The sequence below is a fragment of the Macadamia integrifolia genome, chromosome 10 (assembly GCF_013358625.1).
Source record: "Macadamia integrifolia cultivar HAES 741 chromosome 10, SCU_Mint_v3, whole genome shotgun sequence".
Lineage (NCBI taxonomy): Eukaryota > Viridiplantae > Streptophyta > Magnoliopsida > Proteales > Proteaceae > Macadamia > Macadamia integrifolia.
Genome location: NC_056566.1, coordinates 2,892,974 through 3,037,152, shown reverse-complemented (window position 1 = coordinate 3,037,152; position 144,179 = coordinate 2,892,974). Strand labels below are relative to the sequence as shown.

Below are 144,179 nucleotides of genomic sequence, written 5' to 3'. Positions count from 1 at the left end.
TAACATTGCATAAGCCGTCCCCATGCCCCACTTGACCTTATGTATGATAGATTTTAAGTACGTCAAATTATTTTTAGATTTGAAGTTTCTTAATGTTATGATGCAAGTTCATATTGCAATTTTCTTTTTGACAAATTTTATCATTATTTGGATATTAATAATGAAGAATACAGATTATTCGTTGCTTGCTTTATTGGAAAATGGAAATCATAATTATGCATCATACATCCATGTGCTCATACCTAGTTGTTCAATCAATATCAATTATCAACTGACAACTCAAATCCTAACATTAAAAAGTCGGCAACTTTCGGGAAATTACCTTATTGTCCTTTCAAGGAAAATTGACTAGTAATGTAATAATGGGTTTTAGGGAAAGTGTCAGTTGCCAAATGGACCCTAAGGGGTTTAATGGTCTTTGTAATTTTCTAGAACTTTTTCTCCATTGTTATAAATAAAAAGGGCTGATTGATGCAGATCCGAGGGATCGGATCGCTTAGGGCCCACTAAATAACCAAATAGTTCACTCTAGACAAACCAAGGGTTCAGGTCGCCTAGGAGAGAGGTTTGCACGCCCCAAGTCTCAGGCTCATATGAGGGGGTATCTAGGGAGATCGATCTTCTAACTAGGGCTGCAACTGTCACCCAGAAAACAGAGTACTAGAAGCTTCAACAGCAGGAAGTAAGAAAGGGTTGGGAGGAAGAAGAAGATTAAAAGGGGAAAGAGAAAATTTCAGAAAGAGTCAGGGAGGAGAGAACAACTCACGGCAGTCATGGTTTCATACCAAAATTTGTATTCTTCAAGTCTAAAAAAACTGAACTTCTCCATCGTTTACATATCCAATATAAAGGAAAAAAATCAAAAAAATTAATGGCAACTAACTTAAAATGGAAACTAATCTAAAATTAGAAACTAACTAATTTCAAAGAAATTGTTTCTAAAACAAAAGAAAATCAAATAAAAGATTTTTCTTTCCTAAGTTCATCGTGCAACTACATCACTGATGTCATACTTGACACAAGTCATTACCCCATCCAACATGGTATCAGAGTCCTAGGATTTGAAACCATAAAGGGCTCTCTCTCTTCTCCATCTCTTTCTCTCTCTTTCGTTTCTCTATCTCTCTCTCTCTCTCCCAGCGCCTCCTTCCATCTGCGCCTCCCTTCATCTCTCTTCATCACTTTCTCTCTCGTGGTGGGAGCTTCTTAAACCAACAAGAGGGTTTCTAGCCTCCATCTATCCTTCCTCTGGGCTTTTAGACTCTCTTCTACAATAATCTGAGAGACCCAAACCCTTTTTTTCCATCATTGTTTCAGGTTCCCTGAAATCGTTTTTCATTGCCAAGATGCATTTTTTCCTGCTCGATGCGCTGATCGTCTTGATGTTTGTTGTGATTGGTGCTCCTCTTGTAGTGGTATGTCTCACCACTTCTCTGTTTGCGGTTTATGTTCTAGAGCTATCCCCAAAATCGATTTCTCAGGGTTTTTTCCTTTATTGATTTTTGGGTTTTCTAGCTTTTTCCAATTTTTTGGTGCCTTCTCTATCTCCAACTAGTGTCTCTTCTATTTATACAGTCCCCTTGAGTGGAAACCATGTCTACCAACTCATCTGCATCTATTGGAAGAGACATCACGGCTTTTCCTACCTTTATCCTGTGTTATCAAGCTTGATGGCACAAACTACCTTATGTGGTCACGCTCACTGTTAGCAAAACGCGAGTTTTAAACACGTTTCTGTTTTTTACCGTTTAAAACACGTTTCCCATATGATTCCCAAAGATACTGGAAAAAACAGCAAACGGAAAGCATTCCCTTCTAAACACGTTTAAAACACGTTCCCTTTTTTTGCTTTGTTAAGACTTATTTTTTGCGCATAATGTTTACTTAATTGACCATATCTCTCTCTCCCGAACTTCGATCGACCTGATTCTTTCGCCAACTTGAAGCTAACTCAATGGCCTATATTTCTTATGATAACATCTTCAACTCTAATTCAATGCATGAACCCCAAAATTGAGCTACAAACTAATGTATTTGCTGAAAAGTATTTCTAAAGTGATGACTCCCAACTCCAGCTGAACATACAACATTCCGAGAGTGCGTTGACTACACTGACAATAATGAACATCATAGCCAAGCCACATTGCTCCATAAGACTTTGGACATGTGTGGTGTATGAATTTAGAATTGGTATTGGATAATATTCACTAATATATCTTAGAACTTATAATGAGACATGGGATATATATGCATTCATGTTGGATATTATAGTTATTTTGAACATTAGATGTAGGTATTAACATAATAATTCCTTAATTTATGAGTATAATACCCTTTTTTTTTGTCCCATTTGTTTGAAATCTACACGTTTAAAATCTGTAATGTCCGTTTCCAGTTTTTTAGCGTTCTCTATTTTTTTTTATCATTTATTTGACTATATCGTTTGTAAATTTTCACAATTTAAAACCCGTATTGTCTGTTTCCTTTTTTTTCCGTTCCCGTTTTTGCTAACTATGGTCACGCTCGGTCCACATCTCCATCAAGTTTTGTTACAATTACGAGTACCTCATTGGAACCACAAAGCATCCGACCACTGGTCCTGAGATTGACAAGTGGAAGTGTGCCAACTCTCTAGTTATAGCCTTCCTTGTCAACTCCATATTACTACAGCTTTCATGTGGCTATCTCCTCCTGGACTTTGCCGCGAAGATTTGGAAGTCTATCCAGGATATCTATTCTTAAGCGGGGAATGATGCTCAGGTTTTTGAGCTTTGCCTGAAGGTTTGTGATCTGAGGCAGAGAGGGGTCACTCTGACATAGTATTACTATGAGTTGCAGACACTATGGACTACGCTTGACTTCCATGACGAGTATACATCTTCCACCCCTGCAGATGTTACCAGTTTTCAGAAGCGAGAGGACACGATCTAGGCCTATGACTTTTCTAGCAGATTTGAATATGGAGTTTGATCAGCTGCGATCCCAGGTTTTGAGTCGTGATCCCTTTCCTACCTTGGATCAAGCCTATGCTGCGATGCAACTAGAGGACAGTCGACGTACCATATGCTTCCACAGCCTGCTACTACCCCTACTGGGAGATCTACACTTGTCTCTTGCACTCAGTTCCTTCGTGCAACCCCACAGTCTGGTGGCTCCTCTACCAGGACTCCATTGAAGTGCAATTACTGTAGGAATGAGCGTCACACCAAGGAGGACTGCTGGAAACTTTATGGCACTCTGCTGATACATCTGGCAAAGGGCAAAGGGCAAAGGGCAAAGGGCAAAGGGCAAAGGGCAAAGGGCAAAGGATGAGGGAAGAGTCATACTGATACTCCTGGGCAAGACAACCATACTGAGAGCCCTGATCTGACTCTGCTCCTAGCACCTCAGCAGCCGCACTATCATCTAATGAGCTTACTACTCTTCAGCGTCTTCTAACACGTCAGGACTCTCTAGCACCAACCACTGCGAGCTCTACTCATTCCACCTCTTTTGGGTCAGATATCTACTTCTGTGGCCATACTATGTCTGTCCCTTTTACCCCTTGGATTATAGACTCTGGAGCTTCTGATCATATGACAAGTCGCTTGCCTCTTTTCTCACAGTACACTACCTGCCCTGGTAATGGTAAGGTCAAGTTAGCTAACGGGATTTATTCCACTATTTAGGGAAAGGGATCTATTAGTTGTACCACTTCTTTATCCCTTTCTACTGTATTGCATGTTCCTTCTTGTCCATTGCATTACATGTTCCTTCTTTTCCCACTAACCTTTTGTCCATTAGTAGTCTTAATTGCAAAGTCACCTTTCTCCCGTCTCATTGTGTTTTTCAAGATCTGGTGACAGAAGCAATGATTGGCTCTAGTAGGGTGCGTGGTGGTTTGTACCTACTTGATGATGACTTGGCATTGGTCTCTGGTTAGGCTTTTTAGAGTTCTTTTACGCTACCTCCCATCTCTGAGTTAACACAATGGCGTCGTCGGTTGGGGCATCCCCCTTTGGGAACTTTAGTTAAGGTTTTTCCTTCTTTTAAAAATTGTAATTCGAGTCAATTTTTTGTGAGGCATGTGTTTTGGCCAAACAAACTCGGATCATTTATTATGTTTCTGAAAATTAAAGTGCCACTCCTTTTCCATTGATACATTCTAATATTTAGGGTCCATCCCAGTGTCTGTCAATGGTTATCGGTGGTTTGTTTCTTTTATTGATTGTCATTTTTGACCACTTGGGTTTATATGATGCCAACCAAGGGCGAGACCTTCTATTGCTTTCAGTAGTTTCACTGCATGGTTCAGACTCAGTTTGATGCTACCATTAAGATCCTTCGAAGCGACAATGGCCGTGAATACTTCGAAGAGTCCTTTCAGGCTTATCTTTCCGATCATGGGATGGTCCATTAGACTAGTTGTGTGGAGACACCCATGGTTTAAAGTATCTCCGATACAATATGATACCCCTCCAATATGTATCTTAAATTTAGCCAACCGATACGGTGACCGATACCGATACTTTAATCCTTAGATACACCGACTCATAATGGGGTTGCTAAGAAGAAGAATTGCCATATTTGTGAGGTAGTATGCTCTCTTATGTTTGAGATGTATGTTCCTCCCCAATATTGGAGTGACGCGATTCTCACTACTGCCTTTCTCATCAACCGAATGCCTTCTTGGGTCCATTCCTTCTGCTCCCCTCTGGATCTTCTCCAAGGTTCCACTGCTTTTCCTATTCCTCCTAAGATATTCGGTGGTGTTTGTTATGCTCGGGATCATCATCCTCATGGAAAGGTTGATCCTCGTGGTCTCTGGTGCATTTTTCTGGGGTATGCTCCTACTTAGAAAGGTTATCGTTGTGTTCATCCTCCCACTCGGTGTTGGTTTGTGACTATGGATGTCGTCTTTCATGAATCTGCATCATATTACACTATGACACCTCTTCAGGGGGAGTCTCCTTCCATTGTGGAAGATGTGTTGCCGCCTCTTTAAATTGCTATCCCTGCCAATATCCTGTTTCAGGGAGAGTCACACTACTACTTCGCCTCGGCCCGAGATATGTGTTTATAGTCGTAGAGAGCAAACTTAGACCACTACACATCCAACATCTACCCTACCTTACCAGTTGTCTCCTCTAGAGCCTGATCTTGTCCCCTTGGACCCAGGTAATTCCCCTTCTCCTTCTATTGAGTCTCTTGAGTTGCCTATTGTTGTTTGTAAAGGCACTAGGTCTTGTACTTCACATCTTGTTGCTAAAACTGTTTCTTATGACTCACTTTCTCCTTCCCATTATAGTTTTGTGTTTTCTCTTTCCTCTGTGTCCATTCCTCATACCTGGCAGGAAGCGAGTGCAAACTCACAATGGCAGGCAACTATGGTTGAAGAGATGCAGGCTTTGAAGAAGGAATAATTACACATGGGACTGGCCCATAGGTCTTGACACAATGTTAGAATTCTAGCTCTTCCAGAGTTGTATCTCATTGATGGCTTGGGGCCCCCGAAAGGAGGCCTTCTTCGCCCTCCACCTAAGCTGCGCAGGAAAGGCCCAAATCCAATCCCAGGGAACAGTAAAGCTTCATAGGGTCTTTCTGTCCATGACTTCTCTCACAATAGCAGACAGTTGGGTGTAACTGGGTCTTCACAGTAAAACAAAAGGCTGATGGTACAGTGGATCGGTATAAGGCCAGACTTGTTGCTAAGAGCTTCACTCAGACTTATAAGATTGACTATCAGGAGACTTTTACTCTAGTTGCTAAGATGAACATCTTAGCTTATGCCGCCAACTTAGATTGGGATCTCCAACAGCTAAATGTGAAGAATGCGTTCCTTCATGGGGAACTTAGGAGGAAGCGTATATGGACATTCCTCCTAGGTTCACTTGCTCAAAAACCCAAGGGAAGGTATGTAAGCTGAAGCATTGTATGGGCTGAAGCAATCCCCTCGTGCTTGGCTCGGGCGTTTCCATAAGGTTATGGTTGCTACAGGCTACTCCCAAAGTAATGCCGACTACTCTCTATTCATCAAGAAATCTAGTGGGAAGATTGCTATCCTAATAGTCTATGTAGATAATATTATTGTTACTGGTGATGATCTGGCATAAATCTTTCGCCTCAAGAGATGCTTAAGTAAGGAATTCGAGATCAAAGAGATAGGACAATTGCATTACTTCCTTAGCATTAAAGTTGCCAGGTCTTGTCCTGAGATCTACTTGTCTCAACGGAAGTATGGGCATGATCTTATTTGTGAGATAAGCATGTTGGGGTGTAAGCTTGTAGACACTCTTATTGAAGCTAAATGTCACCTGAGTACCAAGGAAGGTGATCATGTGGATAAGGGGAGATATTAGAGATTAGTGGGGCGTTTGATCTATCTTTCTCATACACGCCGACATAGCATTTGCCATTAACTTGGTTAGTCAGTACATGCATGATCCCTACTCGACTCACATGGAAGTTGTATTGTGCATTCTCCGCTACTTAAAATCTACCCCAGGACGTGACATCCTTTTTCTCCTTATGATCACCCTTGGGAGGTCTTCACGGATGCTGATTGGACAAGTTTTCCTAATGACCACAGGTTTACTACTGGTTATTGCTTATTTGTTAGTGGTAACTTTGTTATTTGGCGAAACAAGAAATAAGTCGTGGCTGCCCGTTCAAGTGCCAAAGCAGAGTTCCGTGCTATAACGCATAGCGTTTGTGAGCTCTTATGGCTTCATGGTCTTCTCATAGATTTGGCTGTCCCAGCCACCCTTCCTATGAAGCTCTTTGTGACAGCAAATCTGCCATTAGCATTGCTTATAACTCTGTCCAGCATGATCGAATCAAGTATGTGGAGATCGATCGACACTTCATCAAAGAGCTGGATATGGGTCTTATCACTATGCCTTTTGTTCCCAGTAGTAAAAAACTGGCTGATGTATTTACTAAATGTCTTAGTAGTATGATGTTTCATTCGATTATCTATAAGTTGGGCATATGTGATATCTATACATCAACTTGAGGGGGAGTGTTGTAATAATGGGTTTTAGGGAAAGTGTTAGTTTCCAAACGGACCCTTAGGGGTTTAATGGTATTTTTAATTCTCTAGAACTTTTTCTCCATTGTTATAAATAAAGAGAGCTGGTGTCATATTTGACACAAGTCATCACCCCATCCAACAACTACTTTCTGAGACATTAGGATTTAGTGGCATCTTCATCAGCCATTCATGACAGTGTCCATCATGCCTGGATCGGTGGATCCCATCTCCCTAATATGATTAAGCCAAATATTGATGGCAGCTAGCTAGGTAATGTCCTTGGATGGAGAGTGTGGTTGGGAATCATGAAGGGATGCCTTGTATATGTTTTCTGGTCCCATTGGCATTTGTGACTCTAGCTAAGTTGAGTTTGAAAGCAACCATCAAGGCATTGAGATGGCTATTCAACAAGGGTGGGTGCATCTGTGATGTAGTTGCATTAAACATTGATCCCATATAGATGCCTAGACATAAGTCTGGAAGGCCCACAAGGGGCAGGTGGCAATCCAATGGGCTAAAGACAAGCTTTGGATAGTTATTATATCGGTTAAGACTTTTAATTTCTTGGGTTTCATTGTATACTTAATACAATATGGTGAGCCTTGTCGCAACAGTAAGGTTGCTCCATTGCGACCTAGTGGCTGCAGGTTCAAATCAGGAAACAGTTTCTCTGCAAAGCGGAAGTAAGGCTGCATACATTATGAACCCCAGACCCCGTAGTCGCAGGAGCCTTGTGCACTGGGTACACCCTTTAGGATACTTACTAGTTAATAGATAGAGTTCTATTTTGAGTCTATTTACTTTATTCAGTGAGTTCTCTTTTAAGTCTATTTACTTTATTCAGTGTGTGAAAATGATTATGAGTCCTTTTGAGTCAATTCAGGAATTTACAAAGGTATTTCTATATGTATACACCCCCATCAACTGGGCATGATTTGAGTGATAGAATTTTCAGATTTTATAGTGTTTTGCAGCTGTACTACTGTGCACACGGAACTGGAGTGTTCCAGATCTGGCCGACTGCTCCCCTTCTATCCTTCTTCTTATAGTTCTGGTCATTGAACAACCAGGTGATATCTCTATAGTGATGTTCATCAAATTCTTTTTCTTCTTCTCTCCTCACTTCATCAGATTCATAATTTTGCTTGTTTATTGCTTCTAATCTTCTAGTCTGGATTTCTGAAATCTGTTTGAATCAACAACGAATTTCTGAATTCTGATATCCTATTTTCAGAATTTCTGTTACTGCTTCTTAAGAATCTGATTGATATTGTTGTTCTAGTTCTGCTATTAGTTTTCCTAGTAGCACTAGGACACTCCATAACTCCTTGATCTGTTATCAGAATCCCACCAAGTTCTGCAGATCTGTTCTGTTACTATAACAGACCACTCAACCATGTTTCTAGCTTGGTCTGATATCTCAGGCCAGAATTATAACTTTTATCCAATTCCTGGTCAAGATTTTCTGTTTTTACAATCCTGTTGTACTAGTCTCTTGCTCGATCTTTCTGGATCAGAATTAATCCACATTGATTTGATTATGGAGTGGTGTTCTGAACTGATGATTGGTTGGCCACAAGAAAGATCAGGAGGGCCTTCGAGATTTCTACACTATATTTAGAAAGCTCGGTTCTTATGTGCATAGAGGAATTTCTACTTTGCATCATGGTTACAAATCTCCCCAAAATTTCCCAGTTTCGGTATGGCCCAAGACGAAATCAGTGGTCAAAACCAAAATGTTACCGGTTTCGACCGAATTGGTCCAACCCAGGCTTATATAAGTGACAAGTTTCAATGGAAACATCCACTGTTTCCCATATTTTGATAGAATCTCTCAAGTTTCGTGGGTTTCAACCAGGAAAGGAAGAATATGGCCACCAAACATCGATTTGTGCTCAATTTTTTACAATCTTCTTCTACTATCTTGCATTATCAACCAAGATCAACCTAGAGAGGACTTCTTGGAGCTTCAAGGCATACCCACTTTTTCCCCAAACTTCTTTTTTTGTTCAGCATAGTAGAATTCTTTCAAAGCAACCATGTGTGCGACCTTATTTCGGTTTCAACCTAGATTTAAAACCTTGCTTTGCACAAAGGACAAACTCCTACAAATGTTAGGGGAAGAAAAGAGATACAATGATGCTTGTCGAGCTCACAAGCTTCACACGCAATACAAAATATAAACTTGCAACTAGGAACCAGTTCTTGAAGCTTCGAGAGCGACACATGGCATAACTGATAAAGCCAATGAAGAGGAGAAACACAACCAGAAGTAGAGGCAGTTGTAGAAGACAAAACAGACCATCATTCTCATGCGCTTCACCAATCTTCTTCCTTGGCTGAAGATCCTGAAAGACACTATAAGAAGGAAAAGATGTAGCAGAACAATTTAAAGCCTCAGTAATTTGACTTACAAAAAGCAGATTTAAAGGTAATTGAAGTACATGAAGTACAGAAGACAAGGGCAAAGATGAAGAAGGAGAAATTATACCATGGACAAAAAGGGGAGTAGAAGGCCCATTAATGAGAATAACTCGAGATGGATGACTAGTTTTATTGAAAGAAGAGAACCCATTGGACTTACCAATCATATGAAAGGAAGCATCAATATCAATAACCCAAGGTAGGAGACGAAAGCAACTAACACAACAATATGTATAAGGGCTAGTGTAGCAATGGATGAGGAAGTGGATGACTCAAGCTGCTGGACATGTTTCAATAACTAAGTGGCCAAACCATCACGAGACACAAACGTTGATTGAGGCCCTCCAGATGAAGCAGCAAGATTTTTAGTGACATTGGCTGACACTACATCAGAAATCCCCTCAATAATTTTAGTATTGGAAATTGTTGTGCCCACTGAGATTTTCCATACTTAACCAAGCACTTATCAATGATATGATTAACTTGGCCACAGTGAGAACAATAACATAGACATGGTTGGTTTACTATCCTCCACCCCTACGAGTACCACATCCTCAACCTCCTCTTGAACCACGACCTCTCCCAAGAAATGCAGAGCCACAACCACCATCAGCAAAGGAAAACTTTTCCTTGGAAGAGAAAGATGACTCAGACAAGTGAGAGAGGGAAACAATTCATTGGATATGACAAAAGGCTTCATTAATGGAAGAAACACTTTCATCGGAAAGTATTTGATTTTTAATAGGCTAAGATCAGAATTCAAACTAACTTATTGATCTGATCAAGACCAAACTTGGATCATTGGAGGAGGCTAGTCATAGGGATAAACCTTGAAATATTTCAAGCATCTAACGGTTAAATGGGTAAATATATCCAAACTCTAGTTGCAACCGAAGGAGCAAAAGCATGGGAACTGCTAGCTATATTTGACTGCCGTTTATTTGATATAAAAAGCAACAGCAGGGTAGAACCTTCATGTGCAGTGTATTATAGTGCTCCATGTAAGTATCAATCTTCATCATCATAAGAAACCCTAGTTTTCATGCTCTATCGACTAGGGTTTCACAGAAACCAAAAACAGTGTAGGTTGCTGCACACCACAACAAAAGAAAGCCCTAATGACACTCTCAAGAAAAGAAGGATTGTAGCTACTGGCTGTTCAATGCTATAATACAATGTGACAGTTTCAGATCTAGAACAACCAGCAATACTATCTAGAAGAAGAAAACAAGAGAAAAGAGAAGAAAAGAATGGAAAGAAAATAAACTACCGATTGGAGAGAACATAGTTGTCAAGGCGTCACCTAGGCGTCCAGGCAGTTTGCCTGGGGCCTAGGTGACATTCGCCTTATTGCACTGCATACTGCCTTGTGTTTTGGCACTTATTTATGCCAAATATCATATAAGTAAATGCTTTTTATATTTGTTATTTCATTTACTTAAGATATTATTCATAAATAAGCAAATACCCCCTATTTGAATCCAATAAAAATAGTTTAAAAATAAAATTCCAAAAGGATAAAAAGTCAACCCCCCAGTCCAAGAAGAAAACTGGATTTTGGTTATAGGGGCGATTTTCAACTTTTAAATGCTGGAGTTTTTCTCAATTATGAAAATTTTATAAATTCTATCATGTTGAAACATTGTTAAAAACCAAAAGTCCGGTAAAATAATTTTTTGTTTTGATATCCATAAAATTATTTTCATTCAGGCGATTTTAACAGCATTCGCGTACTTAAAAATAAGTTTGACCGGAGCATAACTTTGTCATTACAACTTAGATTTAAGTAATCTTAGACTTGTTGGAAAGCTGGTTTTATATTATAACTGATACAAAAAGTCTCATGTAAAAATAATATCATTTGACTAGTCAAACTTGTTATAGAACCAGAGCATTTCTCTAAATTTTGATTTTTTATAACTTAATATGACTTAATGTTAATTTTTTATAATTTAATATGGCTAAATGTTGATTTTTAATGACTTGATGTTGCTTAATGTTGATTTTTTATGATGTAAGGTATATATAGATTACTAAATAATGTTAGAAAATAGGAAAAATAAAAAATAACAATTAGTCGCCTTGTTCGCCTCAAGGTGTGCGCCTAAGCGCTTAGACAACCTTCCACCGCCTTGGTTCGCCTTGGCGCCGTGACAACTATGGGAGAGAATCAGTAGCAGTAACCCTTGTATTTATAACAATAAAACAGAATTTTCCATGTATATCCTTAACTTATGTGACATTCAAACAAGCACACCAAGAGATCCAAGTTATTCCAGAACTACCCCCTGTGGCACTTAACTCTTAACAAGTACATTAAACCCATACGAAGTCTTAATCTAGACCCTTGCCAGGCTATTCATTGGAGATAAAAGGGTACATAGAATTGTTTATTTTTTCTTGCAACTTCAGTGTGTAGTATTTTTACTTGTAGCCTGGCTCAAGAACTGTAAGAACTGGAATAAATCATTAGCTTTGGGATTTTTCCTCTCAGTGGTTCAAGGGAAAGTTTATGCCCATGATACTACAGATATTTTATTTTTCTTCTTCATGGAATTAAAAGTTCCCCTAACTTCATCTATTTAATTGTATTACATTTACCTCCTGTTACCGATTAAAATTGTAAGGGGGAAAAAAGATGAGGGTGTTTAAACAATGTATAAGATTCTTTGTCATAACAAACATCTTCATGAGTTTGGATAACACCACCCATATGCATGGAGTTGGAGAATTTACCCTATGAATCCAATGCTGAAAAATAATTATAATTACAGATACTTTTTTCTTCTGTTTAGATCTCAGAATTATTTATTAAAATGGGGGAGAAAACAGAGACCGGCCAAAGGCTAAAACATGAGCCTTGGCTATGATAGCCAAAAGAAAGCAAAACAAGGGAAAAAGGGGGGGGGGGGGGAGGTATTACCATAATGCATCAGTTTTGATCCTGATGGGACATAGAAACCAAAGGCCCAAAACTCACAATGATAAATAAACTAGTAACAATAAAATCAACTCAAAATGCACACTTAGAAAACAAATAGAAAACATCCAGAAGACCCCCCAGCAACATCAAATCACTATATTAAACATGTTGAAGTATCTATACTAAGTTATGATGTTCACATCATGGTAAATTTAGAATTGGCATCCTGTAAGTTCTGCTAATGTCAAACCATTCCTTATGTTGGTTAGACTACAGTACAAGTTGAAAAAAAAATCTATTAGATTTGTAAGGAACAAATAGAGAGTGTCAGATTAATATTGGTACCCTTGAAAAAGGAAATTGTTGCAGGAGTGACAGTGCTGACTCTTGGATCAGGGAGCTCATCTTTCTTTATGCTATCCTTCCTTCCCAAGGCAGGATTGCTATCAATAATGGCAACATTCAAATGTTTTGTCAACGGCATGCTTGCTGCAAGCACACAGTGTGAAAGGAAACACCAGTCATTTCTAAAGAAACTGCCAAATATGAAACAATGGGCATTAAAATATAAATATGTGAATAGCCCAATGAGGCCCGGTTTGTTTCCAGGTCATAACCACATTAAAAGGAAAATTTCAGGTAAATTTTCACGTAATGGCTATGGTTTAAAGTATCTCGGATACGATATGATACCCTCCGCCACGTATCTTAAATTTAGCCAACTAATACAGCTAATACTTTAATCCTTGTTCTTTAGCATATCTTAGCTTATCTCCGATACGATACCTTCCGATACGTATCTAAAATTTAGCCGACCGATATGGCGACCGATACCGATACTCTAATCCTTGCATAATGGTCCCATTTATTTCCAGGTAAAGGAAAATCCTCAGGTAAATTCATATAAAAAAATACGAGTTATTCCTGAAATGTTTCCTTTTACATGGTTTTTACAAGAAACAGAGTCTAAAGCTAGTAGGACAGGAAATGAAATATCTACCAGAAACAAAAACAGAGCTTATACATGACAAGCATCTTATGGTGATCATAAACCATTCAAATTCCATGGCAGCCACCTGAAAATCTATGTCCACGTGACTCACAGCACCATTTAAATTCTTATGAGCCAAAACTGCTCACTCAGAAGGATTATTCATGTTCATAATACTAGTCAAAGTAACTCCTTCATAAACAAAATGAAACATTCCCAAAGGAAGACTTTATGAGACTATCCCACCATTTCTAGAATTACTGCAGTTAAAATCATGCATAGTGTTATGGAGTCTTGTAAGATTCTAAAGCAGATAGATCAGATTGACAGATCTGATTGGCCTGCTAGTAATGGGCCAACTAACGAATGGAAGGAATACCGATCTGACGGCTAGATGTGATTCAGATCTGATCTCAGTTCTAACTGTCAGAATTGAAGATGGAAGCTACAAGATCCTAACAACTGCTTTCCAGAATTCAAATGAGTCATTGGCAAGAAATTGAATTTAGTGGGTGGAATGGAGACGAAAAAATTAATCGATGGGTGTCATGGAGATGATAAATTAGGGTTTCTAGATCCTAAAATTAAGAATCTAGGAGTAGCCTATAATGGGGAAGAGAAAAGAAAGAACTTAATTCCATAGAGCTGTCCCATTAAAGAAAGAGAAGAAATAGGAGGTAAAAGAGGAAAACTAACCGTAGGAATTAGAGAGAGAGAGAGAGAGAAGGAAGAAGAGAAAAGGTGCAAATCCTGGGGTGGGGAAGAAGAGAGCTCAGCCACACAAGGTGAATCCCAAACTAATCCATTCATTCCAATTCAATCCTTTTTTTTTTTTTTTTGGGGGGGGGGGGGGTGGGGGGGGAGAGGATGGGTGGGGTGGGGTGGGGTGGGGTGGGGAGGGTTACCGCTCTTTAAATACAAGAGAAAAAAGGAACTAATCTTCTATCTTCTGGACAAGTAATCAGACTAAAGACCTTTAAAAGTAATAAAAGACTACCTAAAAGAAAAATCTACTAATGGAACCCACATAATCTTATCCATTACTTATTCCCATTGACCTTTTAAATTCCAACTTTTGGGCTTATAAAACAGGCCCATTCTCCCCGCCCAGGGGGGGGGGGCGAGGGGAAGCTCAATGCCTATAGAATCCAACCATGGGCTAAGATAAAGTATTTTAAAGACCAATTGGACACCCTTAACTACATCAGATTCTCAATGGATGTGTTTGACCTCATCAAGGTTAAAGCAGGAAGATGGGATAACACAGGATGTTTGCCGAGTTATCCTATTTAATAGAGTGAAAATTTTGGGTGAGGTGATCATATAAGACCTCTTATCCCCATCAGTGAGGCCTCGTCCAACAATCCCAGAGCTAATGCCATCAAGCTCAACTTGTAGGAAGCTCCCTAAGAAGTCTGGGATCAGATCGCGTAGTTGGATCATTTAGGGATCAGGAAATAAAAAAATCATCACATATATAGGTCCATCTGGTTTAGCAGATCAGAGTAATACAGGACTACGTGTTAGGGATATGCCCACACTCCTATAGTTGGTTTTGATGATAACAAATATATGAAGGTATTTCATAATTTGCCTTCAAGTATTGTTTTATAGAGACTTCATATCGAAGATCAAATTTGATGAATGAAAGGAAGAAATGAAGATCGAAGTCATCAAATGAGGAGTATCAATAAGTTGGTATCAATACTTGAAGAAGGTATCAGAAGAATCCAAGCTTCAAGATGTTAAGACATAAAGCTTAAAGACATGGAATTGCAAATAAGAAGAAAAGAAGATGAAGTGCCAAAGAGTGAAAGGTTCAAGTGAAGAAGAAGACCACTAGGATAGAGTGGTCATTTTTAATGTAATTTGTAACTTCCACATATATATATATATGCACTCACCACATGCATGTGCATTGCATCATGCTAGAATGACCATAGAGCATACCTTTACCAAGTATGGAGAGTCTCTAAGTGGTGAGGAACATATTAGGAAAAATGTGTTCTAGTGAAATTCTGTGAAAACCAGATTAACCTAACTCAAGGGCATTTTGGGTAATCTTAAAGTCGGTATCAAGAGATTAAACCTTCATAGAAGTTGTAGGAAATTGAGTCGCGATTCCAACACAACTGATCTAAGATCAATCCAAGGTCGGACCGAAAAGTTATGGTCAAAACACTGACGACTGGTCAGTATGATAGCATTCTGTCAAAACAGTCTGTCATGTTGGCGGTCGACCGGCTGAAAGCCCCGGTCGACCGGAACTGTCCGAGACCATAGACGGTTGACTGGTAAAAAGTCCCGGTAGACCGGTTACTGCTTGGAAGTGCCCCAACGGCTATATTTTGCCTCGACGGCTCTTGGCGATCGACCGGCTACCAATGGCGGTCGACCGGTGGACCTAGAATATGACCGTTTAAGTGAGATTTACTGCCTAAAATGCTCTCCTAAGCTCACCTATAAATACCTCTAATGCTACTCATTAATTAACAATCAATCCCAACTTTAGAGAAGCATTATTTGAGCATTAGAAGTGAGAATTGGTCTACACCATTTCTTGAGTTCAAGTTCTTTATTTTACATTCAAGAGGAACTCAAGACCATCTACAAGTCTTCATCTACATCTTGGCATTTACATTACAAGCATCAAGAAGACTCAAAAGGTGCATTCATTCTATCATCATTGCATATTTCATTTGCACCACACCGGAGGTAATCTTCTTTTATTCTACTTCTCCATTTTCTATTTTACATTAAGTCTAGACTATACTTAGGCTTGTGTAAGGACTCTCTCATCCTTAAGAGATTGTAAGGATCCTCTTATCCTTAAAAGAGTGTAAAGTGCCTCTCTACCTTAAAGGAGATTGTAAGGTGCTCTCTACCTGCAAAGGAGATTGCAAAGGTGCCTCTCTGCCTGTAAAGGGGATTTGTAAGGATACTCTTATCCGTGAAAAAGATTGTAAAGGTTTTCTTCCCTACCTATCGTACTGAAAGTGAGAACTAGTGGAATACCTTACAAGAGGATTCTTGTAGAGAGTGGACTAGACTCAGATTGAGTCGAACCACTATAAATCTTGTGTTGTGTGATTGTGCCTATTTTATTTATTCCGCATCGTTTTTAACTTGCAATCACACTTGGGACCTATACATCGAAAAGAGTTAATTTCCACTAGCATAACCTATTCACCCCCCTCTAGGTTATTTCACTACGTGCTTTCATATTTGGCTTGAAAGCAGCTCACATCATTCAATGACCCTCATTGGAGATTGAGCAAGATTCTAGAGCACTCATAGTTGGGTCTCTTCAATAATGTTAGACCTGGGAAATTATCTCCCATCATCCAATATGCTAGATCTTTTAGTGCATTAAAGCGTATCACAATCCAGTGAACCTCTAGATTTAACGATCTGTTATAAAATAGTTAAGTGGGAAGTTCTGATGGAGTAATTGATTGATGTTACATGGAAATGGATCCAGCAGTCAAATCCATCACACCATGACACCACAAACATTTCGGACTCAGAGAACCCCCACAAAATAGGATTCAGTGAGTATATATCATTCTAAGACAGCTCCATTTGATATAAATAATTCTGTGTTACTAGAGAGGTTGGATAATTTCACATTACACAACACAGTTACTTGTACTTACTTCCCATATTTTCTCTGTAGTAGCTTATTATGATAAATTCTGCTGCACTCTTTTATTTAATGAATAACAAAATCTAATAAAACAAGAGATCAGACTGTGAAAAAAAAAAAAGGAAGAAGAAGATAAGGTACAATAAGAAGAAAAGAATACAACGGCCAGAGAAGGCCGGCAAGATAAACCCTCGAACACCTCAAACAAGATAATAATCCCCAACCATAAATCACAAGGAGGAAATTGGATTGTTAACAGTACAGAAAATAGGAAAATACCAGTTTACCGGAAAGTTCCTGAAACTAAAAGGGAAATTTAGCCACTCAATATGTTTCATCTTACAAGTGTTAACCTCAGATTTGCAGCATTGACACAACAGACTAAATACAAACAGCACTTGAAATCTACAAACCAAGCGACAGTACTCACACAAAGCACAAGCAAGAGCCATGCCAACCATGCCTCCTCCAACAATAGCAACATCATATTCGTCCATCTTAGTTGTCTTACCAAGCTTATCCTCCTCCTATAAGTTGAAGAAAACAAGTCACTCCAACAATGCACACCAAGCAACATAAATGAAAGTCTGTGAGATACAACCATTTTCATTACCAGCTATACTGCTACAGTGATCTCAATGTGTAAATGGCTAACGAATCCCAGGCTTTAAAGCCCGAAACCTACCCAGCAACTGTCAAAGAATGTATTCAATGAACCAAGAACAAGGCCACTATTGTGCTAAGTAGTTAAAAAGAGAGAGAGAGAGAGAGAGAGAGAGAGAGAGAGAGAGAGAGAGAGAGAAGAAGAAGAAGAAGAAAGAAAGAGAGTAGACGGCTAAAGTGGACCCCAGAGATTTAGGTTTACAAACTAAATCTCGCAGTCCAAAGACCAAATGGCTAATCCATGTGGCACAAATTGGTGCTTCAGCCTTCCGCGGGGCCACAGATGGCAATCTTCCCCCCAGCCCCACCCCCCCCCCAACAAAAAAAAAGAAGTAAAATCAAGATAAGGATTATTACATTAATAAATTGAAAAGAGTCAGAGCTAGATACTCCAGCAGCTGCATCATTAGTGAAAGCCTTCTTTGGAAATTTTAATGTATGAACAGTGCCCACAGCTTTTCTCACAATTGCTCTGTTTCCAATGGGCAAATGTTTTAGAACGTACTACAAGAATAATACACGTTTATACTTGCAACTAGGAAAAAAGAAAAGAATAAACATATTTTATGCGTATGCAACAACATAAGCAAGTAATAGAATGAAATTGGATTGATAAGATGTGTCATGTGGCAATAAACCATCATGTGTTTATGGCCTAAACAATACAGAATCTAAAAGAATTTTGGTGATAAAACCTAAACTAGCGAAAGAAATGAAATCATTGCTTGTTAGTGGCCATATCTAGTTAGCATTTATTTTCCTTGTGGAAGAGGGTTGATGCAGTGGGAAGAATACAAAATGATACCTCTAAAAGGACTAAATTTAAAAAAAAAAAAAAAAAAAAAAGGAGATGAAACATTACTTTTGCAAGCATGACAGGACACTTATTATGCCATGTGGATAGATGATGTGTCAATTCTAACCATTGGATAGAGAGGACATGGTCTAGCCATGTGTCAAATATCAGAGTCTAATTCAATCAAATAACCCTGGTGTATTAACAAGTATCTTGTATATGTCCATACATGTGTACCAATACTTTAGCCATTACCATACACTATCCCAACTTTGAGTAGGAACAGATGGTTTAGATAGGAAAAGCCGTGAAAATGGACGGCGCCATAGTTGTCAAGGCGTTGTCAAAGCGTCGCCTAGGCGACGACTAGGCGTCCAGGCGACAGCCGCCTTATTGCACTGCATGTCGCCTTATGTTTCGGCACTTATTTATGCCAAATATCATTCAAGTAAATGTTTTCATTTACTTAAGATATTATTCATAAATAAGCAAATACCCCCTATTTGAATCCAATAAAAATAGTTTAAAAATCAAATTCCAAAAGGATAAAAATTCAACCCCCCAGTCCAAGAACAAAAACTGGATTTTGGTTATAGGGACGATTTTCAACTTTTAAATGCTAGGGTTTTTCTCAATTATGAAAATTTTATAAATTCTATCATGTTAAAACATTGCTAAAAACCAAAAGTCCGGTAAAAAAATATTTTGTTTTGATATTCATAAAATTATTTTCATTCAGGCGATTTTAATAGTATTCGCGCACTTAAAAATAAGTTTGACTGAAGCATAACTTTGTCATTGCAACTTAGATTTAAGTAATCTTAAACTTGTTAGAAAGCTGGCTTTATGTTATAACTAATACAAAAAGTCTCATGTAAAAATAAAATCATTTGACCAGTCAAACTTATTATAGAATAAGAGCATTTCTCTAAATATTGATTTTTTATAACTTAATATGACTTAATGTTAATTTTTTATGATTTGATGTGGCTAAATGTTGATTTTTAATGACTTAATGTGGCTTAATCTTGATTTTTTATGATACAAGGTATATATAACTCACTAAATAATGTTAGAAAATAGGAAAAATAAAAAATAACACTTGTTCGCCTTAAGGTGGGCGCCTTCTCGCCTAAGCGCTTAGACAACCCTCCACCGCCTTGGTTAGCCTTGTCGTCGTGACAACTATGGACGGCGCAGACCTGTCTTTCAAAAATGTCACAAATCCTTGTGACACAAACAACTACCCATAAAAAAAAAGTTTCTTCACAAATGTATAAAATAACTGTAAGGTTATTCTGGGAATGCCTGTGCAATGTGTACAAAATAGGAATTAGTACTATGTATGGGGTCTTCTTGTACTAAATATTCTTTTATTTTGAAAGCAATATAAAAGAGGAAGCAAGGTTATTAAGGCGGCGAGGCGACTGAGGCATTTGAGGGTCTTTCGGAGCGCTTTGGAGATAGGGCAGGCATAAGGCATCACCTTATTGAATAAAGCGTTCTTGTGTTATATTTTTTATACATCCAAAATATCTTTAGAGGAACTATTTACAACAGATGAAAAAGTGTCTACATCTAATAGAGTTCATATAACAAACCAAGTTAGTGAGCTTAATTGAGACAAATTGCATCAGCAACCTTATTGGACAACATATTAGCATCTCCAAACATGATGTACAGATGGCATCCGTAATAAATAATCGAACTTTGTTCTATAAGAAAGAAAATTATTGGAAGAAAAAAGAAAGGAATATGTAAAATGCTAAAAGGCAAACAATCATATGAATATTCATAGTAGACTAGTAGTCATACACACGCCGAAGGTTGAAAAAATAAAGGGGACAACAGTACAACACATTTTTCCCACCCAACAGAAAAAAAGAGAGCTGCGGGTTGCACTGTTGCAGTGAAGAAGTGAAGAAGAAGAAGGAGAAGATAGAAGAGAGACTGGGAGAGGAAAAGAAAGCAGAAAAAAATGAAAAAACAGAGGAAATGAAGCCAAAAAAAAAAAAAAGAAGCAGAAGAAGAAGTAGAAAACCGTAGAAGGAGAGGAAATTAGGAAAAGAAAATTGAAAAAAAAAAAAAAGAAGAGGGAAATAGAAGAGATTAAGAGAAAGAAGGAGAAAAACATTAGGTAGAATGAAGAAGAAAGAAGAACGAAGGTTCGCTGCCACTGCCGGAGGAAGGCTCCCGTCAGCACTGGTTCTTCCCTCTTCAGTTCAGTAAACCCTTGCGATTTTAGGACTGATTTGTGAGTTTTTTTGTAGAGTTTTAGTATTAATAGCCTTGATCCCATGCATCTCAAGTGTATTCTTCCTCGTATACCTGCCAATCACCAAATGACATTTGGAATCTGTGTAAATTTGTTTAAAATAATAAGTAATGTAAAAAATTACACAAGGCGACCGCCCTAGGCATACACCTTATAGCGCCTTAATAGTTAAGGCGGTCACCTTATGTGTTGCACATAAAGCGGACCAGTGCCTTAGACTCCTACAACTGCCTCAGCGCCTAGGCGCCACCTTAATAAATATGGGAGGAAGACGCTATCGTGGACACCCTAATTTCTCAGAGGAAGAGACGGTCATGGACAGCCATAATTTCTCTTCTTTCTCCATCACATCTTCTTCTCCTTCCTCTTCCACACTATTGCTATGGTTCACATTCTTAAAACCTTGTTCTGTTCTACACAACAAAACTGAACTGTAAAGCCTTATGCATTAGGCTTAACAACAACAACAACAAACTCAACCGTAACCCAACTAAATAAAGTCAGCTATATGGATCCATGCAAAAAAAAAAATAGGAGAAAGGAAAGTCAAATGAAAGTAAAATGAGAGTATGGGAAAAAGCACAACCTAGCAGAACAGGAAAATCTCAGCTAAATGGGGTCGGCTACACGGATCCTTTCCCTCCAATCGGCTTCATCTTAGTTCATACTTGGGACAAGCCCTAGACTATGCATGTCATTCCTCACTACTTCTCCTATGGTCATTTTAGGTTTTCCCCTAGCTCTTTTAGCTCCTTCAATCAAAATCAAATTACTCCTTACTGGGGCATCCCCAAGTCTCCGTTGAACATAGCCAATACCACCTCAAACGAGTTTCTTAGAGCTTTTCATTAATCAAGACAACTCCCAAATCAGCTCTAATATGCTCATCACTTTATCCTTCCTAGTTTTTCCGCACATCCATCTTAACATCTTCATCCCTGCGACGCATAGCTTCTCTTTGTGAAACATCATCCTCTATATCATCTTATTTATTTATGGTTGACCCCAGATATCTAAAATAGTCACTTTGCAGTATCTCTCTCTCCCCAAATTTCACCATATCATGACCCACCAAAGTTTGACTAAAGTTACATTTCATATCCTCCGTCTTCAATCTACTAATCTTAAAACCTCTTGTTTCCAAAGCTGATCTCCATCGGTCCAACTTAACGTTAATCCATGTTTTAGTCTCATCCACTAAAATGGTATCATCGGCTAAGAGCATATACCAAGGGTCCTCGTCTAGAATGCTCTTGGCAACTCATCCATGATAAGTGCAAACAAATAGTGGCTTAAGGCCGACATAATTGGAATTCATTGCCTTGACCTCCTCCTATAGATCTTATACTAGTTTTCAACCCCTCATACATATCCTTAATTATATCTACCTATGTAGTCAACACCACTCTTTACTAGGACATGCCGGATTAAATCTCTAGGGACTTTGTCATATGCTTTTTCTAGGTCAATAAAGACCATGTGGAGATCCTTCTTGTGAGTTGTATATCTTTCCATGAGCCTCCTAAGTAGGTAAATAACCTATGTCGTGGATCTACCTGGCATTAAAACAAATTGGTCTTCGAGATATAGTCTCTCTTCTCAGACGGGCTTCAATAACCTTCTCCCATAATGTAGATATAAACAGGATTGCACAGATTTAAAGAGAAGCATATCAAACATTTTTTTTTTCCAAATCTTAGTCAAGCTTAATTGGAGACGTCATGCTCCACCAGACAACTTGTAAGACATTCAGTTCCATGAAATATCTTCCTTGATTGGAACCTCAAACATGCACATTTCCTCTTGGGGAATAGGACTAGTTATTAGAGGATTATGGAATCTTTTCTTATAAGTGTATGAGTTTGGCAAGAAATTTTGTAATCAAGTGAAATTAATGGAACTGAAACAAATCTGAAAAAAAAAAATGGAAATACTCATAATCATGATTGTGTAACTAATTTAACATCTTAGAAAATATGATACCTAAACTTTTCAAATAAATTCCTTCGCTCTATCATATTTTCTTATTCAAATCATAGTAATTTTGTTGATAAGTGAAGATGTAATATCTTTGAGGTTTTGAATGGCTTTTAATTTCTCCTTTTATTCAACTTTACTTGTAGCCAGATGAAGACCTAGGGTTTTCCCAAATCAAATACACTAATTTTAAGACCACTGCATCCTCTTAATTTGAGGGGTTTGAATGGAATTTATTTGAGATAGAAATCATCAACCAGTTGCAACCTCAAAACTTTTTCATCTTTAGAACATCCTTGCCTCGTGGTAGTAAAAGTTATTTTTCTTTCCGTTATTATTTATGTCTGCAAAGTTATCTCAATGGCCTATGTAATATATTAACAATTTTATTATTCAAATTTCATCATAGCTGGGGAAAATGCAAACCGAATTGTCTGTAGCTGTATGCTTTAACAGTAAATAGATAAGGAAAGTGTTATGGATAGAGAGCCAAATACTTCTTTCATCATGGCTCAATGGGTAGCGCCTACAACATTTGACTAAGGCATGAGAATCTAGATTAAACAAGTGTTTGCAAGTATATTTCAATTTTTATCAAGGAGCTTTGTGTGGCAAAGCAGATTTCATATGACGTGATTGTATCCAACGAATGCATTGAATGCCAACTTAAGAAGGGAAAGCCAAGGATGACGTGCAAGACAGTAATGAAAAAAGCTCATGCCCATGCGAATGCGAATTATTTCTGAAGCCTTGAGTACGGGCTGTCTGATCACAGCTTATGCCCATGTAAATCATTCTGAAACCTTGAGACTGGGCTGTTTGACCACTTCCTATTCAGTATTATAAGGTGAATACATCTAGATATTGTAAGAGTTCAAGGGGTATAATGCAAGAATTATGCGTTTGCCCTACAGCTCACCCATTTCCTTTACCATCATCACGGAAGCACTTAGTAGAATTCTCAAGAAAACGGAAGTGAGTGGAAGCTTCAAATTTTCTAATAATAGGGCCATAACAATTTATGGTTTCCAGTTGATATTGTGATCTTTTATTGACCTCTATCTGGAAATCAAGTTAAATGTAGACATTTAAGTACTATTTTCCTCAACAATTATTTTTGTTCCAGTTTCTGGTTTACATGTTTTGAAACATGGAATATACAGTATCTATCCAGCACAATGACACAAGATTTGCCATTTATTTATTATTATTATTTTTTTTCCTTTTGGGTGGGGGGGGGGGAATTATTCGTTCTCTGGATTACATTTACTTCAACAAACTAGGTCCAATGACAAAATCACTTCTGCAGCCCACTATCCCAAATCTATCTCCCAAGGACAGACAATTCAGTGTGCAACAACAACAATAACAACAACAACAGCAAAGGTTAGCCTTATCCCAACTAAATGGGGTCAGCTACATGGATCCGCAAGTATTTGAAAAAAAAAAACTTTGGGACATCCCACTCACAAACCGTCTGCAACTCAAATCTTAACCCAGGCAGCTCTATTAGATGTCATACTTGGGTGAAGACTTAGGGCCCGTTTGATAACGTTTCAAGAAACGCATTTCTGTCGTTTCTGTTTCCAGAAACAGCAGAAACGGAGTAAAAAGCGTTTGATAAAACTGTTTTGTTTCACTTATTTTCAGAAATAGAAATAAAAATTTTTACTTATTTATGGTTCAAGAAACGACCAAGGCGAAACAAGTTGAACTTGTTTCGCTGTTTCTGGAAACGACTTGTGGCCATTTTTTCATTGGTTACTATCGACTTCTAAAAACATGACTTATCAAACACCTTCAATTCCATTTCTGTTTCTAGAAACGGAAATTTATGTTTCTGCCGTTTCTTGAAACAGAAATGGCAGAAACGTTATCAAACGGGCCCTTAACTTTTGCATGTCTCTACCAATTAACTCATCAATGGTCAATTTTGGCCTGCCCCTAGCTTTTTTCATTTGCATCTGGTCACTCCTCTGTACTGGGGCATCCAAGGGCATCCTTTGGACATGCCCAAACCTTTGTAACCAACATTCTCTGAGCTTATCCTAAATTGGGGCAACTCCTAAATCCGATCTAACCTGGTCATTTCTTATTCTATCTCTCAGGGTTTTGCAGCACATCCATCTCAGCCACACTCAACTTATCTATGTTACGCTTCTTGACTGCTCAACATTCTGCACCATACATTATAGCTAGTCTTATAGCTGTCCTGTAGAATTTTCCTTTAAGCTTTAAAGGAATACATCGATCACATAACATTCCAGACGTCCCTCTTCATTTCATCCATCCTATTTTAATTCTATGGGAAACATCATCATCAATCTCACCTTCTTTGTTTAACGTAGAGCCCAGATATCTGAAACAGTCACTTTACGGGATCTCTCTTCCCTCAATTTTCACTTCCTCGCTATCAATCATCGATCAACTGAAGTTATACCTCATATATTCCGTCTTCGTTTTACTTATCTTGAGACCTCTTGATTCCAAAATATATCTCCATAGTTCCAACTTATCATTAATCTCTGTCACTGTTTCACCGACCAAAACAATATCATCTGCAAAAAGCATACACCATGGGACCTCTCCTTGAATATTCTTGGTTAAATCATCCATGACAAGTGTAAATTGGTAGGGGCTCAATGCGGATCCTTGATGTAACCCAATATTAATTGGGAACTCAACACCTTGGCCTCCCACAGATCCCACACTAGTCACCACATCTCCATACATGTCTTTAATAATATCCACGTATTTCCTTGACACTTCTTTCTTCTTTAAAACCTACCAGATTAAGTCTCTGGGAACCCTGTCGTAGGCCTTTTTCAGGTCGATGAAGACCATATGAAGATCCCTCTTGTAGGTTCTAGCTTTTTCCATAAGCCTCCTAAGTAAGTAGATCGCTTCTGTAGTGGATCTCCCATGCATGAAACCGAATTGGTTCCCTGAGATATTAGTTTCTCTTCTTAAGCGAATTTCTATTACCTTCTCCCATAGTTTCATAGTTTGACTCATAAGTTTTATGCCTCTATAGTTTTGCAATTTTGGAAATCTCCTTTATTTTTGTAAATTGGAACAATAATGCATCTCCTCCATTCATAAGGCATCTTTTTCGTGTTCATAATCTTGTTAAACAACTTGGTTAACCAAACGACTCCATGTGGTCCCAAACTTTTCCACACTTCAATTGGTACTTCATCCGGACCTGGTGTCTTCCTTACTTTCATCTTCCTTAAGACTTCTTTAACCTCGGTCACTCCTATCTTGCGTACATACCTATGATTCATATTGTGGGGCAGGCTACTCGAACCACTCCTATTAGGGCTGTCTCCATTAAGCAGGCTACAAAAATACTCATCCCATCTCCTTTTTATGTCTTCATCCTTCATAAGCACTCTACCATCTTCACTTGTAATACACTGAACCTGTTGGAGATCCCTGCTCTTCCTTTCTCGAAGTTTAGGTATCTTATAGATAGTCATTTCCCCTTCCTTGGTATTTAAATTGTTGTAGAAATCATCGTATTTTCTCGCCCTTGCTATCCCCACAATCTTTCTTACCTTGTTCCTGGTGGCCCTATATCTCTCTTTGTCTTCAACTTCCCTAGTCCTTTGCCAAATTTTAAAATTATCTTTCTTAGTCTTGATGGCAGCCTGGACCTCTGCATCCCACCATCAAGTCTCTCTAGGGGCCAACTTAGTACCCCTAGCCACCTAACCTTAGGGCACCCTTGGTTCCTCGTTTTCTTCTTCGATAAACAGAAGCACATGTCCAAGATCAACAGTTTATGTTGAGAGGTTAAACTCTCCCCAGGTATGACCTTACAATCCTTACACATCCATCTGTCATGCCTTCTATTGAGGAAAAAATCTATTTGACTGGAATGCTATCCACTTTTGTAAGTAATTAAGTGTTCTTCCCTTTTAGTGAACAAACAATTCAGTGTGCCACTTCTGTAAATTGAACTCAAAACTGCGAAGCAACAAAGGGGCTCTTCTCGGTGATAAGCCAGCTTTGCTTATCAAATTTTATAACCCACCCACTAAACAACCTATTAAGAAGGGCTTTGTCCATAGTTTTGAATCTCCATGTACTCACCCTTCTCTTAGAATTACCCGGACTAACGATATTTATCAACAACAAGACACCTCAATGAGATACTGACGCGACATGAATTTATTTACTCATCATATTTGTAACCTGAAGTTGTTTAAATCCAATACAAGAACACTAAGTTATGGATCAATTTAATCTGAATTATTTTCCAAACAGAAACATCAATTTTAACGAAAAATGAACCAAAATACCAATTCAGTCGCTACAAACACTAAACTTCAGTATAGAATGTGGGTACCTGTTCATCCTTCAAGTTGCTGAAGCTGATGGATAGGGCTCTTTGCGTATGAGAGAAAGGGAGAAGAACCGATAGGGGAGGATTCGAACTTCCTTCTGTTGTAAATTGATTCTTTCAACTACAAAGTCTTGAACAGGGTTTCTGGGTTCAGCAGAACTACCGGTTCCGCAACGAAAATAAAATGCCACGTGGCAAATCAGTCGAGCGACAAGAAACGCACACAGAATGCCAGATAACCGATCCGAAATGGCTAGAGAACCAACCCCAACCTGATTCAGATCCTCTACAATTTCCTATTTGTGCAGTGGGTGCAGTTCTACTTTCAACGTTTGACACGTGTTCTTAAACGATGTGGACGGCCAGGATGCAAGAGAGAAAGACGAAGCTTCACAGGATATTCACGGATCGGTTTTTTGCCCAACCCGAATAGATCCAATCATCCCTCTTTTGTTTCTCAACCTGAAACGAGAAAGCAAATTCGAAAGAAAGGATCCCCAAACCGGGGCAGTGAATTTCTCTCGCTCTTTCACTTCCACCTTTATTCAGGTTTAACTCTGGCACTTGATGAAAGCTTTCTAATTGCAGACCTTATCTCTGAGCCCTTTTTCTCAAATCCTTCTCTTTCCTTTGCATTTGTTCTTCAACTCTTCCTCTTGTTATCTCCTACATAGGTCACAATTCACACAGACTCACAACAAGGTATATTCCATCATACCTTCAGATTCTGAAATCAACCAGGGAAGAAAAAACAGTAAAAATCGCAGAGCTGCAACCGATCTTTCATTGATTTCAAATTGAAAAGGGGGAAGCGTCGGGATGGTGGAATTAGATCCAACTATATGGATCGGGTTGGGTCATATGAGATCTGCCCAAAACTAGCTGGAGATCCAGGTTTTCTCTCTCTCTCTCTCTCTCTCTCTCTCTCTCTCTCTCTCTCTCTCTCTCTATCTATCGTTACCATTCATTCCATCAGGGGCACGTGTCAAATGCTGAAGATAAAATGGAAAATTACGTGATTACCCATTATTGGGTTTGCCTTTACATAAATACCCACATTATGTTTCGTTCGACGGATTTATACAAAATGAGTTTTCGTATTACAAAACTACCCAAAACAATGCTTTTAGATACGTTATCCTTTTGTACGACAATGAATTGGATACTTTACTCCTAATAAACTCATTCACCTCCTACATTCCTCTCTCTTTCATCACTTCACATCTTTCTTTGATGAGCCGGAATCAAAATGATGAACGCCAAATCCAAAGGGTGTCGCCGTTCGGTACTCTCTCTCTCTCTCTCTCTCTCTCTCTCTCTCTCTCTCTCTCTCTCTCTCTCTCTCTATATATATATATATATATATCCAACACTCGAAATGACCCGCAGTCGGTGTGAATAAAACATTGGAGAAACCAAATGGGGTTCAATCGAAAGGATACCGACGTTTGTAGCAATGGGAAAAGTGTGTCTCTTCACATGGTCGACGGACTATTTCAATGATTTATGGTCTACCCAATTCAGATTTCAATGGAATTCACTGAAAAACAGTGCTAGCGGAGGAAGGTTATTGTCTTATTGATAGTTGGAGAATAGCAGAGGCCGCTCAATCAATAGATGTGCCGCAATGTTTTAGGCCTTCAATCTGACGAAGAAGACCCTATTCGGAATTTAGACATCAATCGATACTACTGGAAAACGTAGTTTGGTGAGCATAAAATAGGATGAGCTGTAGAGGATGTTTGGAACCATTCAAAAATGAAAATGGTGAGATAAAGTGGAGCAATGAGGGAGATTCAAAGGAATCTTCTAAAACTTAACCCTTAAAAGTTTAGAGTAACAATAATAGAAACCATGAAATGCAAGATGGAACCTTTTTAGTCTTTTATCAGGGAGAAAGAACTCAAAGAGATTAAACCAATTACCCGAACACAGAGCCTTTTTATTATAAAATTATAAAACTCAAGTCCACAGTTCTTTTTTCTTGCTTGTTCATAGTTATATTTTTCTTCTATCTTTCCTCTGTCAAAGAGAAAAGAGGGAAAAGTTGACTTGGGGAGAGAGAGAGAGAGCGCATCGTGGATGCTAGGGTGGAGATATTGTTAATATCAAACTTTCACTCTGCAACCGACTAGAGAATCTTCCTTTCTTGCCTTTCACTATACTTCTGTTTGAAAATCACACTGAATTTCCACTCCATACCTAATTGCCGTCCTAAGTCTCTCCAACCAAGACCGAAAAGCCATGGCAATTATCGAGTCCTAAGTAGTAGGCATCATAACATCCAGTGCCAATTATGCAGCTTTGGCTACAACGTTAGAGATCGATATGGTGAAGAATAGCGATGGGTTGTGCTCTCTCTCTCTCTCTCTCTCTCTCTCTATATATATATATATATATATCTACCTTACCCTTTACCTCTACCACATCTCTCTCTCCCAACTTAGATGCCGATTAACTGGTTCTTCAATAAGCGCTTCATCTCCAAGAACCTCTGCACTCTTAGAGTTTGGGTATGGACTCACTTTGAAGCTTCGTCATGCTAGGGTTTTGTGACGGTACTAGTAGAGGAGATGATGGTGTATGCAGAGTTATTCAGCAAAGCCCTTTTCTCTCTTCTGGAAATCCATTGTGCAAACCCTGCTACACTCACGGGTGTGGTTTGGACATCGGATGTTTTAGAAGGGATTGGAGGGAGAGGTCTAGAAGGAAATCGGAAATTTTATAACCGATTACATGCCTAAGTTGTAGGAAAGCGTATTGCAAGCATTTTGGGTATTTTTGTAATAACAAAACTCATTATATGTAAATTTGTTGAATGAAACATAATGTGGATATTTTTGTAAAAGCAAACCCAATAGTGAGTAATCACGTAATTTTCCTAAGATAAAATTGCATCGCACTTCACAATTAGGGAATCGTAGAGGATCTGGATCAGTAACTAACTTGCAATGGCTGTGTGAGAGATGGTCAACTAGTCAACAAGGGGATTTTGAGTTTCTTTTTTTTTTAGGTATTTCATTTGGTTTAAGATATTATTTTCCTATTTTTGAAATAAGAAAAATATTCTCCATTAAACTTGATGGAAGCTTATTTGACTACTTTGCTTTTTTGAGGGTTTACAGTAAAGATGTCTGTTATGCTCATTTTTGTTCATTTCGGCTATGGAGGATCTTTATAGACTTCTCATTGCTTATAAAAATTTGAATATTTTTCGTGGCATTAAAATTGTTAGACATGCATTAGAAATTTCTCATTTTCTCTTTTGTGATATTTTTATTTTTTGTACAGTTACCCCTCAAGATTTGTCAACCATTAGTGTTGTGCTCTATCTGGTCAATTGATCAATCTTATAAGAGTAGCTTATTTTTAGTGAGAATATTTCTCAATCTGACTGATATGCTCTATCTTCTCTAATTGGCATTAAAGAAATGGATAATAGTTGTATTTATTTAGGGGCTAACCAATTCTTTCCTAGGCATAGAATAAAAGGTTTCAATAACATTATCAAGACAGTCAACGGTTGTCTCTCTACCTGGAAATCTAACTTACTCTCTTACGTAGGAAGAACCGTGCTTTTATAATTCGTTTAGTCCTCCATTCCCTCTTATCTCATATCTTGCCTAGCTTTTTCAAAAAAGTTTTGTCGCTCTCTTGACTCTATCTAACATAAATTAAGGAATTATGACCCTTGTATTAATAAAAAGCTACATTTCAATGTTTGGAAAAAAAAAATTGTGCCCCTAAACTTGAAGGTAGCATAGGCAATTCGTGACTCTAAAACTCACAATAAAGCCCTCCTCCTTAAGTTAGGATGGAGATTCCTCATTGGAGATTCTAGCTTTGTGTGCAAATTCTGAGAGCCAAGTACTTTAATGATAAGTCTCTCTTGGATCTTTCTGTTTGCAAAAAAAGGGGGGTGGGGTTCAATCACTTGGAATAAAATTTCTTCTGTTTTACCCACCCTTAGAAAATTGGTAGTTCATAAAATTGAAAATGGAATGAATACTTTTTCTGGTCTAATACTTAGATTACATCCTTGCCGGATTGCTCTATCCTTAGTTCTATTTATCTACTTGAGCCTCTCTTGAAAGTCAAAGGACTCTATCACTTATAATTCTTGGAATGTTAACGTATTAAGAAAGTATTTTCCTCCTGTAATTGTTACTAATATTTTTTCTTTATCCACTTTCCTTGAAGAAGATCATTGGTGGTGGTGCTCTTTGACCAAGCAGGGCATGTTAACCACCAAAGTTGTTGCTAAATTTCTTCATTTGCAGAGTTTTATTAATTCATTAAATATTTTAAATAGATTTTCCAAGTCTTCTCCATTATTATCATAGTGACATTTCTTTTGAAAGCTCAAAATTCTTCCAAAATTTAAGATCTCTTCTGAAGACTATTACAAAATAGATTTCTTGTCAAAGACATCTTAGGAAAGTGGATTAATATGGATATCTCTTGTTGTTATTGCCACTCCAATATTGAAACTCTTTAACATGCTTTCTTATCCTATGACTTTGCCAAACGCATCTAGGCTGTTGGACCCTTGGGATTGAGGAATAAATTATTTCTACTTCGTCTTTCTCCTCTTTAACATTGTATCTCTTTAATTACCTCCTCCCCCCTCCTTTTGCCTCTTGACCGAGGTCACTTCTTTAGTTTTTTAATTATAATTACTTATTTTATTTGGTATCAGAGAAATCAAGTTGTTGTTCTTAAAGCTATTCTCAACCCATTTTTAGTGATGAAGAATATTAATCAATGGATTTTTGCTTTATTTCCATCCTCTTATACTAATGATTTTTTGCCGTTGTCTTTGAGCATTGATGACTGCATTGTAAATTGATTTTTCTCCAATTTCTTTATCCTAGAGTTTCCTGTCCTAATATGTGTAGCTGCTACTGATTCTACACAAACTATTTTGGGTGGACTGGGATTTTACAATATCATCATGCTCCCAAGAATTGCGAACCACCTAGTGGTTTCGCCTAAGTAATCTATTCATTTTTAAATCTTATTAATTCTTAAAAACATGATTTTTTTATACAAAAAGTCTTAACCCCAAACAACATTAAACATATTGTGGGTATTCTCTTTAAAAAGAAATTGAGGTTTTCAATTAATTTCTTGATGACAGGGTAAATCATTGAAGTAGACTCTCAGAGTATTCTCCAAGGAATGAAGATAGACAAAGATCACGATTAGAGAATTTTAGAAATTTGGTATGACTCAATCGTAATACAAAATCTCTCGATGGATCTTAAAGTAACTAATTGATCTTGGAACAATTTTTTACGATGTTTTGAAGTGTCTCATTTGATCAATTTGATCACCTTTTATCTCACGCTTCCAAAGGAAGTGATGTTTTGATTTAACGTGCTGGCATATAAGGTGATTCTTTTATTTATTTATTTTTTTTTTAAAGGTGCCAATTGTATTTATCTCCACTTTCTAGATTAATGAAATTTCATTTATGATAAACAAAAAAGTATTTTTCATTTTTCTATTATAAAATTCTAGGAAAGTATCAATCAGTTTCCCCAAAATTTTCGACTGACGACATTTTCCATTACTTTTCTGATTGCACTTGATTTCCATGTTGGCATTGATGAGGTTGGGATCCACATCACGTCCATCTAAATACCGTCCATTTTGGGCATCTTGGTCCGAGGCCCGAAGGCTGACTAATACCTACTCAAATTTCAAAATGCATCTCACATAGAAGGGGTTGGCCCCTATTTTCAAAACGCATCTCACATGGAGGGGATTATTTTATCCACAACAGAGGCCCCCAGTGAAGGGTGAAACTCTGGTGCATGCAGTTGGTGTTCTCACAGATGGCGCCAAAGTCAAGATCCACTCGCATCCATGTAGATATTAGTTTCCAGTTTCCAATTTTTTGTTGTTAAATTCTAAGAAAATATCAATCATTTTTCCCAAGCTTTCTTAGTGGCTTCATTTTTCATTACTTTTCTAATTGCACTTGATTTCCAAGTTACCACTGATGGGATCGGGATCCATGGCGTGTCCATCAATCCATGTATATATTGTCTATTTTGGGCATCTTGGTCCAAGATTTGGAGGCTGACCTGTACCTGCACGGTTTTCAAAATGCATCTCACATGGAAGGAGTTGGCCCCTACTTATGAGTCATGAATTTCTCCCTCCATTCACCGATGTGGGATTATTTCCCTCATAATAGAGCCCCCTTAATGAACGGTAAAACTCTAGTGTGGACAGTCAAGGTTCCCTTAGATGGTGCCAATGATGAGATCGGGATTCAGATTGTATCCACGTAGATACTAGTTTCCAATTTATTATTTTCCGTTGTTAAACTCCAAGAAAGTATCAATTATTTTTCCCAGGCTTTCCGATTGGCGGCATTTCATATTACTTTTTTCAATTGCACTTGATTTCTATGTTGGCATTGATGAGGTCGAGATCCACGTCACGTAAAACGCATCTCACATGGAAGGGATTGGCCTCTACTTATGAGTCACGAGTTTCTCTCTTCACTCACCAATGTAGGATTATTTCCACCACAATAGAGCTCTCCAAAGAAAGGTGAAGCTCTAGTGCGTACAATCGAGGTTCCCATGGACAATGCCAATGATGAGGTTGGGATCTATATCCATGTAGATATTGTCCGCTTTGGGAGTCCTGATCAGTGACTTGGCCTTTCACTGGTACCTGCATGATTTTCAAAACTCATTTTACATGAAAGAGGTTGGCCCTACTTATGAGTCTCAAGTTTCTCCCTTCACACACCAATGTGAGATTATTTTCATGCAAAAGGCACAATCTAAAGGATTCTTGTATTGGAGTCTTGGTCCGTATCTTGTGTGTTGACTGGTACCCACATGATTTCCAAAATTTGTCTTTCACAGAAGGGGTTGGCCCTACTTATGGTCCCAAGTTTCCCCTTTACTCACCAATGTGGGATTCTTCCCTACAACAGACACAATCTAAGGGGTTCTTGGATTACAAACCTGATTTTACCAAGTGGGAGGTCAAATAGAACATATTTTTTTTAATGGAAAAATAGAGCTGAAATTTAGTGGTCAAATAAATTTTAAGTCTCTCATTCGCATTTGAAGTTTTAATCAAAATGAAGTTGGCCAAATGGCAAATTAAAACCTAAATAAAAAGCTGGGAGTGCTTCAAAGTTGCATGCTAATACTTGGACCATCAGAGAGGTGCCTATAAATGATAGGGTATATGACTGAATTTGGGTTTAACCATTGACATGTAATTAATCCAAATCATTTCCTAGATATCAGTAATTGATTCTTTAAATATGATTAATTGATTTACCACGTCGTCCTTCCATGTTGCAACACTAGGTGTGCAGTCTAGAATAACCCCGTAGAGAATGCAAACTATGAAATTCTTACCTTTTGTCATCTCCTCTTAAAATCGAAGGATAATATTAGAAAGTCAACTTTTGTTTTTTTGTTGTTAAAACGATCACTCAAATAGAGAATTTGTTCCAACAAAAAATTCAGTCATGCTTTCAGTAGATGGATATCTCGAACATGATTTGGATTTGTTATTGAAAAAATTCAACCTCAAATTCAATCATTTCTCCCACTTTTGTCCCTACATCAATTCAGGATAGATAAAGTAAGGAATGAGGGTATTAGAAACCAGTTGGGGATTGCATCAATCTAGGACAAGCTCCTAAGAACCAGTTAGGGGATTGCATCTATAGGTTTCAGTTGAGATGTGCAACAAAAACCTATGGATGCCCAGGAAGGGAAGAGTGACCTGATTTAGTTGGAGGGAGCCAAAAGAGGTATGGACAAGCCTAAAATGACTATTCAAGAAGTACTAAGAAAAGATATGCATATGTTAGGGCTCAATTCGAGTATGACCAAGGATAGAGTTTTGTGGGGGACAATGACCCATGTAGCCGACCCCTTGTAGGGGATATTCCTGTGATGCGTCTTTGAGTACTGTTTTATTTTCTTCTCTTACCTCATTTTTTCTCTTTATGTTAATTCTCTAGTGTTGCATCCTTTTATTCTTTTATTCTTTTTCTCATGAATCCATGTAGCCGATTGCAATTAGTTGGGATAAGGTTATGATTGTTGTTGTTATACATCCATCCCTTTCATCCTTTCCATAGAGTGAGATTTTTCTTATTAGACCATGTCTCCATTTTTATTTTATTATTCCAGACCAAATGTAAACCATGTCTCCCTGTTCATTCAATGGATACTTTAAAGACATCTGAACTGTATACATCTATAATTCTTTGATCCTGCAAAAGGTTACAATGAAGATTCCCACTTGACAGTCAATGCCATTTTAGCTGTTACAATGCTCTTTTAGCACCTGATGGGGAAGCAATTAATGAAACCATGGACCATCTTCTTTAGATTTTTTATTTTTCTGTTTTTGAGAACTCTAGCACCACAACTGTACAATCAAGAAAAGGAAGAAATTAATTAAGTAGGAATTTAAGAGATTAGAAAACTCAAATCATGTGCAAGATAGAACAGATAAAATTAAGGAACAGAGAATCTTACATTGGTCATCTGTAGTGATCCAATTTCCTCTTCTAGAAGTACAAAGTTCACTGTCTTGACTAGATGTTGTTGCTTTCTTTTCATTGGAATCTGGAGCCGAAACATCCTTGGCTGAAGAATTAATGATGGGCTTGATCTGCTTTTCATCAGTTCTTGTAGAAGATGCTGTGGAAGATGACGAGCCAGTGTAAGCACAGGAAGAGGTGGAACATCTATCTGCATCCCATCTGAAGTTGCACTTGGGAGAGTTGAAGCTTGAATCATCATGATGTGCTGCTTCCTTGACAGTGCCATGGTTTTGGATGTACAAAACCTTTAATATTGATATAAGCATCATACATTTATCAGAATCAGAAGACTTATAGGAAGGAAAACTGTAACAGAGGAGATGAGAAGGAGGGATTTGATGAATGATGGGTTAGGAAGGATCACCTTTCTACTAATGTGCTTCCCTCCCTTCTCGGACTTAGCAGAAGAAGCCCATCTCAGCAGATTCATCATTCTAAAAATGGCTTTGGTCTTATCCCTTTTGGGCTTGCCTTTCTTCTCTGTTGAACCACATTGATCATTTGCAAGAGCAGATATTGGTAGAACCTTATTGTTTGCATGGGGAGCTGTGTCCCCCTTGTGACCCATACCCAATTCTTGAGGAAGCTCTTCTTCTTCTATAATCACTTGTTGCAGCCAATTATGATTGCTCTTACAAAAGCTTCCAAGTTTCTTCAAGCTAAGGGTGCCATAAAAGCATGTCCTGGGATTGTCTCTATCGACGAAACCCTGAATGTCAAATCCGGATTCTCCTCACATTCATCATTTATTTTAATCTCGGATAAATGCCACCCCTTTTATACAGAAACAGATCCTTAGAATCTGGTTTTTGGACTGTAAATATCACAGAAACATTGAAGAAAATCTTTTAATTAGTGCTAATCATTTAATATTTACTAACGAAAGGCTGTTAAGAAGAAACATTTTCATACTATACCTGTTGAAGAAGCTCTTTGTTTATTTTTATGAGTAGTGGTGCTCTCTTTGGCCTCTGTTCTTCTTGTCCTACCTTGAGAAGCCACTGAAGGATCTGTGATGCAGTAATAGCACATAAGCGATGACACAAATACTATGAATTCAATAACTTGATCTTGCATAAAAATAATAATAATAATAATAACTTGATCATGAGATTATGAAGCTCACCTGCATATCTATTGGCTGGATGATGTTTCTATATATAAAAATTATTAATAAGAGTTATAAGACTCTTTTTATGGTCAAAAGTACAGAACACTGAGTAGATCTCTCTGTTCTGAATATGAAAGAACCTGCCCATGGTTTGTGTTGTGAACAGAATAACCAAAACCCTACAGCTCACCCATTTTCTTTACCATCATCAGGGAGGCACTCAGAATTATCAAGAGAGTGGAAGTGGGGGGAGGCTTCAAATTTTGTAATAATAGGACCATAGTATCAATTTTCAGTTTCCAGAGGATATTGTGATCTTTTATTGACCTCTCTCTAGAAATGAAGTTAAATGCAAACAATTTAAAAGCTATTTTCCTCAACAATTATTTTTGTTCCAATTGCTGGTTTACAATTCTGGTTTCAAATAATAGTTTTACCTCAAAATTCCAATAATCATTCATTCACTCTGAACTACATTCACATCAACAAAATGGGTCCAATTCAAAATCACTTCTGCAGATCAAATATCCCAAATCTCTCTCCCAAGGACAGCCAATTCAGTAGCTACAAAGGGACTCTTCTCTGTGATAAGCTAGCAAACCATAGTTTTACTTATCCAATTTTATAACCCTACCCTAAGAAGTCACTTATTAAGGACTTTTGCCACAAATTTGAACATCCATTTACTCTCTTTTCTTAGAACAATATTTATCAACAACAACAAAACCTAAAAATTTTGTAACCTAAAATTGTTTAAATGCAATACAAGAACACCTAAGGTAGGGATTAGTTTAATCTGAATTGAATTCCAAACAGAACGCACAAAATTTAACCAAAAAGGAACAAAAAATACACTAAAATTTCAGTATAGAATGTGGGTACCTGTTCATCCTTCAAGTTGGATGCTGATGAAAAGGGCTCTCTGCGTATATGACAAAGAGAGTAGACGGGAATCGAACTTGATTGATTTAATTTGTAGAATATGGTTTGTGGGTTCAGAAGAACTACCGGTTCTGCAATGCCTTAAGTAAGCAGAAGAAACGTAGAAAGAATACAAGATAGCCTCCATTTGCCAATTCAGGACGATCCTAACTGGCTTGAGAACCGAACTGTAACAATGGCTGCCTGAGAGAGGTGGACAACTAGTCAAAAAGGGTATTTTGAGTAAATTTGGCAATTTCATATTTTTATTTGGTTGCATTGCCCGGAATAGCCCAGTTGAGGTGGTCTTTGCTATGTTGCCCCATGTTTGGTTATAACTTACAAACCCAAGAGATCCGGATTGGGATCCTCTCCAATACCAACGACACTCCAACAATTAATCCAAAGATTAAAAAAGTTTGGACACACATCCTCAGGTGTTGGGATGTGTGATCAAGTCTCTGCAATCCTTAGATGATCGTTGAAGAGGCGTTAGAGGATGTAGTAGTTGAAGAGGAACTTGATCCGATCCAATCCAAGCTTTGGAGGTTTCTCTTGATAGGGGATTTATACAGGTAGTTATTCAATCTGACTCCACCATTGTATAATCTTCTTTGCTATTCTGGGGCTTTCTTTATTTCCCTTTCCTTCTTCTCCTTCTTCTCTTTCTTTTTTATTTTATTTTATTTATTTATTTATTTATAGTATATTATTTTCTTTCCTCCTTCAAAAAAAAGAAAAGATGGAAATTTTTGAAGAAGAAATATTATATTCCAATTTTCCAATTTTCCGTTATTAAATCCCAAAAATGACATTTTTCATTACTTTTCTAATTGCATACCTGATTTTGCCAAATGGCAGGTCAACTAGAATAAAGAGTTAGTTGTGAAATAACTCTAAAATTCCTTACTCACGTATCAAGTTTTAACCAAATTGAAATTGATCATGTCGCAAATTAAAATCTAAAAAAAAATTATAAATGTTTCAAATTTTTTTTTTTTTTCAAGTTCAAGGATCTACCGTTGCAAACCGCCAAGCCAAGGCCCGGGTACGCTAAGACATGCTTCAAAGTTGTGGTGTATGATTGAATTTGAATAACTTTGATATGTGACTAATCCAAATCATTCCCTAGATATCAATAATTGATTTACCATGTCATTCTTCCATGTTGTAGAACTGATGCACAATTTAGAGAAGTCCTCTAGACTATGCAAACTAGGTGTTACCTTTTGTCGTTCCATCAATTCTCGTTTCTAGTGTTTTTTTTTTCAAAAAAAAAAATAAAGAAAAACACACCATAAATGCACCAAACGCTTTATTCCGTTTTTTCGTTCTCATAGAACGAAAAAACTCTAGAAACGTTTTTTTGGAATGTTACCAAACGTAGCCTTAGAGATTTTGTTTTGGCATAAAGTTCCCCCTATCTACTGATGGTCATAATCCCTTCCTTGTACGAAGTGCTGAAAATGCCCTCAAGCACCCGAAGAGTCCCATCTATCTAATAGCAATAAAAGTGTTGGTGAAGAGATTTTTGATTCACCATGCGTGAAGAAAACTCTTTTATAGGTTTTTTGGTAAGACCATGGGTGAAGAAAACTCATTCCTAGAACTAATGAAGTATGCGTGTAGTATTTTTATACTGCAATTCCAACATATGGATATCTAGGAAATGGTTTGGACTTTATTTACCCTCCCACATATATGTTCATGCATCTATCCCTCACACCTTACACCTTTTTCATAGACCTTCATTTTTTAAAAACTTGTTTTGCCACATGATCAACTATCTTTTTTGGCTGAGATTTAACCTGTTGCGTGACTAGCCCATGGCCACCTACTCCTACACTACACACCCATACACATTGTATATGATAGAGTTCCATCTCACAACCTCCTCCCATGCGGGTTCTGCTAGAGTCCTAAATGTTTATTTACCCATAAAATTTCAACCATTAGGCCAACCATATAGCATAACTGCCTCTAGATTTCCACCCGTACAAGAATGGGTGTACCAACCCATAAATCCTTCCCCATGTCTTTTTTTTTGGTTAGCAGAATTCAGAAGATACAAGAGGTCTGAGTCAGCCATCCAGTGGTGAATCGGTCGGAATTGGTTAGATCGATTCCACCTGAACCCTAGAAACATAGTGTGAATTGACTCTACCGGATCGGATGGAATTGGGATCCACTTATATCTATTTCACTCAACAGGTCAACCGATCCGATTCTGTTTTTGAAACCGTGCTGATGTATGAGAAGGGAAGGAAATGAGGAAATGAGGAAATGAAAGTGAATAGTTGAAAAAAAAATAGTTTGGTGATAGAAATGGGAAATTAGGGCTTCTAAAATATAATGGGAATTCTAGGAAAGGACTTGCAAGTTGCAACCCATCAATGCAACCCTTAGGAATGGGAGTAGTATATAATTTCTTTCTTTTTTACATATCTCAAGATAGATTTTTCTTTGGACTAATTTTTCCTTAAACCAAGGTGAAATTCACTCTCTATAGGGCTTAAGATACGTACGGAAGGGTGTTTTAGAAAATATATTAAAAACTTATAATGATTATGAACCCCAGAATGACCTGGTGAAGGAAAACTTTGTAATTTTTCTTATTTCCATTTATTTTTTTTCTCCTCTCCTTGGGAACCCCTCTGAACTTGAAACTTTATGTAATGACCCATTTTGGATCATTCCAGACCAGCCATGTTTATTAAATGGATACCTTACAGATCTTTGAACGGGTATTACATCTAATAATAATTCTTTAATACTGCAAAAAAAAAAAAAAAATTACAATGGACATTTCACTTGCCAGCCAATTACATTTTAGCTGTTACGATGCTCTTTTAGAACCTGACGGGGAAGGAATTAAAGAAACTATGGACCATCTTCTTTAGATTTTCTCTCTGTTTCAGAGCTCTAGCACCACAACTGTAAATCAAGAAAAAGAAGAAATTAATTAAGTAGGCATTTAAGAGATTACAGAAAACACATATCATGTGAAGGATAAAACCACAGAGAAAATTAAGGAACAGAGAATCTTACATTGTTCATCTGTAGTGATCCAATTTAAATTCCCTCTTCTGGAAGTACTAAGTTTAGGGTCTTGATTAGATGTTGTTGCTTCCTTTTCATTGGAATCTGGAGCTGGAGCTGGAGCTGAAACTGAAACTGAAACATCCTCTGCAGCAGAACTGATGATGGGCTTGATCTGGGTTTGATCAGTTCTTGTAGAAGATGATGTGGATGATGAAAAGCCAGAGAAAGCAGAGGAAGAGGTAGAACAGCTACCCACATCCCATCTGAAGCTGTTCTTGGAAGAGCTTAAGTTTGAATCAATATCATGTTCTGCTGCCTTGAGAGTACCTCGACTTCGGAGGTTCAAAACCTTTAATATTGATATAAGCATTGTATATTATCAGAATCGATAGATTTATATGAAGGAAGATTTGGAACAGAGGACATGAGAAGGAAGAAGGTTTTGATGAATAGTTGGTTAAGTAGGATCACCTTTTTAGCAATGTACTTCCCTCCTCCCTTCTCAGTCTTAGCAGAAGAAGCCCATCTCAGCAACTCCTTCATTCTACAAATGGCTTTGGTCTTATCCCCCTTGGGCTTGGCTTTCTTCTGTGTTGAACCACATTGATCATTTGGTAGAACCTTACTGCTTGCATTGGCAGCTAACTCCCCCTTGTGACCCATACACAATTCTTGAGCAAGCCCTTCTTCTCTTATAATCATTTGTTGCAGCCAATTATTATCATTGCTCTTACCATGGCTTCCAAGTTTCTTCAAGTTAAGACTGCCATAAAAGCATGTCCTGGGATTGTATCTATCGACTAAAACCTTGAACGTCGAATCCGGTTCCTCCTCGCATTCCACCTCACATTCTTCATCTCTTCTAGATCTAGGATGAATGCCACTCCTTTTATACAAAACCAGATCCTTACAATCTGGTTTTTGGACTGTAAATATCATATAAACATAGAAACAAATCAGTTAATTAGTACTAATCATTTAATATTCCTATATTACCAAAGAAAGCTATTAAGAAGAGAAATTTTATACCTGTTGAAGAAGCTGTTTGTTTATTGTTTCTAATAGTAGTGGTGGTTTCTTTAGCCTGTTCTTCTTGATGTCCTCCCTTGAAAAGCCACTGAAGGATCTGTGATAGTAATAGCACGTAAGCAATGATGCAAATACTATGAATTCAATAACTTGATCATGAGATTATGGAACTTACCTGCATGTCTATTGGCTTGATGATGTTAAAATGTATAAAAAGTGTAAAGAAGAGTTATATGACTCTTTTGTAGTCAAAAGGACAGTAACAGAGTGGATCTCTCTGTTCTGAATGTGTGCTAAGATTCTTGCCTACACTTAAAAGAAGGTTTTGAGAAGAGGAAGAAAATAAGGTTGAATGGGAGTGAAAATCTAACAAAGGTGGAGAGATAATAAGCAGGTAGTGAGCGGGGGTTGGTTGGCCTTGTGATTCTAGGAATATGAGAATTTTATAGGGCGACCCATGTGGTGGGGGCAACGAGATTTGGTGGGGGATAGGAAACTTTAGGATTTAATTAAGAGAATGACGTGTCTAGCCCTGGTGTCATTAGTCTCTACCATACATTTGTGCATCAACCCATAATTCTTGAGATGGTCCCAACATGAAGGGCGCCCATTGGATTGCACATTCCCCAGGATTGAATTGCTTATATAACTTTCTATCTCTCACTCTTAACTATTGCTTCTATAACTCTCTTAACCATTGGTTCTATAAGCTCCCTTTTAGTGGTTAGCAAAACTAGGAGAAATAATTGAGATTTGAAAAGTTAATGTCAGATTTTATAATCTAATTGAATGAAAAGCTAAGAGATGACTATCAAAATGAGATGTTGGCATAGTTGAGGTTGAGGAACACATTGCTCTAATGGGTTGGGTTAGCTGGTTCTGTTTGGACCCTGTGGTTCCTAAATCCTCCTTCAGATGGTCCCAATTGATGGGCCCCCTTGGGTTACTCATGCCCCAAGACTGAATTGGGTTGGAGTCTCTCAAAACCATTGGTTCTTAAGCCTACTTTTAGTGGTTAGCAAAACTAGGAGAGAAATAATTGAAAGTTGAAAAGAAAAGAAAAGAAAATGGAGGATCCACCATGTGATGAATGAAGTTAGATCAGGAATCAGTCACATTGCACTGCAGCCTATTCAAGGTGGAGTCTGGAATGGTCTCAGTCAGAATCTGAACCAAACCAACAACAACAACAGGAGGCTTTGGATTGAACCACTGGGTGGGTTGGCAAAGAATTACCACACCCTTATGAACAGTTAATCACCCCATGTCATTGTTTATTCCTTCTTTTCAGGTTAATCAATCCCTTTTGTTGTTATTAGAACTTAGAAGTCTCTAGTCTCTTGGTCAAAGCAATACCTTTTTGTTGGCAGTTTTGTTGTAACCCTCTCTCTCTCTCTCTCTCTCTCTATCCTGAGGAGATATTTTTGGTCATGGAAAGGTTATTGAATGGGTATCTCTAAGGTTTACAGACAGTGCAGTACACAATGTGGAGGTTTTGTGGGTTCATATGGATTAGGGAAGTCATAAGCATCACATAAAGGTATCTTAAAATTATAATTTAAGCAATAAAAAATGATTATTTTTGTCAAGTTAAGCATGTGTATGAGTATCCTCAGCTTTACTTTTCACTGGTTTTTAGGAGATCCAGATAAGGTGACGTGTCACTCTGCCTTCCAGTTTATGGAAAGCGCTGATGTGGCCTCATTTGGGCCCTTGGATGGAAAAACAAAATACTCATGGAGCAGAGAATTCAACAAACTTATAGTTTATGTTTAGGGTGGTACCGTCTGCCTCTTATCTGTTTAGAAAAGATAAGGACTTGATTGGTGGGCGATGTCCTTAATTCTCTATTTATTTGATTTGTTTGAATGGATCAGATTTGGCATGCAAGAAATTTCCATGAATCCATCCACCATTAGTTTTATTTTTCAAGAACAAAGAAATAAAATGATCATTGTTGAGTTGATAAGTAGAGATATGCAGAAACTAGGTCTTGAGTCTCTTGACCCTAGTATGACACCAAATAGAGCTGTTTGGAGGACAAAGATCCATGTTATTGATTGCGTTTAGGTGGGGGATAGCCCAGAGATGTTGCATTGTGTAGTTTCTTTTCTTTATCTTTTTCCTTTTTTCCTCTTATTTCTTTTATCTTTTTCTTTGACTGACGAATCCATATAGTCGACCTCATTCAGTTGGAAAAAGGTTGAGTTGTTATCGTAATAAAGAAATAAAAATTCATCTCAATTCACCCTTACCCAAAGTAAAAATTTATACATTGAGGTTGGTTGATTTCAAATTTTATCAGTAGTCGCATGCTTTTTTGCTTATATTAAATGAAGCTTGAGACATGATCCAGGACACCTACAAAATTGTGAGCCCATTTGTTTTTCTATTTCCATTATGTTTAGGTAGAAATTTTCTAAGAACACTAAAATGCCTATCAAACTGGGGCAGAGCAACCTATGGTCTGATCCATGGGTTCCCTTTACATAAGATTTTAGGGTTTCTCATCCTAAGCCTATGAATTGTTTGGAGTTTGTTGCTAACTTTATTGCTCTTAGTCACTAAGGCTTGGAAAATTGACCTCCAATTACCAATTTTCTCATCTGATTTTGTGGTTGAGGTGGTAAAAATTTCTTGAGCTCCATCGTTTTCAATCAAAACAGCTTACCATGTTTCCAATTATCTTCCCCTCCTTGTTCTATTCCATCCTCTACTAAGAAATCTCTACAGAATTTGGACGTTTCTCCCACAATTGAGTCATTTGTGGCCTGCCATGATTCTTTATTTATTTATTTATTTTTTTCTTAAGAAGAGAGAAATTTTATAGAGAGAAAGATGACTAGGAGAAACACCGAGCATCAACAAGGGACCTATTTATAATAAAAGGGGGTGAATTAATCCACCACACTCGGGAAAGTTTAAGCCTATTGGCCCCCGAGGCAAGAAAATCCGTAAGAGAGTTGTAATCCCTGCCAATAAAACTGAAATTAATGGAAGTAAAGAAGCGCGACAAAGATAAGACTTCTACCACAAGTGAAGCAGCCGCCCAGTCTAGCGACGTCGAGGACCCGTTGAGAGATGCAATGGCAGCTTGGTAGTCCGAATTGATGTTAATCCTTTAGACTCCGAGGGTAAGAGCGAGGAGCATCCCATCACGAATGGCTTCAAGTTCGGGTGGCGGCAGCAGAATTGGACATGTGCCACCTATATTTTCCCTCAAAGAAAGTTCCACCCGAGTCCCAGATGATGGAACCCCATCCACCCGAGTGTAAGTTGGCATCCTAGGAACCATCATAGAAGATGGAAAAGTGATCAACCTGAAGTGGAGGAATTTGGGCTATCGGCATAGAGACACAAGAGCCGTTGCAATGGTGAGATTCCAGTCTGACCCTTTAGCAATCATATGGGAGTAGGATGCAAATGTGGAATCGATGGACGACACAACGAAATCAAAGATGGTGCAGTTCCTTGTTTTCCAAATCTTCCAGATAATGGAGCACCAGATAAGATCCATGTCCGATTGAGAAGATGCCCCGTTGAATCTAGAGTGAACAAAGGTGTACCAATCTTGTAGAGAGGTGCCACAAAAATATGAGACATCGAGTCTAAGGGGGGAGGCCTTCCAGCTAGCGGCAACATGATTGTAAGAAAAAAGAACATAGAGAGTGCTTTCCTCCTCAGTATGGCATATGGGGCAGAGTCGAGTAAGTCTGATACCCCTATCAGAGAGACACGCAGCTGTTGCGATGGCCTAATGGCTACATCTTCAGAGAAAGACATGTACCTTGGGTTGAGTTTGCATTTTCCAAAATTTTGACCAGAAAGGGTCAAAGGAGGTGTGTGAGCTACTAAGGGATGGGGAGTCAAGTCGAGGAAGACAGGCATAGTATGTGGACCGAACTGAGAAGGACCCATTCTTTAAGAGACACCATAACCAGCCATCTTGCGTAGAAGGGGACAAAATTGGTAGCTGTTGGATGGCACACACATCGGACAAGCTAAATAACATGTGAAGGAGATCAGATTTCCAGTGGAAACGCTAATCAATAAGGGTGCTGACCTATGCATTCTGAGCCTGAGATGGGTGACATGTAATTCGGCCAAGAGGGAGGGTGGGAATCCAGGGGTCTGTGAAGATTCTAGTTGAGTTGTTGTAGATACCAAATTTTGTCACCCCTCGGCAATGATGATAATATGAAGAATTACATGTTAAACATTTTAGACTTAGAGAATTTTCAAGCTTAAAGTAGAAAATGACCATTTTTCCCCTATAAACTTTCAGAAGAAAATGTTTTCAAAAATTAGAATTTGATGTTATGGATTATTGTCGTTTGTCCCCTCCAGTCGGACATTACACTTTGATGTGAGAACTATGCGAATCGATGCCCGATTCTCTCTTTCATTATCTGATCGGGGTCTCTAATTTATGCATATTTTCGTAAAGGTTCTTGGTCGAGACCACAATCATGTCTCACATCATTGGATAGTGCTCGGACTGAGCTTTCTAACGACATATTACATGTCGAATTCTGACTAACGGTTTGAAAGATATGACCCCTGGAAGTTGATTCCAAAGTTCGGTATCAGATTCCATTCCGAGCAACCAAGGAGTGCCACATGGCGTCCAAACCCCTTTGTCCAAAAGCAAGCATTTTTGGATAATTCTCTCTAGTTTTTTTGTCCCACATCGGAAATAAGAGAGAATTGTCTCAAGTCCCAAAGCTATAAGTATAGCCCTTCATCTCTTTAAAAAGGGAGAAGGAAAAAATTGAGAATTTGGGAGAGAGGATGGCCCCATAAAGGTTTTAGCTAACTTATTCCCTCTAAGATCAAATATTCTCCAAGTCTAAAAGTTTAACACATTAATCCTTCCTTGAGCAGGGAGATCTAATCCGATTCGATTCGATTCGATTTGGGGCTTGAAGCACAAGGGTTATCTCCCATTGTTTCTTGATTAAAGCGGGGTTTAAGGTATTTTTCTTCTCCTAATTGTAATTTAGAACTAGTTTATCTAATTTAATAGCTTAGGTTCTAATTTATTAATAATTGGTTCATTTAGATTAATTAGGTTTAATTGGTTTCATTTTGGTCTAATATGGTTTATTATATGTAACCCGATTCAATTAGGTGTATTTAGATTTAATTGGTTCATTTAGATTCATTAGATTTAATTAGTTTCAATTTGGTTTAATATGGTTCAATTAGATGTAATTAGGTTCATTCAGACTTAATTATTATTTTTTGGTTTGTTTTAATTTAAATTGATTTTGAATTTACATTTGGCTTTATGATTCTACTTAATTGTTAATTGTTTTATCCTTTAGATCTATGCCCTTGGATTAGGATCCAAGAACCCTAATCCTTTCTCCCTTTTCTTTATCTCTTCTCCCATCTTTTCTTCCTTCCTTTCTTCTTTTCCTTGTAGCAGAAAATCAGCCGCCTCCCTCCTCTTCTTCTCCTTCCCTTCTCCATGGCTGCCACCTCCCATTTCTTCTTCCAAACCTGCAACCCTTTCCTTATTTTTCTTCTTCTTCTTCTTCTTCTTCTCTTCTTTTCTCTTTTACCATGGCCGAATCCTCTCCACCCCCTTCTCCTTCCTTTCTTTTTCCTTAACCGAACCTGAACCCATCTTCTCGTCCTTTTTCTTTCTACTGAAACCCTCCGAACCTTCCTCCTCTCTTGTAACTTATTCCATCCCTTCCAGCAGCCACCATTCATCTACCTCCCATCTTCTTCTTCTTTTCCTTGTTGAACCCCAACTCTAGTTGCCAACTCTTCTTCTCCTTCTCTCATTCTTCTTTTTCTCTTCTGTTTCCTTGCTGCTACAACTGCTAACCAGTCCCACCGAACTGAAACCTGCAACTTCTTTCTCTTCTTCTTCTTTTTCTCTTCTTTTTCCTTGCTGCTACAACTGCTAACCAGTCCCACCGAACCGAAACCTGCAACTTCTTTCTCTTCTTCTTTTTCTTCCATGGCCGACACCACTCACCTTCTCCTCCTCTTCTGTTCCTCTTTGCTGAACTTGCAACTCACCTCTCTCCCTTCCCTCTTTCTTGCTTCCCCTGTGACCGAAGCCTATCTCCACTGCCCCTCCTTGCTGCAACTGAAACCCATCTTCTTCTCCTTCATCCTCTCCTCTTCTCCCCCTCCTTTCTCCATAACTGAAATCATCCCGTACTTCTTCCCACTTACCTTTCTCCATAACCAAAATCTGAACCATTACAGCTCCCATCTTCTTCCCTTTGCCAAAATCCATCTCCAGCCCATCGTCTTCTCTTCTTCTTCCTATTTTATTTTCTTGTTTTTTTTTATTTCTTTAATTTGCTGATTAGATAGTCCATATTTGTAATACCCACAACCTTTTATTTCATTTCTATTTTCTGTGTGGAATCTTCTCCTCCTTTCGTTCTTTATTTTTATTTTATCCATTTTGGTTTGATTTCAAGTCTGTAATGTATCCGGTCCTAAAATTTAGGGTTGGGATTCCCCTAATTTTAAGCTTTAAAATCAAATGATTTTCTTTTATTTCCCTTTTAATAAAGTATGGGACGTAGTCTAGGGCGAATGTGAGCAAGGGCATGGCTGGCCCCCCTCAAACCGGCTCGTAGCATTAGGTGTGTATTGAGGATTTAGGTTTTCCTACTATCTCATATCTTTTGTACTCCAACCCTCACTCGCATTAATGTAGTACTAATCTAGATTGATTAAAGTAACGTAGTTAACTTAATTAGTCATTTCAACTGTTGTCTATTCAATTGTGGTTTGTTAATTTAGCTTTTTAAATCACTGCATTTGGTTTCTTCATTCAATTCAATTTATTAAACTTGTGTAATTACCAATCTTTTTCCCTCTAGTGGTTTATTTATTTTAATCGATCAACTAATTAGTTATTTAATGTAGGGTAATTAACTAGATTAATTAGTTAAAATATTCTCTTCTCATTAGCTTAACTAGGGTTTTAAAAAATGTTTAACTCATCTTAGATTAGCTTAAGGTAAACATAATTAGTGCAATTAGGTTTCATAATTAATTTAATTAAACTTTAAGTTTAGTTTAATCCTCCTATACTAGATTAGGTAGATTAGTAAAAATGCATTCATTTAATGTAATTAATCCATTTCATTTTTTTATAAATTAATTAGGTCTCATTTAATTTATAAATCTTTTTACCAATTAAATTAAGTAGGATTGCAATAATTTATTTCACAAATTACTAGGGATTGGGATTAATAATTTTAATTAATTCAATTTGAGATTTCATAAATTCATTAATCATCCATCTAGGTTAGGCTCAATTAATTGAGTTAGTTTAATTTAGGTTTTTTTTAATTTTTTTAATTAGCGTAATCATTTCATTATTTGCATCATAACCTAGCTAGCATAATTTAGACACTTGGTTTAGGGTTTTCACATGTCATGTTCAGATACATAGTTTAGGGTTTTCAGTGACCTAGATTTAGGACTAGTTAGTAGGGTACAAACAAACGTTGGTCAAACAGAAGGAGACCGGCCTTAGGGGCAGGCAGATTGGATGCCTAACACCTTCCCAGTCTGTCACTTGACACTTGTCCAGAATCTTGGTGTAAACCAGCTTTATCCATCAGAGTCATTAGTCTCTCTCCCTTGATTGAGGGAGACATTTATGGGTCCTAAACCCTTTCTAGGTGGCGACTCCCTTTTACCCATAACGTGTATCCCCCCTTTGTCATTTGATGACTAGGGGATACTATCTCATCTCATTAGAGTCGAACCCTAGCGTGTGTACATGAGCTACACGCTATATCGCGACCCGACGGAGGTCCGTGATACCTACAATTGCCATTGCTGATTTTCCTCCGAAGGTCTTTAAGAAGAACTTCCCTTCCTTTCACAAGACTTTTCCATCCCCACGAGCTCTGACAATGGGGTGAGGCATCTTGAAAATTTACAGTAGGGAAGTACTTCCCTTTTAATAGTTTTACCCAAAGGCTGTCTGGGTTTTGAATGATGCGCCAACACTACTGAGCAAGGAGGGCATGATTGAAGGATATGAAATCTCTAAAGCCAAGGCCTCCTTCTTTCTTCAGTCTACAAAGTGTCTTCCAATTTACCCATTGAATGCCACGGTCCTGGCTGCTCCTCCATTAGAACTATCTAGTAAATTTATTGAGCTTTTTACATAGATCACGAGGAAGGATGAAATTGAACATTGCAAAAGCTGGGATGGCCGATACCACAGATTTAATCAAAGTGTACTTGCTTGCACCTGAGAGCAGTTTGTCATGCCATCCATTCAATTTTTCATGCAACCGATCGGAGATGTAGGCAAAGATTTCTTGCTTTGACTTCCAGAAAAAGGTTGGCAGTCCAAGATAAATTCTGTGGGATTGGACTTCGACTAAGCCGATAGAAGAACATATACTTGTGCGGATGTGGGGATTTGTTTTTGGGCTGAACATGATCTTTGATTTCTCCATGTTTAATTGTTGCCCTGAAGCCTTGCAATATTCTTCTAGAATACCTCTGATCTGATTACATTCTACAGCCTTGGCCTTGGAGAAGATCATACAGTCATCTGCGAACAAGTGGGATATGGATGGGCCGGTTCTACTAATATTGATGCCGGAAATGGCCCTGGAAACCATAGCAATGGTGAAATGACGAGAGGGGCCTTCCTGGCATAGGATGAAGAGATACGGACTGAGTGGGCAACCTTGCTTGAGACCGCGGGAAGGGGAAACATGGCCGATTATGGCACCATTGACTTTAATGTGGTACTCGACTGTGGAAACACATTGCATCACCCAATGTATCCATTGACCTGCAAAACCAAAATTTATCAGAATTTGTTCTAAGAAAGCCCATTCGACTCCATCGTATGCCTTGCTAAGGTCAAGTTTGATGGCCGCATAACCTCCTTTGCTTCTTAACCGTTGCATAAAAGAAATGATTTCGTGGGAGATGAAAATATTGTGTGATATGCACTAGCCAGGAACAAATGCACTCTGGTTTTGGCTAATAATTGAATCCAATAGGGGTTTGAGTTGGTTTGCTAGACATTTGGCTATGATCTTATAGATCACAAAGCAAAGGCTTATGGGACGGAGGTGGTCCATTTCAAAAGAGTTCTTGCGTTTGGGAAATTAAGGTGAGCACAATCCTATTGCAAGATCTTAAAAGATAACCACGAGAAAAGTTAAAACCACTTTGGTGGAGAGAAATATGATTTCAAACCCATTTTGTCCTCGTTGCAACATAAGAGTTGAAACTATTACTTGTGCCCTTTTATCTACATATAAATTCTTTGAGGTGAGATAATGAGTAGAAGTGAGGATCCAACGGCTGGGGTGCATGCCGGGGCCCACCCAGTCGTTGGATCCTTATAATAAATTGAGTTTGACGAACAGGATGATATAGGCCTTGGCGGCTATCTCCATTGACAGCCCTTCGTATACATACAACCCCTTTACGGGAATTTCCTTTTGGTCTCCTCCTATACAAGGTTACCAAAGATGATATAGTTCTTGAACTTACTATTGTGATTGGACTTGATGCATAATTTACTTACGACAAAAAGGAAGTTTAAATAAAATTTTCATTTTTTTTTTTTGGGGTAAGAGAACAAAGATTTTCATTGAAGACAACTATTTGGAGATCGAATCAAAATTTTATGAAAATAAGTACTACATTGATTATGATTTAATTGCGACTCAAATTGGCCTAGAATCAGCTGAACTCAATTTGACTCAGTCAATCTTGGGTAGACATAGAACTTGCTGGTTAAGAATCAGAATTATTCAGGATCAGTTGATTCCATAGATTCTGATCCAATTTTTAAACCTTGCATAACACACCACTTTAGAAAACTCCACAAATATATGAAGGCAACAAGGACCAAACTTAAACAATATAAGACTATACCTCTATAATTTCAAACATCTCAACACGCATAGCGCATATCACTTTTATACCATGTTTCAAAAACTCAGCGAAATCTTGGATAATTTGGTGTTTTTTATTTTTAATGAAATTAAATGTTTACCAAACACAAAAAGACAATTTCGGTCATCTCACCAAAATTTCGATAAAAAAAAATACTATTTTGTCAAAATTTCGGTTATCTTGGTTTTTTCGCTAATTTCGACCATTAACTCCATAAAATGACTAAGCAAAACATATGGAAAAAGTACACTATTTCTGTGAAATTTCGATATTTCAGTGGTTTTGAAATCACTAAAACACCGAAAAGAAACAAATTCTTGAACCTTGCTCTATACAAGAAAACCCTTTCAGCCAATGCTTTTACTGGATTTGACGACAGATCCACTCCAGTCACATGAAGGTACTAGTGAAAAAAAAATGACCCTTTATGTTTGTTTCACCAATACTTTCAAATGACTTTGAGAGGAGCTAGACCCTTCACCACTCATAGCAAATAGAAATTGCCTTGTCTCATTTGTTTTCTTGGGATGACCTTTGTTCACTTTTTAATGAGAGCAAATTTGGAGTAGTAAATTTTTCTGATGGGGATAATTAACAAACAGAATACCTTTCACTGGAAGGTTCAGCTAAGCAAAGCTGAAAGTGAAACAGAGATCTTCACCACTTAATAATTAAGAATAGCTTTTCTCCTTTCTTCTAGGAAAGTGAGATAAATAAATAATCCATGGGGTCAGAGTGGTTGGGGTTATCGAGTGATTCCTACTTTTTATTAGTAAGACTAATTTGACTCAAATGACTAATATAAATAGGGTGTTGGAATTAATACGAGTTTGTGGATTGACTCCAAAAAGTATGGGGATGACTTTAGATTGCTGTAACCAATAATCTTACGCAAAACAAAGGAGGATTATGAGGATCTTCGAAATCGGGTCATCTCAATCCACCAGCTGGTATCAACAAAAAAGTTATAGAAGTTTTAAATCAATAATTCATTTAAGAATGAGGTTAGGTATACTGTCGACTTCCTTAGAGTTAGCGATTCAATCAACGGAAGGACTAGCTTGAAAGAGATAGACACAGTGTTGGATATATCGCTAACATACCCAGCCTTTTTCCTTCATTTAGACCTCTTTATTTCACCTACAGCTTTTGATTTCTAGATAACCAGATTGATATATGTAAGTTTGATTGGGTTTGGCCCAACAGTGAGATTGTCAAATGGGCTAAGTTAGGGAATGAGCTCTGGAGTTGATCGTCTATGTTTACTTCTTTATTATTAGCATGAGATCACTTGGGCCAACCTCTACTTAGCCCCTCTGAAAATCTCATTTTTAATGGGAAAATCCAATTGTCAATTTGAGCCCAACACACACCGAGTCACAATCTATTGCCATGAGAAAAAGGGAGAACATATCCTCTCCAGTGCGCATCCAATGACTGGGGGTACGTGTTTGTTAGTCATCCAATACATATTGGACATATTAGTACACTAGAGAGGATCTGGATCCAACAAAGGGCACTATTATTGTAGGCTCTATCTCACTCTCTCTCAGATTCATTTGAAAATGTGAGGGTTTCTCTATCGCTCTCCGCCTCACATTTGACAACCACTTCAAATAGCAGGACTAGGAAAGAGAAGTGTAGGCCCTCCTTGAGATGGGAAGAATGTTTGATCCCACATATTTTATGTATGTATCACTAAGATCGAAATTATATACTTTCATCCAAATGCGGAGAAACTAACAACCAATGAAGGATAACCTGCTCATCTTTGTCACATACTAGATCCTCTATATATGTTAGCTAAATTTAAATTGATCTCATTTGTCTCTCTCAAACTGACATACTCAAATAGGAAAGTGGAATTGTTAGTGGTGGTAAACCCTCCCCATGAAATGAAGCTTCTCAAATCTTTCTCAAATTGGCTGTTGATTGGTTTGATCTCTCTCCCGACCAATTTCCCTAGGTGTTGGAAATCCAGTCGGCTCAAAGAATCGCTGGTGATCTACGACCACCCTTTGTTTCGCCAAAAAAAATGCCCAATTCTTCCCTACCGAGAAGTGCCCCCCATATACTACAGAGTCAGACGTTTTCGGAGCTAGGTTGGAAGAGAGAAAGAAAGAAAGAATGATTCGATCTACTAACTGGAACATATTGCATGAGTGTAACTACTCCCTTGGTTGGGGGCTGTGTCGTCCTGCCTTTTGATTGATACACAATTGAGGAGGCCGCCGCTTCCTTCTAATGGTAGTCCACACACTCGAGGATTGGTCAATTCTATTTCTTGATGGGGGCAGGAAAAGGGTATAACTCAGTGATAAAATGTCACCTTAGTTGAGTTGCCACTCAAAAGGAACAACAAGTGCAGCGTGGAGATAAAGATTTGAATATGTGGCAATGAAACCATGTTCAGCTAGTCCAAATGTGCTGTGTATTAATAGATGTCTTCAGCTCAAGTCATTAGATGACTGTGTTGGAGTTTTAAGTTCCAAAACAACTAGTCTATTCCTTTGTTCAAGTTCTTTGGTACTAGTAAAAGCATGTGAGCTAATGTTTGGTCCCACATTAGAAATTTGTAAAAATTGCTTTGGGTATATATATAGGAATTAGTCTTTAAGGGACATAGGGATCCTTCTCTCCAAACTCTCTCATGTGTTAGGGACTTTTCCTTTACTTTTAGTCACATGTTTTTGGCTCTAAAATTCGAAATTTTAATTTCCATTATTGTGAAAGACTATAGTATACAAGGGACACACCCATACATGTATGTACATGTCAGTACATGCATATATGTATAGCATGAAAGGAGTATGTATACTGACACCTATAGAGAATAGATACACCTTGTGTATGAAGGGACACATACATATACATATACAAGTACCTGTAGACGTACAGGTACACCTGTATGAAGGGACACATACATATACATATACAAGTACCTATAGACGTACAGGTACACCTGTACATGTACGGTGTACTTGTACAAGTACGTTTGAGCCTAGATATAAATACCCATTGCCTCTATGCCAAAATGAGATAACAAATCCATAGAGAATGTCTGTCGTGTCTTGTACACTCATACCATATTGTATTCTATGTTGTTTCTTCTTTTCGCCTCCCTCTCTTTGAGTTTCTTAATATAGCTTATGGGTTCCCTTTCTTAATCACATTTAGGAGAACTATCTTTGTGATTAGAAGGTGATTTTATCTTGAAGGTAAAAGAGCAGGTTGACCATTTTTGCATAAATTAGGGGTTCTTTAACACCTTAAAGAAAGTATCTTATACGACTTCACCCTATTGTACCTGCATATGAATCTATTGTTTCAACTTTTGTCCCGATACAAGGATTAAATCTCAAAGGTTAATGCATCACCTACGTTCATTTTAGATAAGTCTAACACTGCCTTTTTAATAATATTGTTAAACAGATTGATCTATTACACTGATTAGCTGTGATTACATGTAACCAAGATTTACCCTTGAACTTAAACTGTAAAATCGGAAGGATTCGAAGGGTTCTCGTTAGCAAAAAGATTAAAAGAAAAAGTTCATCATTATCTCAAACCGTCTGCTAAAGACTGAGAGACAGTTTCATGAATCCAAGTCCAATCGGTGAGTGGACAGCAGAAAGCAGAGAGAGATTCATGAATCCATGCTACTGTTGTTATACTACTTGCCCATGCATATCGTTAGCTGGCAATTAACTTTTGAATGGAGCCACAGAGCCCACTCGATGAGAGCCCCACTTGTTCAAAAGTAAAAGAGATGTGACAATATAAACTAAACAATGAAACAATTTGAGACCATTCTTGTAACTTTCTTTTGAACTGCCTATCATTTTTGATCATTTTGTTTTTTAATAAGTAAACTTTGTAACAAGATCCTAGGTTATTGAATAACAAAAAAAATTAATAATATAACCATTTGTTGGAGGTATGGTGTCTTGTATTTCATCACACACGGATATGTGGGTTGCTTCTGAAGAGCCACTAAGAGACTCAGAGGAATGTATCCACCTTGTGTGTTGTCTTCGCTATTAGGGCCTCAACAAATTGGTTGTGGGGTTTAGGGCGGTAGTTCTTGAGAAATTTTTTTTATATGGGTATTTTTGTAAAGTGTACTTATATAATGTTGCTATGAATTGTATGTAGAAATGCAACCCTAAAATGATGCAAAAAATAATGAAAAAACAAGAACAAATAATGCAAACAGATTTACGAGGTTCAACAAGATTGCCTATGTCCTCGGTGAAATGAAATCTTGTTTCACTATCAATGAAAAATAGGATTACAGTGCTCGTCCTCACGCCTCTCTTAGATTGCTTATAGATAAATGTGATCTTGCTATAAATATATATATAGTGGAACCTTATATGAAAAATTTACAGAAATACCCATATACCCTTAAAAAATATCCTATGCCCCTCCAGAATTTTGACCTACTTTTACCACATGGAATTAAAGACATCATATCCCCAACATTGCAGTGAGATCATTCTCTATAATTTGAGAGAGGTGTGAGGATGAGCATCTGTAGCCCTATTTTCCTTAAATAGTGAAGTAAATCTCATTTCACCGTGGGACGTAGGTAAATTTGTCAAACATTATGTGATTATTTGTTTGCGATTACCATTCGTTTCCCACATCGTTTTGAGTTTGCATTTATTCACCAAATTCAGTTTCGGATTTATGTTCTTATCTTACTATTCAGTCATCATAAGACATTCAAAAAATAAAGTTAGAAAAGTTAAAGGAGAATCCTCCTGGCCCTCTTTCTTTTTATTTAACCTGATTCACCTCAGTAATAATGAGTACCAATTCAAAAGCAAAAGAAAGCAACTCATAGTGGGTAGGCGTGAACAAAATGCCCCTCATTTGTTTCCTTCTACCTTTTCTTCTCATCCTTCTGTGACCTATACAATCCCACCCTTAAGCTGAACACACACACTCTTAGAGTCAAAACTTCTGTAATCATTTTGGAAACTCCCTCTTGCTCTGATCTCTTTGTTCTGTTAGTAAATGTCCAAATTAATTTATTGTTGTTTCATGCCCAAAGCTTGTGATGCCAATTCAAAATTCATATAGCTTTAGAGCTAGCTAGTAATGGCATGTTTGAATTTAAATAGAGATGGGATCACTGAAAATATAGATGCCAATTTTATCAACCAGAAGGTCAAGACAAGAGTAATATTGGCTGTACATGCTAACATGTTTAATAGTAGCAGCAAGTCCCAAGGACCTTGCATTGTAGCCCCTCCTACTCTTAAGAGTAATCTGAAGAATAAGACTACAAGTGTAGAGGAAAATCATGATCTGAGAAATGGGAGAAAGGTTAGTTGGCCTGATATTGCTCATGGAAAAGATCTTGCTCAGGTTCAAGTGTATGAGTACTGCTCAAGGTACAATTAAGTATTTCTCTCCACCTCTTTTTTCTCTCTCTAGAAATTTTCTGCAAGATGTAACATTCCACATCAGTAGTTACAGAGATGGTTTGATTATATAGCTTTATAATATATTTATCTGCTTTTCCTAGGGTTTCTTAGTGCATTCCCTGCCTAGCTATGTTATTTACATTTGGTCTTCCTATATTTATAAATAAGCTCTGAATATGAAGTTTGGACCTAGTTCTTGACCTTTCCCCTCAATCTTTCACATCTTTGTCAGTGTATTGGAAGAGGGAGAGTCTGAGGGAGGGAGGAATTCTTGCACTTGTGCTATTCAATGAAACAAGTTGAGATGTTAAACTGAAGCACACCAAGGCAGCAGTAGACTGGTGAGCTTGAGACTTAAGGATCCAAAACACTACACTCATGAAGGATGTACAGCGCAGATTCTACATGTCTTCAATGCATATTGAGCTTCAAGCATGTCATCTGTTCATCTAAACCTACAAAGAGGGTTTTTTTTTTTTTTTTCGAATCACAGAATCAAAGAACTGTTTCAAGACTCCATACTGTCTAATGTTGTTTAGTGTTGAATCTTGTTTTTATTTAATCTAATGTTTGATCATGTGGGATAATCAGTCCATGATGCAAGTTAATTTGATCTGTAATCCTCCTGACTTGCAGCTTGGGAGGGGGATTAGGGCAAAATGTATCCAGTGATGAGTGAGAACTAGAGACATGTAACAAGGTATGCTTCTTAAAAATCACACTAGCTGACGGAAGTTCTAACTTTCAGCATCTGATCTATAAAAACAAGAAACACCCCCTCCTGTTGTGAAGTGGTCAGAGGAGAGGGATGATAGTGAATCAGTTGGGGGGACAACATTGTCAAATTCGGAGGGTTAACCTATCGCGTATAGTTATTTTGGATATTTTTTTGTAGGGGGAAAGAATGTTGCCGATTGCGTGGCTATTGTACCCAAACACAGGAATGTACAAAATTACCATCTTACCCCTGTAAAATAAAAAATTTCATCCATGTTTATGCCACTGCACACTCTCTCATTGGACCCATACTGACACAGAGCCACGTGACCATGCCACGATCTCTTGCCTTTTTTTGTAATAACCATATTCATCTTGGATATATATGTTAAATAAATATTTGTATCGCCAATTTGGTAAACCAAAACCCACTTTTGGGTGATATGAAAAATTTTTCCAAATAAAAGATTCTATATGATGTGGCAATGTGCTTCCCCTGTCCGCAGTCCATGTCTGGATCCAGCTCTACATCTAATAAAATACAAATCAGACAAACCCATTTAAGCTTAGCTTATCATCACTATTATGATTTATTAGTGCAACTCCTAAGAGTCTTCTGGGTTGGGCAACTGGGGAGTGTTGAATGAGTCCCAGAAGTCATACATTGTACGAGCCTCTTGTCACTGTTGGGTATGGGGAGGATCATACTGTACGCAGCCTTAAGCCCTTAACCCCGTTCCACACAAAGGTTGTTCCCAACTCGAACTCTCGACCACTAGGCTTGCAATGTAGCAACCTGATTCGATGTGCCAAGGTCTGCCATCAATGATTCCTCTAAATTACAGCCGGCCCATTCTTTGGCAAGTGGAGTAGAGTGGAGTGGAGTAAATCTTGGGTTCAATTCCTCATTAACCAGGAACAAATAAAATTTCAAACCAAAGAGAGACACTCTTTTGATATGATGGATAAATAGAATTGAGAATATTTGGAACAGAACTGAATCAGTACAACACTAATCCTCCTCTTTTTTTTCTTTTTTCAAGAATGAACCTAAAATATTTTTACAAAGCTTGTCATGTATTGAAATCAATTGTTTCTGAATCTTCTTCTAATCAACATAGGCTGTTCGATATCTGATTACACAGCTCTTCATCAGGCTTAGTAGGTAGCCGTCATAACCTTCCATCATTTTTCAGGAAATTCTGCACAGTATGGAAAACAATCACAGTAAAAGTAGCAATTAAAGATCTAAGGAAATCAGGAACAAAAAATTCCTGAAGTTAGGCAAGTGACCATGCACCATAGAATTACCAGAACTGGGATCTGTTTGTCATGGTTGATCTTCGTTTGGCCTGGATCGTGTGAGCCTCCTACGCCTCCTTGGTATTGGGGGAACATCTTCACCGGTATCACTTGCCACATTCCATTCATCTTCATCATCCTGCAGACCCAAAAGGTTCTCACCCCACAGATTACGGCGACTGGATAGTGATCCAGATGAGCGACGATGCCTATTCCAAGCCCTTGCAAGGCCCCTTTGTTCTTCAACAGGGGCAAACATCTGAAATAGGAAGAAAGTTGTCCACCATGGATTTTCACTTGAGCTGCTTTCTCTGTCCAAAGAGAGTCCATCTCCATTCTCAATAACAAAATCCCCAAGAACAATGGCTCCTGGCATAGCCGAACGAATGGCGCTTACAATGTCACCATATTCTCGCTGATGCTCAAGGTGTCGCCAAGCACGCTGCCTTGAAGGGTCAACATCAGCAGGTCGTGTAGTTGGGTGAACCCTCCTGGCATGCCTCCGAAGTTCCCTGTAGTTTCCAGAGAATGAGCAGGACTCCCGAGAGCAGCCCCTCCGTTTCAGGTCAAGATAATGTCTAGCCTCCTTTACAATTTTCCAGCCTCGTACGGCCCCTCGGCACAAGGGACATTTCAAGTTCAAGCCTAGGTCTGATAAATTCCCCTCTTCACAACCAGCACTCTCCCTTGAAGTCACAGGTGGACCCATCTCTACAATGTCATCACCTCGGGTTTCTATATTCCTATTTGGTTCTTCGCTTCTATTTGCTAGTGCTTCCAGTGACGCAGCTGAAGTTCCTTCATTATTTTCATCCGAACTATAATGTTCATGAACTACCTCTGCCAAGCCATTCCTCATTCTAGAACCCTCAAAGCTAGTTTCAGAACTATGTCCATGATGAGGCCTCAGACCAAGTATTGGGCTGTCTGAATTTTCAGGGAATGATGATATGGATTCTGAACTGTTGTTTCTAGGATCAACTCTCAGCTTTTTAAACCGATCCAAACAATTTGAGTGCCTGTAACTGGTGTCACAGATGTAAGACCTGCAGCCCTTGTCATGGGAGCTGCAGAGGAGGAGAACAGCATTGTGTGGATGGTCCATGCAGATTGGGCATGAAGCCTCATCCCATTCCTTGCGCAGTGCACGGATATCTGTGTCAGAAGATGGGCTCCCTTTCATATCTGTCATCTTGTCTGAAAGGTAGTAAGTTGTTTGAAACACTAAACTGATCAGAACAGTTCTCTATAAACAGTGGACAAACTTATGAGAGCAACAATATATTTGAAATGCATTAATAACCAAGTGCAATGTTCACAGAAAAATGGGTTTTTGTACTACAAAATCTATAGATGGTAAAAAAAAAATATATTCACGATGAGAATCTTGCATCTCAGCATGCAGAACAGGAATGTTCTTGGGCTCATGACATGAAAAAAAAAAAAAAAACAGAAATAGATGAACTCCCAGTCAGCCGGCTTCATGAAATAATAGTACAGGTATGGCCATGTTAAACGGAGGCCTTGGGATGCTCCAGTAAGGAGGAGTGATCAGATCCAGTTGGAAGGAGCTAGAAGAGCTAGGGGCAGGCCTAAAATGACCACTGATGAGTTGGCAAGGAAAAACATGCAGAGGCTAGGTCTGGATCCTAGTATGCCATCAAATAGAGCTATTTGGAAGGCAAATGTCCATTTTGCCGACTGTGTTTAAGTGGGATGTCCTGGAAGTGTTTCATTGCTTTGTTTTTTCTCTGTCTTTTCCCCTTTTCTTTCTTTTTCCTTTTATCTTATACTTTGGCATATCCAAGAAGCAGACCTCATTTAGTTGGGAAAAGGCTGAATTGTTGTTGTATCATCCCAGTATCTCTAAAAGCTATGTTCACTGGAAGATTAAGAAAACCACTGCAATAGAGAAAAACAGGAAAAGGGTAGGGAAAATTCACAAACGGTACCCATACAATCCTTTAGTCTAAACTCTAAAATCTTTAAGGAAGCTAATGTAAAGAAGTACGAGGACACACATTACAGACTTGGGAAAATTCACAAACGGTACCCATACAATCCTTTAGTCTAAACTCCAAAATCTTTAAGGAAGCTAATTGTAAAGATGTATGAGAATACAAATTGCAGACATTGAGCAATTGAGCAGCATCTAACATCAAACCATATAGTGCAAGTAATGAAAGTAGCATTACTGATACCTGGTGGTGGAGAAAGCTGACTTTCTCACAGTTTCCCAAGCTACAGCAGTAATTTTATACTTTTAAACCTTTAAACCCCACATATATACTTCTCATCTACCAAACCTCATTAAATAATCAAATTTGTCCTCGTAGTCTTACGGACTTCTCAGCTTACTCTTCTTTCATTATCGCAACTCCCAATAAGCATCTTTCCACCATCCACATGAATGGCATGCGAATATATATAGTTAGGATAACTACATGCAGATGGAATGTTACTTTAGAGGACTACGCTAGCACACTCCCTTACATACACTAGTGGACTGCTCCTCCCAGTGTACCATTAAGCTGAACTTCTATGGTGGCTTTCTAGGTAATCCTGGTACAACTGACATTAATGGATTCTTTAGGGATCAAAGGGGTACTATACTGTTGGTCTACTCTGGGCCAAGTGGACTATGTGATTCAATTTCTGTAGAGTTGAAGGTGGAGCTGGAGATCCTTAAGAGACATGCATCTTAATTGGAGACTCAGATCATTCACCTTGCATTTACATGGATGGTGAAATCAGCAAATGACCTAGCTAATGAATTAAGCAGGGGTCAACAGAGTCCACGCAGGGGTCAACAGAGTCCACTTGCATTTGGGGTATGATGCCAGTGTAATTGTCTCTTGGGGTTGGTGGCTGATTGATGGGGTTCTAAATAACCTAGGGTCAGGAGTTTAGAAACCTTTTGGAAACCAGAATCGCACTGAAGGGTTACAGAAATCAGATCCAAGAAAAAACTCTATATCAGGGAATCAGATCATCAGAATGCTCAATCTATGGTTGAATAGTGGATTTATGGAGGAGAAGGATTCCTCAAAATCTGGTTCAGATCTGATGGTCTGATCTGGATTTAGGGAAGTATCCTACTCACGATAGAATTCTAGAATTAGGATTTCCAGAATAGGGAAATTGATCTCAGTTTGTAACGGGATCAAACCAGAAATCAAGAGAGATCAGAATAATAACAGAACTCTGCAATATCAATAGTCTAGAAAAGAAACAAGAATCAATTCCAGTATAGGAAGAAATTAGGAAATCAGATACGGAATAGGACTCTTGTTAAACCAATAGTGAAATCAGATTCTGAAACCAAGAATGACTTAAGAGTCAGATCTGATTGACATTTCTGAAAACAGAATTGAAATAAGATTAGAAATTTGAAGATTCAGATTATCCTACTGTGGGTAGGACTCCTCATAATCGATGTAAAATAGTGTTTTAAATGCAGATTTTGAGAACAGAAGTTAAAAATGATTAACTGAATCCAAGTTTAAGAACTTAAAACACCAGCTAACAAAATATTTTGAGTTAAGAACAAAACCAGAAAAGGAACTTGTGCTGGAATGGAAGAGGAAAGATCTGACATCTCTTTGACTAGAAAGAAGAAAGGGAGGGGATATGACCTTGGAATCACCACCAGAGGACTCGATTGGAATCACCAACTGAATACTTCAACTCTCCTTGTGGCCTACCACCAAAAAAAAAAAAAAAAAAAACAACTGAATCACCACAGAACCAAAAGCATAAAGCCAATTTTGTCCATCAAATTTAGCCCCTTACATTAGACTTAAAAACAGAATCAAACAAATAAAAGGGAAGGCCTAAACCAATCCTAAACTCATAAGGTAGCTTAAACTAACTAGGAAACTAAAATAAGACTGAACTCTAAAAACCTGTTTCTAAAACACTTGAAAAAAAAAAATTAACGAATTAGGACCCTAACTAGACTAACTAATCAAGTATATCTCATATTCAGGACCAAACTCAAAATGTGGGGCTTATAAAAGAGACCCATTACATCAATAAACCCAAATACGAAAAGCCCAAGGCCCATATAACCCAACCACGGGCCAAAATAAAGTCTTCCTATGCCCAATTGGCTCAGTTGGACAATCTTAACTACGTCACTGATGGGCTGATCTTTGCTGTTGTTGCACTATACATTCATGTAGCTTTTCTGTCCTCCCTTATAAAATTGTTACTGATCAAGAAATAAAGAAGTAATTGGGATCATCAGTCAAATCTGAAATTTGACCAATGAACTTTTTATGTTCTCTGGCCCATCCAAGATACTGCAAATTCATATTTACAAGAATAAATGAGTTCTGGTGTCCTTATATAAAATATAAAGCTTTCAAAATAAGTATAACTTTAAACTTGATTATTCTTTTGTCTAGATACATAAAATACAATTTATAGTTCAATTCTTTTCAGAAACCACATGATCAGAACCCCAACTCTTGTAACATCCACTAAAACCCATGGCAAAAACCTTGGCTAAGGATCTGGGTTACATGCAGAGGGCAGAACTCAGAATCATAATTGCCCTATCCAAGAGGCAATAGACAAATGAATAGATAAGTAAATATCCTAATATGTAGACCCATTCTTCCCATACCCAGTCCAAATTTAACTGCTCCCTTTAACCCTTTTTTGCTATGACATTCCATGAAAACCCAATTCCGCTTGGACACAGGACTAACAAACACTAAGAGTACACAGTGAACTGTTAAGAATCTCTCTCTATGTGCTTCATGCCCTTCCAAAATGTAGTATTAATGTAAGCCAAAGAATCATGAGCAGAATAGGAGTACAACCCAACTACTCCTAGTCTCACCACCACAAGTAAATACAAAATGTATTTACTCACTGAACTGTTAAGAATCTCTCTCTATGTGCCTCATGCCATTCCAAAATGTATTATTAATGTAAGCCAAAGAATCACGACCAGCATATGAGTACAACACAACTACTCCTAGTCTCACCACCACAGGTAAATACATCATTTTGCAGCTGTTCTATAAACACAGGCAAAACAGGTAATTGGCACAAAAATCACATTTTTGGGTAAAGGCTTCTGCATTTTACTTTGTGCTTATCTTTCCAGCTTGTAACTCCCAACACTAACTGAGACTGAATAAAAATATTGCCTGTAAACTCTAACCAGTGGACAGAGGCATGATCAAATAAAGGGAAGGAGGGATACCATACCAGAGAGTAGGGAATATAGCCTAAATATTTAGATTTGATATAAAAGATCTGGGACTAAACTAAATTCTGGCATTTTTAAGTAGAAGAAGCACAACTAGGCAGAATAATGAACCTATTACCAAATGATATTTCTAGCTTTTCCCCTCCTCCCGTCCCGAAAAGCTCTTTCTCAGATAAGAACCTATTAACATCAATCACTACAAAAAAAATTCCTTCTGGATCTTGATGTAGAGAAGTCACTTGAGCTTATTTTATTGCAAATAAGCCTTGGGTTGTGTTATGTATGTGTTGGGCATTTGATCCCATGAGTTTTCGTTGAAATGGACCACTTTAATGGGCCTAAAATATGGGTAGAAGGTAGGAAAACGGGATTTAATTCATTAGTTTAATTAGTTGTTATTTAATTCAATAAAGGCCCATTAGGCCATTGGTCGGTTGTAAAGTCCTATATGGACTATTAGTTAGTTAGTCTTGCTCCATGGAACTATTAGTCATAAAGTCAAGTCCTAGTCCTATTTTGAATTCCTAGTTGTAGTAGGAGTGTCTAGTCCTCTTTGGAAACTAGCTCCTAATCTTAATATGATTGTAAACTTCCCCTCTATAAATAAAGAGGCATATGTTCCATTATTTCACTGATTTGAATGAAAGAAAGTTTGCAATTAAATGCTTAGAGCAGTTGAGATAGTTGTGGGTGAGAAACCCAGGCTGAGATGGCCACTTCCTTTATTCTCTTTCACCCTTCTCAACCCCCCATCTGTTTTATTCTTCTTTTCCTATTTTATTTGTTGTAACATTCAAAAGGTATAATTCAGATTTTGATAAAAGTCTGTAGAAATCAGAACCAATCAGCAATCCTAGTGGGAATAGGAGAGAGATCGATCTCCTCTCTTTCTCTCTTCTGTACTCTGTTCAGCCAAATCTTCAATCAGGGTATTCCAAGCCTCATAAGGGTCCCACAATCCTTATTTAGTCACTATTAAAAGCATTCAGCTGTTGTTCTTGAAGGTTCTTCTCAGTTTTCTCTCTCCTAAGTCAGAAAATCAAGAAAGCCTGTAACTTCACAACCAATCATCAGAATCCTCTCAACTTTGGGGGTTTTTGTGCCCTCCCTAAGGACTATCTTCGCCCAAGAGTGTAGCTCAATCAGACTCCTACAGACCTGGCAGCACCTCTCTCTCTCCAGCTCTATAGCAGGTCTTTCTCTCTCCTATCGGGTTGGGTTTTGGGCTGATTTTGCTCCTATATGGGTACTGTATCTTTGGGGGTTTATTTGATGGTCTTATTTCTCTGTTTCATGTTCTTGGGGGTTTATTTGATGGTCTTATTTCTCTGTTTCATGTTCCTAATTGTATTGTTTGGGGTTATAAACTGCTGGGGTAGTTTCTTGTAATCTACTCCTACACTAAGCGGTATCAGAGCCATGACTAAGGAAGAAGAACCCCAAATCACTCTTAAAGATGTGTGGCAATCCATACAAGCCTTGACTGCAAAGATGGATGGTCATGCTCAACAACTGGCAGAACTAAGAGAGTCTATTACTGCTCACTCCAATACTCCGGCTACTGTTGCCCAATCTAATGCTCAACCTCGTTATTTTCGTAGGGAATTCCTTGAATGGATGCGTGAATTGGATATGTACTTTGACAACTACAACTTAACAGAGACACAAAAACGCCAACATGCATGTTCCCAGATGAGTGATTGTGTTCGAATGCAATGAAAAATCCATGAAAGGCAACTTCAAGCTCAAGGATTTAAACCTAGAACGTGGGACAAGATGTAGTATGAGTTGGCAGGCATATACCTATCTGAGCATGAACGAAGTAGGTACTTCCTTCCACCATATGTCCGAAAACCACCCACAATTGACAAGAGCAAGAAGGAATCATTAGCGCCTATTGCAAAGGAGCAACAAGAGAAGACACCTCTGACCAGTGAACCAGAGTCAAAAGTTGAGGTTAGTGTTGAAAAGTTTTCAGTCATTCCTATTGTCAAGGAAGAACTAGTCATTGATGTTCCCATCAACAAGACTTATGTGGAAGAATTCGAAAACAACAAGGTTACCACAATGGACAGTGAGGTTGAGACTGAAAAACTTGACATTACAATAACTGTGATGATTGTGAAGAGTCAAAAGGAAGATCCTAAGGAGTTTAAGAATGAAGTTGTGTTTGAACAATCAATGGAACTGGTTGGGAACCACCAGGTAGATGAACCAAAAGAGCTTTATATTGCATTGAAGTTAGAAGAGATCAAAGGTGCATATATAAATGAGCCTATGGACACATCCGAAGATGTTGAAGTTGAGTATGTGGAGCTAGTCAGCCCATTAAAGTATCTTGAAGAATGGGCTCCTCACATTCTAGACTACATCTTTATTATCAAAGAGCTACCTGACTTTTTCTACGGCTTGAAGAGGGACGTGCACCATGATATAATCACCTTCACCCTCTACAAAATTCGAGGATGAATTTTTTCTAAGAGAGGGCGAGTTGATAAAGATAAGTAACTTGAGCTTATTTTATTACAAATAACCCTTGGGTTGTGTTATATATGTGTTGGGCATTTGATCCCATGGGTTTTCGTTGAAATGGGCTACTTTAATGGGCCTAAAATATGGTAGAAGGAAGAAAAATGGGATTTAATTCATTAGTTTAATTAGTTGTTATTTAATTCAATAAAGGCCCATTAGGCCATTGGTCAGTTGTAAAGTCCTATATGGACTATTAGTTAGTTAGTTCTACTCCATGTTGGAGTCATAAAGTCAAGTCCAAGTCCTAGTCCTATTTTGAATTCCTAGTTGTAGTAGGAGTGTGTAGTCCTCTTTGGAAACTAGATCCTAGTCTTTGTATGATTGTAAACTTCCCCTCTAAAAATAGAGAGGCGTATGTTCCATTATTTCATTGATTTGAATGAAAGAAAGTTTGCAACTAAATGCTTAGAGCAGCTGAGATAGCTGTGGGTGAGAAGCCCAGGCTGAGATAGCCACTTCTTGTAATCTCTTTCACCCTTCTCAACCCCCACATCTGTTTTATTTTTCTTTTTCTATTTTATTTGCTGTAACATTCAAGAGGTATAATTCAGATTTTGATAAAAGTTTGCAGAAATCAAAACCGATCAGCAATCCTAGTGGGAATAGGAGAGAGATTGATCTCCTCTCTTTCTCTCTTCTGTACTCTGTTCAGTCAGGTCTTCAATCAGGGTGTTCCAAGCCTCATAAGGATCCCACGATCCTTACCTAATCACTGTTGAAAGCATTCAGCCGTTGTTCTTGAAGGTTCTTCTCAGTTTCTCTCCTAGGTCAGAAAATCAAGAAAGCTTGTAGCTTTACAACCAACTGTCAGAATCCTCTCAACTTTGGGGGTTTTTGTGCCCTCCCTAATGACTATCTACGCCCAAGAGTGCAGCTCAATCGAACTCCTACAGACCTGGTAGCATCTCTCGCTCTCTCTCTGCAGCTCTATAGCAGGTCTTTCTCTCTCTTATCGGGTTGGATTTTGGGATGGTTTTGCTCTTATATGAGTACTGTATCCTTGGGGGTTTATTTGATGATCGTATTTCTCTGTTTCATGCTCCTATCTGTATTGTTTGGGGTTGTAAACTGCTGGGGTAGTTTCTTGTAATCTACTCCTACATTAGATCTCTTGAGCAACTCTTAGATGGCATTCAGCATAAAATAAATTCAATCCAGCATAAAATAAATTCAAATAACATCCCCCATCCCTTCAACACATGGTAACATGGATAGTATACCTCCTCATACGATCTCGCAAAAAATTTTCCCTTGAGCAATGGAAATAACAAAGTAAATGGCAATGGAGGATTAAACATAAATTAGACAGTGTTCTACTCAGCTGTACTTGGTACAAAGAAAAGAAAAAAAACTCAATGGTCAGAAATCATACATTAAAATGATTTTTTGCAAGGTAATAACATAACAGTAATCATATTGCCAACCACAAATTTTAAAAACAAAAATTAATGTTTTTTGCATATTAACAAAGCAATCAGGTGTGCCAAAGCACGGCTACCAGGAGACAAATACATTGCAAATGCAAGGATGTTAAATTCTGAGACAAAACTCCTTCAATAATACGGGTACTCACCCAGAGAAAAAACTCTGAATCTTATTGTCTTACTTGTAGCTTCTGAATCCTTAGGACACTAATCAACTTTTTTCATGTGAAAGATTTTGAAATGTTGTTGGAGAAAATCTTATACAATCCATGTCCTCAAAACTCCAAAGAATGTAACAAATAATCCAGTCTAACAAATCTTGTAGAAAATACAGCCTTGGACTAAAGCATTAACCATTATTCACGATCCACAAAGTCATCAATGAGTCCTAAAACCTGCACTTGTACTGCAGAACAAAGACGATAGTCATGCACACGTTGTTCCAGTAACAGAAAAGCAAAGAATGGTATGATCAAATTAACCGAACAAAAAAATGACAGCAAAACAAGAACCCCGACCCTAATTTTGTAGAGGTTCGATCAAATCTGAAAGCCACAATTGAAAGTAAACAACAAGTACTACAAAATTAATCGGGTGCTTTTTTCCTTTTATTTTCAAGAAAAAGAAAAAAAAAAGCGCAAACTTCATAAAACACTCATCTCTCATTACAATACAGGAAAAAATAAATAAACCCAACCTCAGAGTCCATCACCCCTATCCAACATCTGGTATTATTTGAATAATCCTTCAACCTAACAAAAACCCACCGATCTCATTTAAATTATTAAAACCAGGAAAATTTTGAGAAGGGGAAAAATTCACAATTTTAACAAAAATTCCCTAAAACCCATTGAGTGTTTAACGATTAAATTTTGCAATAATAAAATCTCATGTTTTAGCAGATATTAAGTTAGACACCGACAACAGAATTAGGCAAGATATTTCCCCATTGCACCAAAACTGGAACTTCCTGAATCCCAGCACCAAAATTTATGGAACCATGAACCAAACCTTAACAAGGTGCCAACTATATTATTTTTTCTTTTTATTTTTTGATGGGTAACAAGTTATCAGTCTTTCCAAACCAACGCAACGAATCCAACCCCAACCCAAACCCAAACCTAAACCCTAACCCTAACCCTAACCCTAACCTTGCCCAGATACCCATTGATTCCATCAGAGAAAGAAACCCAAAATTCCCAAAAATAAAAGGGTCCAAAATCCATCATCAAAAAAACAATATAAGCACATCAAATTCCTTAAATAGATCGATATCCAAAAATCAATGAGACACAAAAACACAGATACCTGTACAAAACAACGAATCCAATTGACCAATGAAGAACTAAACAATTAAAAAAATTAAAACCCACAAAAGATCTTATGATTTAAGAAGGAAAGAGGTACGGATTTTACAATAATCATAGAGGGAGAAGAACTTGGAAACCGCTGGTGCAGAGTAGGGCTTGTGTCGTTTGAAGTTTGTTTGGGATTTGATTATTGATCACCAATGAAAGTAAGTCTTCTTCTCCCCTGATTAAGAGAATTGAGAGACATTCTTGAGATTAAAAATGAAAGAAAAGGTTTCCCTTCACGCATGGTAGATGCAAATTTCCTTCCAACTTCTAAAATGCTATTTAGTGTAGCAGGGAAGGGAACGGAAAGTCACACAGCTTCAACTTTGAACGGTCCAGGACTCCAGGCTCAGGACTCAGGAGTCGAGATGGTCTAGTGAGTACATGAACCGCGTGGTCCGCCATGGACCGCATTGAATTCCATTACACGTGGTTGCAAGAAGTTGACTGTTGCTTGGGACCCACAGAATTATAAACATTTCACACACACTGCAATTTCCCTACAAAATCCCAGAGCCTAGTCTTACCTTAATTGAGCCAGAGCTGGATTCTGGGTTGGTCAGTCTGCTACGGTCTGGTCTGGCCCAGCCCACCATGGGAGACAGACAGGATGATTTACTGGTATATCGTTTGACCTGAGGAGGGTGAAATTTCCATCCTCCAATGCATACAACAACTGGTAATTTTCCTCAAAAATTTGGGGATAAAGTTTTTTGTCCGTGAGAGCCCCTAAACCATTGACACAAAGAGCGTGCAATAACCACAATGGCTCTCCTAGGAGTACACACCCATGTGTTTGGGTGTAGGGGCTTCTCGGGGCCAAAAAACACTTGCCCAAAATTATGTTAACCTTTTAATATTTTAATTAACATGTGTCGCTTTCATAAAAATAAGAAAAATCAAGCTTTCATCCTTTATAATCTTAGTAGACAAGTGCATAACTTTGGGTCCATATGTGTTACCTGATGAGTGATCATAAGAGATGAGGTTGATCGTTAGGTACCCATAATTTTAATTTTAAGGCCCCATGAAACATTAAAAGGTGGAAAACAACTAGTCACCATATAGGTGTTTGGTACATGATTAGGTATTCTAACTCTTTTTATTTATTTATAGTGAGAGGAATAGGCATGCTTGGAGGCAAGGCCGGAACATCATAGAGGAGAGACATGGGATTATTTCAAAGAAGGTAGGGAAATGGAGATAGACATGGAGCCCGCTAGCATGCGGAACACATGCAAGGTACCCAACCTTTTCCCTTGTTTATTTTAGGGAGTTTCACACTAATTTTTTATGTGATCAATTTTCTCAAGAGATGATAATTGTCTGACCGTGTTCTTTGGAATGTGTGCCCTACAAAAAATGGTCATGCATGAAAGTTATATCAATACACATGAAAGTGTAAACAATTGAATTTGATGTTGAATTTTGACATGTGATTAATCCAAATCATTCTTTAGATATTTAATAGTCGAAATTATTTCATTTCCTTTCTTGGTGGTAAAACTAGTTGAGCCTGAATAGAGAAATATTTGGGCATGTCCAACTAGAAAAGCAAGCCCAACTTATACGAACCACATGGTTGAAGTTGTGATGCATTCCAACTTAATGAGTAGGTGGGGTCCTCCTAGATTAGATATGTGTCAAGTTCGATTTTACGCTCAACTTGTATTCAATTCATGCCATGTACTTTGGAGTTCGGACCATAGTTAAAAAATTGTGCTTTCAAATCGACCAGCCTTCTTCAAAACCTGGTGATTATGAATCAAACCTGGTCATGGCGAGTCATATTTTTTCCTTATTTTTAAATGTGTCACATGGCATCAAATACTCTCGTTTCTCTCCTTTGAAGGTGGATGAATCTTCTATGTTAAACAATGTTGATATGGCAGATGGAGAGGATAGTAACAGATTGATTGGAGATTTGATTCCCAAATCTTTCAAGGAAATTGAGGACCTTGAAGATTCTGTTATTTCTTCAGATGAAGAAACAAAGTTGAATCATAATGAGGAGGTGATCGATCAAGTTGAGTTCAACCATAATATGGAGGTGACCTGTCAAATTGATAATATAAAGGGTACACATTTGGATTTTTCAAAAGAAGCATCAGTGTCAAATGATGACGGTGGTTCTACAGTCTTTAGAAACCTGACACATCCAATAGTGAGAAGTTTTTTGCAGAAGAGTCATCGCATGAAAAGTGTCACGTACTTTCTTCGGTCCTAAGATTGAGCTACTTAACTCTTTCATAGTATCTTTCCCTAATTGCTAAAGCATTTCTTTCTATATTACATGAATTGTGCTACAAGGTTTGTTCTGTGTGATTTAGGGACCTCTCCTCCTTTCTTTTGGTATGCCCAAAGAAGGTTGTAGGGGTTGTCATTTTCTATGTTTTTACGTTTTTTTTTTTTTTTTTTTTTTAATGCTTACAAGTTACCTATCGAAAAAAAAAAAAAGCCTCCTCCTCCTTCTCCTTCTCCGAGTGGCATTTCTTTCCCCAATGCTTATACGTTGTAAGACAGATACATGACACCACCGTTTCAATATGAGATGGGGGAATGTGGCCATGGGTATCTCTTTCCATTTTATTAGATATTTCATGTTTGTTTAATGGTGCCTCTTTATATATGAGGATGGTTAAGTCAAAGGATAGCAAAGCTATGAAGGAGAAGTCTAGTAAATCAACTCTAGTTTTCTAGATACAAACTTCTTTTGGCAGGTTTCTTTAATGCTCTTTCAAGAAAGTTCAAGGGGACGCAGCTTAATTGGGACACTGGCCCTATTGCTGGTCTGCGTTGGGAACTTCTTGACTCCTTCCATGCCCATGAGGAGAGATGGTCAATGAGAGAGAGAGAGAGAGAGAGAGAGAGAGAGAGGTCATGGCTGCTTTGAATGTGAGAAGAAAAAACGGCCAGTTAACGATGAAGAGGGAGTGGGAGTGAAGTGGACAAACAAAAATTCTTACTTTTTACTGAAATTTTGTGATTTGACTAGTCTCCCATGACTCAGGAAAAAATACTGGTCAATGAAAACTTGGATTCACTCCTAGTCTAATAATTTTTTAAGCTTGGATGAGTTTTCCATGGCTCTTCACCAGATTTTATGTTTTCTTGACTTGACTTGATGATTTGCTAAAACTTAGGGTCTGTTTGATAACGTTTCAAGAAACGGAGTAAAAAGCGTTTGATAAAACTATTTTGTTTCACTTACTTTTAGAAATAAAAATAGAAATTTTTACTTATTTATGATTCAAGAAACGACCCAGGCGAAACAAGTTCATTCAGAACAATTCAAACTCCATATTTCAGAATTATTAGAACTAAATTTAATAAGAAAATCAAATAGTCCCCATAGATCAGCAGCTATGATAGTTATGAAAGAAAGTGAAAAAAGAAGAGGAAAAAGCCGAATGGTAATAAATTACAAAAGATTAAATGACAACACAGTAGATGATGCATACAATTTACCTCAAAAGAATTTTCTTATTCAGTTTATACAAAAAGCCAAGATATTTTCAAAGTTTGACTTAAAATCAGGATTTCATCAAATAGCCATAGAAGAAGAATCTAAACCATGGACAGCTTTTACAACAACTGAAGGTCATTATGAATGGAATGTAATGCCTTTTGGATTAAAAAATGCACCTGCAGTATTTCAAAGAAGAATGGATGATATTTTCTTAAAAATAATGTTAATGCATGTATCGGGATTATAAATTTTTCCATTTTCATCCATTAAATAATATTTAAATACTTGGAAAGTATGTTTTAAATTGTCAAATACTAAGAGGTAGTAGTAGTAATAGTAATAGTGAAGATATTAGATTAGAAGAAATAGTCGATGTTGAATCAGATATCACCAGATTTAGTACACAACAAGCCCATATGATAAACCCCAGACAATTATATGCACATAATAGATTTTTAAGAGATACTAGTTTATTCTCAGGATATCAAGAGGTAACTTTGTCAGTATCAAATGATGAAGTAGAAACTATTGATGTAATCAGCCAAAACTCGATAAGACAACTTTTATTAGCACTTGTTTCGCCGTTTCTGGAAACGACTTGTGGCAATTCTTTCACTGGTTATCATCGACTTCTAAAAACATGACTTATCAAATACCTTCAATTCCGTTTCTATTTATAGAAACGGAAATTTATGTTTCTGCCGTTTCTTGAAACAGAAACGGTAAAAACGTTATCAAACGGGCCCTTAGTTTTCCAATTCCATCGTAGATGGTTCATAATTTTGCATCTCTTCTTTGTCCTTTTAACCATGTTTTGACCAATATTTTTTCTATGTTTAAAACACGGATTGAAATAAAATTTATGGGAAGAGGTTAGGAAGGCCACAGGCTTTCTCAAAGTTAGCGGCTCAACCAATGGAAGAACTGGGATAAGAGATGCATATGAGACATTTCCAATGAGAAGAGAAGAGAGATAAACACATATCTAGATATACTGACGGCATACTCAAATCTTTTTCCAACTTTTATAGATAGATAAGGGATGATATAACTTATTTGTACATTATATTCGAATACAACTTTCTCTCAATATTTTGACTCGGGTGACTTGCCCAGATCATGACTTAAATATCAATTGGAATGTGTAGTTAAGCTTTGTAATAACTATTAGGCAAAATTAAATGGCACAATAGAGAATATGCAACCCCATCCTCCTCCATACAAAGGACACAATCATACAGCTCATCTCTATGAACAGTTGAACACTCTTTTAAGGCACCAAATTCATTTTTTATCCACTTTCCTCACTTTATGATTTCATACCTTATTAAGAAACTAATTGGAATCCTCCAATGGTAAAGCCTCGAATCTTCATCATTTTGGAGAGTGACTTTCATGTTACATAGAAAAGAATATCCACTCCACCCACTCAACCTACCCTCTAAGCTATAAGCACAGCTAAAACATAAAAAATAATCCCACCATTTGACTAATAATTATATATTAGTTATAGGACGACCCATTAATTAGAAAATAAAGCTACCAATTGTAGCACGGAAGTTTTAATGATCATATCGATGCCATGAGAATAATATATAAAGAAGTGGCTAATACAATATTTTTTCAAAAAACGAACCGGGTCTTGGCGGTTTGGGGGGCTCGAGGTTGGCAGCCTTATGGTTGAACCTAATATATTGTATCGTAGTGTGGGTGTTTCCATGTCTCTATCTCTTTTCTTAATGTAAAAAGTCATTTATACCCTTTATTTGGGGGAGGAGAGGATAGACATAGGGAGTGTTAGTGTAGGCCACACTATTGAATGTACAAAAAAATCATTTCCCTACATATATATATATATATATATATATAGGATTCTCTGGGAGCACCGCCCTTGTACTAGCGTAGAGGCCAATGGAAACACATGTAGAAATATCAATAGGGAAAATATTATTTCCTTTCATATGTCCTGAAGCAGTCCCCACACTCCCCCACAAAAACCATTTAGAATGCTAACCGATAGTGTGTACTTGCAGTAAGACACATCAAGTTTGAAAAGACCACTACCCTATGCTAAAGAAGCTCATATGCGCCCTCCCATTGGCCGCGGGCACTAATGTGTACATGCGCTATCGGGTAGCATTTTCTTACCCATGAATGTGTGTGTGTATTGGAAAAAGAACGCTACCCAATATTGTACACCCAGACACAAGGGGAAGTGGAATCAGGTTATGAAAATAGACCCATGCGTCGACTCCACTTCTCCCGTGTGTCTGGACTCTGGACTTATGCAACATTGTTAGGCTGTTTAAGCTATCCTGGCTCCTCTTTGTTTTTATCTCTCCTCCCACCTATGAAATGACATATCTTGTCCTTTAATGTGAGTGGAGATATCTGTAGAGGTTTTGCTTGATAGGCTTTATGAAAATTCCATTATAGAAGCATCTCCTTACAAAATGCTGTCGAGTTCTTAACTGTCAGATTTCAGACTCTTAATTCAATTCCTAACGATTTATAGCATAAGCAAAACTCTGATAGCTAGCCGTTGGGAGTAGGGACTCATCCTCACTCATCAATCTATACGCAAGAGTGGCTGTAAGCCTTTAACCCATCACTCCTCATTAGATGTTTAACTTGTAAAAAGTGTTGTGATTAGAAGTTCTGATATAATCATCATTTGTATCTATCTGCTTTGGTACCTTTTTATCTCTGGTGTGTCACTCTGGTCCTACTCCATGGAGGATTCGATCCCATTTTCTTGTATAATTAAAGATGAGCTCATAGGCCATCTTTCTATCTTATTAGGATACTCTACTAATCAGGAAAGAACACGTTTACTTTAAACAAATAAATAAAGAAAGAAGAACCATTGGTTAATTTAGAGACATGTAGCGTGCCTTTGATGCACAAATGACATCTGGGAAGGTCTAACACGTTCCTTCATTCTTTCTAAATATGCTTTCTTCCTGTAGATGTAGAGTGTAGAGACAAGGCAAGGTGAATTCTGGGCAGCTACTATCCTTTGGCACTGAAACCTGAGAAATAAGAAAGAATACCAGCCTAGGTACATTCGCATTTGCCATATTATGTATGGTTCAAGAACTCAAAAATCTCGGCGGAAATTTTGGACATTTCGGTGCTTTTGATTGACCCCAACACGAAATTTTTGTATTACAGGAATTTTGAAAATGTAAATTTCTAGCAATAGCCCAGAAAAAAAATACCCAAGAATTCAAACCTTGGCTATAAAACACATTTATTCTGTTAAATTCCTTTGTTGACCCCAGCATTCAAACACAGATCGAGAAAAAGAAATGTTTCAGAAGATTAATAAGATCTCTGATTCAACAGTAATAAACCAAAAATAATGAACCAAAATGGAATATGAAAAATGTTCTGCAAGTCACAAATATCAGAGGAAGTGAAGTAATCAAATCGATGTACAATCCCCACCACAAGAATGTAACAATGACGCCAAACAAATGTATGTTTGTTACAATCAAGCATGTTGTGAACTTCCAACATTGTTCTCCATCTACAACTCTCTTCTTTGCCTGATTTTTAACCTGTTTCAGAATAATTTGGTTCGATCCCTGAGCACGAACCCCCTTTGTTTCTCACATGCAGAATCACTGTTTACGTGGATTAGTGAGACATATTTTCCTTCAAATTTCTCAGTCACTTCTGTGCATTTCCCAGAATGGAGAGTGAACCAAATCGAAAACCCATTTTGTTAGTAGATCTCATTCCCATTGTTTCATCACACAAACTTCATTGGTTTTGACCTCTTCCCTTCTTGGATTTTCCTTTCTTATCCTGCATCTTCTTTTTCTTTGCTTCAACCGTTATCCAAGTATAATCTACTGGTATTGCAAATGGGTCTTGGATATCTTCTACTCGATTTGTGGGACCTGAATTGATGGAAGAGCTCTGACGATGGTAAGGTGCTTTTATCCAGTGAAACCATGATGAACTCGAAGAGTGCGTCACAGAAGGGCTTTCTCGGCCTGCAGCACGAGGGCTCGAAGGAGGAGTGCAGAATTCATCCAGTGGTTGCAACTCTTCAAATTTTGTAAAAGTAACCAACACTCTGATAGTAGGAACCACCGGAATAGCTACCTGGATAATGAGAGCAGAAGCAGTGTAAGGATGTGTTCAAACAAAACAATCAACCACACACGCTGAAGATAAAGGACATATTAAATCTAAAAAATAAACAAGAAACTTATAATCCACCAATTCATGCCTATACTAGAAACTAGAGGCAGGGTATTTGATTGCTGAAGATTTCATAAACGTGTATTCTTCATGTGCCTCACAATTGGAAAATTATTCAGTAATCAATGACTAAGGGGGCTGAAATTATACTGGCGATATTTTGCATGAATTCTTCATGTCAATCTAAAGCTACATTCTTCTTGACAAAGTGAATGTCAGCAAAGCTGTCACTGTGGGAGTCGAAGCAAGTTTTTTGGAAGAAATACCTGCATCAACATCAAAAATATAGCCAACTCATTGTGTGCCAAACTTCCAAAGATTAAACCAACACCCCTAAGTACTGTAAGAGATGTCCTCAGGCTAGCAAAGGAATTGCCCAAATCTCGAGAACCAGCAATACCATAAGGCTCCATCTGTTTTCGGGTAAAATCCATGTAAAGGAAAACCTTCTAGTAAAATCAGTACAAATTTACATGAATTTTTCACTCACACTAATTTTACTAGAAGGTTTTCCTTCACACAGATTTGACCTGAAAACAAACAGTCTCTTCTTGTTAAAAACGATTATTTTTAATTGCCAAAGCTCAAAACAGGATTTAGCCACAGCAGTGTTGATGAAACAACTAAGCCAGCCCTAGGTTACGGTTTGTCAGGGTGCCTAGCAAACTTGGCGGCCAAAACTTCTTCCTAGAGTTTCCCGACCCTTCGAATGTAAAATACAACATACAAACATATTGAAAAGAGACTTGGTATGACACTCCATAAATGGAAGAAAAAAAAAAAAGAATTCAAAACTTTTTTAGACAAATAAAATGATCTGATGTGGTGTAAAACAAATATCATATGGGTCAAGTTTTTTTTTTTTTTTTTTGGTTAAGGTAACAGTATATAGATCATGTGCACCACCCCAAAAACAAACATCTACATCTTTGCCGACTTGGTGATTGATAGCAAATACTTATGCTTAGGTGCATAAGTAGGAACCTAAGCTAGTACCAAGTGACACCATCTCTATGCATGTGTCACTGAGACCAATATGAAGTGCTTAGTTGCTGGGCCATCCCTTGGCACTGTCTTGACAACATTGAGCAAAAGAGAACCGCATTTGGGCATACCCTTTTCTAATAGATTATATGAGAATATGAAAACTTGCCACCGGAGTTGAAAATGATATTATTATCCTTAATATACCTGAAACTGAAAAGTCTGATGGATGATGAGTGGTTTCAAAACCACAGCCAGACCTTGGGAAACATAAACTTATAATATACCAAAACTTATTTATTTGAATAATAACTTGTAATCTTCATTCTTTTCTCTTTTTGTTGTTATAAACTACTCAATAATAGTCAGTGCAGCATATGCAGCTAATAAGCAATGGCCAGAAAATCAAATAAATACTAGTCATTAAATGTCAACAAGGAACGTGCAGTTGTCTCTGAAAAGAAAACCTAATCACCCAACATAGGTTTATAGTTCTAGACGTGTTTATAAAGTCATAAAAGAGAAGTGAAGGGAAGATTAGTTGTCCAAAGTTAGATAATAGGACTTAAAAAAAGCAACAAATATTTACTGATATTATCCAATATCATATTTAAGGACAACTCTATTATCTCGAAAATTCAGGAAGGGGAGGTATGCTAGAAACATACAAGGGAGATGAAGGAGAATGCAGGGATGCCCACAAAAACTATCTTTGCATAATATGGTATTTCACATACTTCACAAGCAAGAAGCCAGCACCAAAAACAGTGCTGGCCCTAATTGAATAAAGACTGTACTCGGGATTAGAGATGGCAATTTCCTCTGCCAGGCTGGTGGGTCCAGACAACGGACCTGCTACCCCAAGGAATGCGAACTCCAAAGACAGATCAAGTTTAAATTACCACAGGTGTAGTTGTCAATGTGCCTAGGTGACCCAAGGCATTGGAGGGCCGCCTAGGCACACCTGAGTTTTTTTTTTTTTTTTTTTAATAAATCAATTATATCTAGTATAGCAATAATATAATTATGCTTACAGTATAACAGCAACAACAATAGAGATTGAATCTATGCACTTATTTGCCATACAGTATTAAAACCATAGTTGTCAAGGCGTCTCCTAGGTGTTCACCTTGACAGCAGGGTCACCTAAATGCTGTGAAAACTGACAACTATGATTACAACAACATTATTTAGAGGGGGAAAAAACAAGAGAAGAACTAGTGAAGAACGAATTCTTTCTTAATTAATTAATTTATTTCCTTGGGTACTAAATGATCTCATGCTTCTCACCTATACACAAACTTGTACACAAGCCAATAAAAATGTTTGAAACAGAATTATTTAGAGGGAAAAGAAGAGTAAGTAGAAAAAAATCGACCAACCAGGAACCTAGGCGTCCCAAGGAGCCTGCCTTGTTAAGTTAGAAATAGGTGGGTGACCACCCAGACCTTGGAAACCTGCCCGGACGCCTAAGCGGTGCCTAGGCAATGCTTTGACAACTATGACCACGACTTAAACCTAGATCTGTCCTTCAAGATGGACACACATGAACAACAAATCTAAGAGGGCAGCTGTTTAAAAACTGCAAAAAATATATATTGCAGTGTTGAAAAGGGGTGTTGATCTTACAACTTAAGGCCGAGGGATTCGCTATGCAAGTATGATGCATGAACAGCTCTAGTGTTTATTTACAAAGAACTTCAAATATCATGTGTTTCCTTTTAAAGTTATTTGTGTTCATTTTCTTTACATCTTTTAGATTTTACCCATTTATATAAATATATCATTTAACTTTGTGCATTCGGTCACTTATCCCAAAAAAAAAAAAAAAAAAAAAAAAAACCCTACCTCGAGGCCGAGGCATCAGAAGTTACGTGGAACACTACATGTCATACCTCAGATTGAAAACTCTATGTATCTGTATATATGTATATCTAACCACAAACAACATCCATCATGTAATGTATCCCATAACTATCATCACCGTCTCTGTATGTTATATGTATTGTTTACCATAGATCTTGATCTCTATTATATTTAGGGAATCGGATGGCTGAGCCAAATGTCAAGACCAGGCCTGGCACAGCACAGGAAACCCAGGATAAAAAAAAAACCTGGGTCAAGTGGAGAAAGACTAAATCACATCAACAGGAAAGAGGAAAACAAGAAACTTGAAAGTAAAAATGAAATAACACCTATTCGTGTTTGCTTAGAAGAATGGGCTTGCTAATCTTTAGACTCCAGTTTCTTAGATCCTGGCCTAAATCCTTATCAAGGTCCTACGTGGAGCGATCCATCGAAATTGATCCTTGATCCACAACAAAATATATGGCCTCCTGGTGAGACCATAGTTGTCATGGCAACTAGGCAACCCAAGGCGTCCCTGCCTAGGCACCCTAGGCATGCAGCATATTACTACATGTAACATAGCATAGATAATGCTTATATGCAACAATGAAACCATATCAATACAATATGATATTATTATTGCTAGTAGTGACCTAATATTAGAAAACCAACATAAAATAAACAAAGCATAGGATATAATATAAATCAATGTAAACTCATGAAGTGTCTACAAGGCATGTTGTTGCCTTGGACACAAAAAAGAGCCTGGATGCCTAGCCAACACCTTGACAACTATAGGTGGGACACTGCCAAAACAAAGCTAAATACTGGGAAGATGCTCTACAAAAGGTGTAGGAGGTATTCTCCCTCACATGGTCTCACATGCAAGGCTAAATAGAGAATATCAGTGAAACTCTTAATCATAGGCAGTAGCTTCCTAAGAAAAGCAGGTGCCAATTTTTAAAGCTCCTTGATCCATGTGAATACAATACTCTAGTTGTCTCCTGTGAATTCATATAATGCACCTTACAAGCCAAGAAGCAAATACATGTGGGGATTTGTACTGATAGCCATCCCACAAAGCATCTGTAAGGAAGTAACCACCAAGGTGGTCAGAGACAGAATTACAATCATGTTGCTCGCCAGACTATCACAATCACCTTGTTCAGGTGCTCATTTCTATATGCTGCATCAAGGGAGAATGGTTTGAGATCATAACTTGTCTCCCATCTCAAGGGTCTTTGCCAATCCTAGGTAGGTCTTGCTCCAATCTGAAAACTGCAGAGATCAATTTACAGATATAACTTGGAAACGAGAAACTTCATCGATTGTGGGTCTAACTGTCAAGGGATATCATGTGAGCGACTATCAAAGCATACTTTGGACCTGAGGGCATTATCCTTGCCAGCCCTGGACCTCTGAATATTACCCAGGCATGGACCATAAATATTCAAAATCTATCAAAGCTGAGGTTTTAGTACCCACTTAAAGACCTCAGGATATCTCAGACTCCTGACTTGGGATACGCTTGTGATCACGGGCAAGTACATTACCATATTTGGCTGTCCTCCCTACTATAGATCCTGATATTTCCCATAGATGCATAAAATTCTTGTCCTTCAAACATTTTCTCTTTCCATGAAAAAAGTTTGACCATATTTATCAACATCTGAACTGCTTCCAGCTAAAACCATGCATACAGATTTCTAAAAACCCACACATCATGCACAATACTCCACGATGAAACAAATGAAACAAGAATAAGAATACTCTAAGATGCCATAAAATGATAGAATAGTTTTTTTCGACAGAAATAGTGCTCCACAAACATTAAAAGCCCAAATTAAACCAGGAAACCCGTACTTAAATACTGTTCACATTCAAACAACAGAACCTTTCTTCAACCAACAGATTTTTTAGATTTTCCATTAGTTCTGTTAAAATGCTTCTTACACTCCCTGTAACTCCAGTGCCTTAAAAGTGCACAGGAAAATCTGAACATAAAAATCTGGCAAAAGAAAGAATGCTATAGCTCTTAAAACTATATAGTCTTTCTCCAATCACAGGTTCCTTTACTCAAACTAGGTCCTAACACGATATGCATGAACATAAAAATAATATCTGAATTCCAAAACTTGGGTTTCACTTTACCTTCACTCCCTATTTACAACAGCTCATCATTTAGACTTTAACCATATGACAAAGTTTAGTTCTTTGGAGAAACACTAGGCCAAAAGCATGTTTTGTTGGGAATTATCTAATCCATGACATTGCATATGGCAACAGAAATTTAATATGATCAGGGCTTTTTTTTCAACCTTAATGAAAATTTTGCTAACAGAGTTGATCTTATTCATATGACAGTCAAGCTTACCCCAAATAAATAAAGAATAAATGTTTCTTCCACTACAAGAAAATTAATCATGTTTGTTGTGTCTTTACTTTAGATTAAAACATGGGACAAGCATTAAATAACTTTTAATTGTTTAAGGGAAACAAAAAGGATCCATATAAACAATATATGAAAACTATGCATCCAAAACAAGATAGAATAGTTGAAGCAAAACACAGCATTAGTAAAAGAGCTACATCAAGAGTTGGTTAAGAATGTCAGCACCTTAACCGGAAAGGTTCCTGGTGGAAGCTTTGTTGTAAGTAGTTCTCTTAAACGACGAATTGCCTTGACCTTGTTTGCAAGAATGTCAAGCAAAGGCAGGAGTTCGTCAGTTCGGAGTGGGAAATTGGGAGAGAGCCACAAAGTAGGCCTCAATCCTTTCTTGTACTCGCTTTCACGGTTGCTGTCCTTGCGTCGATTTCCACTCTCAGCATTCACAGAAGACTTTTTCGTATCCCTTCCTTTCCGGAGTTCATCCCCTCTTATAGAAATCTCCATAGAGCGTCTTCCTTGTCTGCTCTGCAATCTGGATGGGGAATCCCCAAGCAAATCACTTACCTTCTCATCAACACAAAGAGAACTTCTTGGTGGAGCCATCTTTTTTGGTCCATCATGTTTTGAATCCCGCTTTCTCCAGCCACCAAACCACCCTTTCTTTTCCTGCTTAGCATCACTACCATTGCTACAACTATGCAAGTCTTCAGCGGGGAGTTCCCGGGGCTCATAGCAGCTATGTCGATGACCAATGATCCCATCAGTAAGGGTATCCTCAGTTGCCAACTCTGATGTGTCCATTTTAAGCGCATTTTCCAATTGCCTCTTTTCATCCTCTGTCAAGATATCATCATACTCCTCACTCTCTGTGTCATTCTCATTGCAAGATGAGAAGAATTCATCATCTGTCATAGCACCAGGGACCCGCCTAGACTTTACACTCACCACTACATTGTGCATATCATACACACTAGCCTTCCATGAGCCAACCATTTCAGTTTTCTCTTGTCTTCTCCAAGTTAACTGCGGTAGCAGCACCGCCTGAGTCACATCAATTCCAGGCCTGAAGATGTTAGTTTGAGACATTGCAGCCACTTCCTGCTGGACCTCAGCTTCAGAGGCTTGAGAACCAGCACCATCCAAAGCATTCATAACTTCTTTATCCTTGTGGGAAACCATGCATAGAGTCCCGGGAGAGACCTTCCCATCCTCAGAGCCTTCTCCAAGGAACAGAATACTCTGATCTGACCTCTGAATCCTGAGACCATCAAAACCAGCCAAAGTCATATCTGCCCTCAAATTTGCACCCCTCTTCCAAATCTTGTAAGTGTCAGAGGGGGCAATCCTTGATATGAAGGGGATCACAGAGCTCTCGAAGTGGAATGTTATCTCCATGTAGAAATCCCTCATCCTCTTCATGGTACCTATGAGGCGAGGAAGTCTACGACACCATTTCGCCCAAGCCAACGGCTGGTACTGCCTAACTATTATCATGGCTATGCCTTCTTCCCTGTTGCAAATTGCCTCTTGGAGAGCACTCCAGCCCTGTTCATTCTGCAAGCTCCAGTCTGCTCCCGCAACCATCAGAGTCTCAGTTGCAGTCTCATCCGCGAGTTTGACAGCCAGATGGAGAGGAGTTTCTCGGTTAGGGACATCCCGGCGGTCAATCACTGCAGAGATAGCATCCGCCTTCTCTTCCTCTGCAAGAGATGCAGCCTCAGTTCGAATCTCGGCTGGGTTGCAGAGCCGCGGGAGACCGGCAATTATCCGCCTCAGAGCAGCATGATCTCTCATGGCAACAGCCTTATGTACGGGACTGTGAACATATTTTGAAACATCAATTCCCGCCATGTCTCGAGAGATTAAGATCCGTCTGGAATTCCGATTCAATCAAACCCAATTCGAAATCACCCAAAATTATAGAAAACAGCAACAACAACAACAAAAGGTCCCCTCCTCCAAAGCCAATACGTCGACGATCAGAAACACCTCAATAGGATCAAGCCAGACAAATTAATGCCACACAGACCTCCGAATTTAATAGAACAAACTAAAATCTGAAATCAAGAGTACGCACAACCATCAACAGAAACAAGAAATCCCTCAAGAATCACAATTTTCCACCCAAATGAATCAAGACCCATTTATCAAAAATAAACGCAGAAAAATCAGAAAAGAACAAGAACCCACTACACTGGGCACCCAAGCCGATCCGAATCGACAACAGAAACGAGACCGGCTGGGCCCCAGAACAGAAACCCTGGTTCAGAAATCTCACCTTCCTCTTCTTCTTCTTCTTCTTCCTCTCTATCCCAAGAATCAAATAAAGTCCAGAAATGAAGGCAGGCTCAGAAAGTAAAACCCACCACCACCACCCTTTCTTTTTCTCTCTCCACTAATCTCTCACTACTGATAATAGAAAGAGAACAAGAGATCCTTGTGATCCAATCCAGACCAGACAAACCCAAGAACATGCATACGGGGTGAGAAAAACAATAAGAAAATGTGGACTACGTTATAAAATAAACAAGAAAAGATACAGAATCAAGAAAGGAATGCTAGACAGAAACAAAAACCTGAAAACCCCACCATTGAAGCAAAGGAGAAAATGTGTCTATATTCTATAAGACCAAGGAAGAAGGAATGAAGCAAAAAAAAAAAAAAAAAAGCATGAACCCAAAAACTGCATCAAGCTCTAGACAGATAAAGAGTTACCGCAAAATGGATTAAAAAAATCGAAATGGGTCGTTGTTATGCTTGCTTCAACTTCAATGGGGCAAGACAGAGATTCCATTTTTACCTTTGTGAGAACGAGTCAGAGACTCAGAGAGATAAAGGCAGAAAGAAGATGAATGGGTAATGGAGAGAGAGAAATAGTCTATAAAAGGAAGGCAGCATGTGATGTGAAGGAGAGAAGAGGGAACTTTCTTTCTCTCTCTCTCTCTCTCTTCCTGAGAGGAGGCCCAGGGAGTGAAATTATTTTTAATTTCTTGTGGTTCCTACTGGAATACACATGGGTATGTAGTACGCCCAGCTGGAAAATATTTCTTTGGATCAGTTCCTATAGGCTAGGGGTGTTGCGTGGCTACCATACCGAAATCCACGTCTATAAAAGAGCATGGATGTATGGATTTCCTAATTCCTATGGGAGTATGGGGCACGTCACACGGTTTGGGTTTGAGTTGGTCCAATTGTAACCTAGTTGGACCGTTAGAAATGTCAAACCCAAATCAGTTTAAGATTATGAAGTCGCTCCCATGTCTTACAGACTTAATACTTTGCGTTTGACAACTAATATGAAATTTTTATTTTATTTAAAAATTAAACAAAATTTCAAATAATAATAAAAAAAATGCTTTCAATGGTGAATTTTTATGTTATTTAAAAATTAAACCATAATTTCATAAGTAAGATTTTTTTATTTTTTGAAAACTTTAAACATGTAAACTAGTATTTTACTTTAGGGGAAAAGATCATTACCGGATCACGTGGTCTCTACAACTAAAACAAAGAAGATAGAAATGATGGCGTTGTCCTAGTGAAATATAAAATGCCCACCTTCTTTTGTCTGTCGATGCCCCTATGCACCCCCTCATTGGCCCCTGTGTTAGTGGAGGGGCGGCACAACTAAGAAGCTAGCTTTTCTTTTTCACTTTACATTATAAATATAGACTAAGTATTTTGTCCAGATGCAGTCCTTACTCAACAGGCAAAAAAGAATGTAAAATGACCAATGTGCCCTCCTAAGGGCATGCACTACACCGCTCTGAGACAAAAAGAAAAAAAAAAAAAAACAACTTACCCTAATATTATATTACACCATGGATGAACTAGATGTGTTATAGTCATAAGTCAGTCTCTTAATATCTTGAGGCCATGTTTCGAGGAATAAAATCAAATTAAAATTATATGGATTTAATTTTGATTCCGATCAATTTGTAATGGACACATAGGATGTTGGTATGATTTGGGTTGAGTTAGACATGAAGCAATTGGTTGATCGACCCATATGGTCCAAATTGAATCAAACATTTAGAGTTTCATGGGTCGATCCGGTTGGACCAATCATTAAAGTGTTTCATTTAGGGTTGTTTGGTTTGATGACAATCCGTTTCGGTAGTCGTGATTAAATTAGTCAACGGTTGTTATCTCAAAGAAAAGTCTTAAAACTTAAGCGATGGCTGACTGTAATTACTCGGTCAAAAAGCATAAATTTCGTCGGCCAACTGGGGAGTCCATTTCTCAAACGCCCAATTAAACACGTGTCTTTCCCTAATTTAATACACAGGATTATGTAACGTATGCTTTTATGCTCATTTATTTATATTTTTATGAAATTATGATCATTTATTCACTCGTTCAAAAAAAAAAAAATTCTTTCAAAAAATCTATGGAAATCTTTTTTTTTTTTTTCCAATTATTCTTTTTCGTGCTAGGCCTCACACCGTAGGCTAGATAAGAACTCACAAGAGGTCAACGAGGGTCTACTTGGCCACATTGTATGGGAGAAGATGATCGAATTCTTTATGTTACCTAGACTTACGCTCAACTTAACTGCCTAGTCCCTTGCTATTGAGTTAGAAGCTCATCTTTTTATTCTTCCCAATTCTAATTTATGGGGTTCATTTTGTTTAATTTCGATCTGAATTGAATGAGAATTGAGGGGAGGTGTTAATTCAGTATTTGATTATGGGTTTTAAACCTTGATTAACAAATAATTCTTGACATTTAGGATACGTATTAAACAATTTATATATTTATTTAAAGGGAGAGGGATAGGTATACCGTCGATATCAAGTATGCTAGCAGATAGCACCAATAAGAACACATGATGGAGTATCATTCAGGAATGATATGAGGGTCATTTCAGAAAAAGGGAAGAGAGAGATAGACACAATGGGTGCTAGCATACTTAATGTCGGCGGCATACCCGACCTTTTTCTTTATTTAAATATTCTTGACAAATATATTTTTTTCCCTTTTAATTTTTTTTAAATTTATTATTATTTTGCTTTTAAACCCTTGAAGAATACCTTCATGTCCTAAGCCGACTAGCCGAGGTTATTTTACGCCGAAGTATTTCTTGTGGGGGAGTGTGGTTCTTGGGTGTGTGCATAGGCCTACTTGAGTCTACGATAAAGCATCAACAAAGATATCTTTTTTCATTTGATAGGATTGACCGAATCATTTCACCTTATGTGTCTGAGCACAGGGACACACTCCCCCATAAAAACTTACATGAGCACCTTTTTGTAAAATCCTTGTTCATACATGGTATTTGTCCTTCTCACGTCATTAAAAAACAGAAGAAGAAGAAGAATAGGATCCCACAAGGCCACAAGGACAAGGCCAAAGCTATGTATGACAAATAGGGTGTGGATATCTCTCTCTCTCTCTCACACACACACACACGTCACACGCGCTCACATTAGACATTACTTTTACCTTTAATTATTAGCTGAAGAAGCTACTTATTATGGGATTCTGTTGGATGTTTTGTAACACTTAGAATAAAATGGTTGAGAATTGATATCAAATTATATATATAAGAATCCGGAAATTCTGCCTTATTTCACTAAGACTCACAAGTTGTCTAGAAATGTAAAAGCTTTCCATAAAACATGAAACTGATTGAAAGGTATATGATCCCATTGGAGAACCCTTTTGAATTTGGATTCAAATTTTCTCAGATATTCAAAATTTGTGATAATTAATTAAAGTTTGAAATGAAAGTAAGACATATTATTACTGTTATTATTATTCCATATAGATATTATGTACATATCCCTTTATTTGGGGTCCTTTAGTGGCAATCAAAGTAATGGTTGTAACTATAGCTAGCTAGGAAATGATATCTATTGTCTCCTTGTTACCACCTTTAGTGGAAACATAACTAATATATTGCAATCGTATAAACATGTCTTCTAAGACAAAGCTCCTTACCATGATTACAACAAAGGAAAAAGGAAAATAATGCAATCTTGATACTCACACATATTTTTTTTAATATTAGACAAACAAGTCTATATTAATCAAAACAAGGAAGAGTACAAATTAGATACTACAGTATCATTTAGTTATCAAATGGGGTTGGTAGCCTAGTCGAAGAAAGCCTTTGCTTTATCACCATTCGAATTGGTTGGTCGTGGGTTTGAATCGACATGCCTTACCATCACTCATTGGTCTTGCAGAAGCATTGCTTACCGAATGAGAGATTTGGCCTGGGGGCAATTGGAAACAGTCTTTCCGTATTAGGGGAGGAGGTTTGAGGCTGCATATATTATAATCATACCCAGACTCTATAATGGTTGGAGCCTCATGCACTGGGCACACATTTTCTTTCCTGTGATTATCCGCAAGGAGAGGAACCAAACTCTTGCATATGTGGTACTTAATGCAATTCTACCAAAAAAAAAAACTTATGTATTCCCTTCTAATGATTGAAAATTTCTTTTAGTGTATCCCCTACCAATATGAGGTCTAATCATAGGGGATTAGTTGCATTAAATTTAATTTCCGTTGTGATTTGAATCAACTCTGTCAAACATATACTTAAAAATGCAAATTTTTCTAGCATTTTGGATTGTTGAAATATTAAGAAGAGGTGCAAAACACTAAAGAACATGTGATTAAAGTAGATCTTTAAAGTTGACATGTGACCAACAAATGATAATCTTACCAGACAAAGAAAAAAAAAAAACAGAACAACGCATGATATTTTCTTCTCATCTAAGAGTCAAAATTGGTACCCTTTTAACAAATTAAGATTGGGGGAGGGGGACTACCTTCTCTATCTATATATGGTATTTTTAATATCAATATAATGTAGCTCTAGAACATACGAACAGAAAAACATTCTTATTGATTCAACTCTTTGACATAACTTTAGGAATGACAGGATGGGCTTATTGTTTAATCCAACATAATATTTACTTCCCTTTTATGTCCAATTATGTGACAGGAAATCATACTGAGGTAGGCACAAGAGCTCTACTATTTGGATTGAGGCAAACTAAGAAGCTAGGATAGCGGGTGGAGGAGATTTGGAGTGGCAATAGTGATCTAGCAACTCTTTGGGACCCTAGTACCAAATCGTGGCCTTTGAGCATTCTACCTTTGATTTTTGACATAGACTTTAATCCCTTTTTTGGTTTAAGCTCAGGTCTACCAACGAATTGGTATTTTTTGTCAAAAATTTAGCCCATCTCTCTTTATTTACTAAATTTGTAATTAATAGTGACCCCCAGAACATACACTTGTCTACTATATTTTGAATAGATTTCTTTTTTTTTTTTATTACCAAAAAAAAAATATATATATATATATAATGTATATTATTTGCAATGGCTAAGGTATCGAGGATGACTTGTCCTGTATAAGTTTCTCATGATGGTCATCATAGGGATTCTAATGAGCACATTTATGTGTGAAATATAGGGTAGTAAAATATGCATTTTACATATTTAGAATTGAGCTACCTTGGGTTTTACTCTCTTTTTGCAGGTTTTAAATTTTCAAGGCCTTAAAGACTATTAGACAATATATCTCCAATTTTACACGTAAAGAGGTTCTATTTCTTTTCATGGTTGCGAAGAGGACAAAATTCTGAGCAAGATGGACATGTTCAATTAAAAGTACACATTCGTTTGGTCAACCGTACAAGTGATTATTCTTTTCAGGTCAAAAAAAGAATAATGGATCAGAATTGAACCGAGATGTAGAACCAACCCATTTGCAGTTGTCCCAGGGGTACAAAAAAATATTCTAAATTCTAACAAGGATCGATGGACCACACCCTTAAGTAATTGAAGATTCATTTTTGGTAACAACAACTACCTAGCGTAGTTGGTGAGTTGTGGTGTACAAAATCCCTTCTTTATTAAGATGTCTTAAGTTTGAACCTCTTAGTTGCTATTTTTTATTGGAGGTTTTTTTAGGAATATTTTCTCTCTCCTACTCATTACTCAAAGGAGGTCAGCCAAAGGGTTTCTTACGCAACAGGAGAGAGAAAAAAGGAAATAAAAGAGAAAAATAAAAAAAAGGAGAAAAAAAGACAAGCGCATGGATGGAACTACTAAATATTGTCCAAATTGATCTAATCAAGGAAAGAAAATCGTCCAAGAGGGGGGGCTTTGTGAAAGATTGAAGAATAAAGAGAAAAAAATATAGGAAAATCGTGGGAGATCTCCTCTCCTACGATTCTCTCTCTCTTCTCTCTCCTCCACCTCACAATTGTGGGCCCCCCAAACCCTTATCGTTGGTCTCTCCCTATTTCTCTATAAAAGGTTCAAAGGGAGAGCACGGCTAGTTATTATTTTTTAGCTCTCTTTTTCTCTCTCCGTAGGCTTTTGTAATGGAGTATAATTCAATTTTAGGGTTTTATCTCTTTCTCTAGTTCTCTTATTTAGGTTTAGTCTCTTTTAGTTCTTCTTACTTTTTTGTAAACACTTTTGTAATGGAGTTTTAATTAATGAATGCAAGTTTTCTTTCATATTTACGGTTTATGGAATTGTAATTTTAATTCTCTAGTTCAAGGTTTAGATCTAGGTAACAAGATTCAAGCTTTGAAGCATCTCTATTTAAGTTCAAGTTTCTCTTTCAAATTTGTCTTCTCTAGTACTAGCAATTTCAGATTTAATTTATTCCAGATCTGGTTTTTAGTACTAGTAGTATTTTAAATCTCAATCAAGTTTTCAAATTCAAGTATTGAAGTTCAGGTAGGTAAGCTTCTCATAAGTCTTCTCTCCCCCCTCTCATTTCCTCTCCTAACTACCCTTTCCTTCTTAACTTAGCTTTTTAATTTCAGTCTTTACTTTATTGTTTTCCCTTTCCCCCAAGGTCCTTGGCTAGATGCATATGTTGGCTTTGACCCCTCTCTAGCTGTGGACCATCCTTTTATTGCATTTATTTTCGGTTATTTACTTTGCTTCCCTTTCTCTAAAGCGAAGTAGTGAAGCCCTTGTAAGAGTTACTCTCTAGTCAAGTAGGGAAACTTACATTATTTGAGGTGCATCCCTCGAGTTAAGCAAAGGAACCTGCTTGTGTGCCTCCCTCTAGCCTTCGTCCTTTTTTTTTTTATTTTATTTTAGAACTTTTACTTTCAATTATTTACTTTTTATTTGCTTGGTTTGAAGTATTTAAATTCCTAGATGTGTTGGTTATGACGTTTTTAGATGCATGTGTTTTAGGGAGGTAGTTAGAAGTAGATCACCAATATCAATCGTTACACTTTCACATTATTAAAAGAAGCTTAAAATAAAGCGGTTGCTCTCCTTGTATTCGACCCGTTAGCTACACTGATCTGTACGCTTACGGTTACTTTTAAAATTCAAACAGATCTTAATTTTGTGGATTGATAATTATCAAGGTCTCTATTTATATGTCAAGTTTAGTTCAAACAAAGCCAAAAAGTAGCAAAATAAAGTTTCTAAACCCAGGGACTAGAATAAGGTGAATGGATATACATAGGCAGATTAAAAATATAAGAATGCTTGGACGTTCACAGGTGAATATTTCAGTGAATTGGGCATAAAATTTGACATATGATTAATCCATAAGGCATACAAAACATTGACCAAATCCAATTGCTCAAATAGCTAAAAAATAGTAAACATTCCCTAGAAGTTTATTGAGATAAACAATATAAATAAAGTTTTTCCAATATGCATTCGCTACTACTATTCTACATTTGTGAACCACATTTTACAAAATTGTAGAACTTGCCCAAATTAACAGTAGGGAAAGGGTTCATGAACCTACTCTATTTCTTATGCCATCTCAAGAAGTTTTTCTTAGGAAAGAAAAAAAAATAATAAAAAAAAAAAATCAAATGTGAGAAGACGTAGGGAACACCTTAGGTTCATAGGACCTTTTCCCTATAATAATATTACATCGGCAGATAATCACTAACCAATTTTAAAGAACTAGGTTTTTCAATTTGATTCTTCCTCAACAATATATACCTGGTGACTTGGTCGAGTAATATTTTTCATTTTTCTAAATATAATAATAATAATTGAGTAAGAAAAATCAAAGAATCACAAATTTAAGATAAGAGCTACAATACATACAATTGGTTATGAACTATAACTATTGTCTAAGGACAAGAAATGAGAGGGATAGAAACACTTGGACCAAATCTTATCCATTGTATCTTGGCGTAGAGTCATCATGACCAAACATCTATCTTTTTTCCTTCACTTTAATCAAACATTAATAGTGGGGACTCAAATATAGTTTAGTGATTTTTTTTTTCGCGCAGGAGATCAGTGAAGAGTCAAAAGGAGATTCGAAATGGGAACTAATGCACCTTCGAAGGTCCCATGAAGACTCTCTTGCTGTTCACTTTCGATGATTGACCCCTTTTCTTTCCTTCCCACTCCCTTTATCTGTTTTCTTCTTTTCTTTGCCTATTTGTGTCTTCTTCCTGGTCTCGGTTGGATCTTCCCCCTTAAACCTGTTGATCTCCCTCTCCTTGCTGCATATCTCTGCTCGGATTTGTGGGATGGTTGTGCTGGGTTTGTTTAGGTTAGTGTTGTTTTCATCTGATTTGGTGTCTGTCTCTCCTTTCATGTTGGTTTACGATTGGTCTTTGTCCTTTGTGTACATCATCCCTTCCTTGCTTTTTTTGCTCTCCCGTTTTTCTTCTTTCTACTGTATATATTCTTCTACTGTTAGGTTATTGTTATACAGTATAATCTTTGATTTGTGTGCACAGATTTGATGGTCTCTTTTATAGACGGATTCCTCCTTTTCCTCTAATCTCGCTTTTGTTATGTTTTTCTTTTCTCTTGTGCTTTCTTTCGACTTTGTGTTCTTCGTCTTCATTGATATCTCTTTCTACCCTGCTATAGTGAGACAGACGTTCTTGGCCTTTGTCTGGTCTTTTTGTTCCTTCTTATGCTTGTATACGGCGGTGCGTGGGTTGCTTTAGTTCTCTATGGCTTTACTCTTCTATCATGGTGCAAGATTCGAATTTGGGTATTCTAGGTTCTTCTCCTTCGACTTTGCCTTGTGGAGGAGGTGCTTCTTTTCCTTCTGGTAGCTCTGATTCTGCCCGGCCTCATCGTCTTTCTGGATGATCTCAGTCGCTCTGATCAATTTGGAAGGCTCCGAATCTTCCTCTCTGCTCTCCTATGGGAGATTTGGTTGGCTTGTCTCATTCGGTGAAGCTGGAACATGATACCTCTTAGGTTAGAGGTTGTATTGCATCACCTTGTTCTTTTTTACTACATTGTGGGTTTTCCTAAGCTTAATCGCGAGATTTTCCATGACTTTCTTGTTTCTCTTTGGGAGAGTAAAGGTGCCTCTTATATTTGTTGTTATGAACGTGGAAGCTTTTTTGTGGAATTTTGGACTAGTAAGATGAGGAATATGGTGTTTTCTGCAGCCCCTTGGTGGTTTAATCAGTCACTATTGCATTTGGTTCCTCATGCTTTTGATGATGAGAATTATGATTTGGAACAAGTGTTCCTACCATTATGGATTCAGCTTTTGATGTTCGTGAATGCAGTTTTAGGGAAGACACTTTTGAAGGATGTTATTCCTACTATATAATAATAATAGGATCTTGCCATAGAATCATTGAATCACATAATTAAACTATAAGGGTCGATGCATACTGTTCACCATCGACTATGAAGAATTTGTCGTCATTATATATTTCCCGTATCTTTATTCCTGTAATCCCAATCATGAACACAATGGGTCCTCTAGGTTTCTCACACTAGCTCCCCTTAATGCTCTCTTGGTGATGGAGCCAATAATGAGATTTACGTTAGGGTAGGAGGAGGACCTAGAGTCCTATTAAATAAAGTTTTTTTGCACCCTCCCATCAAGGTGTGCCAAATAGGGTAGGACTCTTTTTCCTAATTAGACGAGGAGTGAGTTTCCTATTTGGAATCTAATTCTATGAGATTAGTATCGGTCAATTACCTAATAAGTATATGGGATAATAATAGAGAATATTCTAGATAATATTTTTACAATCTCCCACTTGAACCGTATGGCCACATAATAACAATCTCAAACATAATTTGGATTATAACATCATACTGCAGTATTTGAAAGTAAACCCATCAACTTTATGTCATCACAATCATAATATCATATTTGAACAAAACTACTAATGTGGATCATGGCGGTTATACATCATATAACAACATACTCCCTTCCATAGTCACAACCCTAGTTAGTTTATTCGCTTTTAAAACGCGTTTAAAACGCCGTCCCGTTTTTTTGCCGTTTTAAACGTCGATTGCCGAATTTTTCACAGAAAGTCGGTAAAAAACGGGAACGGGACTATTTGAAGTTTTTTTGCTGTGTTAAACGCCGTCCCGTTTTTTTGATAGTAAAAAATGGATTTTAAAAAATATAAACGTTTTAAAATAGAAACGTTTAAAATGGGGCTATTTGTTTTGATTGTTATCTAGGTATTTAGAGAATTATTATGTCAATTTATGTCTATATATTGCCCTTTTTTTGACACCATATTATTTAAATATAAATGTTTAAAACACGTATCGTCCGTTTTTTATTTTTTTCGTTTTTACCGTATTTGACCGTATTTTTTACTGTCCCGTTCACGTTTTGATCAGTTTAAAACATGCGTACTGAACAATGTTTTTTTGCCGTTCCCGTTTTAACTAACAGAGGTCACAACACTAATAACCTCATCCAAACATATGCAAAAGTAGGGAATAGAATAGAAAAATCTATTATTAAATGGTCCAACATAATATCTCACATATATTAAATAAAATGTGTACACAGAATAATAAAGTGAGAAATATTCAGAAACAATAAATATCATGATCATTTAAATAAGTAAAAGTGTCTAACATAATATGACCATTACATCAAACTTTACATAAACCCATATCCATCACAAGATCTATAAAATGTTTAGGCGCTAATGCCTTGGTCATAGGATCAGTAATCATCAGACTTATGTTGATGTATGTAATAGATACTTCTTGCTTCTGAACTGATTCCTTCACAGAATTGTATTTTACTCCAATATGCTTCGCTCTACTTGAATGCTTATCATTCTTAAAGTAATATACGTCAGTAACATTATCACAATACATTCTTAGCGGCTTCGAAATGGTGTCGACAATTTGAAGTCCTGAGATAAAGTTTCGTAACCAAATTGCCATAAAGGTGGCCTTAAAGCATGCCACAAATTCTGATTCCACAGTAGAAGTGAAGACACAAGTCTGTTTCTTGGACTTCCAAGAAATCGCCCCACCAGCAAGTAGAAAGATGTATCCTGATGTAGATTTTTTACTGTCGAGGCATCCTGCATAATCAGAGTCTGAATATCCGATCACTTCTAATTGATCAGATGCTCTGTAAATAAGCATGTACTCCCTAGTCCCCTTTAAATACTTTATCATCTTCTTTGCTACAACCCAATGATGTATGCCAAAATTACTCACATATCTGCTTAACATACCAACAACAAAATTGATGTCTGGATGAGTACAAGTCATTGCATACATAAAACTCCCTACTGTGGAAGAATAGGGAATATCCTTCATTTGTGCTCTTTCTAGATCATTCTTTGGGCATTGATTTAGATTGAACTTCCCTCCTTTGATAATGGGGAAAACACCTGATTTGTAATTCATCATGTCATATCTTTCTAAAACTTTATTAATATAGGTTTTATGTGATAGCCCAAGTATCCGACGAGATCTATCACGAAATATCTCAATGCAATAACGAAAGAAGCTAAACCCATATCTTTCATTTCAAAGTTCTTAGAAAGAAAGGTCTTTGTATCACTCAACAAACCAAAATCATTACTAGCAAGTAAAATATCATCCATATATAAGATCAGAAATATAAATTTACTCCCACTAGGTTTCAGATATATACACCTATCAAAGGTGTTCTCAACAAATCCAAAGGAAACAATGATGTAGTTAAATTTAATATGCCACTGTTTGGAAGCTTGTTTAAGTCCGTATATGAATTTCTTAAGTCTGCACGCTAGATTTATTTTTCCTTGATCACTAAATCCCTCAGGTTGGTTCATGTAGACTTCCTTATCTAAATCCCCATTCAAGAATGCAGTTTTCACATCCATTTGGTGAAGCTCTAGATCATAAATAGCTACTAATGCCAATATGATTCTCAAAAAATCCTTTTTAGAGACAGGAGAGAAGGTTTTATGGTAATCAATGTCTTATTTCTGAGTGAATCCCTTTGCAACTAGTCTAGCTTTATGTCTCTCAATATTACCCTTCAAGTCGCGTTTGATTTTAAATACCCATTTACAATCAATCACCTTAAAGCCCATTGGTAATTGAATGAGATCCCAGACATCATTGTTAGTCATGGACTTCATCTCATCATTCATGGAATCTACCCATTTAAGAGAATCATTATCATTTATGGCCTGTGAAAATGTTAATGGGTCATTCTCGATTGCAATATCGAACTCTGATTTTTGGAGATATACTATATAGTCATTAGGAATAGCAGACTTCCTAACCCTCTAAGGTCTTCCTTGAATTTTCGGTTGAGAAAAATTCAAAGTATTATCAGTGGTAACTACATCATAGAGTGATACATCTTCAATAGTTTATTGTTCCATAGTTTCATTTTCAATAGTCACCTGTGGGATAACATCATCATGATGAATATGTACATCTTCTATAGTTTGTTATTCCACAAGATCATTATAAATAGTCATCCGTGGAACAACAATATTATTACGATGTAGATAAGACGGTGAGGAAATTTGATGTTCTTTAAACACCATATTACGTGGTTTCTCACTCCCACTAATGTTACCATCCTTTAAGAATCTAGCAGTTCGAGTTTTTATAATTCTACTACTGTGTGTGGGTGCATAAAACCTGTAATCATTTGACCACTGACAATAACCAATAAAATAACAACTTATGATTTTAGGGTCAAGTTTTCTTTTATGTGGATTGTACAATCTAACTTTAGCAGACAACCCCATACATATAAATGCCCTAAACTAGGTTTTCTTCTATTCCATAATTCGTAAGGAGTTTTAGAAACTGACTTACTAGGAACCCGGTTCAAGATATACACAACTGTCTTTAATGCTTCACTCCACAAGAATTTAGGCAATGAGGAGTTGCTCATCATGCTACGTACCATTTCTGTGATGGTACAATTACGTCTTTCTACAATCCCATTTTGTTCAGGTATACTAGGAGTTGTGTATTCGGAGGTTATACCCTTTAACTTAAGGAATCAGGCAAATGGTCCTTTACTTTGCCCTACATCAGTATGTCTACCATAATATTCACCCCCTCTATTAGATCTCACAATTTTAATATTTCTGTCTAACTTATTTTCGACTTCAGCACAGAACACTTCAAAAACATTCAAAACATTAGATTTTTCTTTTAATAAGTAGATATAACAGTATCGTGAGTAATCATCAATGAAGGTGATGAAATATTTTTCACCAATTATACAAGGATCAAAATGGTCACAAATGTCAGTGTGTATCAATTCCAGAAGTAAATTGATCCTTTTGGCAGCAACTTTATTTGTCTTAAATTGCTTACCTTTGATGCAATCTATACAAATGGTGCAGTCTAGATTTGATAATATTTGATGCTTCACTAACCTCTCCATTCAACGTCTGGAAATATGACCTAAACGTCTATGCCATAGGGAATGGGAATCATCATTGTTGGATTTACGCTTTGATCCAACATTCACATGCAGCACAAGAATGGATTTAGAAAAATTATAATCCAAATTAAGTTTATAAAGAATATCACATAAATATCCAATGCAAACTATATTGGTGTCTTTAAAAACGTTTACAACCTTATCACCAAAAGTAAACTTAAAACCTTCACAATCAAGTCTCGATAATGAAATTAAATTTCTAGAAATAGAAGGAACATAAAGAGTATTCATAAGGTCCAACTGGAATCCGGTGTCCAAAATGAGTCTATAAGTGCCGATGGATCAAACTTCAGACTCTTACTGGTTTACCATGTAGACGATGCACTCACTTTGATTTGGTTTCCGGGTTGTAAGAAAGCTCTACATAGAATTAGAAATATGAGCAGTTGCCCCTGAATCAATCCACCAAGTATTATAAGGAACATCAACAAGATTGGTCTGAAAACATACTAGGATAGAATCATTACCCTTCTTTTCAAACCAAGTCTTGTAATTCTAACAGTCTTTCTGAAGGTGTCCTACTTTCTTACAGAAGAAACATTTCAACTTGGCAGTTTTCTTTTTCTTGTCATCAGACTTTGGATTGGAGGATTTCTTTGATGCACTGTTCTTTTTAAAAATTTCTCTCTTCTTTTTATTCTGGTTGGATACAAAATTGACCACCTGGCCTCCCTCGTCATTCAATCTCCTTTCCTCTTGGACGCACATACTCTGAAGTTCATTCAGAGTCCACTTATCTTTATTTGTATTGTAGTGGATCTTGAATGCTCAAAAACGAGGAGGAAGTGAAGTCAGAATGATTTGGACAAGGTAACCTTCATTCATTATTAATTCGAGGGGTTTTAGTTGTGCACAGAGACTTACCATTTCAGAAATATGGTCCCCTATCCTATTAGTACCAGTATACTTCATTGTTACTAGCTTGGTCATCAAAGTCCCAGCCAAAGATTTAGCAGCAGTAGCAAAACGATTTTCTACATTAGTTAGGTATTCCTTTGCATTTTCAGAAGTTGGTATAGAGTTTTTCATAGTCTTGCTAATCGTCTTCATGATATATAAAAGGTAAAGACGGTTGGAACGCTCCCACTAATCATGTAATGTAACCTCATCATCAGTGCTCTCATCAGTGAGAGCAGTAGGTTTCTCATTACGCAAGGCATAATCATAATTCATTTCAACAAGGTAATAAATAAGTTCTTCATATTAGTCATTAAAGTTTGATCCATTCAGAAGTGGTACGTTATTCGAAATAGGGATAGGTGTTGAACCTATAAATAAGAGTAAATAATACATGCTTATCAATCACCATGCTTTAAGTTTCAATAATAAAATAGTAAAATTCTAGAAAAGCAACCTATTGCATCATTACAATCTATCCTGTGGGATCGAAATGGTAACATGCTAGTGGTTCACTTTACATTAGATGGAAGATATCATTAGGGTAAAAAAATTAAGTCATCAAAATGGTCAAATAATATGTATATCTGTGGATATTCCCATCCTATTTAACCGTTAAACTATCATATATAGATCAACGCAGTCAATCAAGAATTATACCTGTGGATATTCCCATTCTATCTTAACCGTTACATAACGATCATCATAATACCTTAAAGTTTAAAATTTAAATTGAATATATGATACAATTATGTTTAATGTCAAACATATATAATTATTGAGATCAAGAAAAATGTGTACCTATAGATACTCCCATTCAACTTAATCACATAATCATTGATGCCCTAAACTCATTTAAGTTTAAGAATTATACACTTTCAATTTAAATTTAACATAAATTATCATCCAAGCATTATAGGTATTCTAAAATAATGCATAAGGACATAAACAACACATATTTCTATATATTTCTATCATAAATAGTATTTTAAAAATCATAAAAATTTAGTTGGAAATAGAAAGCATAAGTAGAAATAGATGTATAATCTATGAAATATGCATAAACTTAACTAGAGAGTGCAAAGAAACCATCTCCATTATGAATAGAATTAGAAATAAAGCATAAAGAGAAACATATTCAAAATAGAAATAAATAATCTAAGAATAGAAACAATGACAAAAGTGTTTCTGATTTCTTATTTCTCTTTCTATTTATACAATAACCCCTTAATGGGCTTAAACAAAGAAAATAGATTGATTTTCATAATGGGCTCATGGTTTCATTTAATCAAAAGCCCTTTAATGGTTTAAACAGGGAAAAGATGGACTTACATAATGGATTTATTTTATTAAACTCCACATATTGGTTTTTTTTTTTTTTTTTTTTTTTTTTTTTTTTTTTAAGTAGGGTGCCACAAACCCAAAACCCTAAATTACATTATACAAAATAAACCCTTGGGTAAAGTATAATAAATAAACCCTAATTTACAATTAGAGTTTAAATTTTTCAATACTTGTGAGCCTCATGCAAATAACATAAAGGAGATTTTTTTTTTTAAATAATGAAGGGATTTTGCAATTGTCTGTATGATATCGGTCATGAATCATATGGATTAATATCAAAACTAATACAATTCATCCCATTCAAGCCAATTCGATCAATCAGATCCATATTAACATAATATGGGTACATGAACAGTATTAAGTACTATTCATGAACAATATCGAGTACTATTCATAAACAGTACCGAGTAACCCACTCACCTACTTTAACATAATATGGGTACTGTGAATAGTACCGAGTACTATTCATGAACAATACTCTTCATTGTCCCTTATTTCCAAACTCCACCGAGCTGCAGTCAATGCCACACTCAGAACAAGAGCCAATTATGGCCAAGGGTCCACGTGGAAAAAAAAAATATTTGTAGCAATATGCAAAGTACTGATGTGTGATTTTACGTAGTGACGCGCAATGTAATCATAAACTTTTTGCATATGAAACCATTGCTTCGTGCATCGACATAGACTAAATTTCATATGATTCAAGAATGTATTGGCGTAACAATACAGCTTTGATACCACTTGAAGGATGTTATTCCTACTATATAATAATAATAGGATCTTGACATACAATCATTGAATCATAAAATTAAACTAAAATGGTCGATGCATACCGTTCACCATCGACCGTGAAGAATTTATCGTCATTATATCCTTCCCATATCTTTATTCTTGTAATCCTAATCACGAACACTATGGGTCCTCTAGGTTTCTCCCACTAGCTTCGCTTAATGCTTTCTTGGTATAACGAGATTTACGTTAAGGTAGGAGGAGGACCTAGAGTCCTATTAAATAAAGTTTTTTTGCACCCTCCCATCAAGGTGTGTCAAATAGGGTAGGACTCTTTTTCCTAATTAGACGAGGAGTGGGTTTTCTATTCGGAATCCAATTCTATGAGATTAGTGTCGGTCAATTACCTAATTGGTATATGGGACAATGATAGAGAATATTCTAGAGAATATTCTAGAGAATATTGGGATATTGTTGGTCATGATGTTTACAAATTTGTTTCCAATTTTTTTATAAACTGTTCCCTTCCTTTTGGTACGAACCATAGTCTCATATGCCTCGTTCCCAAGAAGGAGAATGCATCTGTGGTAGAGGATTTCATACCTATCAACCTTTGTAATGTTATCTATAAGGTTGTTACGAAATTGTTAGCTAATAGGCTGAAACTTCATCTCCCATCGATCATTTCTCCTTTTTAAGCAGCTTTTCTTCACGGTAGGCAAATCACGGATAATATTATGTTGGCCCATGAGATTTTTCATTTTATGAAACGGAAAAAAAAGGGGAAAACTGGTTTTGTCGCTATCAAGATAGACATGTCAAAAGCCTATGATGGGATTGAATGGAATCTAATTAGGGGTATCTTTTCGTTTCTTGGTTTTGGGCAGCAATGGTATGGCATGATTTATTATCTAATGTCCTCTGTATCCTGTTATATTAAATTGGAAGGATGTGCTTTTGAATATTTCACTTCTTCTAGGGTTAATTGGCAGGGATGCCCATTGAGCACATACCTTTTTATTCTGGCTATGGAGGTTCTTTCCCATCTTCTGTCTACCTACAGAAATCTTAATCTCTTCAAAGGGATTAGGACTACCTGGCGAGCTCCAAAAATTTTGCATCTTTTATTTGCGAACGATGTGTTTATTTTCTGTCAAGCTTTACCAGAGGATTTACTGTCGATCAAAGCAGTCCTCGTTCTTTTCTTGGATTTATCGGGTCAACATATCAATCTTTCAAAGAGTGGTTGCTTCTTCAATGCTAATGGTTTGCCGATGGAGCAGTCACATCTTTGCTCTCTCCTTGGTATCAAGGAAATCCTTGCGGACATCTTCTATCTTGTAACTAAGATTACCCACCAACGTTCACGAGTTGGGGCTTTCAATTATATTGTCGATAGAGTTGCTAATGGATCGTCACTATGGAAATCCAATCATCTTTCTTATGTAGGTTGGAAAGTTTTGATCCAATCAGTCCTATACTCTATCTCATCCTATTGGATGTTGTGCTTTGCTTTTCCTTTGAAAAGTTGCCATCAAATTGATTCGATTTGTGCAAGTTTTTGGAATGGTTTATGGGGCCCAAACTGCTCCAATAGAAAGGCTCATCTTATATCCTGGAAACGGATTCGCTCCCCTGTTAAGGATGGGGTTTAGGCTTAAGGATGCCAAAACTCATAATTTGACCCTTCTATTAAAGTTAGGTTGGAGATTACTCAATGAAACAAACTCACTTTATGTGAAAGCCATTCATGCTAAATATTTCTCAGAACGGTCTTTTTTTTTACCCTTATACACAGAAAAAGAGAGGCTCTTGGATTTGGAACAACATCGCTTCTATTATTCCTACCCTTAAAAAAAAATGGTATACATTTCTGTTGGCTCAGGTAATTCTCTCTCTCTCCTTCTTCTTTTTCCTTTTTTTTTTTTTTTTTTTTTTTTTTTTTTTTTTTTTTTTCTGACCCATGGATGCGTTCCATTCTGGATTATTCTCTCCCAATCACTTCCAGTAACTTTGCTTCTAAATTTAAAGTATGTGAGGTGATTAGAAGAGGCATCTGGAATGAGTATATTCTTGCAAATTTGTTCTGCTTGCTATGACTTCTGCTTTATGCAGGATTCCTATTTCTTCTAGGCCTGATAACTGGCGGTGTCGGTTTTTCACGGATGGTCGTTTCTCTATCCATAGAGCTGCAATTTTTCTACGCAACCTCAAGCAAGGTCAATCCTCAATCGGCCCTACTAGGCCCAATCTTCCCTCCACTCTAGTTGGTGGATTATTCTTTGGAAGCCCAAAGTACATCCAAAGTTCAAGTATTTTTTTTTCTAGAAGATTTTTCTTAATGGAATTCCTGTTCGAGAATTTCTCAATAAATGGTTGAATATTGACTCTTATTGTGTGTTATGTGGTAAGGAATCTGTGTCTCTATATCATCACCTGTTTTTGAGTGACTTTCTGATAGGATTTGGGCTAGCAGCCCTCTCAAGTTATGCCCAAAGACCCTGCAGGAGACCTCTCTTATTGGGTTTGTTAAGTTTTTCTTTCAACACATTAGTTTGACAAAGGCGGACCGCATGAGAATTTTTAGCATTGTTTCTATAGTTGTTTATTTTATTTGGGAACATAGGAATGCTATTTTTATACATAACACTCCCCCCCCCCCCCCCCCAAACCCTATGGCGATCATTCAGAAGATAAATAGATGGATATCATACTTGAAATTATTTGAGGATTTTGTATATAACACTGTTTACCCATCTGTTATAGGTACTCTTGAAGTCCACTTAGGGAGACATTCCGATCTTCCTTTTTTGTCATATCCAATCTTAGTTTGCTCCGATTTTACTAATCTTTTGGGAACATGATCTTTTTGGTTATTTGGTGTTCTATATCAAGGTCAATTTCAGGTAGTTACTATGGGTGAAATTACATCCTCCGCACTAGAGGAGGTTGAAGCTAGTGGGATTCTACAAGGAGTGCGCATGGCGGCCCTTAAGGGTTAGACTATAACTAAAGTATGGTTCTCCTCACAGAAGTTACTTCAGCTTATTCCGAAACTGGTCCACAATTGTTGGCCTTTCCTTAGTCTTGGCACTTTCTGGGAAATTTATGTTTGTTTTGTAAAGATGATGTACAAGTGCAGAGAATCCAATCCTGCTATGCTGTGTTTAAGGATTGTGGGTGACCTAGTTAGTTTAGGGTACTTTACTATGGACCCTAACAGTTGTATATATTTCTAGTTTCTTTGTAATATCTTTTTCTTTCTATCTAAAAAATTTAAAAATATATATATATATATATATATTGTTAACCTAGTGCAACTCTTGATCAGCTTTCTTTTATTTAAAAAAAAAAAAATTGTTAGTTGAACATTAGCTTTAATTGAATAGAATTGGAAGTGATTACTCTTGGTATTGAAGCTCAAAACATAAAATCTCATTTAAAACTTATTATTGGGTTGATAGGATTGGGGACCCAATCCAACTTGCTCCCCATATTGTTGTTAATTATTTGGCTATTTGCTACTCTTGAGGTTACAAAATGGGTTATGAACTATAATTATTGTTATTTGGCTACTTGCTTTAGACTATACCTAATTCTTATTTCTTAGTTTTGGCATCAATATATGTCATAAGGTGGAGCTTGTGTATATTTGGTGTGCACATAATGATTTTGTCATCAATAGACAAAATCAGGTTCAATGCTTATGGCAACGGCGATAGGATTTCTTAAGCTTAATTGTGATGCATTCCTCCGATCAAAGAGCACAAAGGGAGGTCTTGATTCATTTTTTGTGACCATAGAGGGAGGGCACTTCATGCAGCCTTAGAACCATTTACGTTCTCATCTGTGATAATGGGTGAAGCAATGGCAATTCATTAAGGCCTCCTACAAGCTATATATAAAAGATATCTAGGACCATCTTATTATTGAATCTAACAACTATGTCCTTATCTCCTTCCTCAATTGTGACAATACCGACTTGTCAATTATAGTGATTCATATTATCCAGATATATCTTATTTAACTTTCAATTTAGAGTCATGTAATTTTGCATATATTCAAGGGAGAGAAACAATTTGGTTGATTTTCTTGCAAGAAGGGTTCATCCCTGATGTATAGTTATATGGCCTAATTTCACTTCATGGTTTCTTGATGCTTGTAATTTGGAATCCAGGTGTATTATGTATTCTTATAAGTCGATTGCCAAGAAAATATGAAGGTAAGGTATAAGCCCATAGATGACATTGACCCATAAAGGCCCAAATTCTATCCGATGACTATCCAAGTTTGCCCCTAAGTAATTAATGAGTTGAGCCTAGACCTAACTTCAGCCCTAGTAACTGTTGGTTATCTGGTGTAGAAGTATAGACTAAGGCCTATATTTGGAAATTAAAATTGTGAAAAAAAAAAATCTTGGGCTAACACATAGGGCCTAGATGGTAGTTTAGAGACCAATATTTTGCGCTGATAGTGGGCTGGCTAAGCCTTGAGCCCGAGGTTTGATGTATTTATTTGTATTGGTAGGGGTGTCAAAAAATCCCAATCAACCCGAACCAGCCCTAGCCCGCCCTGAGCCGAAACAGGGCTTGGGCTGAGATTTCAGCCCATAGGGTGGGTTAGGGTTGAGATATGCAGGCCCGAGGCAGGGTTGGGTTTGGCCTGGTTGAGGTCTCAACTCAACCCAACCATGTTTAATAAGCATATAATCATATAAATATGCTAATAATTATTGATGGGTACTTATAGAAAAAGGTCTTTCAATTTCCACAATCTATACACATACAAAAACTTTGGTCTTTGGCTTCTGCAATACATCAAGATCAAACAATCAAGTAACCGATAGTATTGGGTTGGACTTGATTGGGTTAAACTCAGCCCAATCAGGGTTCATCAAGGCTGGGTTGGGTTGGGCTAAACCCTGACAGGGTTGGGCTTGGGTTGAATTAAGAGAAAACCCAGCCCAACCCGGCCCATTGACACCCCTATGCGTTGGGTTCCACACAAAAGTAATTATCCCAAATGGGAGTTGTTAGATGTAAAAACTTAATAGGACTTGAGCATCTTCTACTTAATAGCTTGGTTTTAAAAATAAGTTCTAAACAGTTCTCACCAATACTGATGGGCCATATCAGATGGGATTTCCCATTTTTTTTTTTTTTTTTTTTACCATTTTACCCTTTGTTAGTAGTCAATATCAATCCACTGATACAAGATCGGCCAGGAATCAGTATTGGCCAACCCGGCTGATCAGATATTGATACCTCAAACCATGGATCCCATACTTGGATTTGTTGTCTCTCTCTCCCCCATTGAACAGAGCCTTATCAGAGCATTTGAGACATGTATAAAAAAGAAAGTGTTATGATCTTAATTATTGTTCTTTATAGATAAAGAAGCTTACATTACAGAGATGCTAAATGTAGTAAATCACAAAGACCCAACACAACCAACGCACCAACCCAACCCAGTAGGCTTTTTCCAGTAAAAAAAAAAAAAACCCAAAACCAAAAGTGAAAAAGGAACAAGCACTGTGGAGAGCTGGAGTCTCAACGGTTTAATTCCACCAGAGAGAATAATTACCTTCCATCAATCTCTATGATCTCTCTATGCAGCCACACTGTGGAGAACCACAGTCTCAACGGTCAGACCGGGTCCGAAACCAAAAAGCACACCCCACTCAAGCCCTTCACCGGTTGTCTTCAACCCATCTTGGGCCGATTTCTTCCTCATTTCATCCAATATGAACAACACACAAGCACTAGACATGTTACCATACTCACTAAGGATGTGCCTTGTGGCCCTTAGCTTCTCAGGTTTGAGGGCCAGCTTCTCTTCAACCTGGTCTAGAATGGCCGGTCCACCCGGGTGGGCAATCCAGAAAAGTGAGTTGTAGTCAGAGATACCCAGCGGCTCAAAAGCCTCAGTAAGGCTCTTCTCAATGTTCTTGGAGATGAGGCCTGGAACATCCTTGAGGAGATGGAAAGTGAGACCAACCTCTCTGAGATGTCCATCAATGGCACCATCACTGTCAGGGAGAATGGTTTGAGCTGCAGAGACCAACTCAAACAAGGGCTTCTCAACATTAGGTATTGGGTCAGCCCCAATTATGATTGCAGCTGCACCATCCCCAAAAAGAGCCTGACCCACGAGACTGTCAAGGTGGGTGTCACTTGGGCCACGGAAGGTAACTGCAGTGATCTCAGAGCATACTACAAGGACACGAGCACCTTTGTTGTTCTCAGCAAGGTCCTTGGCTAGACGAAGGACCGTGCCACCTGCGAAGCATCCCTGTTGGTACATCATGAGTCTCTTCACAGAGGGTCGGAGGCCAAGGAGCTTGGTGAGCTGGTAATCACATCCAGGCATGTCAACACCACTGGTGGTGCAGAAGACCAAGTGGGTTATCTTAGATTTGGGTTGTCCCCATTCCTTGATGGCCTTCACGGCAGCTTCTTTCCCTAACTTGGGCACCTCAACGACCACCATATCCTGCCTAGCATCCAATGAAGGAGCCATATATTCACACATGCTTGGGTTCTCCTTCAAGATCTCCTCATTCAATAGCATGTAACGCTTCTTAATCATGGATTTGTCACCTGTAATCCATCCAATTTCCAATTATTCAAGAAACCCAAGAGAGAGAGAGAGTAGAAATTAAATCGAAGGGTTGGGTACTTACACATGCGCTGAAACTTCTCCTTGAGCTCTGTCTTGTGTTCACTCTTGGTGATGCGGAAGTAGTAGTCTGGGTAAGTGCTCTGGTCGACACAATTGGGGGGAGTGGCAGTTCCGATGGCCATGACAGTGGCAGGGCCTTCAGCCCTTTGAGCCTTGCGGATGGCATCAACGTTCACCATTTTTTCAGTGGTGATCAGAATGAGATAGAAGCTTCGGATATATTTGTTTTCAGTGTCAACTTCGGAAGCTAACAACTGAAAACAATTGGTTGCTTGGAGAAGAATAGGCCACGGACTGTGGTTTTATATATGAGGGGTGGCTTGGTTTCCTGGTGGAGCCTGGGAGGGGTAGATAGAGGCGTGGAGGGGGATCAGGGGTTGTCACGTGCTTGACCAACCCATGGTCTTGTGGAGGGCATTGGCAAGTAACAACCACTCGGCAAAGCCAGCTGGGTCTCGCACGTGACACATGTGTCTGATGGTTTGGTGCATCCATCGGTGATGAGACTTGCCGTTGCTGGTGAAAGTGACTAATTTTTTCCCTAAACATCACTGCATCAAAAAAAAAAAAAAAAATGGAGAGATTGAAAGGGTGATCCTACCTGCCTTTATTAAGAGCTTTCTAAACTGGTCAAAGAAAAAATCTGTTTTTTATCAGTAACCACCTTCTTTTGGGAAATTCTCCCCTCTTCTTATTGGGAACTCGAAAGCTGAGGGAGATTTTTCTTTTTCACCGGACGTTTGGCTTCAAAAATATCTAAGGCCGTTTTTCTGGGGATATAAACAGATTGAATATGAATTGGATGTAATTGAATTTGGATATTTTTGAATTGGATACAAATATATCTAAATGAATACGGATGTGAATCAAATTTTGATTTTTGACAATTTATTTATATCCTTAACTTATGCAATCGAATTTGGATTTTTGACAGTTTGCTTACATCCCTGAGTTGTGTAACCTAGATCGTGACCTTTCTACCCCTAACAGGTATGATTTGCTTTCAATCTATATGTCTCTCAATTGTCTTGGCTCTTTTTCTCATTCTTTATAATCTATCGAAACTTAAAAACCCTGGAGATCATTAACTAACCCATTTTTTCTTCTTTTATTATAGTTGATTATCTATTCAAATTGGATAATTATTTTTTGAGATTATTTTGAATTTGGATCTGGATACATATGCAAATCGAATTTGGATTTCGACTATCTGTTTACATCCCTAGTTTTTTTCTTTATTTCACACCTTTTTTTTTTTTAAATCATGAAAAAGAATATCACAGAGGCATTACCGCATTATCTTTTGCTCGATTTTATCTAGTCATAAGGGTAATGAAAATGGAAAGGTCAAAATTTTAAAACCAAAAAAAGGAGAGGACCGAGTTTCCCCATACCTGGGTACGGCGGATGGGGATCCATTCACTTGGGGGGGGGGGTTTCAGCTGCGCTAGGGCAGTACGGGTGTATCTTAGGGAGATTCTAAAATCAAGGGATTTTTTAACCCTACACTGGGGTAATGAACTCTCACCGCATGAAGGAAAACTTGTCCTAAAAGGACACATATATAACCACTACTACTCTATGCAATTCTATCACTAATTTCAAATCATTTTCTACTAGTTAATTAAATTTTATTTTACTTACATCCAATCCTTCGGATTTGAAGACTAAAATATCATATTAATCATGTCTAACATGAGGGCTCAAGTCCAAGCCTCTTAGCGCTCACCTCCCCTTTCTATAGAGTAGCTAGTGATAAAATAAATAAATAAATAACTACAAATTTTTCTTGCCTAAAAAGAAAAATTCTAGGACTGAGGTTTTCTTTAGCCACAGTGAAGGGGAATCCCTTGAGTCTTTAACCACGGCTTTCAGATGGGTGAGAGAGCATAATGTGCAACACTTGGGGGCGGGGGGTGTTTGATTATTCGTAAATAAGGTGATGTTAAGATGGTGGCAAAACCCTTCCCATGAGATGGAGGAAAACTTTCTCCGAAATTTTATGTCCCTCATTTAATTTTCTTTTCCAACAAATAGAGAGCATTCTATTGTTTTATTTGACCAATGAAGTGCATGCAACCATAGCAATAATGGTCTTCTTAATTAGAAACATGGTCTTTTTAATTGGAGGATCAGGATTAGGTTTGATGATGTGAAATGGACCTAACAAAGGGAAGGCTGAGGTCTGAGGGAAATCAATGGTGGTGACGGTACCTTCTGTTGTATATAATTCATTGTGTCCTAAATTAGGGGGAAGTGCTGGTGTAATTATAGAATAGAAACTTTGATTGGTGGTCCCAAGAAGGGTCTATAGAAAGAACGTGAGTGAATATCAAGAAAGAGCTAGCATAATTCTCAAAGAAGACACTTGATTAAGTTTTGCAAGAACTTTTGATTGATGACATTTTATCTAGGCCAACGGATATATGTCGTGATTAATTTCTGTAATCATGCATCATGAATTATTTATGTGATTATTTTTGCTTGATTGTGCATGAACCCCACCTCTCACTGAGCAAGTTGAAAAACTCACCCCACGTATATGCTCCCTTTTAGATGATGATGCAAGTACAGTCGTGCCTATGGCTTGTGACTCTCTTTCCTCTTGAAATGGAGGAGCATGACCAAGATTGTACCTGTGATATATGTGTTTATGCAGTACCATGAGGTGTTTGGCATATTTTGTTATTCTGATACAGATTTATGTATAGTATGCTTTAAACTTAATTTTATAAGTATTGAATATTTGTAAACAGATAAACTGGTTTTGAATTTTTATAGAGATTAAAGTCCAAAAGGCATTACAATGATGCTTCTTAGTATTCTTATATGCTTAGCTATTTTATTTTTGTTCAACCGACAGTTTTTTACAACTTGTGGGGGAACTGTTTTAAAATATGTTTTAAATAAATGAAGATTAAAAAACTTTATCCTTTTATTTTATTTTAGTGTTCACTCCCCCAAGATTTGAAATTTTAGTTGTTACTTTTGAGCAAGGTAATTTGTGTGGGAATGTTTAGTCTTACATAAAAAATGGAAGAAAAAAAAAAAAAAGTTAATATAAGGAAATTGAATCGATACGGTTCTTTAGATAGAGGTATCTCTCCTCCCTTGTGTCGGGGATTGGTCCGGGGAGCTTTTTACAAATGAGCACACATCAAGCCTAGCCGAGCTAGGCTTTTTTTTTTTTTGATAGAGTGCCGAGGCTCAACACAACGTATCATGTTCTCTGTCTAACACACAATGAGGATCGATCAACATGGTGGTAAAACAACCAACACCGGTTGGCACTCACGTTGGTCACATCTCCGCTAAATCGGCCAAATCCCATATTGTGTAAACATGGGCTCACTTTCTTGCGGTAATAGTAACTTTTCAATGTATAAACATAACTATTGGGCTTTTTTGAACGGACGTTTCAAATGGGATTTCTTTCTCTATAATTAGAGGACGTATTTTGATATTTGAATCATGATTCTAAGTATTATAAAACTACTCTTTCTTACTCCGAATTTTATCTTTGTTCTACGATACTGTATATCGGATTTGGATTTATTATTCATTGTTCTTTGTTTTGATTGATTAAGCACAACCTGAAAGTATCTTGACGTGGCGCAGTAAGTGAGTGCAACAACTACTAGAAGATCTTAGAAGTTATTTCATCTTGGAGGTCGTATCGTTAGAATCCATTTTGCATCATAGAAGGTGATTATGATATTAAAGAAAGTGACCATTACACGACTTAACTCCACCAAGTTTTATTAATGATCTTCCTCTCCTATTGTTTGTGATTGCTTCAATAACGATTATTATGTGGTGTTAAAGTATTTCTATATTCTTAATTACAATAAGAAAAATTAGAAAAGAGTCCTTTAAAAGGCAGCGTGATCCTGCGGGAACATGGGACCAATTGAGACTGCTCTCCTTAGCATATAGGGGGGCTGGACTGATGGTGGATCACAACTGAAAGTCAAGAGACCCAATGGCAGTTGACCTCGTTCCTTAAATAACCATCTCTCTAACTGGAATGGTGGATCCACTTTTGATTAATGGTCCTTCATAACATAGTCAAATCGTCCTTGGGAACTGTGAAGTTTGTCAAACTTCAGAGTTTAAATAGTTAATACACCGGACCTTCACTGAAAGCAAATTTTTTTTTTTTGATAAAACCCTCGCGACAAATAAGACAACTATGCGAAGGAATTGCATTAATACGAAAGTCAATGAGAATCTACAAAGAAGCATCAATAGGGCAAACATTTTCAACATTCATGGGAGGCAAGGTGATCACCGAAAGGGAGCCGTTTCCCCACCACTTTGATCATTTCAAGTATTTCTAAGTAAAACCATGGGACTCCTCTCTAAATCATCGAGATGAGGTCCACTAAGGAAATAGTTTGTGAGAAGCTGTGTTCGATCAATAACCAAACAAGCTACCCTTATAGGAATCAAAATTCATTCATTGATATTAGATGAGAAGAAATTAAGAACATCTAATGCCACACAAGCTTGAAGCAAATAAACAGTAGAAATCAAAGATGATAAAATTGAAAGTGGAGCATGAAATGAATTGTGTTTCCTCTATGGTATGCTTCTAGGAAGCGACGCTATGGAGTACCACGGTCTCAACGGTTAACCCTGGTCCGAACCCAAACAGAACACCCCACTCGAGCCCTTCACCGGTGGTCTTCAACCCTTCCTCGGCGGACTTCTTCCTCATCTCATCCAAGATGAATAGCACACAAGCACTGGACATGTTTCCATACTCGCTAAGTATGTGTCTTGTGGCCCTTAGTTTCTCCGGCTTAAGGGCTAGCTTCTCTTCAACCTGGTCTAAGATAGCTGGTCCACCTGGGTGGGCGATCCAAAAGAGGGAGTTCCAGTCAGAGATGCCCAGTGGCTCAAATGCCTCAGTAAGGCTCTTCTCAACGTTCTTAGAGATGAGGCCTGGAACATCCTTGAGAAGGTGGAAGGTAAGACCAACCTCTCTCAGATGTCCATCAATGGCACCATCACTATCAGGTAAGATGGTCTGAGCCGCGGAGACCAACTCAAACAAAGGCTTCTCCACACCAGGAACCGGGTCAGCCCCAATTATGATTGCAGCTGCACCATCTCCAAACAGAGCCTGACCCACGAGACTGTCAAGGTGGGTGTCGCTTGGGCCACGGAAAGTCACGGCTGTGATCTCAGAGCAAACTACAAGGACACGAGCACCTTTGTTGTTCTCTGCAAGGTCCTTGGCCAGACGAAGGACCGTGCCACCTGCGAAGCATCCTTGTTGGTACATCATGAGTCTCTTCACAGAGGGTCGGAGGCCAAGGAGCTTGGTGAGTTGGTAATCACATCCAGGCATGTCAACACCACTGGTGGTACAGAAGACCAAGTGGGTTATCTTAGATTTGGGTTGTCCCCATTCATTGATTGCCTTCACAGCTGCTTCTTTTCCTAACTTGGGCACCTCAACAACCACCATGTCTTGCCTTGCATCCAAAGAAGGAGCCATGTATTCACACATGCTTGGATTCTCCTTGAGGATCTCCTCATTCAAGTGCATGTAACGCTTCTTGATCATGGATTTGTCACCTGTAATCCATCCAATTTCTAATTATTTAAGAAACCCAAGAGAGGGAGAGGGTATTTTTAATGGTAGAAATTAAATTGAAAGGTTGGGTACTTACACATGCGCTGAAACTTCTCCTTGAGCTCTGTCTTGTGTTCACTTTTGGTGATGCGGAAGTAGTAGTCAGGGTAAGTGCTCTGGTCTACACAATTGGGGGGAGTGGCAGTGCCGATGGCCATGACAGTGGCAGGGCCTTCAGCCCTTTGAGCCTTGCGGATGGCATCAACACTAGTTACCATTTCGAAGCAGCTAGAGAAATTGAGAAACCGAAAGGTGAGGAATAAGAAAAAGGGGCTGTCGCTTGGTTGTAGGTTGCGGTCGATGATGTGGATGCAGAGAGGTTAGTGAAGGACTGTTGGGGCTTCAATCCTGGAGTTTTGGATATGTGTTGAGTGGGAATTTAATCCTTTAAATAGGGACCAAGCGGTAGCTAAGTATCACATGCCAAGCTGAATCTGTTACCAAACCCGGTTTTTTTTTTGTTTAATTTTGGGTAGAAGTTACCAACCGGTTCACTGTCAGTCAAAGGCGTGTGGAAATTGGTTAGCACGTGACAGAAATAAGAGGACAGCTTCTTCTGTTTTTCTTTCTTTCTTTTGCTCCATTATTAGTGAAAAAGAACGGTAAAAAGCCGCGTGGTCCTTACACCAAGACAGATTTTAGGGTAAACTGATCACTCTGCTCGACTTGGGTGAAAATCCCACTACCGTTGATTCTTTAACATTGGTTTTCATCGGTCTCTACATTAGTGCAAAAGCAACACTGCTTTCTTCGGGACTTTCTTCCTTATACTATTATACTATTATTGGTTTTTTTGAAAAGAGATTTCTGTCCTTACACCAACACTGGGGACAATGAGTGCACGTGTTAAAGCATCAATATCGATTGGTATCTCAATATATTGTAGGGATGCGATAGGCCGATACTCATAGCTTAGCATAGGCCCACTCTATTTGGCCCAAACCGGGCTTGACTAACCTTAGCCAACCCTATGAACTAAAAGAAAAGGCTTGTTAAATAAACTATAAAGCATAACACGGACATGAAGAACTCATAGGATTATTGAAGTCCATGTGAAATCTCAGTGAATCCTTTGAAATTTCGTAAAATCTTATCATACCACATGCAAGGGAAGGGGTTGAAGGATAGATGAAGAAGAAGTGGAGGCAGGGGGTTGGAGGCAGGGGGTTGTTGCAAGTAATTAATCTTGGTCACCATCTTGGAACGCTAGCTAAACAACTTCATCATTCATCGTTCCCTTTTTCCAACTCTCAACTTTCAACTTTGTTGTAATAAAGAGATTGAAACAATGGGATGCTTGTTGAGACTCAGATGAAATATTAATGAAATATTGGAAAAATGACAGGCATGCTAGCGAGTTACCCAAGAATTGGGTATACTAACGAATGTAGACTGTTGGATTAGATAGATTACAACAATACCATTTATACTTGTTGTCTTACATAACCTACCTAGCCCCGATGCTCTATAGTCACTTTTCTTCTCCCTCACTATCTCTGGCTTCCCCCCTCTCTTTCACAAATTCCGTCGCCGGATGTCCCTATCTTTGATTTCTCTCTCTCTCTCTCTCTCTCTCTCTCTCTCTCTCTCTCTCTCTCTCCTCTAAACACAAACTCACAATTTCTGCTCTAAACACACACTCTCTAAACACAAACTCACAATTTCAGAGGGGGGAACTATGCAATTGATTCAAAAGGACAAAAATTAGGGGCAATAATTGAATACATAAATTTTATCTCTGTTCCGATGGAAAGAAGAAGAAGAAAAACAGTCTGTCTCAATATGTACTTGTCATCATAAATAAAACTGAAAGTGTAAACCAACCAACTGGGCATCAGGGATAGAGGCAAAGGGGATGCAGGAGGGGGCTGAGGGGAGGAGAAGCTGTGTGTGTGTGAGAGAGAGAGAGAGAGAGGTGTTGCAACGTCACAGCTCAACGGTAGGGCATTTTGGCTGACAAAGAATAGTAAAGAGGGGCTGGGATAGTACAATCGACCATTAAAGAGGGGTTTATAGGGTTCTTTTACTTCTTTATATCTGAAATCAGATTTTACTAAAGGTTGTGGGTGCGTTTTGGATCTACAATCAGTTCATAAAAGGTGGGTTTCTTAGGTAGTTTTCCTGCTTTGGTCGTTGCATTAAGAATCGTTGGGTATCAACTATCAATAGGTTTTCGTTGGAAAATTAAAGGCGAGCCATGAAAGTATAAACCAACGAACGGGGCATCAGGGATAGAGGCGAAGGGGATGGAGGACGGAAAAACCCAGTCTGCTCAGTAAGGAAAACCTATAAAAAAAAAACTTCGTCACGTTTCCAACATTTTCAATCGAAAAATTCCAGCAACTTCTCAAATAACTCTAACAGAAATTTGGAAATGAATCCAAAATCCCAGATGCAGCAATAGAAAATCCAGTTTATCTAGTGGAGATGATCGAGTTGAGATCCATACGTCATTGTCGGAGATGGAAGCTTTAGACGGTCGGAGCAAAGGTGTGGCAAAGTATAATGGGAAGAGGGGAGAAAAGATGTAGCAATAGTGGATTGAAAGTTTGCATATCTTCTCTTCATCCAACGGTTTAATTTAAATTGATCAAATCCTATGGTGAAAATCTTGTTAGTATTCCTAATGTCTAGGTAACCCGCTAGCATGCCCAACCCTTTCACTTTTTTCTTAAATGAGTATTAAGGTTATTTGTTTTGTTTTCTTAATATTTCTCATAGACAAAGGAAAAGATTAGACACATTGCCCTTGTGTTGCATGCTAGTGGTCGTTGGGTCTATCTCTCTTTACCCCTTTCGAAATAGCTGCTTACTCCTATTGTGTGATGCCATGTCATGTGCTTCCATTGGTGCCACCGTCTAATGTATAACATGCAAACGGCATGCGTATCCCTCCCCTCATAAATAAATATATAGGTCCTATTAGTTCTACTCAATTTCCTAATTTTTGAATGCTATCACAACTTGCCACATCCACATTCTAAAGTGTCACTCATCTCAATAGCAAATTTCAGGCTCAAATAAGAATTAAAATATGCGTAAAAGTGAGATTAAAATGAATGCAAAATTATGAAATTACAAATAAATCTATTTACAATGATATCACACTCTAATCATTTATTAAGGGAAAGGACCCCCTATTCAACCTCGGCATATCCTGATCCGTGTGATTATGGGGTCACTATGGGATCACATGGCTAATCAGGCCGAAGGCTTGGATGCCCTTCATTAACCAAGAAAAAGAAAAGAAAAGAAAAGAAAAAGACCTTCTGAACAGCCAGCTTGGGAAAGGAAATTCAAATGGACAAGTTAATGACTGTCAGATGGAGTAGGAAGCATCTCAGCCATTCATTCAATTGATTGAAGAAGGTGGCAGATGCCCCAACTACAGGAATGACTTAATTTGCTAGAAACCCACTGGCATTAAGTTGTTGTCAAAGTAATTTGCCCCATATATAAGGTGAGGGGGAGGGGGAGAGGGAGAGAGAGAGAGAGAGAGAGAGAGTTTGTTGGGGACAAAATTGTCCAATAAAAGGCATATAAACATCCAATGAATGATATCAAACTCACTTACCTCCTATCTTTAACATTAATTTTTCATGTTTTGGCCAAAAAAAATGTATTTTGCTTGGGGATTTCTTCCCAAGCTGTCAGCGTAGAGATCTCAAGCCCTCTTATGGAACTACTTTATTAGTTACTTCCCATACCTGCTTCATGTTTTCGAGAAAGAAAATTAATAAAAAAATATGGAGTACCCTATTAACTCATCTATGCTTATCAAATATTGGAGGTAGTTTCCCTTCACACCATTGGCGAAGGAAGATATTGGGTGTCTTGGGATGAGTGTGTATTAGGAACAATGGGGAAAACATTACATATTTCATATAATGAGGGCAGAGTAATAATGACCCTAAATGAATTTCTTAATTGACGGTGGAGGAAAGTTTTCTCCTTTAATTATGATATTTTTTTTAATTGACTTACCATATATGATCAAGCCATACACTTTAATTGCGCAACAAGGCCTTGGTGGTACTGTTGTGCAATCCACTCCTATTTACTGTAAGAAACAGAATATAGACAATAGATATAAGACTTTGATAATCACTTAATAAATGTTATTAAATAAAGAATAAGAGTATCACTTACAAATTAAAGTAAAGATACAGAAATGTAAACAGAAGATCTCCAAAATAGGTAGAGTTGAGTTGTATTAGAATACTCTCCTTAAAGTATTTGAACACCCCGTATTTGTATGCAATCAGGTTGACCACACGTCCTCGCTTCCAAGATAAATCAACTCTCCAAACACTTAAAGTGCAACTCCAATAAGTGTTTGCAATAGGGAAGAACGAAAGTAATATTCAGTATTTGTACTGTGTATAAAAAATAGAAAAACATAGTGTTTTTGGGAAAACAGAGGTTGTTTGTCTGCAGAACAGTAAGTAAAAACGTTGACAGAGAGCACTTTAACCCCAACAGAAAGGATTTCAAAACATTAACAGAGAACAATCTCATTGTGGATTTCTTTTATTATTATAGAGGAGAAGGTGTTTGTATGCATACAGGTGCATGTCTAATGCCAATGGGTGTATGAAATTAATAGGTATGTATGGGTGTATGAAACTAACATATAGGTACGTATGGGTAAATGGGTTCTTTCATGTATTCTAAATTTGAAATTCAAATTTTGTGTAAAAAGATACATCTCTTGACATCAACTCCCACACCCACACCTAACCCGGCCCGGCCCGGCCCGGCTTGGCTCAGTGCACGCGTGCACAATTCAAAAGCACCCCACGAACCCCCACACACACATGACAAGAGAGAATTCCTCTCCAAAGGACTTGCACCCTTAAGAAACTCTCCTTCTTATATACCCCTCACATTTTTCATCCAAAACCAATGTGGAACTAAACTTTGTGAAAAGTTACTTTAGCTCATTTTCAACTTGTCCTTACTTGTGTACAAACAATTTTCGAAAAGAAAAAAAGGGAGAAAAGGGTTTTGACATTACTTGAAACTTTAATACTAAAGTAATATTTTATACTTTATAATATAAAATCTAACAATTCCCCCACAAGTTTTAAAAAATGTCGATAAACAGTCATAACACGGAGTGTATTAAACATAGTAGGATACGTCGTTGTAGGTATCTTTAGGACTTAAATCTACATTAGGTCTAATGAACTACGTTACAGAGTACGGGTGAAGTCAGACTTCTTGAACCTTTCCTATTCGTCGTAGCTAGCTAGCTCACCATCCATATCCTTCCAGTCGAAGTTCTATAATTCCGTTTTTATGATAAAAAAATTAGACATTTGTTTCAGGCCTTGTTCCCTATCTTGGTCTCATAGATGTTTAAAGAATTCATCCTTAAAATTCTCACCGGTAGGCGACCACACCTGTCACGCCCCGTTCACACAGAACCCGATCGGTGACCGAGTTAATTCCGATTAACCCAAACCTGCCAGGATCATCTGATACAGTACCTCACCACAACATACCCACATCTAAGATAAGTGTTCAAAAGGTCAACGGAAGACTTAAATTACCTGTAAATATCCACAATATACTTACCCAAATTGTAGTATATAGCTAAGTACATGTGGGCCTGCAGGCATGATATTTACATAAAAATAATAAAAATTTACATATCAAGTACACAAAAGGGGAGGTCATCAAAAATCAAAAAGTGAAATCATGTACGGTGTCATTACTACGGTCCCACAGCACAGCCCTCGTACATGCAACCAGCACCATGCTCATACTCCTCAGGGACCTACCAATCCTCAACAAGAAACTCAACTGTGGGACTGACTCCTAATCTTCAGGTGGATGACCTGTAAAATCATCTAAAAGAGGTGTACACGTGGGATGAGCTCACTAGCTCAGTAAGTGAAAAGAAAGATCACACAAACATTCACATCCATATGCACTATATGCAATGCAATTCATTTTAAATCTTATCCACCTAAACAACATTACTAAGTTTTAGGTTATGTGCTACTCACAACCACAGTGCGCGTATGTCCTGGGTACGAGTCTCGAACTCCATCCCACGATACGCCCATAGGATTGTCGGAGAAGGCCCATCGTGAGTACTTAGAAAAGTAAAGCATACCAATCATCAGCTCTCAACATAAAAGTAAATAACATAAATGTAAAGGTGCCGATCCTGTTAATTTAAAAGCAGTACGATTGGCCCTCTTGAATATACCACTGAGGTTTCCAACTATCTTAATGACCAGTCGGGCGTATGTCTAACCGCCACAGTGACTTGACAACTGTGACCACTGCTTCCCCCCAAGTGATAACCCAACACCTCAACCCCTGTTGAGAAGGGTTGTAGCACAGGGAATGATAATCCTAAACCGCATGCTCCTATATGACAAAGTACAATTGTATAGTGCCACCACGTCCTATACCACGGGCCACCAATGCACTCGTTTTTAAACCGACTACGACGTCTAGTCTAATAATGCATCATGCACAGTAATCCAACCATTTATCACATAAGCACATCAATCATTTAGCATTAAGAATGTAAAGCACAGCACACATATCATAAATCATTTGTTTAGAATGCACAAGCAATACGTGCGAATGGCATACGAGGATGACTAATCTACACATAATTTGTATGATGACATGACTAGTCTAGATACAATTTAATGATGCAAAAATAAGCCTTAAAATAAATTTAAATGTCCTCTCCCCACTTACTTGCTAGGTACAAAAGCTCACGTTCGGTACGGGTGAGATCCGGTGTGAGAAACGTAAATTCTAGTGAAACCTATCATAAGCGAATGAGGTTAGCATTTCACCACCTTGGGGTCAAAACTAACGAGGTTTAATGTTTAAACCATGTTTAAAATCATAAAGGAAGGTTGTCCCCCCGTTTTGGGCCCATTCAAGCTCAAAAATCCTACTAGTAGGCTAACAGGTGGGCCAGACAGCCCACCTGTCATCGCCCACCGGTCTAATAGGCAGGCCAGATAGTCCGTCAGTTCAACAGGCGGGCCCCTACAGCTGGGTGGGATCACCTGTCGGTTCAACAGGCAGGCCCCTACCGGTGGGCGGGTTCACCCGTCGATTTTCGCCCGCCTGTTGGAATTAAGGTTCTGCCCCAACAGGCGGGCCCTTATAGGTGGGTGGGTTCGCCCGCCGGTCTTCGCCCACCTATTGGTGCGAAAATTGATTTTCTCCCTTGAAACACTCCTCAACCTTGGAAAAATCAAATGGGACTGTTCCAATCACATTTTCCACACATCTAAGGTCTCATAAGATGATTCTAGCCTAGATCTAAGTTAGATTTAAGGATTGAAAAGAAATCTTATCTTCTTCGCTCAAGAACTCTTTTAAAACCCCAAAATCACCTCTTAATTCAAGAAATCACCAATGCTTCTCAAATCTTGCAAACACTTCTTTAAACCTTCAAAATCAACACATAGACCATCTATTAAACCTTAGATTCATCATCTTAAGTGGGATTAGCATGATCTCAAGGAACTTTACCCAAACCAAGTGTTTCACTTGGAGTTTTGTAAAAGTTTAAGAAGTATAGGCTTCGCCCACCTCAAATCATAGGTCTCATGTTGGAGATCACTTTTTCGGTGCCGGAATGAGAAGATCAAACATCGGCATCGCTTAAAATCATTTCTTCCTCTTTTTCTTTTCCTTTCTTCTTCTTCGTTCTCTTTTCTTCCTTTCTTTTCTCTCTCTTTTTTACTTTTCTTATCCACTGTTAAAAGTATTAAATAAGAAAAAAAACTATAAGTACTATTTATACTAGATCATATTTAGTAACCACATGGATGGGTCACACTAGTGGGCGGGTTTGCCCACCTGTTGGTAAAAAATTAGCCAAACAATTGAGATTTCGATGGAATTCGACTCTTAGCATGTATCTCACTCTTGGCACAAGATATATAATATGTATACACTTTAGGATATGACTACATACCAGCATTACCCACACATGGCTTTATGATAAGTGCATGTACACAGCTTGGGTACACCCGTCTCCTCTGGCACTGACTCGGACTTATTTAGCCAACCTGTGTTCAAAGTCACTCTTGCCATCATGATCCATAGGGAACCCACCTTAACCCTCTCTGGTTCGGGTCCTGCATGGTTAAACTGGGTCAACCGTGTAACTAAACCAGGTTTTAAAAGTAGGGTATCACATTTATTCCCCATTTTTAAAAATTTTATTCTCGAAATTAGCGTACCTGGTTGTTCGAAAAGATGAGGGTACTTGGCTTGGATTTCATCTTTCTTCTCCTAGGATGCTTCTTCAAGTGAATGGTTAGCCCATCACACCTTTACGAAGGAAATAGAGCAGTTGCGAAGGGTTTTCACTTTTCAGTCTAAGATTTCAGATGGCTGTTCTTTATAGGTCATATCAGCTTCTAGATATTCTGGTTCCACGGGTAACACATGAGATGGATCGTGAACGTATCGCTTCAGCATGGATACATGGAATACATTATGAATATTTTTTAACGAAGGTGGAAGAGCAAGCATGTAGGCTACTGAGCCAACCCGAGTCAAAATCTCAAATGGGCCAATGTATATCGGGCTCAACTTACCCTTTCTATGGAACCTATGCAACCCTTTAGTAGGAGAAATATTAAGAAACACCTTTTCTCTTGCTTGAAACTCAATGTCTTTCCTGCGAGTGTCTGCATAACTCTTTTGACGTGACTGAGCTGCCTTAATCATTTTTTGAATAATATCGACCTTGTCACATGTCATCTGTATCATTTCGTATCCTAACATTCGACGTTCGCCTACCTCATTCCAATACAGAGGAGTTCTACATTTTCTATCATATAATGCCTCATATGGAGCCATCCCAATTGTAGCTTGATAACTGTTGTTATAGGCAAACTCCATAAGGGGTATATATTCTTCCCAACAACTACTCATTTTCATTGCACATGCCCTAAGCATATCTTCTAATATCTGTATGGTTCGCTCTGACTGACCTTCAGTCTGTGGGTGGAAAGTAGTACTCAAGTTCACTTGTGATCCCAAAGCATGCTGAAAACTTTTCCAAAATCTGGAAGTGAACCTTAGGTCCCTATCTGACACAATGCTCACTGGCACTCCATACAAGCGCACTATGTTATCCATATAAAGTTGTGCTAACTTGGCCATAAAGAATTTGGTCTTGATGGGAATGAAATGAGCGGTCTTAGTAAGCCGATCAACTATCACCCAAATCGCATCCATCCCCTTAGGTGTGCATGGTAGTCCGGTGACAAAGTCCATCATAATCCTATCCCACTTCCAATCTGGTATTGGGAGTGGCAGAAGAGTACCATAAGGTTGATGCCTCTCAGCTTTTACTTTTTGGCATGTAAGGCAAGTCGTCACATATAGGGCTATTATGATTTTCATGTTTGACCACCAGTAGTTTTGTTTGAGGTCCTTATACATCTTTGTACTTCCTGGGTGGAGTGAGTACTCAGAGCTATGTGCTTCCTACACTATCTTATCTTGTATCTCCAAATCATCGGGCACACACAACCTACCTCAAAACAATAATGCCCCGTCACTTGCTGAAACAAAATCAGGGTTATTCATTGTTTGCTCTTGAATCTTAACTCTGATCCATTGTAACTCAGGATCCAAAGGTTGTTTCATTATCGCCTCTTGCCTAATAGACTGATGCACCTATAGAGCTGTCAAGGATACAGTTAACCATTTAATGTTTTCTAGTTGATGTTCAAGCTCTAAGGTTGCTCCTTCATATAAGAGGGTTTCATCCATTAGAATTGCCTCTTGTACGAGTTGTGGGCTGACTGCTAAGTGTGAGAGTGACACAGTCTGTGCCTTCCGACCCAACGCATCTGCCACTACATTAGCTTTGCTAAGATGATACTGAATATCACAGTCATAATCCTTCATGAGCTCAAGCCATCTCTTTTGCCTCATATTCAAATCTCTTTGGGTGAAAAAGTACTTAAGGCTTTTGTGATCACTGTATATCTCGCATTTCTCCCCATACAAATAATGTTGCCAAATCTTTAGGTAAAAAATGACTGCAGCTAGTTCCAATTCATGAGTGGGGTAGTTCGTCTCATATTCATTTAGTTTTCAGGATGCATATGCTATCACTTTACTGCGTTACATGAGAATATAACCCAACCCAACCTTAGAAGCATCAGTGTAGATTGTCATTCCACCTGTGCCTTCAGGGATGGTTAACACAGGGGCTGACACTAACCTTTTCTTCAATTCCTGAAAACTCTTCTCACATTCCTCTGTCCATTCAAATTTTACCCCATTTTTGGTTAACTTAGTCATTGGTGCTGAGACCCAAGAAAAATTCTCAATAAAGCGCTGGTAGTACCCAGCTAAACCCAAGAAACTTCTTTTGTAACGTTCTTGGGGTTTTCCCACTCTACTACTGCTTTCACCTTATCAAGATCTATCTCGATTCCATCCTTAGACACTACGTGTCCTAGGAATCCAACTTGCTTAAGCCAAAATTCACACTTATTGCATTTGGCAAACAATTGTTGTTCTCTCAGCCTCTGTAATACCATCCTCAGGTGTTGAGTGTGCTCCTCTTCCGTCTTAGAGTATATCAAGATGTCATCAATAAAAATAATTACCCATTTATCAAGGACATCATGAAATACTCGTCTCATTAAATCCATGAATGCTACCGGTGCATTAGTTAACCCAAAAGATAACACTAAGAACTCATAGTGACCATACCAAGTCCTGAAAGCTGTCTTGGGTATGTCGCCACTCTTTATCTTGAGCGGATAATAGCTTGATCTAAGATCTATCTTTGAAAATACCTTTGCACCTTGTAGTTGGTCAAACAAATCATCAATGCATGGCAATATATATCAGTTCTTGATGGTTAGCTTATTCAATTCCCGATAATCGATGAACATACGCAAGCTGCCATCCTTCTTCTTGACAAACAATACTGGGGCACCCCAAGGTGAAACACTTAGGCGAATAAACCCCTTCTCCAATAATTCTTGCAACTGCTTCTGTAACTCCCTCAATTCGGCTGGTGCCATCCTGTATGGAGCTTCAGACACTGAAGCTGCTCCAGGAATCAAGTCTATGGCAAATTCTAACTCTCTATCAGGTGGTAGCTGCATCAGATCATCTGGAAAGACATCAAGAAATTCTTTAACCACCTCTACCTCTTCTAGAGGTGTAACATTTGCATCAACATCAAGTACCGATGCTAAGTAACCCTAACATCCACTTTTCAACAACTTTACCATTTGAAGAGTGGAGATGAGGACCTTTCTAGCCCATTTTATTTTATCTGCTTGATATACCAGTTCTTTCCCTTCATCATTTGTCACCCTAATTAGTTTTTTGACACACATTAAATTTTCTTGATGGGCCGAAAACCAATCCATGTCCAGTATAACTTCAAAATTTTGCATATTGAATTTGATGAGTTGTGCATCCAATTTCTTTACACTGATTTCAACTGGGCATGGCCCATACACCTCCTTCAACTGTGTAACTTTGCCTGTAGGTATACTAACAATCATCTCATGATCTAGTATCCTGGGCGATATACCAAGTTTCTCAATAAATCTCTTAGATATGAATGAATGTGTAGCTCCTGAATCAAACAAAACATAGGCTGGTATACCCGATATAGGTAGAACACCTAGTGCAACAATGCATATAAGTATAACAGGTCATCAAAATTTAGCATAAGGGAAAATTTTAAATTAAAATTTACCTGCTACCACTTCTGTGCTGGCCTCAGCTTCCTCATCTGATAAGGCATACATTCTTCCTTATGGTTGATTCTCCTGAGTTAAGGGAGGTCTGTACACAGAGGGCTGACTGGATGGTAAGGCTGGGCTGACTCGATAGTCTTTCGTAAAATGTCTATAAGAGTGACAATTAAAGCAATAGCTCTGTGATGCCGAAACTGGGGCAGGGACCCTTTGTACTTGACCTGATGTAGATAGGGGATGGGGTGGTCTTGTGACTGTAGGCACCGTACTACTGTTCGGGTGAAAAGATATAGAGCCTGGACCATCAGTTGGTCGAGGAAGGTAGCTAGATGGCCTATAGGGCTGTCTGTATACAGGCACAGAACTATACGACCCACGGTATATGTTGGATGGGTTACCCATGTCCGAAAATGGATTAGTCCTCTTCCACAATCCAAGTGTGAGGGATTGTTCTCCCTTCTACTTATCTTCCATTGTTTTAACCTTTTGCACAATTTGGCCATAATCTGTCAAATATAAGACCTTGAGCACTGACCCAATAGATGCCTTTAATCCCTTCAGAAACCTTGTAGCCTTTTCCTCAGCTGACCTCATATGCTTAGGGGAAAAATAGAACAAGTTTTCAAATTGCTGTTGATACTCAAGGATAGTCTTATTCCCTTGAGTCAAGGCCATGAATTCCATCTCTTTACGGTCTCTAAAGTTACGAGGGTAATGGTTTGCCAAAAACAACTCCTTGAACTGCTCCCATGTGGGTTCTGGATGTGCGGCAAACAATATAGGCTTAGAGGCTTGCCACCAAAAGTTGGCTTCATTCTTGAGTTACAGCCCTGCACAAATAAGCTTCTGCGCCTTAGTGCACTCAACTACCTCAAATATCTTTTTCAGCTCTTGGATCCATTAGTCCGGCTCTAGAGGATCACTCCCCATCTTAAAAAATACAGGTGGCAAGTTCCTCTTGAAAGATTCTACTACCCTTGTCGTATTATTTGACTATGGGTAATTGGGTGTATATGCCAGATAGTAAGGGTATGGAGGGGGCATCATATATGGAGGAGTGCTGAGTGGCGGAATTGGAGGTGTGCCTCCGGCTTGCTCATGTGGTGTCGTACCAAGTGGTGCTCCTTCAGTTTATGGTCCCATACCAGACCCTGCAAGTGGGTCTTGTGGAGTAATTATCCCAGGATGTTGACCGGGTAAAGGAAGGTCTAACTGTTGCTGTATAGTAGCCATAAATGCCTACTGTTGCTGAAGCATTTGTTGCTGGAAGGCTTGTTGTGATTGCTGGACTATGGTCACAACATCACTCAGAGTAATGATAGGTGGAGGATCCGAAAGTGTGGTCAAAGGTGGGTCCCTTTGTGCCAACCCCTGGTCAAGGGTTTCTTGAGGCTATCGAAGTGGGGTTTGCCCCACAGAGCGGGACCCTAGAGGATTTGGTGGTCGATTGATAGGATGAGGACCACGTGAGGTTCCTCGAGCATTGCTACTGGATCTAGTGTGTACCATTGTGTCCTTGCACCTGGATCATACCGTACACAAAACATTGGTTAAGTACCTTAGAAGTTACATAAGCACATAATCATTTCTCATTCTATGACATAGCCCACGAAATCAATTTTACTCTACGGTTCATATACTCTTAGATTGACCTTAAACTTTCAACCTGACCACATAATCATATGCCAAAACAAGGGATATTGTAGTGTATGATGTTTTGCATCCAGCCACAGCTTAGCCCCTAGAGTATTGTGCTAGCGCTTCGACAAGTAGGACAGTGGTCCTACTCAATTTTTTTTAATTATTATTTCCTTTATTATTGTTAATAGTGTATTATTATTATTTCTCCTATTATTATTATTATTTTATTTTATATTTTTTTTTCCTACCTGCGGGTGACCACCGGCCGGTGACTCGAGTCGGGGCCCATCGGTCCAACCCGAGGCGGATTTAAAGGGGCTTTTAAGCCTCTTCGTTCTTCATCTCTTCTATCTTCTACTCTTAGGCTCAACTCAAGGTGATTTTGGAGGGTTACTTGGTGCATCCACTCACAATTTCATTCAACGATTATGTGGATTTTGAAAGATTCAAGCACCTTTCACTCTCAAATAAGTCTCTTCTCCATTTCTCTTCTTAGAACATATATTTTGGGTGTTGAATCCATCCATACTTCCCAAAACTTGACTTTTTTTTATGTCTCTCTCCATAGAATAGTCATTCCATGAGAATATGATGCTTCCTTTGTGACTCATTCATAGTTTTGGGCTTTACTAACCAATCTATGGGAGAAAATCCCAAACTGTCCCATAATTCCTCCAATTTGGGGTTTTCTTCTATTTCTTATCTTTTCTCCCCAACTAACAACTCAAATGGGATTTCTTATCCTTGATTTGCACTTAATTGTTGGAAAGATCATGGAAACTTGTATATGCTTGCAATTTCATCTCATTTCTATGAAAATCCATATCTTTTGTGTTAGGTTTCTTGAAAAAAAAATTCTGGGGTTTCTATGATTCTCTTCACTTCGTTCCATACTTGTGAACAACTTTGAATCACTTACCATTAATTTTTGGTGCAATGATATTTGACTTACACTTGTTGGTTGTATGCCTCGATGACCCCTATGATCATGAAATTTTTTTTTCTCCAAAAATGTAAATCTCTCTCTCTCTCTCTCTCTGCACTTCAATGTCATAATAGAAATTTTTTTTTGCATATTCTTGGTTGCATAATGATAGGTATTACTATCATTGACATGTAAGCTTCAAGTTCCACACTTTTATGGGATTTTCGTTCTCTTGGATTGAACTTGTACATTGAAATTGGGGGCTTTCTACCATTTGACACCAATTACCCCACTTGAGAAAATTCTTATGAGGCTTTCTATCACTTCTCACTTGCCATGCTTTATACTCCTTTGTTACTCTTCTATTTTGCAACATGCTAGTGGATGTCATGTTTGGGGATTTCCTTCTATTCATTTCTCCATGGCTTAACCACCCCTCTCTTTATAATGATCCACATTATGTATTTGGGTTCATATACATGTGCTTGCTCCTCCTCCTCCTATTTACTTCCTTTGTCATGCAACATTCTTACTTATCACTATTTCTTCTCTTTTCTTACTAGGATGTCTTCTCGCAAGGGCAAAGAACCCACATCCTCTTCTAATAGATGTAGAGCCACAACTTCAAAAAGGAAAGGTGTAGGGACTAGTTCCCCAGCTATTCGCACAAGGCAACAAGGACATGCCCCCATAGATCTTCCAGACTATGATGAGAGACTCTTCCGGAGTATGAGGGCAGCAACGAATTGGCAGACCTTCCTAAAAAGGTCTATAATGATGGAGAAAATCGTGGTAACTTGTGATTTCAATAAGATTCAACTACAAGAGAGACTTACTGCACTGGGTTGACAGTCCATCCCTAATATTGATCGCTCATGCTATGAACACCTTGTTTGAAGATTTTATTATAATTTGGAGGTCTCTTACTAGTATGGGGAGTACTTAATAACCAGTATGGTGAAAGGGGTGAACATTCGTTTGACTGTGAACACTCTTGCTAGTATTTTAGATATGTCATCAATTGGTCATCAATTCTATAGTCCCCCAAGGAGTAAGCCCGTGGGCCCATCCTTAAGTTCAGAGATGCAGGACCACATTTACAAGACCATTAGTGGCAGCACGGTGCGTTCGGATTCTGAGGTGACATACAACCCAGAGGCTCGCGTATTTGCTCGTTTGGTTCAGTTTAATTTGCTCTCTAGAGGAGGTCATAGGAACCAAGTTAGCTTCATGGAAGCCTATATAGCCTTCTGCATCTACAAGGCCTTGGAGGGAGGTACCGAACATTTATGCTTGCCCTACATTATGCTTAAGACTATGGAGCATCATGCCACACATCCTGAGGATGGAGGTTTCCCATATGGTAGAACCCTCACAAGGATTTTCAAGTTCTTTGGGGTGGATTTGAGTGGTGAGGAGGAAAAGACTCCAGCGGACAAATTTAGCAGGGAAAACCTACGCAAGATGGGTCTCCAAGCTCTTATGGATGTACCTCAGAAGGCAGGAGCTCAAGGGGGCAGGAACAAGGAGAATGTCCACAGGGAGGATGTCCACATGGAGGAGGAGGAGGAGAATAGTAAGGAGGATGAGGATTATGTTCCTCAATTCGAAGAGGAGGACTTTCTAGATGAGGATACCCTTGAGGAGAAGTCTCTTGATTTGAGAGATGCTGATCTTGACTTTGCTAGGGCTACAGACCCACAGCATAGAGCCCCACCACCTGAGAGTGGTGCATTTGACTTTGAGAGCATGAGGGCGTTAAAAGATGGGCAAGATTAGCTTTTGAGAAGACTAGATGAGAGTACTATTAGAGAGGAAAATATCTTAGAAAGGCAGGCTACATTAGAGAATTCCTTTATAAGATTAAGCGAGGATTTGGACATAATGACCAATACTGTTTCAACGGACTTTACCTGACTCCGGAGGGATATGCAACTAGTGAATGCAAGGTTTGATTACTATGACTGCTAGCTCAATGTTAAATCGAGACCTAGGAGGGATGGAGTAGTAGAGCTAGATGATGACGAGGGTCTCTGAGGACTTAGCTTGCCTATCCTAATCAGCTTTTTGCTTATCTCTATGTTGTTTATGTATTTATGGTGGACTATTTTTTTGTACTTTTTTTTGTAATTTGGACTTGCTAATGTGGTATTATGATGTTGTTGGTGATTTTTAATTAGTTTTGTCTGCTTGATAAACTTATTGTAATTCGGTGGTAACAACGTTAGTTAGCCTTTGTTGATTATGTTTATTCATATATGTATGTTGTCTATCAGGTGCTTTTATTTGAAAATTTTAGAAAATCTTGTTTTAGCGTTGTTATGTTGTCAAAATTTTTTTAAATCTGTACTCAATGGGTTATGCAATCAAATAACTAATCTTTTATTTATTCCAAGCAAACTTTCTCTCATGCATGCTATGAAATACAATAATTAAATGCAATAAATTTTTTTTAATTCTTTAAAGTGTTTTACATTTACCCAACCCTATTTCCTATTATAGATTCTATGGGGTCTAAATGGTATGTTGTGAGTGGATAGGACATGACACCTTGATACCACCGTTGTCATGCCCCGTTCATACAGAATCAGACCGGTGACCGAGTTAACTCTGGTTAGCCCAAACCTGCCAGGATCATCTGATACAGTACTTCACCACAGCATACCCACATCTAAGATAAGTGTTCAAAAGGTCAGTGAAAGACTTAAATTACCTGTAAATATCCACAATATACTTGATACCCAAATTGTAGTATATAGCTAAGTACATGTGGGCTCGCAGGCATGATATTTATATGAAGAGAATAACAATTGACATATCAAGTATACAAAATGGGAGGTCATCAAAAATCAAAAGCAAAATCCTATACAGTGTCATTACTGCGGTCCTGTAGTATAACCCTCGCACATGCAATCATCACCGCCCTCGCATATGCAATCAGCACCGCCCTCGCACATGTAATCAACACCATACCCATACTCCTCAAAGACCCACCACTCAATAAGAAACTTGACTGTGGGGCCTAACTCCTGATCTTCAGGCGGGTGACCTACAAAATCATCTAAAAGAGGTGTGCACGTGGGATGAGCTCACTAGCTCAGTAAGTGAAAAGAAAGACCACACAAACATTCACATCCATATGCACTATATACAATGTAATTCATTTTAAATCTTATCCACCTAAAAACCATTACTAAGTCTTAGGTTATGTGCTACTCACAATCACAGTGTGTGTATGCCCCGGGTACTAGTCGTGAACTCCATCCTGCGATACTCCCATATGGTTGTCAAAGAAGGCCCACCGTGAGTACTTAGAAAAGTAAAGCATGCCAACCACCGGCTCTCAACATAAAATTAAATGACAGAAATATAAAGGTGCCGACCCCGATAATTTAAAAGTAGTATAATTGGTCCTCTTGAATATACTACTGAGGTTGCCAACTGTCCTAATGACCAGCTAAGCGTATATCTAACCGTCACAATGACCCGACAACCGCAACCACTGCTTCCCCCCAAGTGATAACCCAATACCTCAACCCCTATTGGGAAGGGTCGTAGCACAGGAAATGATAATCCTAAACCGCATGCTCCTATATGATAAAGTACCATTGTATAGTGCCATCACATCCCATACCACGGGCCACCAATGCACTCGTTTTTAAACCGACTACGGCGTCTAGTCTAATAATAGATCATGCACAGTAATCCAACCATTCATCACATAAGTACATCAATCATTTATCATTGAGAATATAAAACAAAACACACATCATAAATCATTTGTTTAGAATGCATAAGCAATGCGTGCGAATGGCATACGAGGATGATCAATCTACACATAATTTGCATGATGACATGGCTAGTCTATATACAATTTAATGATACAAAAACAAACCTTAAAATAAAGTTAAATGTTCTCTCCCTACTTACTTGTTGGGTACAAAAGCTCACGTTCAGTACGGGTGAGATCCAGCGTGAGAAACGTAAATTCTAGTGGAACCTATCAAAAGTGAATGAGGTTAACATTTCACCACCTTGGGGTCAAAACTAACAAGGTTTAATATTTAAGTCATGTTTAAAATCATAAAGGAAGGTTGTCCGCCCGTTTTAGGCCGATTCTGTAATACCCTATTTCTTAAACCCGGTCTGACTACGCGGTTGACCCGATTTAACCATGCAGAAACCGAACCAGAGGGAGTTAGAACGGGCTTCTTATGGGCTATGATGGCAAGGGTGACCTTAAACACCGGCTGACCCGATAAGTCTGAGCCAGTGCCAGAAGAGACGGGAGTGCCCAAGCCGTGTACATACACCTACCATAAGGCCATGTACAGATGAAGCAAGTATTATAGCCATATTTTTAAGGTATATATGTATACTATATCGTACGCTGGGGTGGGGTTCGCGCCAAGCCCGAACTCTGTCAAAATTCCAAGCTTTGGCCCTCAGGTGGGCGGACAGGTGGGTGCACCCACCCACCTGAGTGACCCATCCATGTGCACTATTCATTTATTTAGGAAGTATATATATAGCATTTATGATTTTCTTTTCTTTTCATTTATGACACTCGTACGTTGGTGAGAATAGAAAAGAGGAGAGAGAAAAGAAAGGGAAGAAGAAGGGAAGAGAAGGAAGATGAAGATGAGAAGGATTTCAGCGACGCCGAAGCTTGATCTTCCCATTCCGGCACCGGAGGAGTGATCTTCAACTCTAGATCTACATTTAGAGGTAAGCAAAGTTGGGTTCTTTGAACGTTCACCATACCCAAGCTTAAACCCTTGATTCGAGTAGGGTTTCTTGAGATCTTGTAAATCCCCTTTGAAATGATGAATCTAAGGTTTAATAGATGATTTATGTGTTGATCTTGAAGGATTTGAAGAGGTATTGACAAGGTGGAAGAAGCATTGTGGGTTTGAAGTGATTTGGAGGGTTTGAAGTTGTTCTTGTGCAAAGAAGGTAAGATGGTTTCCCATCACTTGAATCTAACCTAGATCTAGGTTAGAACCATCCTATAAGACCTTGAAGGTATGAAGAATGGGTTGGAAAAAGCCCCATTTGAATCCCTAAAGAATGGAGGAAGTTGGAAAAAAACGGTTGTTTTCCCGCCAAGACCGGTGGGTGGAACCGGTGGACCCCTACCCGCCTGTGGGCACCCACCTGAGAGGGCAGGGCCTTCTAGCCCAACCGGTGGGCGAAACCGGTGGGTACAACTGACGGGCCCCTACCCGTCGGTCCAAACCGGTGGGCCAGACAGCCCACCTGTCTGACCCACCTGAGTGGCCCCAAAGGTGACTCTTACGTCCGATTGGACCCAAATCGGATGTGCGACCTTCTTTTAACGTTCTAGACATGATTTTGTCATCGGACCGTGTTAATTTTGATTCCAAAATGGTGAAGTACTAACCCCACTCAATTATGTTAGGTTCACCAAATCCTACCCATTTCGCACCGGATCTCACCCGTACCGAACGAGAATCCTTGTACGCTACAGGTAAGTGGGGAGAGGACGTTTGGCCTTGTTTCAAGGCATTGTTTGGAATTCATTTAATTATATCTAGTCTAGTCATGCCATCATGAATATGCTATATAGATTAGTCATTCATCACATTGTTATGCATGTGCGCTATGTTTACCTTCTAAATGTCAATTAAATGAGATGTTTATATGTTGAATGTGGACATCATGGTGTATGATGCATTGATAGACTAGATGTCATAGACGGCTTGGAAACGAGTGCATTGGTGGCCCGTGGAATGGGACGCGATGGCACTATGCAATCGTACTATTGTCATATAGGAGAATGCAGTATTAGGATTTTCACCATCCCGTGCTACGACCCTTCCCAACAGGGGTTAAGGTGTTGGGTTATCATTTGGGGGGAAGCAGTGGTCGCGGTTGTTGGGTCACTGTGGCGGTTAGACATAACGCCCGACGGGTCAATAGGACAGTCGGCAACCCCGGTGGTACATTCAAGAGGGCCAATCGTACTGCTTTTAAATTACTGGAGTCAGCACCTTTATTTTCAGTCATTTACATTTCTGTTGAGAGCCGGTGGACGGCATTGTCTTTAATTTTCCAAGTACTCACGGTGGGCCTTCTCCGACAGCCCTATGGGCGTATCGCGGGAGGGAGTTCGCGGCTCGTACCCGGAGTATAGGCGCACTGTCACTGTAGTAGCACTAAAACCAAGGACTTAGTAATGTTGCTTAGGTGGATGTGATTTAAAATGTATAGCATGGCATGTAGTGCATATGATTGTGTTTTGATGTGTGGACTGCTGTGTGGTCCATCTTACCACTTACAGAGCCAGCGAGCTCATCCCACGGGTACCCCCTTTTTAGGTGATTTTACAGGTCATACATCTGAGGAGCACGGGGTGGGTCCCACAGTCGAATTTCCTGAAGAGGACTGGTGGACCCCTATGGAGTTAGAGCACGGCGCTGATTGCTCGTGTGAGAGTTGTGCTACGGGACCGCAGTTCTGAGGCCATGCTGAGCTCCACTTCGGAGGCTGAGCTGAGCTCTACTATGTGATGCCGAGCTGGGCTCAACCCTTGATGCCGAGCTGAGCTCTAGCCTTTGTCACCGAGCCGAGCTGTGTACTTTGATTATTCTCAGGTAAAACTTAGTCTTCCGCTGATCTGATGAGCTTATATTAGTTGTGTGTATGTTGTGGTGGAATACAATATCTGATGATCCTGGCAGGTTTGGGTTAATCGGTGTTAACCCGGTCACTGGCCCGGTTCTGTGAGAATGGGGTGTGACACATTCGGCCTCAAAAATCTAACTGGTGGGCCAACTGGTGGGCCAGATAGCCCATCGGTCCAACAGGCAAGCCCCTACAGGTGGGTAGGTTTGCCCGTCGGTTTAACAAGCGGGCCCTTATTTGTGGGTAGGTTCACCCGTCGATCTTCGCTTGCCTGTTGGAATTAAGGTTCTGCCCTAACAGGTGGGCCCCTACAGGGTGGGTGGGTTTGCCTATCGATCTTCGCCCACCTGTTGGTGCTAAAATTGATTTTCTCCCTTGAAACACTCCTCAACCTTGAGAAAACCAAATGGGGCTGTTCCAATCATATTTTCCATTCATTTAAGGTCTCATAAGAAGATTCTAACCTAGATCTAAGTTAGATTTAGTGATTGAAAAGTAATCTTACCTTCTTTGCTCAAGAACTCTTCCAAAATCCCAAAATCACCTCTTAACTCAAGAAATCACTAATGCTTCTCAAATCTTGCAAACACTTCTTTAAACCTTCAAAATCAACACATAGACCATCTATTAAACCTTAGATTCATCATCTTAAGTGGGATTAGCACGATCTCAAGGAACTTTACCCAAATCAAGTGTTTCACTTGGGGTTTTGTAAAAGTTTAAAAAGTATAGCCTTCGCTCACCTCAAATCATAGGTCTCATGTTGGGGATCACTTTTTCGGTGCCGGAATGAGAAGATCAAACATCGGCATCGCTTAAAATCATTTCTTCCTCTTTTTCTTTTCCTTTCTTCATCTTTGTTCTCTTTTCTTCCTTTCTTTTCTCTCTCTTCTTTACTTCTCACCCACTCTTAAAGGCATTAAATGAGAAAAAAAAAAAACTATAAGTACTATTTATACTAGATCATATTTAGTAACCACATTGGTAGGTCACACTGGTGGGCGGATTTTCCCACCTGTGACCGCCCACCTGTTGGTCAAAACTTAGCTAAACAATTGAGATTTCAATGGAATTCGACTCTCGACATGTATCTCACTCTTAGCACAAGTTATATAATATGTATACACTTTAGGATACGGCTACATACTAGCATTACCCATACATGGCCTTATGATACGTGCATGTACACGGCTTGGGTACTCCCGTCTTCTTTGACATTGACTCGGACTTATCTGGCCAACCTGTGTTCAAAGTCACCCTTGCCATCATGGTCCATAGGGAACCCGCCTTAACCCTCTCTGGTTCGAATCCTGCATGGTTAAACCAGGTCAACCGTGTAAGTAAATCAGGTTTTAAAAGTAGGGTATCACAATACCTCCTACACCCACTTAGGTCAACGCATAGTGTGCACCACAGTTAACACACCCCCACTATTTATGAGATTCCGCTTTATTAAGAGTATAACTCATCCTCATATCTTTCTGGTGGTACTACTTTCCTATCTAACCAGAATAAGAACTTAATTAGTAGTACTAGACAAGTCATCCACTGACTTCATTTGTACCTTTTGAACCTAATTCAGGATTTTACTTATTCATATAGGTTGGGTGTCCATCACATGACCTATGACACAGGCTTTAAGCTCATTCCTTTAGATAAATCATGAATAACCTTTATAGGCATTGATTTTGCAAACATATCTACTAAGTTATTTTTTTATTTCACAAAATCTATAGCTATAATTCCTTCATTTATATATTGTCTTACAAGGTTATGCCTAAGACGAATATGTCTCATTTTTCCATTGTATACCCTGCTCTTTGCTTTAGCTATTGCTTCCTGGCTATCATGATGAAGTGATATAAAGGCACTGGTTTAGACCACAATAGAATATCTGCCATTAAACTTCTAAGCTATGTAGCTTTAGTTTCGATTTTTTCTAAAACAATGAATTCTGCTTCCATGGTGGATCCTGTTCCATAGGATTATTTTACCGATTTTCATGAAATCATTCCACCTCCCAGTGTGAACACATATCCACTAGTTGCCAATGACTCATTAGTGTCTGATATCCAATTAGCATCACAATAACTTTCTAAAACATTAGGGTTTTCGCTATAGTGAAGTCCATAATTTATTGTACCCTTTAAATATCTCATTAGCCTGTCAAGGGCATGCCAATGCTCTTTGCTTAGATTATGAGTTTGTTAACTCAGTTTTTTAACTGCTAATGAGATATTAGGCCTAGTACAATTTATCAAATATGAAACAGAGCCTATGATTTGTGAATATTTTTTTTGATTTACAGGTTCAGCCAAATACTTCTGTAAATGGCATCACATTTCTAAAGGTATCCTAATAATTGGTAAGTCAAAATAACTATACTTTTTAAGCATGTTCTCAACATAATGTGCTTGAGATAAAATTATATCTCTTTCTTTTCTGATGATCCTGATTTCAAAAATCACATTAGCCTCACCCATATCTTTTTATCAAAATTGGACATAAGAAATTTTTTAGTTTGATTAACTATGTCCAAATTTATACCCATTATTAACATATCATCCATATAAAGTAAGATGAAAACACCTTTACCAAAATTGAATTTACTGTATAAACAACTTTTGACATCATTCACAACAAATCCACTTAATAGTAGTACCATATCAAGGTTTGCATGCCATTGTTTTGATGCTTGTTTTAAGCCATACAAAGACTTAACAAGCTTACACTCTTTATTTTCTTTTTCAGGAACAATATAATATTCTGGTTGCTTAATATATATTTCTTCTTCTAAGTCTCAATTTAGGAAAGTTGTTTACATATCCATTTGGTGGGTCACCAAATTATAGATGGAAGCTATAGCAATCATAATTCTTATAGTAGTGATTCTAACTACTGGAGCAAAAGTGTCAAAATAATTAATGTTTTTATTTTGTCTAAAGCCCTTGATTACAAGTCTAGTTTTAAACTTATTCAGTGATCCATCCGATTTTAATTTCTTTCGAAATATCCACTTAGTGTCTAACACTTTAAACCCTAGTATCAAGTTAACTAATTCCCAAGTATGATTAGCCAAAATGAAATCTATTTCATTTTTTATAGCTTCCTTCCAAAATATTGCATCTTGAAATGTTATAGCATCTTTATATATAAGAGGGTCATTGTCTACTAGATAGATAAGCCAATCATCATCTGAATAAGTAAACTTCTTTTGTCTCTTATTCCTTTTTAATTGACTTGCTCCATTTTCACTAGGTGTAGGACCAGATTCTTTTGACACATTTTGTCCTAAGTTTAAATCATCATTAAGATCCTTATTTTCTAATAATTTTGTCTTAAAAGGAAATATATTTTCAAAAAATTCAATATCCCTGGATTCCACTATATTGTTTTTTTCATATACTTCATATATGGTTTTAAGAACCATACAACGGTATCCAGAACTATGCTTTGCATATCTAATAGATATATAATCAAAATTCTTAGGACCAACCTTTCTTTTCTTTGGTTCTATTATTGCCATTTTAGCTAAGCAACCTTATACTCTTAAATGATTTAAACCAGATTATCTACCAAACCATAATTCAAATGGTAACATACCGGTCTTCTTGTAGGGTATCATATTTAAAATATAACAAGCAGATAGAATTGCTTCCCCCCACAAGTCAAGTGGAAATTTTGAACTAATTAACACAGAATTTATCATTTCTTTTAATGTTCGGCTCTTCCTTTTGGCTATACCATTTGATTCACGTTGATAGGGAGGTGTAATTTCATGTATGATGCTAAAGTATCCTGAACCTCTATCAGTTTTAAGTCTTTTAATTTTCTTTCCTAGTTGAATTTCAACTTCAGTTTTGTAAGATATGAAAACATTTCCTGCTTCATGCTTAGAATTAAGTAAATAAATCATAATATACCTTGAATAATCATCAATAAATGTCATAACATATTTCTTACCACCTCTTGATTCACAAGACTTAAAGTCATATAGATCACCATGTATAAGATCAAGAAGACTACTTTGCCTTGTTACAAATTTATGTGGTTTTTTGGTAAACTTTGTCTCTATACAAGTTGAATATTTATTCAATGATGATTTAATGTTCCATTTAATTAAACCTAATGTACAGATTTTAGAAACGTAAGGAGCACTACTATGACCTAATCTATCATGCCATAATTCAAAAGAATCCATAAAGTAAACAGAAGCACTAGATTTTTTATTCATTATTTCAGAAACACTTAATACAAATAGACCATCACTCAAATAGCATTTTTCAACAAATGCATCATTCTTCAATAAATATCAGACTCAAAAGATAGTTTCATTCCAGTCTTATTCAAGAGTGGTCCTTATACCAAGTTTCGACGAATATCCGGAACATAAAGCACATTATCTAAAACCAAAGTCTTTCCCAAAGATAGTTTCGATATGACTTGCCCTTTGCCTATGACACTTGAAGTTTGGGAGTTTCCCAAAAAGACCTTATCACCAGATGTGATAGGAAAATAGTTGATAAATACATTTCGATCTCTACTAATGTGTCTAGTGGTACCTGTATCTATTATCCATTTTTTAGGATTTTCAACTATATTGACTTTAGTAATCATAGCAGTGAAGATGTCACTTTCAAGTAAATTAATCTTTATTTTATCCGACATCTTCTTCCTGTTCTGACACTCATTCTTAAAATTACCATTTTTTCCACAAATGAAACATTTACTCTTCTTCTTCTTAAAGGTTTTGTTTTTCTTGATTTGAAGACCTTTCTTGAATTGATTTTGCTTGCCAGTTTCAATAATGTTAGCCTTCAATTTTTTAGAGGTACTTGCCTCAACTTTATCCTTTGCCTTGTTCCTTTCCTCAATTTTAATTCGAACCGCCACTTGTTCGAATGTCCACTCCTTCCTCTTGTGTTTCATTGTTAAATTGAAATCATTCCAAGAGGAAGGTAGTTTTTTAATTAAGGAATTGATAACAATTGCATCTGGAAAAATGATATTCTCTTTTGCCAATTTACCAACCAAGACCTGGAACTTATCAATTTTGGGTGATATGTCTTCTCCCTCAACCATAACAAAATTGAGAAAATATACCACCACATACTTGCTACTCCCTGCATCATCAAGGGTATGCTTCTTTGTTTGTATTTCACTTTCTCCATGTAACATTTTATTTTGCTTAGTTGTTTGGTTGTTTTAACAAAACATGATGGTTAATTTAGGGAAGAATTGAGGACTATAGAGGCTGTCCAATAGTCTATTCAATAACTTACTCCTATTATGTAGTTATGTAGTTATATAGTTAAATCCTTCCATGTTTAATGCCTCATTTAATTTGATACAAGATTGAAGTGTTTATCAAAAAAAAAAAATTTCAGTAAGCATACGAATAAACTACTGATTGTTAAGCGGTTCTGGTTTTAGAAAGTATAACCGTTTAGTAAATGGTTTGATTTAGATTTCAGCTAAATAAATATGAACCAAACCGAACTGATCCATATACACTAAAACCGAACCAATTAACACCCTTACTCCCAACCCACCACCCTCTTTTCCTCGTGTTGAATTCGATGTAACTACAATGATGAGGATTTGGTATGACCATTTTGAATCCTATTTTGATTCGTGGAGTATTATTTATTTACTTAATTTACTTAATTTCCCTAATTTGATTAGATCTTTCTTTCTTCCCCTTTCTACTTAGCTATTCCAACTAGATTTCCTTAAATTATATGGAACAATTTCAAATTATTTCCAAAAATAAAAAGACTGTTAAAATCAGATCTAGGGATCAACTACCTTCATTACAACGCAGTTGCAAGGTTCATACTAGTTAAAGTTTCCACAAAATAAGGGTTGCAGAGGGGTGGACATGGTAGGAATTAACAACGTCCTAGATCAAAGATTTGCAAAAGAAAATGAAAGAAAACACACACACACACACTATTTCAGTAAGGAAATTACAGAACCTTCACTACTAATCTCCTCACTCACCTCCTCACGAGATAACCCTTATATATAATGTCTCGCGCATTACAATGAAGAACCTAATTAATCCCAAAAAATATAAAATTAGCCCTAATAAATGATTCCCAAAACAAAGTTCAAGCTGAGGGCCTCCTCCCCCTACCGCCATTATTTGGAAAAAATCACAATGGCAGTGATATCATACATGTTGACACTTTGGGATCATAAAGCTAAGAATATGAAGGATTGCATCTATCCAAAAGCTGAATTTGGACAAAGATTCCAATCCAAATGCTGTTATTGGAGCCGTCTTTTTGGCACACTAAACTAGATTGTGAGAAACTGTGATCAGAATCAATCTGAGGCTGGAGAAGCTTAGCCAAAGATGCACACTAAGTACAAACCAAGGTTAGATCCATAGTAATCTAGGCCTAAAGAGTTCTTTATTCATTGGCAATCAGATGTTGTAGGCCAAAAGAGTTCATTTCTCATCAGCAAGCAGTTCTCACGCACAGGCCTTCGTATATAAATGTGTGTGTGCTAGCATGGTTCTAGTATTTGTATTGGATCGGATCGGTTGAATCGGTAGATTTGTATCTATATTGGCAGAGACTGATATTAATTCTTGGTCAATATGATACCGATCCACTGATATGGAATAGAGTAACTATGTAAATTAAAAATTTATTTTGAGACTAGTGAGAGGATGATGGGTGAACGGTCCTTATTAAATGAGAAGAAAGAACAGCATGAGAGTGTCTTGATGACACTTCTGCAAGTGTATTTATATTGGCAATCTTCTAGCCGGCGGCACCCTCCAATGAGCCTTATCATCGGCTTCCTCCATCGACGGCAATTGATTCATGTCGAAACCTCTCGTTGGCGCCTCTAATTACTTGAAGAACTTGCTTCAAAATTCCCTTCAATATCTTAGAATTTCCATTAAAGAAAACCCACAGTGGACCTTTATAATAAGGGTAAAATCGTCTTTACATTTTCAAAAACTAAAATCAATCTTACGGTGTTAGGTTGGGTGAGTTCAAATGTAATAAACGAAACTCGAGGTGAGAAGATGTAATAAAGGCAAACACGAGGGGAGGTGAATGTAAATTTCCTGTTAAAAAAGTATTATTGTCCTGCACATGTCTCGAGAACATATAAATAACAATATTTAACCTTATTAAAAAAAAAAATTTTTGATGCCTTATTAATGAAAAAAAAACCTTACAAATCATTTGACACTTTCATGGGGTGTCAATAAGAAAATCCCAAATATGACATTTTTGCTCAACACTACCACACACGCTTAAAGCATAGCAAGAGAAATTAAAGATGATAAAATTAAGGGAACCATGAATTGTGTTTCCTGTATGGATTGGTGTTTCTAGGCAGCGACGCTATGTAGTACCACGGTCTCGACGGTTAACCCTGGTCCGAACCCAAACAGAACACCCCACTCGAGCCCTTCACCGGTGGTCTTCAACCCTTCCTCGGCAGACTTCTTCCTCATCTCATCCAAGATGAATAGCACACAAGCACTGGACATATTTCCATACTCGCTGAGTATGTGCCTTGTGGCCCTTAGTTTCTCCGCTTTAAGGGCTAGCTTCTCTTCAACCTGGTCTAAGATAGCTGGTCCACCCGGGTGGGCGATCCAAAAGAGGGAGTTCCAATCAGAGATACCCAGTGGCTCAAATGCCTCAGTAAGGCTCTTCTCAATGTTCTTGGAGATCAGGCCTGGAACATCCTTAAGGAGATGGAAAGTGAGACCAACCTCTCTGAGATGTCCATCAATGGCACCATCACTGTCAGGGAGAATGGTTTGGGCTGCAGAGACCAACTCAAACAAGGGCTTCTCAACATTAGGTACTGGGTCAGCCCCAATTATGATTGCAGCTGCACCATCTCCAAACAGAGCCTGACCCACGAGACTGTCAAGGTGGGTATCACTTGGACCGCGGAAGGTCACGGCTGTGATCTCAGAGCAAACTACAAGAACACGAGCACCTTTGTTGTTCTCAGCAAGGTCCTTGGCCAGACGAAGGACCGTGCCACCTGCGAAGCATCCTTGTTGGTACATCATGAGTCTCTTCACAGAGGGTCGGAGGCCAAGGAGCTTGGTGAGCTGGTAATCACATCCAGGCATGTCAACACCACTGGTGGTACAGAAGACCAAGTGGGTTATCTTAGATTTGGGTTGTCCCCATTCCTTGATGGCCTTCACGGCAGCTTCTTTCCCTAACTTGGGCACCTCAACAACCACCATATCCTGCCTAGCATCCAATGAAGGAGCCATGTATTCACACATGCTTGGGTTCTCCTTCAAGATCTCCTCATTCAATAGCATGTAACGCTTCTTAATCATGGATTTGTCACCTGTAATCCATCCAATTTCCAATTATTTAAGAAACCCAAGAGACAGAGAGAGTAGAAATTAAATCGAAGGGTTGGGTACTTACACATGCGCTGAAACTTCTCCTTGAGCTCTGTCTTGTGTTCACTCTTGGTGATGCGGAAGTAGTAGTCTGGGTAAGTGCTCTGGTCGACACAGTTCGGGGGAGTGGCAGTTCCGATGGCCATGACAGTGGCAGGGCCTTCAGCCCTTTGAGCCTTGCGGATGGCATCAACGTTCACCATTTCGTTGGTCGGAGCAGAGAGAGAAATTGGTCACAAGGGATTGTCGATTTGTTGTTGATGTGTCGAGAACTTCGAGCCTTTTAAATAGGGAGTGAGAGCTGAGGAGTTAGTTGGGTATCACATGCCAAGCTGAATCTGCTACCAACCTGTTCATTGTCCATCGATATGGGAATTGGTTTGCGCGTGACAAAAATAAAGAAGGGTAGAAACCAGAAAGGAGGATATTAGGGGGCGGCCCGGTTTATGAATATAATAATTGCGTCACCGAAGGGGATGGAAAGTTTGGAACACGAAACATACCATCGCCCGATTTAGATACTCTTTAATTTTTTTATTCTGCTATTTTTTTGTAATTCTCTTTGTGCATATGGTATTTGTATAAATTTTTAAATCGAACGATTTTATAATTTTAAGGCATTTGAGGGGTTAAAATGGATTTGAATTCTAAAAACTTTTACAATCATTAGACTTTGAAAATGTACAAATGTCGCATGAGAGAATTGCACAATTAAGAATGATTCATTGGCCTCCTACTTTAACAAGTAGAACCATTACCAACTATTAAGCAATTGGGGGCAAGTTGACCCCAATCCTGTGCGTACTGAAGATGCCTTCGTTTGTATTCTCGTTAGTCCATGTGTCTGGCGATTTCTATGTCTTGCAGATAGGATTTTTTCTTAGAAAAGATAGAAGGAAATGAATAATTTAAAAATTTTGCAATAAAATAACATAAAGAAAAGTTTTTTATTTTTTTATTTGTTTTAGTGAAGTGATTTAAGATTAAGATAATGACGAAGAAGGAAGGACCGATTATGTGCTAAAAAGTGAGCTGTAATATGGACCAAGATTCTAAGAGGGTAGATGTACTTTAAATATCTCAAGACGTCTTATTTGTGAGGTATTGGTCCTTGCCAGTTGAGCACTTGAGCTACCCTGTGGGATTTAAAAAATTTGAACCATTTTTTTGTATATGCATGTTATCTAACACATGGTCAGTCATATGATTAAGAATTTAAGATTAAAGAAAGTGTTTTCTATCTGAACGTGG

General features: G+C 38.0%; 10 protein-coding genes across 13 annotated transcripts in view; 2 read left to right on the top strand and 8 right to left on the bottom strand.

Annotated features, from left to right (window-relative positions):
- Positions 1 to 27,893, bottom strand: part of LOC122091565 (ubiquinone biosynthesis monooxygenase COQ6, mitochondrial) — a 37,602-nt gene extending 9,709 nt beyond the window's left edge. The window contains exons 1-4 of the mRNA XM_042661576.1: positions 27,062 to 27,893; positions 18,017 to 18,131; positions 17,427 to 17,523; positions 12,705 to 12,848 (exon numbers count right to left, since the gene is read on the bottom strand). Of these exons, the coding sequence (XP_042517510.1) occupies positions 12,705 to 12,848; positions 17,427 to 17,523; positions 18,017 to 18,131; positions 27,062 to 27,069 (364 nt within the window). The 5' untranslated portion in view covers positions 27,070 to 27,893. The remainder of the gene's footprint in view (positions 1 to 12,704; positions 12,849 to 17,426; positions 17,524 to 18,016; positions 18,132 to 27,061) is intronic.
- A 7,351-nt stretch (positions 27,894 to 35,244) lies between these two features.
- On the bottom strand, positions 35,245 to 38,212 carry LOC122091963. The gene is made up of 5 exons (XM_042662230.1): positions 37,654 to 38,212; positions 36,578 to 36,670; positions 36,025 to 36,474; positions 35,593 to 35,905; positions 35,245 to 35,482 (listed from the first exon to the last, which is right to left on the bottom strand). Exons 3-5 carry the CDS (start codon positions 36,226 to 36,228, stop codon positions 35,448 to 35,450), a joined length of 552 nt encoding a protein of 183 aa, XP_042518164.1. The 5' UTR covers positions 36,229 to 36,474; positions 36,578 to 36,670; positions 37,654 to 38,212; the 3' UTR covers positions 35,245 to 35,447.
- An 18,311-nt stretch (positions 38,213 to 56,523) lies between these two features.
- Positions 56,524 to 57,742, top strand: LOC122092069. The gene is made up of 2 exons (XM_042662380.1): positions 56,524 to 57,089; positions 57,355 to 57,742. The coding sequence occupies exons 1-2, from the start codon at positions 56,794 to 56,796 to the stop codon at positions 57,413 to 57,415; spliced, it is 357 nt and encodes a 118-aa protein (XP_042518314.1). The 5' UTR covers positions 56,524 to 56,793; the 3' UTR covers positions 57,416 to 57,742.
- Positions 57,743 to 58,767: 1,025 nt separating this feature from the next.
- Positions 58,768 to 70,032, bottom strand: LOC122091078. Of its 3 annotated transcripts, XM_042660905.1 has the most exons (4): positions 69,738 to 70,031; positions 68,471 to 68,727; positions 59,151 to 60,338; positions 58,768 to 59,041 (listed from the first exon to the last, which is right to left on the bottom strand). In XM_042660905.1, exon 3 carries the CDS (start codon positions 60,331 to 60,333, stop codon positions 59,170 to 59,172), a length of 1,164 nt encoding a protein of 387 aa, XP_042516839.1. In that variant the 5' UTR covers positions 60,334 to 60,338; positions 68,471 to 68,727; positions 69,738 to 70,031; the 3' UTR covers positions 58,768 to 59,041; positions 59,151 to 59,169. The 3 variants fall into 3 exon arrangements, with proteins under 3 accessions (XP_042516839.1, XP_042516841.1, XP_042516840.1); XM_042660907.1 differs by lacking the exon at positions 68,471 to 68,727 and having other exon boundaries at positions 69,738 to 70,032; XM_042660906.1 differs by lacking the exons at positions 68,471 to 68,727; positions 69,738 to 70,031 and having other exon boundaries at positions 59,151 to 64,698.
- A 783-nt stretch (positions 70,033 to 70,815) lies between these two features.
- Positions 70,816 to 71,903, top strand: LOC122091564. The gene is made up of 2 exons (XM_042661575.1): positions 70,816 to 70,918; positions 71,529 to 71,903. The coding sequence occupies exons 1-2, from the start codon at positions 70,874 to 70,876 to the stop codon at positions 71,901 to 71,903; spliced, it is 420 nt and encodes a 139-aa protein (XP_042517509.1). The 5' UTR covers positions 70,816 to 70,873.
- Positions 71,904 to 76,457: 4,554 nt separating this feature from the next.
- Positions 76,458 to 85,507, bottom strand: LOC122091580 (ankyrin repeat domain-containing protein 13C-like). Of its 2 annotated transcripts, XM_042661587.1 has the most exons (3): positions 84,860 to 85,507; positions 82,810 to 84,638; positions 76,458 to 77,261 (listed from the first exon to the last, which is right to left on the bottom strand). In XM_042661587.1, the coding sequence occupies exons 2-3, from the start codon at positions 84,430 to 84,432 to the stop codon at positions 76,914 to 76,916; spliced, it is 1,971 nt and encodes a 656-aa protein (XP_042517521.1). In that variant the 5' UTR covers positions 84,433 to 84,638; positions 84,860 to 85,507; the 3' UTR covers positions 76,458 to 76,913. The 2 variants fall into 2 exon arrangements, with proteins under 2 accessions (XP_042517521.1, XP_042517520.1); XM_042661586.1 differs by having other exon boundaries at positions 82,810 to 85,507.
- Positions 85,508 to 95,438: 9,931 nt separating this feature from the next.
- LOC122091563 (secreted RxLR effector protein 161-like) lies at positions 95,439 to 96,215 on the bottom strand. The gene has a single exon (XM_042661573.1). The coding sequence runs from the start codon at positions 96,213 to 96,215 to the stop codon at positions 95,439 to 95,441; it is 777 nt and encodes a 258-aa protein (XP_042517507.1).
- Positions 96,216 to 106,586: 10,371 nt separating this feature from the next.
- On the bottom strand, positions 106,587 to 108,206 carry LOC122090913 (chalcone synthase-like). Its single transcript, XM_042660678.1, has 2 exons — positions 107,921 to 108,206; positions 106,587 to 107,837 (listed from the first exon to the last, which is right to left on the bottom strand). The coding sequence occupies exons 1-2, from the start codon at positions 108,096 to 108,098 to the stop codon at positions 106,846 to 106,848; spliced, it is 1,170 nt and encodes a 389-aa protein (XP_042516612.1). The 5' UTR covers positions 108,099 to 108,206; the 3' UTR covers positions 106,587 to 106,845.
- Positions 108,207 to 112,358: 4,152 nt separating this feature from the next.
- LOC122090911 (chalcone synthase-like) lies at positions 112,359 to 113,927 on the bottom strand. The gene is made up of 2 exons (XM_042660675.1): positions 113,601 to 113,927; positions 112,359 to 113,505 (listed from the first exon to the last, which is right to left on the bottom strand). The coding sequence occupies exons 1-2, from the start codon at positions 113,779 to 113,781 to the stop codon at positions 112,514 to 112,516; spliced, it is 1,173 nt and encodes a 390-aa protein (XP_042516609.1). The 5' UTR covers positions 113,782 to 113,927; the 3' UTR covers positions 112,359 to 112,513.
- Positions 113,928 to 141,674: 27,747 nt separating this feature from the next.
- On the bottom strand, positions 141,675 to 143,194 carry LOC122090912 (chalcone synthase 1-like). Its single transcript, XM_042660676.1, has 2 exons — positions 142,954 to 143,194; positions 141,675 to 142,870 (listed from the first exon to the last, which is right to left on the bottom strand). Exons 1-2 carry the CDS (start codon positions 143,129 to 143,131, stop codon positions 141,879 to 141,881), a joined length of 1,170 nt encoding a protein of 389 aa, XP_042516610.1. The 5' UTR covers positions 143,132 to 143,194; the 3' UTR covers positions 141,675 to 141,878.
- Positions 143,195 to 144,179: the final 985 nt, after the last annotated feature.

Bases quoted from the DNA above. Each gene is read 5' to 3' on its own strand.
- LOC122091963 (XM_042662230.1), bottom strand. From the start codon at position 36,228: ATGGGTCACAAGGGGGACACAGCTCCCCATGCAAACAATAAGGTTCTA. The intron at 35,906-36,024 runs GTGATCCTTCCT...TCAATATTAAAG, and splicing joins GGAAGCACATTAGTAGAAAG to GTTTTGTACATCCAAAACCA. The intron at 35,483-35,592 runs GTAAGATTCTCT...TTGATTGTACAG, and splicing joins GATCACTACAGATGACCAAT to TTGTGGTGCTAGAGTTCTCA.
- LOC122092069 (XM_042662380.1), top strand. From the start codon at position 56,794: ATGGCATGTTTGAATTTAAATAGAGATGGGATCACTGAAAATATAGAT. The intron at 57,090-57,354 runs GTACAATTAAGT...CATCTTTGTCAG, and splicing joins GTGTATGAGTACTGCTCAAG to TGTATTGGAAGAGGGAGAGT.
- LOC122091078 (XM_042660907.1), bottom strand. From the start codon at position 60,333: ATGACAGATATGAAAGGGAGCCCATCTTCTGACACAGATATCCGTGCA.
- LOC122091564 (XM_042661575.1), top strand. From the start codon at position 70,874: ATGGAGATAGACATGGAGCCCGCTAGCATGCGGAACACATGCAAG. The intron at 70,919-71,528 runs GTACCCAACCTT...TCTCCTTTGAAG, and splicing joins GCATGCGGAACACATGCAAG to GTGGATGAATCTTCTATGTT.
- LOC122091580 (XM_042661586.1), bottom strand. From the start codon at position 84,432: ATGGCGGGAATTGATGTTTCAAAATATGTTCACAGTCCCGTACATAAG. The intron at 77,262-82,809 runs GTGCTGACATTC...CTCATTATCCAG, and splicing joins CAGGAACCTTTCCGGTTAAG to GTAGCTATTCCGGTGGTTCC.
- LOC122091563 (XM_042661573.1), bottom strand. From the start codon at position 96,215: ATGATGAATTACAAATCAGGTGTTTTCCCCATTATCAAAGGAGGGAAG.
- LOC122090913 (XM_042660678.1), bottom strand. From the start codon at position 108,098: ATGGTGAACGTTGATGCCATCCGCAAGGCTCAAAGGGCTGAAGGCCCT. The intron at 107,838-107,920 runs GTAAGTACCCAA...GATGGATTACAG, and splicing joins GGAGAAGTTTCAGCGCATGT to GTGACAAATCCATGATTAAG.
- LOC122090911 (XM_042660675.1), bottom strand. From the start codon at position 113,781: ATGGTAACTAGTGTTGATGCCATCCGCAAGGCTCAAAGGGCTGAAGGC. The intron at 113,506-113,600 runs GTAAGTACCCAA...GATGGATTACAG, and splicing joins GGAGAAGTTTCAGCGCATGT to GTGACAAATCCATGATCAAG.
- LOC122090912 (XM_042660676.1), bottom strand. From the start codon at position 143,131: ATGGTGAACGTTGATGCCATCCGCAAGGCTCAAAGGGCTGAAGGCCCT. The intron at 142,871-142,953 runs GTAAGTACCCAA...GATGGATTACAG, and splicing joins GGAGAAGTTTCAGCGCATGT to GTGACAAATCCATGATTAAG.